The 142,690-nt window shown below is 43.1% G+C and overlaps 10 protein-coding genes across 22 annotated transcripts; 5 read left to right on the forward strand and 5 right to left on the reverse strand.

The window, feature by feature from the left end:
- Positions 25,577–27,849, forward strand: LOC8080260. Its single transcript, XM_002445995.2, has 2 exons — positions 25,577–25,921; positions 26,356–27,849. The coding sequence occupies exons 1-2, from the start codon at positions 25,860–25,862 to the stop codon at positions 27,038–27,040; spliced, it is 747 nt and encodes a 248-aa protein (XP_002446040.2). The 5' UTR covers positions 25,577–25,859; the 3' UTR covers positions 27,041–27,849.
- LOC110436561 (phosphomannomutase-like) lies at positions 27,402–31,293 on the reverse strand. Of its 6 annotated transcripts, none has more exons than XM_021463856.1 (12): positions 31,101–31,293; positions 30,983–31,027; positions 30,780–30,867; positions 30,622–30,698; positions 30,173–30,208; positions 30,025–30,080; positions 29,842–29,941; positions 29,652–29,747; positions 29,483–29,572; positions 29,248–29,299; positions 28,473–28,554; positions 27,402–27,893 (listed from the first exon to the last, which is right to left on the reverse strand). In XM_021463856.1, exons 1-11 carry the CDS (start codon positions 31,176–31,178, stop codon positions 28,499–28,501), a joined length of 774 nt encoding a protein of 257 aa, XP_021319531.1. In that variant the 5' UTR covers positions 31,179–31,293; the 3' UTR covers positions 27,402–27,893; positions 28,473–28,498. The 6 variants fall into 6 exon arrangements, 5 of the variants coding, with proteins under 5 accessions (XP_021319531.1, XP_021319530.1, XP_021319533.1 ...); XM_021463855.1 differs by lacking the exon at positions 27,402–27,893 and adding an exon at positions 27,929–28,276; XM_021463858.1 differs by lacking the exon at positions 27,402–27,893 and adding an exon at positions 27,929–28,276 and having other exon boundaries at positions 30,801–30,867; positions 31,101–31,292.
- On the forward strand, positions 35,021–43,204 carry LOC8065962 (SWI/SNF complex subunit SWI3D). The gene is made up of 7 exons (XM_002445996.2): positions 35,021–35,496; positions 37,367–37,905; positions 39,691–40,398; positions 40,483–40,649; positions 40,733–41,211; positions 42,311–42,474; positions 42,644–43,204. The coding sequence occupies exons 1-7, from the start codon at positions 35,079–35,081 to the stop codon at positions 42,878–42,880; spliced, it is 2,712 nt and encodes a 903-aa protein (XP_002446041.2). The 5' UTR covers positions 35,021–35,078; the 3' UTR covers positions 42,881–43,204.
- Positions 45,076–48,115, forward strand: LOC8065963 (probable carbohydrate esterase At4g34215). Its single transcript, XM_002445997.2, has 2 exons — positions 45,076–45,847; positions 47,614–48,115. The coding sequence occupies exons 1-2, from the start codon at positions 45,179–45,181 to the stop codon at positions 47,824–47,826; spliced, it is 882 nt and encodes a 293-aa protein (XP_002446042.1). The 5' UTR covers positions 45,076–45,178; the 3' UTR covers positions 47,827–48,115.
- On the forward strand, positions 51,079–51,871 carry LOC110436376. The gene is made up of 2 exons (XM_021463379.1): positions 51,079–51,517; positions 51,625–51,871. The coding sequence occupies exons 1-2, from the start codon at positions 51,145–51,147 to the stop codon at positions 51,669–51,671; spliced, it is 420 nt and encodes a 139-aa protein (XP_021319054.1). The 5' UTR covers positions 51,079–51,144; the 3' UTR covers positions 51,672–51,871.
- On the reverse strand, positions 72,808–78,227 carry LOC8065964 (uncharacterized RNA-binding protein C17H9.04c). The gene is made up of 7 exons (XM_002447381.2): positions 77,810–78,227; positions 76,595–76,980; positions 76,363–76,438; positions 75,632–75,723; positions 75,403–75,545; positions 74,383–74,460; positions 72,808–73,312 (listed from the first exon to the last, which is right to left on the reverse strand). Exons 1-7 carry the CDS (start codon positions 78,039–78,041, stop codon positions 73,267–73,269), a joined length of 1,053 nt encoding a protein of 350 aa, XP_002447426.1. The 5' UTR covers positions 78,042–78,227; the 3' UTR covers positions 72,808–73,266.
- On the reverse strand, positions 88,040–92,513 carry LOC8080261 (ATP sulfurylase 2). The gene is made up of 5 exons (XM_002447382.2): positions 91,850–92,513; positions 89,647–90,052; positions 89,318–89,578; positions 88,535–88,621; positions 88,040–88,442 (listed from the first exon to the last, which is right to left on the reverse strand). Exons 1-5 carry the CDS (start codon positions 92,392–92,394, stop codon positions 88,317–88,319), a joined length of 1,425 nt encoding a protein of 474 aa, XP_002447427.2. The 5' UTR covers positions 92,395–92,513; the 3' UTR covers positions 88,040–88,316.
- Positions 94,992–99,925, reverse strand: LOC8080262 (transcription factor E2FB). Its single transcript, XM_021463378.1, has 13 exons — positions 99,362–99,925; positions 98,137–98,308; positions 97,928–97,984; positions 97,765–97,850; positions 97,576–97,664; positions 97,441–97,495; positions 96,671–96,723; positions 96,535–96,585; positions 96,409–96,457; positions 96,264–96,329; positions 96,078–96,172; positions 95,765–95,981; positions 94,992–95,690 (listed from the first exon to the last, which is right to left on the reverse strand). The coding sequence occupies exons 1-13, from the start codon at positions 99,776–99,778 to the stop codon at positions 95,625–95,627; spliced, it is 1,473 nt and encodes a 490-aa protein (XP_021319053.1). The 5' UTR covers positions 99,779–99,925; the 3' UTR covers positions 94,992–95,624.
- On the forward strand, positions 103,764–113,155 carry LOC8080263 (probable receptor-like protein kinase At5g59700). Of its 8 annotated transcripts, none has more exons than XM_021463354.1 (10): positions 103,765–104,189; positions 104,330–104,373; positions 104,463–104,634; positions 104,716–105,176; positions 105,352–105,389; positions 105,502–105,674; positions 108,804–109,132; positions 111,251–111,291; positions 111,399–111,436; positions 111,897–113,155. In XM_021463354.1, the coding sequence occupies exons 4-10, from the start codon at positions 104,754–104,756 to the stop codon at positions 113,006–113,008; spliced, it is 2,154 nt and encodes a 717-aa protein (XP_021319029.1). In that variant the 5' UTR covers positions 103,765–104,189; positions 104,330–104,373; positions 104,463–104,634; positions 104,716–104,753; the 3' UTR covers positions 113,009–113,155. The 8 variants fall into 8 exon arrangements, with proteins under 8 accessions (XP_021319028.1, XP_021319029.1, XP_021319030.1 ...); XM_021463355.1 differs by having other exon boundaries at positions 104,478–104,634; XM_021463353.1 differs by having other exon boundaries at positions 103,764–104,189; positions 104,330–104,634; positions 104,706–105,176.
- On the reverse strand, positions 117,635–119,593 carry LOC8065966 (uncharacterized protein sll0103). The gene is made up of 2 exons (XM_002447384.2): positions 119,434–119,593; positions 117,635–119,339 (listed from the first exon to the last, which is right to left on the reverse strand). The coding sequence occupies exons 1-2, from the start codon at positions 119,477–119,479 to the stop codon at positions 117,826–117,828; spliced, it is 1,560 nt and encodes a 519-aa protein (XP_002447429.1). The 5' UTR covers positions 119,480–119,593; the 3' UTR covers positions 117,635–117,825.

A 142,690-nucleotide genomic window follows, 5' to 3' on the forward strand; every position in this document is an offset into this window, starting at 1 on the left:
CAAATATGGAAAAAGAAGAACATTATTATAGACAATACTACCAACCCAATTAAATTTGAGGATTAACAGTTCCGACGGATGAGGCCATGAGGATTTTGCACACGATAGTTTATGAATTCACATAACATTGCGCAGCTCATGCATTCATTTGTGCCATTGACTTACAATACTCTAAGCGGCCTTGATCAGATCATATTCTCTCTATGATCTACTTCTATATAAATAACAAAATCAGATCCACGCAGAATAACGAAAGTGCCAAGGTTGTTGTTCAAATCGAATCTGCCGCTTGATAATTCAAAGCAACCGATTATTGGTAACCCAACTTTTATATGCCAACAATATGCTCAATCTCGCTCTAGACTAAAGAGGATGAAGATTGAGCTTGGCTAGAGAAGGCCAATCTCTATGAATATGACACTTGTCTTATCCTGAAAAAGGTTATTGGCTGTCAAAAACCTCACAGTATGTATCCTACTATTGGAGGCCCGAAGCCTGATTCAAATAAAAAAAATAGAGGCCCGAAGACACCACGTTAATCCTTACCAGATGTGCTAGATAAAAGATAAATATTAGATATTACCACATTAATCAGAAACACCCGGCTATCAAATTAAAAGATCTAGCTACCCATAACTGTTAGATCTATTTTTTCTACAAAATTATCCAAATCTGCCATTATACACATTAAAAATGGCATTTATTAAATCTAATTGTTCAAGAGAGAAAACACTTGGCTAACAACTTCTGTCGTGCGGACAAAATCAATGGACGGTAACAGCATTTGGTTGGTGAATAAAACATTATTAGCCAGAGCGACATTTAGTTGGTTTATTGATAAAGTATCATGTGAGGCCACTTAATTACTAACATATTAATAAAATATATCATCGGCAGTATCCATCACATAGTTAATGTAGTAACCAGTGTATCAATATTATCAAATAAAGGATTTCTCCTCTTGTGGTACTCATCACATAGTTAATGTAGTAACTCCTTTATTTAATTTAATAAAAAGTTCTTACTTTGGGGATCTCCTCCCCCACAGTCTTTTGCGTCAAAAATATTGTCAAATAGAATAATACATATGACCATTTTTCTAAAATATCTATACAATCATCTTTTTGGTAAACCATAATCATTATTGAGGATGATAGTCACAAAATCTGTTCTATTTTCTAAAAGTTACCCAAACTATCCAAGCGCACTGCTGCAAGCCCCTCGTGGACTCCAGCGCACGTAGACCATAGACTAGAGCCCTCAAACTGCCTTATACCCAACCTATCTCACTATAGATATAGAAGGGATTAGGTTGGACCTAGGAGAGGGGAAAGACGGTGAACCCAAAGAGAAGGGTGAATCCAAGGAGAACAACAAGATCAAACTAAGAGAACCAAGGGCGATGATTCGCCAAACTCCTTTACATCCTTTGCTCCTTGAGTTTGGTGGTTATGATTTCATTTTGATCTCTAAGCTCATCACTAGACTTAAGTTTTGCAAGAAGAGATTCATTTTCATTTGTAGCTTTTCATTTTTAACTCTAGTCTTTCTTATGGTTTTAGAGTATTTGTTTAGCAAGTTGACTAGCTCATCATAAGAAGGTGATTCAAACTCACTATCACTTTCACTACTCTCATCCTCACTTTGTACCTTCCAATCACCCTTGGCCATGAGGCATAGGTGTGTATAGGATGAGGATGAAGGCGATGGTGGTGGAGATGAAGCATCAATGGCAATGGTGGCAACATTCTCATCATCACTCTCATCACCGAAGGAGTCACCACTTGAGCTTTCAATGTCAGTGAGCTATCACCAACAATGTATACCTTGCCATTCTTCTTCTTGTGGTACTCTTTCTTCTTGCCACCCTTCTTCTTGAATGACTTATTGTCATTCTTCTCATCATCACTTGATTCATCCTTGTCCTTGTTCTTTTTGTTGTACTTGTCCTTCTTGGGCTTGGGACATTGATGGGCAAGATGACCAAGTTCGCCACAATTGTAGCAATCCATCTCGGAGATGGGCTTTCTCTTGCTACTTGTGAAGAACTTCTTCTTCTTGGAGTCGAAGTTGACTCCATTCTTGTTTAGCTTCTTAAGCATTTTGGTGGTTCTCCTCACCATGAGAGCAATGGTGGCATCATCATCACTTGAAGTTGATGATTCAACTTCAATCTTCTTGGACTTGCTCATGAGAGCGGCTTGGAGGGCCAAGTCCTTCTTTTCTTATTTCTTGTCTTTCTTGGATGATGAGGAGCTATCTTGGGGGTTGATGTGCATGTACATCTCATGAGCGTTGATCTTCCCCAAGATGGATGTTGGCGTGGCGGTTGAGAGATCTCCTTGATGAAGCACCGTGACTATGTGCCCATATTTGTCAATGGGTAGGACACATAGAATTTTCCTTGTCACATCCGCCGGCCTCATCTTGTTGAGTCCAAGTCCATTGAGCTCCTCTACAATCACATTCAAGAGAGAATACATTTCATTTGCATTTTCTTTGGGAAGCATTTCAAATGTATTAAGCTTGTGCATGACAAGATGGAATCGCTCCTCACGCTCACTCTTAGTTCCCTCATGGAGCGCACAAAGCTCGATCCATAGTTCATGGGCGTCTTTGTGGTTCCATGCATGGTTACACACGTCTTTGCAAAGACCTCTAAAGATGTGATTTTTGGCCTTTGCATTCCACTTTTCGTTCTCTTGCTCAAGTGGAGTAAGAGTGGTGTCCTTAGCCAGAGGAGTGAATCCTTTAGTCATAGTTTTTAGGCATTTGACATCACATGCCTCGAGGTATGACTCCATCTGTATTTTCCAATACGGAAAGTCGTCACCGTCGAACATAGGTGGTGGTCCATCCCCGTGAGACATCTTGCTCTAGGCAGTGAAGCCTAACTTAAGAGCATTTGGCTCTGATACCAATTGAAATGATCAAGATGCCCAGGAGGGGGATGAATTGGGCTTCTCTAAAAATTTAAGCCACCTATAAGCCTCAGTTCAACCCTTGTGCCTAAGTGTGTTCCAGAGAGCTACTACATAAAAGTTTTGCAGCCTAGTTCCAATCCTATTCTAGCATGGTAATTCTAAGAATGTAAAGTGCTCAAAGTAAATGCTAGAAAGTAAAGGATGAGAGGAAGAGGAACGCGGCGATGTTTTGCCGAGGTGTTAGAGAGTCGCCACTCTCCACTAGTCCTTGTTGGAGCACCCGCGCAAGGACCAAGTACTCTCTACAGGTTGATTCTTCAACACTCTGTCACGGTGAGTCACCCACAACCGCTCACAAGCATGACACGAGCCACCCACAAGAACACCGGGTGATCTTCGTGCCACCAATCACCACTGAACTGTCTAGGTGATGGTGATCACCAAGAGTAACAAGCAAAGAACTCTCACTTGACCCAATCAAGGCTAAAGAGAGTGGTGGATGCATACTTGAACTCTTGATTCTCACTAAAGAAGGATCTCTCAAGAAATCACTCAAATCTCAATCCTTTCTAGACTCTTGCTTCTCCCTTGCACCACAAGGTGTTTCTCAGCTGAACAAATGGGAAAGAGAGCTATCTTGGACGAGGTGGATAAGTATAAATACCCCCCCCCCAATCAAGTCCAAGAGCTGGCCACACGAAATTAGTAGATTTTTTATGCACTAGACGCTTTTTATGTTGCACCGGACGCTCTCCGTAGAGAGTCCGGTGCCACTCCAACGGCTAGTTGTACTTCGAAACCCTGCTTACATCGGACACACACAAGCGACCGATGTCCTCACCCTAGATGCGTCCGGTGAGGAAAGCAATTTTACACCCTCACTAGGTAAGGGAACGGACGCACACCGTAGCGTCTGGTGCACGCGTCCGGTGCCTAACCCTAGACACCATGCAGAATGATGTGTCATGAAGCAAAGTCTAGTACTCAACCCAAGGAGCCACCAGTGCCATTGTGTGGGCGGTCACTAGTGAAATAGCCAAGGTACATCATGATGAAGCGGGTGGCCACCTCCGTTAGTCTGTCAGACTTTGCATGGAAGGCAGTCGTCATTTGTAGCTTGGTGCCCATGAGGCGTATCAACTCACACTAGAAGGCAGAGGTGAACACTAGATCCTAGTTGGACACCATGGTCTATGGCACGCCATAGAGTCGTACAATGTAGAGAAAGAATGCCTGCACCACTAACTCAGTTGTGTAGGCGTGAGCCAAGGGGATGCAATGATAGTACTTGCATAAGAGGTTGACAACCATCAAGACAACGGATTTACCCTAACGCACAGCAGGACCTCCATGAAGTCGAGGCTGATACCAGGCCAAACAGTAATTGGTACCGGTAGGGGCATGAGGAGGCTAGTCAGGAGGTGTTCTGACTTCTACCATTAGGAGGTGGTGCATGTGTGGATGTGATCCTAAACCAGCTAGCCCATGTTGGGGAAGTGGAAGTCACAGTGGATCCGATGGACGGTGCCCTAGACACCCTAAGAGCCATCATCATGGATGGTAGACGGGATCTCTGCAGGAGCCAAGAGGCCAAAGGGCCATAGAGGTGGGAGTCAAAGGCCACCATTTTGTCGACCAAGGACCATGGCGCCATGTGAGTGTTGGTGGCAATCTAATCCTAAATGGCCATGTGTGTGGGATCTATGGCCTGTGCTTGGCGGACGCCCTCGATGTAGTCAAACTAGGATGCCAACATGGCTTGGATAATGCCCTGATTAGTGTTAAGGTGTAAGATGGCGTTGGACACTATGTTCATGAGGCCTAGCTTGTACTCAATTGTGAAGTTGAATCCGAGGAGCTTGCCGACTGTCGACGAAGTTTGGGATGATGGCCATCTTGTTCGTCTAGGAGAGCTGTACGCACACCCCCTACCTGGCGCGCCACTGTCGACGAAAGCTAGTCGGCAGTCTACCTTGGGGTATACCCATGGTAGTAGTTTATCGGTAGACGGTGCGCAAGCTACGAACTCGATGGTGACGCAAGACACGGACAAGGTTTTTATCCAGGTTCGGTCGCCGTGTGGGCGTAATACCTATGTCCTGCGTCTGATTGTATTGAATTGTGTTGAGAGATAATGTGTTTATGACCTGTCCTCTAGGGGACCCCTGCCCCTCCTTATATATCCTGAAGGGACAGAGTTACAAGCAAAGTATTCTATTTGGTACAATATCTTGTAGCCTTGCGGTGCACGCCGACCAGTCGTGCACCGCACGTCTTCATCCTGTGGGCCGAGCCACCTCTGATGGTGCGGCCCATATAGGCCCATGAGGGTATAGGGGTTTATATCCCCACACCGACCCAATGATGTTTTGGGCTCATCATGAGATGCTGCTCATGGAGAAATTTGAGGTTGTAGTGGTCTGTGCATACCATAAAGTGGTGACCCCATAGCTACAGGCGGCAATGACGGATGGCATGAACAAGGTCGATCAATTCCTACTTGTACACAGTGAGAGAGCAATGTTGATGCTTCATAGGCCTATTGAAGAATGCGACCAAGTGCTAGTCCTGGAGGAGCACTGCCTTAAATCCATGGGATGAGGCATCACACTTATTGATGAAATAGCTTGGTGAGTATGGCAAGACAAGGATCGTCTAGGTGACAGCAGCCTTGAGCGCCTAGAAGGCCATAGTGGCCTCGTAGCTCCAGAGGAACCCTCCTTCTTCAAGAATGCCATGAGAGGAGCCACTATATATGGTGTCATAATCCTCGACAAATTTATGGTAGTAGCCCACTAAGCTGAAGAAGATCCAGCACCGCACATGCCGAACATGGTTGGGGCTAACCGTAGCCTGCACCTTGGTTGGATCCATGGCGATGTCAACCTTGGTGATGATATGGCCAAGGTAGGAGATGGATACTACTACTAAAAGTTCATCACCACCGGTTCCAAACCCTCCGTTCACCCATGGTTTTGGCACTTGTTGGTAAAAGTCGTTGGTGATAGTCTGCCTCGTCACCACCTCTAGAACGATTATTGAAAATATTATGCAGTCAGGTTGACTGTCAAGGGCATCGAGATCTAGGATAGTTGGAACTCATCTATGTAGCTTGTAGCCTCGATCTATGGTGTTAGGCAAAGATTTTAACCCTTGGCGCCTAATTTTTGAAGAATGGAAAGATTAGGGAATTGGGTAATTGATATTGCTTTTTTCTTATCTTAGTGCAGAGTGCAAGATTAAATAGGCCACTCGGCCAAAACCTCCTAGAGCTAATCGCTCCTAAATCTAATGACATGATAGGTCCCTACCTTCCCAACGTGTGTTACATGCATGGTGACCGCGTGTATGGTTCTACTAGTGCACCATTTGTGGCCCTACACTCATCACTAGTACGCCACTTCCTTGTGTAGGCGCACAGCCCTGCATGACATCTATCCCCCTCAATGAGCAGCTCATCCTCCAGCTAGAATGCTAGATAGCGGTCAATGAAGGTGTCTGTGTCTTCCCTGGCATTGGTGGACATAGCGAGCCAAGCGGGTGTGCACCGCGCCCTCATGTTCTAGGACCGTGGTGCCATTGTGGATGCCTAGTATGGCAGAGCATTTGGAGGGTGCCCACAAACTTCTTGAGGAGACCAACATAGAAGACATCATGGATCTGAGTGTGTGGAGGAAGAGCCAGGTGCACAATGATGTCTTTGATGAGCTCGGTGATGTGGTAGCGCCCGAAGAAGTGAGGCTCGAGCTTCCCCTTTGGTGATCTAGGGCAGGGATGGTGAGGCCTAATGTTGGAGGCAAAGTCAAACCCAATCTCCAATAACATAGGAGATCGCTCGATGAATCATGTCATAGTGGAGCTTCCAAGCTGCCTAGGCCTGTTCTAGCAGATAGTAAACGTCCGCTAGGAACTCATCGTGGTCCACCATGTTCTAGGCAACAACCACCATGCACAACTTGCTAGACTCGTAGGAGCGAATGGTCGAAGGGCCCCAGCCATACCCCATGTGGAACGATGTGTCGTGGAGAAAAGTCTAGTACTTGACCCAAGGAGCTAGTGGCGCCATTGTGTGGACGGTCACTAGTGAAATAGCCAAGGTACATTGTGATGACGCGGTTGGCCACCTATGTTAGTCCGTTAGACTTTGGATGGAAGGCAGTCGTCATTTGTAGCTTGGCGCCCATGAGGTGTATCAACTCACAATAGAATGCAAAGGTGAACACTAGATCCTGGTTGGACACCATTGTCGACGAAAGCTGGTCGGCAGTCTACCTTGGGGTATACCCACGGTAGTAGTTTATCGGTAGACGGTGCGCAAACTACGAACTCGATGGTGACGCAAGACACGGACAAGCTTTTTATCCAGGTTCGGCCGCCGAGTTGGCGTAATACCTACGTCCTGCGTCTGGTTGTATTGGATTGTGTTGAGAGATAATCTATCCTAGGGGGGTCCCTTGCCCCTCCTTATATAGTCTGGAGGGCAGGGTTACAGATCTAGAAACTAATCCTAGTCGGTTACAATTGCCATGGATAATTCGATATCAATTCCTATTCTAACCGACTAGAATCCTGCTTGATCTCCACATCTTGTTTCCTTGCGCAAAACTCCAAGCTGTCGAATCAAGCCTTGAACTCGTCTCGTAATAGGCCAAGCCTCCTGGCCCAAGTCTAGCCGTAAGGGTATAGGGGTCTATCCCCCCACAGCTAGTCCCCGAGCACCATGTATTGTGACGTAACACGCCGTCTTGAGCTTCTTCGATCAGTGAAGCTTGACGTCTTCAATAAGCAGGAAAGTCGTCCAAACAGTTGCAACAGTATTTTGACCAACTCAAAAAACAGTTGATCAACATTGATATCGAAGAAGCAGGTTGTTTGAAGAATGCATGGTGCTCTAAATTAAAAAAGATTTCTTTCTTGGTGAAGTGTGCCCATTTTACTTTTCTGAAAAGTATAGTCTTTCAAAAAGCAAGCATATTCACCGCAAGGTGAAGTGTGCCCACTTAGTCCCCGAGCCTGGTAGCAGGTGACGTAGGCACGTGGTGCCGGGGTCAAAAGAAAATTCCCCAAAGTAGTTTTGAGACTGAGATGCATCGCTAGATGCATCGTACCGATGTAGTCCCCGAGCTTGCTGGAAGGCGAAGTATGAGCCTTGTAGCAAGGTCAAAATTGAATTTACCAGTCCCCGAGCATATCATGCTCGTCTGCTATTGAAGAGACCAATCGACCAGTCCCCAAGCACCAAGTGCGCTCCTTGGAATTCTATGTTGCTGTACCGTACGACCAGTCCCCGAGCATCGAGTGCTCGGTGGTCGGTGCATGCTTTAACGCTTCGAGCTGATAAACTGGGCGACCAGTCCCCGAGCGTCGAGTACTCGGTGGTCGGTGCAGTCCTTAAAGTTCCGAGCTGATAGACTGGGCGACCAGTCCCCGAGCGTCGAGTACTCGGTGGTCGGTGCAGTCCTTAAAGTTCCGAGCTGATAGACCGGGCGACCAGTCCCCGAGCGTCGAGTACTCGGTGGTCGGTGCAGTCCTTGGATTGTTGACTCTCTAGCATATGTGTCTTTTTGTTTTTTGAAAAGATCTTTCCAGTTAAAGTTGTCGTGACGAGACCTCCTGACGGGGTGTCAGATGGATGCATGAAAAATTGCGCCTGGCAACTGTGCAGCCGCCCTTTGCATGATTTGAGAAAAGGAAACCATCAATTGGTACGAAAACTCCGCCGCATTAATTGTCTATAATCATTGTGAACCGAAACGCCGCATCCGCCGCATGGCCCGCCCACTTCCCGAGAATACGGGAAGTGGGAGAGGTGGAGTTGCGGGTTATAAGAGCCTGACAGTTCCGCCTGTACTGCTTACCCTGCCATTGCCTTCAAGCCTTCCGCTCTCGCCTCCTTCAACCACCTGCATCTTCCTAACTCAAGCCCACTTTCGCACCTCCAATGGCGAAGAGCGACTCCAGGAAGAGGGCCGAACTGATGGCCAAGGAGTGGAAAAAGTCCCGCAGCACCACGAAATCTCTTGGTGACCTCGTCGATATGGGGCTTCTGCACAGCCCGGAGCTCGGCGGCTGGAGGGCACCGGAGGGGGAGAGCTACCCCGACCCCCGCGCCGGTGAGATCGTCGTATTTGAAGATTTCATTAAGAGGGGCTTTGGTGTTCCTGTTCATCCTTTTCTTCAAGGTCTTCTTTTGTATTATGAGATCGGGATTTGCAATCTGCACCCGAACTCAATTCTCCTCATTTCTACTTTTATCCACTTGTGCGAGGCCTGTGTTGGCATAGAGCCGCACTTCGATCTTTTTCGGTATCTTTTTTGCTTGAGGAAGAAGGGAGCAGTTGGAGGCTCCAAGGTTGCAGGTGGAGTATACCTCAACCTTCGTGATGGAATGAAGAATCGCTACCTGCACTGTCCATGGAACACTTCCTTGACCGAATGGTACAGGAAGTGGTTCTACATCAGGGAGGAACCGGGCAGCTCCACGTTCTGTGACATGGGATACATTCCTGAGAAGAGGATGAGCTGGACCGACCGCCCGGAGTTCGACGGTCCAGTGGCGGATCTCATGAAGCTGATCGACTGGTCGCGCCTAGACGGGCTTGGCGTGGTCGGCAACTTCATTTGTCGTCGGGTGATGCCCTGCCAGAAGAGGGTGCACTCGGCGTACGAGTATGCCGGAAGCGTGGACCCGACCAGGATGCGGCCAGAGATCTTGGAGAAAGCGGAGGTACAACAGCTATTGAACGAGCTGTTTAACTTCGCGGACGGAGGCTTCATCCGTGGCAGTGATCGGGTGCAAGCCTTCAAGTTAGGACGACCAGCACCAAAGGTATGTAGCAGATTATTTTGTTTTAGCATTCGTATATCGTCGGCAGCTGACTCATCTCTGTTGCTTTTGCAGATCGGCGATGTCGACCGGTGCAGAGTGTATGTATCACTGGCACCGGGGATGGAAAATTCTGCGGGAGAAGACCCGCCAGAGGAGGACGCTGCTCGGTGTACTCATTACACCAGCAGTGAAGAGGACCAAGCCCGCCCCGTTCCGACCTCCGAGGAGAGGGTAGCGGGGAAGAGGCCATTGCCGGCAGATCCTTTGCCGACACCGGAGCTGCTGGCAGATCTACCGGCGGAGAGCAGCCAAGCACCGAAGCGTCGTCGGCTCGTGCGGATCGTTGACGACGACGACAACGACGAGGAGGCTGCGCCGTCGTTGGTCCGACGGCCCCGGGGCCGCCCAGATAATGCGCCGGCCGCTACTGATCGAGTGGCCGGCGACGCTCCTGCACCGCAAGTTGTCGAGATGGGGGCGCAGGTGCCGACCGGCCGGGCGAGGAGGAGGTTCACCGCCACCCACCGTCGATCAGACCTGTAAGTGTTCGACTTACGTATTTTGGACTCCTCTTTGATTTTTTTTTTGAAATTACACTTTTGTTCCTGTAGTGCGGCGTCGGATGTCGACCCCGGCCAGGCTACCAGCTAGGGGACGGGCGAGCCAGTCCGCGCTGCTGAAGATACGGCCCCCCAGACCACAGAGCAGCCTACCGCTGCAGTCGCGCTTGGGAGCACGGAGGGGCTCCCGACCGCGGCGCCGACTACGACAGGCAGCCCGACCAGGGCTGAAGAGGCTCCCCTAGCCGGCGTCACAGAAGAGGAGGGAAGATCCCCGACCGCTCCTCCTGCCGGGGGGAGTGAAGTCCCCACGCCACCCCGAGCAGGAAACTCTTCGACTGCAGGCTCCCCAGGTCTGGTCCGAGGGTCAGTAATACCTGGGACCACCACCGGGGGTGACGCAGCGCAGGAGGGAACCCGGGCGGCCTCCGATGACGAGGTGGAAGAGATCGAGGGTCGTCCCCGTGATGGCCGCCAACACGTGTATGTGTGGCGCCAACGCGGGGATCACTTTATCGGGCATGAGGAGCTCGCCAAGACCGAGGAGGCCGCCAGGGTGGAGCGCGCGGCCAAGCGCCTCGTCGACGAAGTCAAGGTAAGCGACTTTTTGTACTGCTGTACATTCTATGCCTTGTCTTGCATGGTTGTTATATGCTCGCTTTGTAGGGCGCAATGAAAACGGCAAAGTACCGAAAACGGTGCTTTGACCAGATAGAAGGCGTCATGGCCGAGAACAAGGCCCTTACCGCGGAGGTAGACCGTCTGCGGTCGGAGGTCGGGGAGAAGGTGGCCGAGATGAGTGCCCAAGAGGAGCGTCGTCTCGACCTCACTCGTCGCTTAGCCGATCAGTACCGGCAGCGAGAAGGTTAGTCACATGCTCCGAGCAGCTTTGCGTACTTTTGCAGTTTGCTTTACTGACCAGTTTATGATTCACGCAGACTTGGAGGAGGAGGTGGCGCGCCTCCGACAAGAGAAGGAGCAGCTCAGCCAAAAGCTCGCCGGTGCGCTGGAGTCCGGGCGGCGAGCAGGAGAGGAATTGGGTCGAAAGGACCGGGAATTATCTGGTAATGGGTGCCGTCGTGTTAGTTGCTGCTTGCCGCCCCTTTGTTTGTTTGGTATGCCGAAAATAACGCTTTGTTTTGTTTGCAGTGCTCAAGGTGAACGCCAAGAAGCACCTGGATGATCTGATCAAGGACCGGGACTCCTGGAAGGTCAACTGTTGCAGGATCTGGAAAGGAGTGTCTCCGGTCCTAGACCTGATCAGTCCCGAGCTCCCGGAGAGCCAGCCCCGCGCGCCGCAGTTGACCCCGGTCGAGAAGGCGCAACGGGCGTGGGACTGGCTCCAGCAGTTCGTGAAGGACGCCGGGGAGTTTGCCGGCGCGCACGTCCTCAGCATGGTGCGCGCCCACTACCCCCTGGTCGATTTGAGCAGGCTGGAGAAGGGGTACCCGAAGGAAGTCGGCCCACAGGAAGCGGACGAGCTTCGGGGGAGTCTGCTGGACTTGTCGTCGACAGTGATCGGCGACATCAATCTGTGCAGAACGGCCACCCCTCCAGACCAGCCGAGTTCAGATAGGTCGGCCAGGGAGTTGTCGGGCGCGTCCGTTGCGGGAGATGGGCGGTCGACGCCTGCGGTCTCGACCAGCCAGGCGCCGGTGGCCCCGACCCCTTCGTCCGGGTAGCAGGGCCAGGCGGGTGATCAGCCCGAGCGGCTAGGCCAGTAGAGTAGTCTGTAGGAATAGACTAGTGTCTGCCCGTCAGGGTATTTATTGTAAACTTTGTATGTAAAGTTTGTAATAAAGTTTGCTTTTTGTCATGACTGTTACTTTGAGCGCTGTAAGAATATCTGAGTGACGTGTCACCGTATTCGTCTTGGTAGTCGCTAAGAGCATCCATTGCAGGAGTTTTGCCGAGTGCTGTGTGCGACAAGGTATAGGCAGAAAATAGAGAATTTCATTATCAAAAAATTATAAGATACTTACAAAGGAAAGTTATTAAAACTTTATGGATAGAAACGTCGCAGTTTGTCGATGTGCCAAGAGTTAGACACTCGTGTTCCGTCTGGGTATGCCAATCTGTAGGACGTAGGTCGCGTGACCTCGGTCACCACGAAGGGTCCTTCCCAGGGAGTGGATAGCTTGTGCATTCCCTCCTGGCTTGTTTTTCATCGGAGTACCAGATCGCCGACCACGAAGGAACGGTCTTTGACGTTCCTGTTGTAGTATCGCCTGACTGCCGCGAGATATTTTGCTGTTCGGAGACAAGAATCTAAACGCTTTTCCTCCATGCAATTGATTTCGAGTTCTCTGGCGTTGTCAGCGGTCGCCTGGTCGAAGTGTTCGATTCTAGGGGATCCGAAGTGTATGTCAGACGGCAGGACCGCCTCTGCACCGTACACCATGAAGTAGGGAGACGCCCCTGTGTTTCGACTGGTCTGAGTTCGGAGGCCCCAGACCACTGCCGGCAATTCTTTCATCCATCGTCCGGGTGCTCTGTCGTTTTCGGTGTACAACCTTTTCTTTAGGGCGTCAACAATCATTCCGTTAGCACGTTCAACTTGACCGTTGGCACGTGGATGTGCCACTGACACGTATTTTATGACTATGCCTCTGTCATCGCAGAAGTCCCAAAAAGTGGTGCCAGTAAACTGAGTGCCCAGGTCGGTGATTATGCTGTTCGGGATGCCAAATCTGTGTATGATTTGATTGAGGAACTCCACAGCCTTCTCGGAGGTTGCCTTGACCAGGGGCATGTATTCAATCCACTTGGAGAACTTGTCGACTAACACGAAGACAAACTTGAAATTACCCGGGGCTGGTTTAAATGGCCCGATCATGTCAAGCCCCCAGCAAGCAAAGGGCCAAGACGACGGGATGGTTTGAATTTCGTGGGCAGGTACGTGGGTCCTCTTAGCGAAGAACTGACATCCTTCGCAATGTCGAACCAGTTTTTCTGCGTCGCCGACCGCGGTTGGCCAATAAAAACCTGCTCGGAAAGCCTTTCCGACCAGTGTTCTGGATGCGGCGTGATTGCCGCAGGATCCAGCATGTATGTCCTCTAAGAGCTTGATACCATCATCTTGGGGTATGCACTTGAGCAATACTTCGGAGCTTGTGTTTTTCCGCATGAGTTTTCCGTCGACCAGGATGTAGTTCTTTGACCGTCGGATGAGGCGCTCATTCTCTGTTTTGTCCTGAAGGCCTGTCCCATCCGATATGTATTTGATGAACGGGGTACGCCAGTCACGCCCACCGGTTGTTGGAGTGGCGTCGTCTATGAGCATTGCCTCGGCAGGTTGCTTGTCGACCAGAGAGGAGCCTACGCTCGGCTCGTGGATGTCTTGGACGAAAATACCCCGCGGGATCTGTGCTCGAGATGAGCCTAGCTTCGACAACGCATCTGCTGCTTGGTTCTTATCCCAGACCACGTGGATGTACTCTATGCCGTAGAAGTTGGTTTCCCATTTGCGAATTTCTTTGCAATAGAGATCCATCTTCTCGTGGGTTGCGTCCCACTCCTTGTTGAGCTGGTTGATGACCAAGGCGGAGTCGCCATAGACATATAGTCGCTTGATTCCCAGCTCAACGGCTAGTCTTATGCCATGCAAGCATGCTTCGTATTCGGCGACGTTGTTTGACGCCGGGAAAAGGATCCGAAGGACGTAACGCAGTTTGTCCTTGTTGGGTGATACGAACAGTATCCCAGCGCCGGCACCATTGATGTTCAAGGACCCATCAAAGAACATTGACCAGTGGTCAGAGACATCGGGAACGGGAGGCTCATTGAGATCCGTCCATTCGGCAATGAAATCGACCAGGGCCTGAGACTTGACCGTAGTTTGGCTCTGGAACTCCAGCGAAAATGGGCACAATTCCATCGCCCATTTCACGATTCTGCCATTGGCGTCTTTATTGCGCAGGATGTCCCCGAGAGGGAAACTGGTTGTCACCAGGACTCGATGGCCGTCGAAGTAGTGCTTCAGCTTTCTTGATGTTATCAGAATGGCGTATATGAGCTTCTGTATTTGTGGATACCTGGCCTTGGACTCGTTTAAGACTTCACTTATGAAGTAAACGGGTCTCTAGACCTTGTAGGCGTGACCTGGTTCATCTCGCTCGACCACTATTGCCGTGGAAACAACCCTGTCGGTTGCAGCAATGTAAAGGAGTAGGTCTTCATTGGGTTGAGGCGCTGTGAGGACAGGTGGTGAAGTGAGGAAGGTCTTAAGCTGAGTGAACGCAGCGTCGGCTTCCTCTGTCCAAGAAAATTTTTCTGACGCTTTCAATAGTTTGAAGAAAGGGAGGCCTTTTTCTCCCAGCCTTGAGATGAAACGACTGAGGGCGGCCATGCATCCGGTTAGCTTCTGAATGTCCTTGACGTTCTTCGGTGGTCGCATGTCGAGTACGGCTTTGACTTTTGAAGGGTTTGGTCGTATGCCGTCGCGACTGACGACGTTGCCGAGCAGTAGACCGGAAGGAACGCCGAAAATGCATTTCTTGGGGTTGAGCTTCCACTTGTACCTATTGAGTGCCTTGAAGGTTCGGTCTAAGTTGTCGATTAGGGTGCTCGCGTCCCTTGTTTTTACGACCACGTCGTCCACATAGGCCTCGACGAGGTCATCGCGAATCTCGTCGTGGAGGCATTGCTGGATGGCCCTTTGATAAGTGGCCCCGGCGTTTTTGAGTCTGAAAGACATGGTCGTGTAGCAGTATGCGCCGAAGGGTGTGATGAAGGATGTTTTGATCTGATCTTCTTCCTTTAGCGAGATCTGGTGATAACCAGAGTAGCAGTCTAGAAAGGAGAGGAGTTCGCATCCGGCCGTTGAGTCGACCACCTCGTCGATGCGAGGGAGACCAAAAGGATCTTTAGGACAGTGTTTGTTAAGATCAGTGTAATCAACGCACATTCTCCATTCATTATTCTTTTTGCGTACAAGAACCGGATTGGCGAGCCAATTGGGATGATACACTTCTTTTATGAATCCGGCTGCTAAAAGCCGTGTTATTTCTGCCCTAATAGCCTCCTTTTTGTCACGAGCGAACCGTCGAAGTTTTTGCTTGATTGGTCTTGCGGTCTTCGAGACATTTAAGGAGTGCTCGATCAGGTTTCGTGGGACACCGGGCATGTCTGCGGGTTTCCATGCGAAAACGCTCACGTTGTCCCTTAGAAACCTGACGAGCGCGTCTTCCTATTTTGGATCCAGGGTGGCCCCGATGAGGGCTGTCTTCTCGGGGTTGCCTTCGACCAGCTGCACTTCTTTGTACTCCTTGGATTTTGAGTTCTTCCTGGCTGTCGCCTGTTCGGGTAATCGGAGCTGGTCGGGAGGCAGCTGTGCGGCTTGGTTTGTTGTTTCCGCCATGCGGATTGAGAGGTCGATTGCCTCGGTGATCTTGAAGCTTTCTTCTTCGCAGGTGTACGCAGTGTAGATGTTGCCTCTGACGGTTAGGACACCCTTCTCCGTGGGCATCTTAAGGACCAGGTATGAGTAGTGCGGGACTGCCATGAACTTTGTCAGCGATGGGCGGCCCAGTATGGCGTGATAGGTCCCGTCGAAATCCGCGACTACGAAGTTGATGAACTCCGTCCGGAAGTGGTCGGGTGTGCCGAATTGGACAGGCAATGTTATCTGTCCGAGGGGCACTGAACTTTGACCTGGCAAAACCCCCCAAAATTGGGCGTCGTAAGGTTTTAGTTGTGCCGGGGATATCTTGAGGGCGGGCAGGCTGTTGCGGAAGAGGATGTCGATGGAGCTTCCCCCGTCCACGAGCACGCGCTCGAATCTGATGCTGTTGATGCAGGGGTCAAGAATCAGGGGGAAACGACCCGGCTCTGGGATAGCGGCCCACTGGTCCTTCCTGCTGAACGAGATCTCCCTGTGGGACCACGTGGGAAATTTCGGATCTGCGATCAGCCCGTCCGCGCTGTCTATGTTGAGGTAGGCTCTCTTTAACAGCTTTCTTTCTCGCTTGGACTCAGTGGAGACCTTGCCCCCGAAAATGGAGTGGACCACGTCAGTGGGGCTGACGTATTGGTGTCGAGGGTCCCTATCTTGGTTCTCATCCTCATCTTCGTGGTCGTGCCCGTCGCGCTTGTTATTTTTCTTGGCGGAGTCGTCTTGGGCGGCCCGCCGTGTATAGATACTTTTTAGGACGCGGCACTCTTCCATGGTATGATTGGACTTTGGATGTAGTTGGCATGGTCCCTTCAATGTTTTGTTGTAGTCTTCTTGGTAGTCCCGTCGTCCATTGGGACGTTTGACCGTATTTACTTCGTGGTCGTAATCGCGAGGGCGCTTTCCTCTGAAGTCATCGCGGCTGTCGCGCCGCCGATCCCACCCCTCTCGGTGATCGCGGTTGTCGGAGCGGCGGTGGTTTCTGCTGTCGTAGCGACCACGACCGTCGTCTCGCCGGGGGGGCTGGTCGGGACCTCTCGCATCGTCTCGGATTAGTTTTTCTGCGTCATCGGCATCGGCGTAATTTTTGGCCGTGGCGAGGAGCTCTGCTACCGTTGTTGGACGCTTACGCAACAGCTTGTTCCTCAGTGCTTCGTGGAAATGCAGGCCCTTGATGAAGGCTGAGATGGCCTCGTCGTGGGAAATCTTTGGGATTTTGAGGCGCATATCCGAGAATCGTCGGATGTAATCGCGCAGAGGTTCGTTCTTCCTGTCCCTTATCCTTTCGAGGTCATACTTGTTTCCAGGCTGCTCGCATGTGGCGATGAAGTTGTCGATGAAGGCCTGGCGTAGTTCCTCCCAAGAGTCGAAGGAGTCCTCGGGCAAGCCAAGAAGCCACTGATGACCAGCCTGGTCGAGGACTACGGGGAAGTAGTTAGCCATGACATGTTCATCCCCTGCCGCTGATCGGACGGTGATTTCATAGAGAGTAATCCAGTTTTCTGGATTTTCCTTGCCGTCGTATTTTTTAAGTTTTTCGAGCTTGAAATTGCGGGGCCACACGACCTGGCGAAGGTGTGAGGAGAACTGTCTTAGGCCCGGAGGACCGTGCGTTGCATCGAACTCGATGCGGCGCAAGTTTTCGTGGACTGCTCTCTCTGCGGCGCGCCTGTTGATGCGGTCCCGGGCATCTCTGGGAGGGATGTTGTGGCGGAGATCCCCGTGCTGGTTTACTTCTTGGCCGCGTACGCGGTTCTGCTCGTGGCGACCGTCGGCGTCCCGACCACCATCGTCGCGCCGTGGGTCCCCTCGACGGTTGTCGGGGGTGCGGCTGCGGTGGCGCCTGGTGGGAGACGGTGGGGCCCGGCTACGATTAGTCTGGTCGGAGGCGGCTTCCGTATAAGAGACGTCCTGGACTCTCTTGAGCAGGGTGGCTGTCTGTCCCATTGCAGCGATCAGGTGTGCTCGGATGCTGGTCCGGACTCCCTGGCACTCGGGGGTGTCAGGAAGCCGATCTAGGTTAGCCATGGCGACAGCCACGTTGGCGCTTGGCGTTTTGTAGACTGGCTGGTCTCCGACCATGTCAAAGGCATCGTTGAGATTGTTTGGGGGCATTTGTTGTTGCTCGTCTACGCGTCGTCGGGCGCGGTCGGCGTTGCGCTGTTCGCGGAGTTGCCTCTGGTCATCTGTTTCTCCATCAACGACCGGTTCATCGGCGCTGACATTGAACACAATATCCCCTCGCCGGGGGGGAAATACCGGGAATCGGTTGAAACCCGGAGGGTGCGAAGGAAAATCCAGGTCATAGTCCTCGTCTTCGGTGTCTATAACCTCGGTGGGGACAGAACCGGTGCTTGAGTTGGTGCTGGAAGCCTGGCCGTCCCGTAGTTCTCGGATTGTCACCATGTTGACGTAGTGACGATCGTTCCTTGTCGGCGACCAACCCGCCTTGCTGAAAACGGATTGGGTGTGCTGTGAGTAAACAGAGGCCGAGTTGTTCAGGCCGCAAGGATAATCTTTCTTCTTGAGCTCGACGGATCGTCCTGAGGGTGTTGAGGTTATCGTCAGAGTCGTTCCCAGCGGTTCGTGTGTGGCGACACGAGTTGGCTGGCGGGATTTGAAAAAATCCGCTGGGGGAGCTTGGTCGGGTCGATGCAGAACTCTGTCTACTAGTTGGGAAACTTCGAGTAGCTTGGAGTCAGCGCGATCAAGCGCTTGGAAAAGGTCTGAGCTGTCGATCTTCTTTCCCTTGTAGAGCGGGAACGGTGGTCGGGCGCTCGGTGCCGCCACGTGCGTGGTCGGAGACGGCGTGATCTCAGATTGGATCTGGGTTTCTTTCGGGACCGTGGTCGTGAGGCCGCCGCTGCACGTCGTCCACGTGATCTGGCCAACGGTGAACGTGAGGCCTTCAGGCACGGTCGCGGAAGCTGGGATCGTGACCATCCTGTTCGCCGGAAGAGTTGTGCGCACGCCCCCTACCTGGCGCGCCACTGTCGACGAAAGCTGGTCGGCAGTCTACCTTGGGGTATACCCACGGTAGTAGTTTATCGGTAGACGGTGCGCAAACTACGAACTCGATGGTGACGCAAGACACAGACAAGCTTTTTATCCAGGTTCGGCCGCCGAGTTGGCGTAATACCTACGTCCTGCGTCTGGTTGTATTGGATTGTGTTGAGAGATAATCTGTCCTAGGGGGGTCCCTTGCCCCTCCTTATATAGTCTGGAGGGCAGGGTTACAGATCTAGAAACTAATCCTAGTCGGTTACAATTGCCATGGATAATTCGATATCAATTCCTATTCTAACCGACTAGAATCCTGCTTGATCTCCACATCTTGTTTCCTTGCGCAAAACTCCAAGCTGTCGAATCAAGCCTTGAACTCATCTCGTAATAGGCCAAGCCTCCTGGCCCAAGTCTAGCCGTAAGGGTATAGGGGTCTATCCCCCCACAACCATGATCTACGGCAAGCCATAGAGTTGTATAATGTCAGAGAAAGAATGCCTGCACCACTAACTCGACTGTGTAGGGGTGAGCGAAGGGGATGCAATGGGAGTACTATCTGAAGCGGACGATGACCGTCAATATGATGGATTTCCTCCGACGCACAACAATTGGTACTAGTAAGGGCATAAGGAGGCTAGTTAGGAGGAGGTGTTCTGACTTCTACCTTTTGCAGGTGGTGCATGTGTGGATGTGATCCTTGACTAGCTGGCGCATGTTGGGGAAGCAGAAATCATGGTGGAGCCAATAGACCGTGCACTAGACACCATCTTGGCCATCATCGTGGATGGTAGATTGGATTTGTGGTAGGAGGCGTGAGGCCTGAGGGCCGTAGAGGTGGGAGTCAAAGGCCACCATTCTGTTGACCAAGGACCATTGTGCCATGCGAGTGCTGGTGGCAATCTCGTCCTAGATGGCCACGAGTGTGAGATTTGTGGCATGTGCTTGGTAGAGGCCCTGATGTAGTCAAACTTGGACACCAAGATGGCTAGGATAGTGCCCTAATTAGTGTTAAGGCATAAGAGGGTGTTGGCCACCATGTTCATGACGCCTGGCTTGTACTCAATGGTGAAGTTGAAGTGGAAGAGCTTGCCGACCCAATGATGTTTCGAGATCATCATGAGATGCTAATCATGGAGAAATTTGAGGAAGTAGTGGCCTATGCATACCAGAAATTAGTGACCCCATAGGTACAAGTGGCAATGATCTGGCATGGACAAGACTAATCAATTCCCACTTAATACGCAGTGAGAGAGCAATGTTGAGGCATGACGGGCCTACTGAAGAACATGATCGAGTGCCACTCCTAGAGGATCACTGTCTTGAATCCGTGGGACAAGGCATCACACTCGATGATGAAATAGCTTGGTGAGTCTAGCAAGACAAGGACCACCGAGGTGACAGCGGCCTTGAGCACCTAGAAGGACAAGGTGGCCTCGTAGCTCCTGATGAACCCTCCTTCAGGAATACCATGAGGGGAGCCACTATATAGGGTGTTGTAATCCTAGACAAATTTACGATAGTAGCCCGCTAAGCTGAGGAAGATCCAACACCGCACATGCCAAACATGGTTGGGTCTAGCCACAGATAGCCTGCACCTTGGCTAGATCCATGGCGACATCAGCCTCGGTGATGATGTGGCCGAGGTAGGAGATGGACACTATAAAAAGTTTATCACCACCTGTTCCAAACCCTCCTTCATCGACGGTTTTGGCACTCATTGGTAAAAGTCATTGGTGAAAATCTCCCTGATCACCACCTGCTACGGGCTAACGGAGGTATTGGTCATCACCACCGGATCAGTGTATGATCCGGCGGTGCTGGCGGTTACTTACCACCGTGCCAAAGCATGATCCAGCAGCACTTGGTCGTGTTACCACCGCCGGTGTTATGGGTGATCTGGCGGTGATGATGGGGACAACAACACCGGTTCGGTGTACCATTTGGTAGCGATGATCGAGGCATCAACGAAAGTTGGTGTTATGACCTAGCATTGATGTAGTTACGAGCACAGTCGGTCGCCATTCGATTGGGCGATGTTGACGACAATATCAACGCGTACTATGCGGCGGTGAAGCCCTCTCGAATCACCAATGATTTGGACCCCATTGTAATAATAATAGAAATATTATTTCAATTACACCAGACCCTAGGTCGTATACATATACACAATGTCATAACATATATACATCACTGCCAAGACACATTTCCATAAAACACTTCCATCCACAAGAATGACTTCCATAAAATACATACGACAATATATAGTCTCCATCGAGATTCACGACTAGGTCCATAATCAAACTGCCAAAGGTTCTCTTGCAACCCAAGTGTAGTCTATCAACACTATCGTACCTTGTCCATAGTTTCTGCAACACAAGAAACACAGGTAAGACATGCATTTGCTATAGACTCAAAATTAGGCCGCAAAATTGACTAAGGGGGGACAAACTAAGAGCCGGAGTAGCCATATATATATCTTGGATGATGATGCTAATGTAATGCTGGACATAATCCAACGCCCAAGTACTGTGTTGCGATCAAATAGGCATCCTGTACATGCACAGTGAAGAAAAAATGTAAAGCGGTCAATGTTTCTTTGCTCTTTTTGTTGTAGGACCTGTGTGGCAAGCACGGGCGAAGCCACGTTGTGGCCACTGGATGCCCAGGCACCCACGGCAAAATTGCAGTCACTTTGTGAGAAGAAAATTTCCACCCTTTGTGCAACCCCCTTGGGCCAAAAGAAGGCACCCCCACTGGCCCAACTGCCCAAGCCCATGTGCTATGCATGTTGGATGTAGCTTCCAGGAGAAGGATGCCAATACGCAGTGGAAATTTTGCCGTGCCTTTGGCGTGCGAGGAGGCGCGGCGTTTCGGCTGCCGCAGCGAGCCATTGACGGAACTGCACAAGGGCGGCAACATCGCAGCGGCAGGGCACCAAGGCACCGACGCGACGCCTGCGCCCCTTCCCCTTCTCGGCTTCCCCGTCGTCAACTCATCGAGCCAAGCTGAGCGCCGACGGCCGCGAGCCCACGACAACAGCCGGATGTAAGCGTCTTCATCCTCAGAGCCTCTCTGTTCTACACTTCTGGTCCAAAAGAAAAGGCAAGGAATCAAATCCTTAATTAATTTATCTTGTATTTCAATCAAGTTAAGCCTCACATCCGATCGGACATCTGATTTTGATTCTTCATGGAATTCTGGTTATATGTTGAAATTTAGTAGGTTGCAGTTTAGGGTTAGTGTGTCAATTGGGGTTTTCTCTTTTTAGCATATGCATATACATTTATGATAGTATGGATCTGCAATTTGTTTATGTTTGCAAATGATAGGTAATCATGGAGAGGTTTTATAAACGGAAAGCTCAAGACATAGACACTGCCAACAATAACAGAAATTCATGTCTAGATGATCTCAATTGGGAAGAGGAGATTAAATATGATCCAGGCTTGAGAAAACAAATTGATGCTTACCATCCTAACCATAGAGAAAAGGTCAGAAGAAAATATTTGGAAAATGGACCTTGCCAGCCTCGCACATGTAATTTTCCTGTGTCAGATATTGGAGACAAGCCAAGAAGATTTATCCCAGAATGGTTTGATGAGTTTGGAAGTTGGCTTGAATATAGTGAGTCAAAGGACAGAGCATATTGTTTTTGTTGTTTCTTATTCAGAGAAAAGAAGGATGCAGGATATGAATCATTTGTAGTTAATGGTTGGAATGGTTATCATAGGAAAGCAAGGCTAAAGTCACATGTTGGTGACGTTGGTGGCTTACACTTCAATGCAATGAAGAAGTGCGATGATTTGTTACAAAGAAAGCAACACATAGATGTTGCTTACAATCAGATAAGCGAGACAGCTAAGAAAGCTTATTTTACTCGGTTGAATGGATCCATTGATACTGCTAGGCTATTGTTGAAGCAAGGATTGCCTTTTCGTGGCCATGATGAGTCACTAGAATCCAACAACAGAGGGAACTTCAAGGAGTTTTATGATTGCTTAGCACAACATGATCCAGAGTTACGCAAAGCGGTGAGTACAAATGCTGCAGCTAATAGTTGTTTGCTAGCTCCTGAAATTCAAAGGGACATTGTTGAATGTTTTGCAAATGAGATTGTACACTCTATCCTTGAAGAACTTGGCAATGATGTGTTTTGCTTGCTAGTTGATGAGTCAAGAGATGTTTCTTGCAAAGAACAGATGGCTGTGGTCTTGAGATATGTGGACAAATGTGGGATCGTGAAAGAGAGGTTTGTTGGTGTTGTGCATGTGACTGAAACAACTTCTTCTCACCTGAAGTCATCTATTGATTCTCTACTTGCAAAGTTTAAACTAAGCTTAAAGCAATGCCGAGGCCAAGGATATGATGGTGCTAGCAATATGCGAGGTGAGTTCAATGGCTTGCAATCATTGATCATGAGAGAAAGTAGGACAACTTATTATGTGCATTGCTTTGCTCACCAACTTCAATTAGTCATTGTGGCTGTCGTGAGAAAACATAAGGGCGTAAGCAATTTCTTAAGCATGATTTCTATCTTATTAAATGTGGTGGGTGGATCAGCTAAGAGACGAGATATGATTAGAGATATTAATCATGAGCAAGTGACAAAGGCATTAGGTTATGGGCAACTTGAGACCGGGACAGGGTTAAATCAAGAGCAATGCCTTCAAAGACCCGGAGATACTCGTTGGAGTTCTCATTACAAAACTTTCAAAAGTTTAGTCAACATGTTTCCTACAATAGTTGAAGTGCTAAAAGCTGTTGAAAAGGATGAAAGAGATTGGAAAAATAGAGATCAAGCATCAAATCTTCTAGTATACTTCAAATCATTTGACTTTGCCTTTTATTTGCATCTCATGTTGACTACATTAACTGCCACAAATGTCTTGTCATTAGCATTGCAACGCAAGGATCAAGACATTGTTAATGCCATTGGATGTGTGAAATCAACTAGACTCCATTTGAATAATCTTAGAAGAGATGGGTGGGACAAATTATTAGATGAAGTGAATGAGTTTTGCAACAAGCATGAAATTGACCAAATGGAAATGGAAGATACATATATTGATCCCCGGCAACCTAGAAAAAAAACAGGAATTACATACAAGCATCACTATGAAGTGGATTGCTTTAATGATGTTATTGATTGGCTAGTTCAAGAGCTTGATAGCCGCTTTAGTGAGACAAGCTCTCAATTGCTTGTTTGCTCAGCTGCTTTCGACCCAAGGGATCAATTTCATGCTTTTGATGTGGAGACTTTGATGAGCTTAGCAAAACTCTATCCTGATGATTTTAGTTCTGATGAGTTGAGGGAGCTTAGCCATGATCTTTGCCTTTACATTGAAGATGTGCGAGAAGATGCTAGATTCTCCAACATCAACACTATCAGTGAGCTCTCTCAAAAAATGGTTGAGATGAGAAAACATCATCGTTATCCATTGGTCTATCGACTTTTGAAGCTTGTACTAGTACTGCCTGTCGCTACTGCAACAGTTGAGAGATGCTTTTCTGGAATGAAGATTGTCAAAACAAGTTTGTCTAATCGCATGGGTGATCAACACTTGAGTCATAGACTTATTTGCTATCTAGAGAAAGAAGAAATGAAGAAAGTAAGTAACGAGGCTGTGGTTCGTCGTTTCATGACCATGGAAGGAAAAAGGCGCAAATACGATCTCTGATAGGTAATGTAATGTATCTAATTTTAATCGATAATTCTACAATTTATTTGCTAAATAATTGACCTATTTTTTCTCTTTCTTTTTAGCCAAGGCTTGGGATCTTCATCATGGTCTCCTCGATCAAAGATTTTGCTATATGGGCATATTTTCTTGATGATTTTGGCATTCTATCAATGAATACACTTCTTTTTTGTTAAATGGTGAGTGCTATGTTTAAACCAAAATCTTATCTCTATTGCTAGAAGTCGAATTTGATATTAAAATATGGTAGTTGCACTTATGCTATTTTTGGTTGAACATCGTATCAGTAAGTGTAGTTATGAATTAAGTAGTGCACCCCCCATCATTTTGCTCTAGCTTCGCCCCTGGTGGCAAGCTCATCATGAGACTATGAGAGTGACATATATTCATCAAAGCTAACAATAATATAATATTTGGCCCAACTGGGGGATAATAGTATTTAGGTTGACGAAGAGGCGCTAGCTGGCCGGGGGTCACGGAAGCCGGCCTGAGTGACTGAGTCGCCCAAAGCGGACGACGTGGGGTCTTTGTTCTTGAAGCTTCTATATATGTGACCTTAATGTTACGAGGAAACATAAACTCTTTTGTTCAATTTTGAAAAGATGAGTTCCTGCCATTTTGTTTTATAAAAAAAAAAACTTGCCTGAGACTTATTACAATATTAAGTGATACATGAAAGAGCCATAGAAAGTCACTGCTACTTCAAGCTGACTCAGTACTGAATTATTGACCTCACAACACAGAACATCAGAAAATTCAGAATGTTCCGTAAAGATATATATAGAAGCTTCAGTATCTTAAAGTTGATTTGGAAACTGTTTCTGAAGCCTATTCAATTTCAGTGTACCCCCAGAAAATCATCCTTATGTACTTTTTTTCAAACACAAATGAAGATAGAAAATATAAAGCATTTCATCCTATTCTAGGTGTTATATTTTGGCCCATTCTGGTAGTTAATTATGCACTTATGACATTAATTTAGATTGGAGATTAAAAGAAGATAACAGCAGCATGTAGTGTTCATGTGCAGGTAAATGATGTGTATACAACATGCATGCTAGGAAGCATCTTCCCTCAGAAGGTGCTTGATTAGTCAGTATACCACATACTGATACATCATCTTTATTAATAATACATGATTTCAGAAGCAATATGTTTGGCTGCAGTCTGTTTTCCCAAGGAATGATCCCTCGAATGAAAATGCCATCCTCCTATACATCCTATCCTACCCAATCCAGTGGATTGCTAATGGACAACCAGTACGCCACTGGCATACATAACAACTCACTCACTCACTCACTAGCCGTCTGCAGTCTGCTACACTGGGAATGGGAAGGGAACCAATGCAACTGCATGCGCACCTACCTACCGGTGGTTGACAAGGAGCTATCAAAACCCATCCATGGTGGTGGCTGCTGGGGTCGGCGCCACATCCATCCATCCAAATGATCCATGCATCTTCTCCTCCTCGACCTGACGAATTGGATCATCTGCGCCGCCGCTGCGCCTTTCAGGTTTGCCTTGCCGCACCGGAAAGCTAGCTACCTGCACCTGCACGTTCTAATCCCTGCTGCAGCCACTTTAAGTATGGATCACGTATTGTTCTAGCACTGGACTACACATTATGCGAGGAGGAGGCGTGTGATTGACGGTCCACCAGCTTGGTTGAATCTGATTTGCACAGGGACAAAAATGCAAACGTGTGGCTATCTATCAAACAGGAGAATTTGTCCTATGCTCTTGTTTAGAAAGCACAGGCCCTTCTTGTGCTGCTGAATTTTTTTTTTGGAAAGCTACATGCATGATTCTCGATTAACACCAACTCCAGTACTACATTACTTTCTTTATTCAGAGTTGTTAACCCACCTCAGAAGAGGATCGTTCTTGCATTGTTCCTCTACAACTACAACCTCTGCTATCATCATTTACCAGAAACTTGCATTGTCAGTCTCAGTCAGCCCACTCACTCACTCACGGCCACCGGAGAAGAACCAGCCGACGGGCCGGCCGGCCACCGGAAGAAGCAGAAGCAGCTAGCATTAATGCCGACGCTACGGCGGCGCAACCCTGAATTGGCCGTGAAGGCGCTGGAGGGGATCGTCTCAGCCAACACCTTCTTCACGGTGGCCGTCTTCATCGGCATCACGGGCACCATCACGCCGTCCTCCACCATCCCTCCGTCCTGCGTCGCAGGCGACGACATCGCGCGCAACTTCTTCCTGTTCGAGATCCTCTCCTTCGGCTTCTACCTCCTGTCCAGCCTGGTGGCGCAAGGGATGAAGCTGACCATCACGCTGCTAGCCTCCGACGACTTCTACGGCGACAGCGACAAGCCTCCGCCCGACGACTGCGAGGAGATGCCGGCGTGGCGCGCCGCGGCGCCACGGGAGAGGCGCCGCGCCGTGCTCAGGTTCGCGCAGCCCATGATGCTGCTCGCCGCTGGGTGCTCCATCATGGGCACCTTCTTCTTGCTCCTGTCCATGGTCGACGCCATCCAGCTCAAGTTCGGCATCCTCTCCTGTGGCATCCCGCTCGCCGTCGGCGCCACCTTCGCGCTCTCCGCGCTCGTCGTCGGTGGCCTGCTCTTCTATGGATCTACCGTCGCATACGCCCTCACGCATTACCTGCCCTGATAGTGAATACTCCTCTCTAGGCCGGCCTCTCTGCTACTTAGTTTCATTTTTGTCTTTTTTTTTTTCTCTCTCTCTCTCTCTCTCTTTTTCTTTCACTTTTTGTTACAGGCCAGCAGTGAGTAATTATTAACAGTGGATTTTGGAAATGAAGTGTAAGTACCTCCAATCCAAGAACAAGGTATATATACATATACACATGCTTCATGCTTGCATCTAAAGGATTAAAACGACAATAATGGCATTGCTTCTCAGTGGCAAGGTTGTTGTTACCAACATAATTTTGCATGACTAGAGAGTGTATTAGGTTCCAAACTGAATCGCGTTAGTATCCAGATCATTGTCTCTTTGTGTTATGAGGAACTCGGTGCAACATCTGTTCTCTAGTTTTATTTGCTTCCATGTAAACAATTGGCCGATAGGTTCAGGCCATAGCATTTGAACTTGAAAGCATCTAGAACCTAAAATGCAGTTACAACAGTTACTTTTTTTCCCTTTCCCAACACCTTACACAGTTATAACTTTTGAAATTCAGCAGATAGTAGCAAAGGGTACAAATTCTTCATTTATAGTCACCAAGCATACACGTAGGGCCTACTTGGGACTAATCCGCTCCACGTTTTTTCAGTTCCGCTCCATATTTTTCAGACAAGTAGTTGCAGCTCTACAAAACTATGCTCCAGAAAATTTACCTGCCCTGAATACAGTCTCTCAGCCTCTGCTCTAGATTGCTGCTCACCTAATCCTCGTTAGCTTCTTTTATTTTGTTTCTTTTCTCTCTTTTTCTTTCACTTTTTGTTACAGGCCAGCAGTGAGTAATAATTAACGGTGGATTCTGGAGTTGAAGTGTAAGTACCTGCAATGCAACAACAAGGTATACATGCTTCATGATTGCATCCAAAAGATGAATGGACAATGACATCGCTTCTCAATGGTGCCTTTGAGTGTCAGTGTGAGAAACATCTGTTCAGACTTTTTTGGGGTATTTTACAACTTGTCTTTTTCGGGTTGAGCATTGCATGACTACAAACGGTCTCAGCAGAGTATCACAAAGTTAGTTCGATTTGCTTCCATGTAAACAACTGGCTGTCAGGCTATCGCATTTGAAGCAGCTGGAAGTGTTCGGTTAGCAGTTCATCAGCTGCAGCCACAGCCACAGCCAGCTTTCAGCAGAGGCGAACGCGCCTGCAGTTACACTAGTTACTTTTTTCCTTTCCTAACGCCTTACACACTAGTAACCTGAAAATTTTAGCAGACAAAAGCAAAGGGTATGAATTCTTCACTTATAGTCGCCAATTGTACTCAGAGCACAAAATTTGGCAATGTGGAGTAAGCACAATTTTTTGCTTGAACTTCAAGCAAAAAATGGTGGCATATAATCGCTGTAAAAATGCAAAAAATAAAATATGGTCACAGGAATATCTACAAGGCATACAAATAAGTGGCACAATAAGATGGAGATCACTTAGCCATGAAGAGATCTCTGCATTGTTGTAACGTGTCATCAGGGCTGGTAACTGCAAATAAAAATGACAATCAGCAGTGAATGTCAAATGCGATGCGACTACTACTATGATAAATAAAAGAGGTATAGTTTTCACAAACAAAATTTCATACAAGTCACATTTCAGTAATGGAAAATTTGCCCACAAGTTTGACCAGCACATCACTATAATTCACTAGAGAGCATAGCAACTAATTGGATTTTGCAAGCTTTGAGTATTACTAAAATGATTCACATCCAAGCAGGCCAATAACCTGTCTAGTTGAGTACTGAAATATGATTGTAATTTGTAGTGATGTTCTCTTCTCCCCTCCCCCTTCTTTTTAGAGAAATTTTTACTAGTCCCTCACAAATATGCGATGTTTTTAATACTGACATTATCCCCAAAACACAATGTTTTTGGTTACAAAATAATTAGAAAACAAAACAAAAGTATAATTTTAAAACTAAATTTTTGAGACAAATTCACATATTATTTTGAAATATCCAAACTCAAACACATAATTAATACACAATCAAAGTTTGATTGGTTGAACCCTACACGTCATGTATTTGTGATTGGATCGGAGGGATAAGAAACAAACAAGAAAAAAATTGAACAAAAGTGGCGAGAGCTCAAACACATAGAAAAAATTCCACCCTGAGTTATTTCCAATTTTGTCAGGTGACATTGTGAATTCATAAGCATCATGCAACCAGCATATACCTGTATGCCCAACTGTTCTGTCAGATACAAAAATCTCATAATCATTGCCACCCTGTTAAATTATAGATTAAATTAATCAGATGAATTAGCAAAGATCAGCCATGCTATGATTGTGCTCGTGGCTATTTGCAAGAAAATAGAATTCCTGCATCGGTAGCTTGGAAACAAACATATCAAGACACCATAGACCATACAAGACACAAGCAAAAGTAAATAAAGTAGATGTATATACCACCTTGTAAGTCTTATCACCAAAGAAATGGATTTCCTGAAACTCCTCAAGATATCTCAAACAGTAAGTTTTGTCCCAGCCTTGGGGAAAAACCTAGCATTTAGTGTGGAAATAGTAAATACCATGAAGCCTAGTGTTTTCTGGAAAATGTGCGCAAGCCCTAGAGACTCACATCGAAACTAATCTGCCCACCGATAGAAAATGTCAGGTTCAAGTGTGTAAACCTTTCACGAAGCACAGACACCATCTTAGGCCGGATGTTATGCACCTGGAGGAAATATATTTGAATGATACCATTCCATGCATGTCAAACTAGGCAAAGTTACTAATGTTTAGTAGATCGATGATGATTTATACTATACCTTATCATACTTCTCAAATTCATCACGCTCCTCCTGACTGCAATTTCTCCCTATAGGAGACACGTTAATCATCCCATTTCGGAGCTCTATGAATGTACCCCTGAGACAATAATCATAACCAGTGATGACTAATATAAGGCAATAAGGTAGTGCAAACCAGAATTTCTTATTCTAATCACTGACGTTTTAATTGGGATATCCAAGTCAGCAATGTAGTGAAGAGTGAAGTTAATAATTTCCTGGAAAGAACACATCATCTTTAGCAGAGGCCTGAGAGATTTTATCGGTTGGAGCAGTGCAAAGAAAGTGAATATGCTATACCTAGACTCACCTTCAGCTTGTCGTCTCCGAGAAATGATTTCAAACTCTGCAGAGAGTGCAAAACAACAGGTCGATCATTGTTGAGAGCCTAAATAAAGTAGTCAGATATTTAATTCTAGTAGAGTAGAAGGCAAAGTAAAAACTTTGGTTTGTATTGTCAATTGTCAGTGTTAGCTCAAGCAGGCATTCAACTATGCCCGCACGTAGAACATGATTTTGCTTTGCCTGGTCATGCAAGCTTTGACAGTATTACTAAAATGATTCACAACACATCCAATCCTAGTATTCACCAATAACATGATTTTGCTTTGCCAGGTCAGTCTCAGTTCTACCTCATTAATTAATTATACCACTAGTCTACTACTTCCTTGTTGGTACTAAATTTGATGGGCTGAAATTCAGAGTTGCCCGATGCATCTAAGACAGTAGACAGCAGAAATAAAGTGCACGCAAACTTACTTGAGTTCCAATTAGCTCTCCGTTCTTGTGTGCAACCAGGCCATTTTCAGAGAAGACGTAATCGTAATCAGTAAAAACTGCAACAAACGAGGGGAATTGAACGCAAGCTCATCATCAACAATGTAATTTCCAGTGACGAACAGAGAGGAGCAACTAACTTGATTGTATAGGTTCCAGACCTGATTTGCCGAGCTGCTCGGTAATCTTGGCCAGATCAGATCCACCCACCACGCCAAGAGCCACGTGCTGCTCCCAAAATCAAAATCATAATCATAATCATAACGGAGATTGCAATTGCATGCGCAGCAGCCGCTGCTGTAAGAGGGGGTGGTGAGAGATGTCTCAGTTGTCAGTCAGTCACCTGTCGCAGCTGTCTCATGAACTCCAGCATCTCCGGCGTCACCGGCTGACCAATACAAGAAGATTCATGAGCAGGCCCGGCCGCCCGGGTTAATTCGCAAACTACTCGCGGGACGGACCTTGCGGGGCGCGGTGAGGGTGTCGTCGACGTCGAAGAGCACCAGGACATCCGCCGCGTTCCTTCCCCGCGCCGCCATCGCCAACCGCAACGAGCCTCCACTCCTCCGAAGTCCGATCCCGTCTACTGTACAAGTCGTCGCTCTCCAGTTTCTGTTTCCCCGGAGCCGGAGATTTCACCAAAAGATGGTGATCTTTGGCCTAATGGGCTATTTGTACTATTGCAGCATCTCCGAGAGATTCTTTGTTATCTTTTTTTTTAACGGATCTAGTGCAAACTCATCTCAAACTGTGCAAACTCTAATCTAGACCACAGGATGTTGATCCAAGAGGCGCTAAAAGATTGGATAATTTTGCACTTAACCGCCCGCTTTTAATCACACTTTTACAAAATCCCTCCTTCCACCTCTCTCATGCGCTCCCTTGGATCAACATCCTGCGGTCCAGATTAGAGTTTGCACAGTTTACACGGGAGATGAGTTTGCACTAGATACGTTGTCATCTTTTTTAAGGGCTTTGTTTAGTATAACTTTAAAATTGTTTTTTTATGAAAAAACTTTATGAGCAATTTTCTAAGATAAAGCTGAGCTATTTTAACAAAGTTATTTGGCAAAATAGTTTCACCAATAGCTTCATACATGGATGAAAGAAAGAAATAAAAGAGAAAGTCAGGATAAGCTATTTTTTCCAGCTTCATTTCAAATCATGTCTTTTTGAGGTCATATTTGGCACAGCTCAGCTTCAATAGTGAAGTTGTTTTTTAGAAAAAAAAAGTTTCATGAGCAACTTTTTGGTAAAGCTGAGCTGTGTTTGAAAAAGTTGTTTGGCAAAACAACTTCATCAACAGTTTCATGCATGGATAAAAGAAAGAAATAAAAGAGAAAGCTAGAATAAACTACTTTTTTCAGGTTTATTCCAACTCATATCTTTTGAGAGGAGATAAACATGCTTACAAGTTATGAACAACCGTGTTAATTTCAAAAAAAAAGATAAACTAATAAATTATAGACAAAGACTATTATTAAACAAGTGGGTCAACACATATTATCCATTGGAGATCACTTCTACATGAAGACGTCTCTGCGTTGTTTTGATGTGTCATCACGGGGGTTGGTATGTGCAAATAAAAATGATAGGATGAGCGGTGGATGTCAATTGTGATGCGACTATTATATCATGTTTGCTTAAGTTTATTAGTCGAATCTATCAACTTTTTTAATAGTTTTTTCTCTCATAATAAATCAGCAAATAATATTTTCTACCATATCTTTTCAGCCAAAAAGAAGTATAATTTTTGCAAATAAAATTAAGCTCTGTATCCAAAATTTCATATGAGTCACATTTTACTCATGGAAAATTTGGCAACAAGTTTGACCAGCAGATCACTGTCCACTAGAGAACATAACAACCAATTGCATTTTGCAAAGCTTTGGGTATTACTAAAACTAGGAGGATTCCCCGCGCGTTACTGCGGGTGTAAAAGGAGAATATAAATATAGCCTCACTGTAGTCTATTATGTTATCTATATATAATTTTAGTAATCAGTTTCAAAAGAGGAAGATAAGAGATCACGTGAGAAAATAATTGCTAGCAGTATGCATGCATGGTTATGTATAGGTAGCTCCATCCACTACTGAAACCATTTGTGAGTGGACACTTAATTGCATGCAACAGCAGAAGAAGTAGATGATGATGTGACGTAAGGAGGTGCAAGAGAATTAGCTTAGTGGAGTTTGTCTTTATAAAATATATAGATGTTGACATCCAAGCAGCTCTCGTACTAAGTAGTAATAAATAACCTATCCAATATAAAATATGTTTTTTTAGTGATGTTTCCTCCCCTTTGTTTTTATTTACTAAGGCCTTGTTTAGTTCCGAAAAGTGAAAACTTTTCGGCACTGTAGCATTTTCGTTTGTTTGTGACAAATATTATCCAATCATAGACTAACTAGAATCAAAAGATTCATCTCGTGATTTACAGCTAAACTATGTAATTAGTTTTTATTTCCGTCTATATTTAATGTTTCATGCATGTGCCACAAGATTCGATGTGACGGGGAATCTTGAAAACTTTTTGGTTTTCAGGGTGAACTAAACAAGGCCTAAGAGTATGTTTGGTTGACGCCATAGTTTATTACATCTAATCTTAGGCCTTGTTTAGTTGCCGAAATGAAAAAATTTCGGCTGATGTAGCACTTTTGTTTGTTTGTGACAAATATTATCCAATTATAAACTAACCAGGCTTAAAAAGATTCATCTCGTGATTTACAGTCAAACTGTGTAATTAGTTTTTGTTTTTGACTATATTTAATGCTTAATGCATGTAACGCAAGATTCGATGTGACGGAGATTCTTGAAAAGTTTTTGGATTTTGGGGTGAACTGGGCATGTTTGGCATGACTCCAGCTCCACATAGAGCAGCTCCACTCCAGAAATCCAGCTAGAGCTGGCTCTAAGTGGAGTTGGAGCTGTTTGGTAGAGGTGTTTGGCTAGAATGGTACTCTGAGCTCCAGAGTTGTGCTTTTGTCACTGTATCAGGGCCGGAAACCACACATCAGGGCCGCCGCAAGCGCCACGGTAGGCTGGACCGCGACACGAGCCCCCGGGGCCGTGCCGGCCACCTTGCCGCGTGCCGTCGGGGTCGCGCCCACCACCTGGCCACGAGCCACACCGAGGCCGCGCGGCCGCACACTAAGCTGGGTAGGCCGCGCTCGCCCTGCCAGTGCCGCGCAGGCCGCAGGCCATGGCCGACCGCGGCGCGAGCCGCCAGGGCCGTGCCGGCCGCCTGGTCGCGTGCCGTCGGGGCCGCGCCGCCGCAGGCAGAAGCTGGGCAGGCCGCGCCTGCCCCTACCAGTCAGCGCAGGCCGCAGGCCATGGCCGACCGCAATGCGAGCCGCCGGGGTCGTGCCGGCCGCGTGCCGTTGGGGCCGCGCACGTCCACCTGGCCGCGAGCCACGCCGAGGCCGCGCCGCAGCACGCGGGGCAGGCCGCACCCGCCCCTGCCGGCGCCGCGCAGGTCGCAGGCCATGGCCGACCGCGACGCCTACTCAGGCCACCGGCCGTCGGTGGGGGATGGGGGGCGAGGAAGAGAGGCAGAGGGAGGGGTAGGGGAGAGAGAGGCGGAGAGAACGGGGCGGCGCTGCCCGACCGGCTCGCGTGAAGGGGAAGGGGAAGGGGAAGGGGTAGGGAGAATAGAAAAATAACGATTCACTTGTGTAACCAGTGGCAATTGCGGGTAATTTCACCCCAACTCCACGTCTTGGTCCGTTTTGTTCGGTTTCGGAGTAGGAGAAGAGGTACTCCAAAAATTTGTACTAGAGCTCCAAAAACTCCATAGAGTTGGGCTGCTCCAACATTTTCTGGAGTTGGTGTGTTTGGCTAGCTCCACTTGACTCTGGGGTGGAGTTCGGCTCTGGAGCCATGCCAAACAGGCCCTAAACAAGGCCTTAGTTAAACTTGTGGCTGTCCAGGAAATACGCCAAGCAAAATCAAGACTACATTTTCCACAATTTTTTGTAAAAAAATAAGTGCGACAAAGTGCTAAGAAAATATGCTACATCATAGTTGTGGCAGTAAACCAAACAATTACCCAAAATACTACTGTATGTCATGACTAACATGTGGCTGTGACAAGTTTTTAGTCACGAACCAAATAAATCCTCACTCCTTTTAATACTGCCACGTTCCCCAAAACACAATGTTGACTAGTGCCTTTTGTTACAAAATATTTAAAATACAAAGAAGAACTAAATATAATTTTAAAACTATACAAATCCACTCATATTATATTTTCAAATATACAAACTCAAATACATAATAAGTTGAATTTTATCATTTTAAAAAAAGGTTGAATTTTGATCTCGAAATTTGTGAGGTGATAGGGGAACCCAAAAAAAAAGTCGCCATCAAACTGAAACATCACTCCAGTACACTCCACAGTAGCGCACACGCATTCCACGCTCCAGTGCTCCGCTTCAGTATGGAGCCCAAACCCTCGCCGCCGCCACCGCCGCCGGCCGCCCCTTCGCGCCGCCGCGGGGCAGCGACCAAGCGCAAGGAGAGGGCCGCATCCGCAGCGCCCTCCGTGTCCCCGTCGCCGAAACGCCAGGCCCGGGATTGCGGGCCCGTCGACCCGCCGTCCCTCCCGCCGCCTCAACCGCGGAGTCGCCAGCCGGCACGCAAGCCGCGGCGCACGCCCGCACGCAAGAAATCGACGCAGCGCTCCGTGAAGCCGCCGCCCATGCAGGAGGAGGAGGAGGGCCCGCCGCCGCCGCCGCCACCACCACCACCACCGCCGCCGCCGCCGCCGGTGCCGCCACCACGGCCGTCGCGGGAGAAGGAAATCGAGGCCGTTCTGTCCCGCGGCGCTGGCGTCCACGTCGTACCCACCTTCGCCGGTAAAGGTTTTTGGTCAATGTGGCCTTGTTGGTTGGCAATTTTGAGTTAAATTAAAGGTTTTTGGTCGCACGTGGCCTGTAAAGAGGAATTTTCCATTCTAGCGTCTTGTCTTGATTCGACTGCTAGAAGCTGCACTCCTGTGCCGATTTGCTTATATACGCAATAGTCAACGAGCATATGGTTGTATCTGAATTTGTTACCAATTATCATGCTGTCATTTCTATGCCTTTTTTTCCATGGTTGAAATTAGGCTACAACTGATCTTCTGCTATTTAATACCAAACGGACGATTTTCACATGACATTGCATATGCCGAGAACTGTAAGTACATTCATGTATTGCATCATTCAACCAGCCTATGGAAATTACCATATTCACAAAACAGCTACCAGACTTCTTGCAATTCTACTTGTCTTTTCAGAGCTGTTTTGTGAATATTGCTTCTTCCATAGGCTATCTCTGTGGCACAATACATACATCATCCCATAGTGCAATTTTAGCCTAATATAAATTGGCTGATTATTACTTTGCAATATTTATGCCTTTTCTCATTCCTTTTTTTCTTTTTAAAGAAATCTTCTTGTTGATTGTCTAGTGCCCCTTTTAGACTATACTAACTAGCTGGCTTTCTCCCTTCTCACTTCTTACATACAAGAATCTAGTTGCTCCACATCTAAGCCTTCGCCCATGATTAGGCTATTCTAGCTTTTATATTTTTTTTATAACATCTATCAGCTGAGTCAAGTTTACCAAATTAATTCTGTCCTCGTCAAAACATTTCTTTCTCATTCCTCACCTTTGCTGGTAAAGCACACCCTCGAAACAGTAGTAAATGTGATACATTTACTTATCTTTTTCACGAACGTGATGTCTTGGCAACCAAATTTTAAGGTCTACCATGTTAACATGCTTGCAAGGAATCACTTTTAATTCTAGTGTCTAGTTGTGGTTCAACTGCTAGCAGCTACATTCCCATGTCAGTTTGTGTAAAGGTGCAATAATCAAGAATGATTCAACTTTTTTGATCCATTCATTTCTCTGAATGCTCGCTTATGCTCTTCTCCTTGAATTTGAATTAGGCTAACTGATCTTCTGCTATATAATGATAAATGCCAAATAAATAATTTTAACATGATATTGCATTAGCACAGCACTGTGAGTGCATTAATGTATTACAACACTACAAGACATGAACTTAACTTTTAGGAGTTAGGACATCTTCTGCGATACAGGCACTTCCTTTGGTTGTTCGTGTGGTGCAGCATAGTTGGGCTTACATGTATATGTATATTGCATCGCCCATATTCTTCTTGAAGCTATCCACAGTAGAAGTACAATTGACTATGCAAGTTGTTTCACACCCACTATTTTCTACGACCATCTTCCATTGGGGCATGGAAAATCATGTTTATTTCATTTTCTGTAAATGTCCTACTTGTTTGGTAATTGCTCAATGACTTTACTTAAACCAATAAGCATGTTATATTTGTTTTGAGGGAGTTTTTATTCAAAATCCAGCACAGCTGCCTGTGTCAGTTATATATTGTTTTAGTTTAACAAATGTGTATCATGGCAAACTTATGGGAATAGCTATTGCTACAACATAAAGCAGAAACAGTTCTGTTGGTGCCATGAGAATGGAACAATGTCTGTTAATTGCACTATGTGATCCTTAATTTGAGGCTTTGATCTTATCATCTGGCATTCGAGAAATGTTCTGGATCTACAGTGCATAAAATGCTACTCCCTTTTTTTAGCATAAAATGCATCTGATGCCCTTGCATGCTCGAGCTACATAAAATTGCATTGCACTTGCGTACTGTACTGTATTATTATTTGTCTTCTTTACTAGTTTGCTATTTCCTGAAGGATGGTTTTCGTGGAAGGAAATTCACCCCATCGAGAAGCAAATGTTGGCTACATTTTTTGATGGGAAATCAGAGAGACGGACACCTGAGATATACTTAGGGATTAGAAATTTAATCATGAACAAGTTTCACTTTAATCCTGAAGTGCATCTGGAGTCCAAAGATTTGTGTGAGTTGTCAATTGGGGAGATGGATGCTCGTCTGGCAATCTTGGAGTTTTTGGCCCATTGGGGCTTAGTTAATTTCCACCCTTTTCCACCAGTTACACAGGAACGCAAGCTGGTTGAGAGTAAAAGTAGTGCTGAGATAGAGGATGAAATTTCTTTGGTTGAGAAGTTATTTCAGTTTGAAACAGTTCATTCGTACCTGGTACCTGTTTCAAAGAAAGTTGAAGCAATATCTCCAGTTCAGTTCACTAGCTTGCTCTCTGAGCCTACCCTAGCTGAAAATGCGATAGGTGCAGCTGAGTCTTCTGTTGAGTATCATTGCAACTCCTGCTCAGTTGATTGTTCAAGAAAGCGTTATCATTGTAGGACTCAGGTCAGTTTCACTGCTCCAAGATAGTGACTTGCATGCCTATGTATTTTTCTATAATGTTTTATCCGCAAATGTTTGAGAATTTATTGTGTTGAGTGCTGGAATTCTAGTTGTACATTGTTATGAGCTTTGGATAGAACGGAACAGAGGTTGCAGGACAACACGGAGAAACAGCTCATCAAATAGGGTTGAATGAGATATATGTGCCGTTATGGGACATATACTTTTGTCTCTTGCTTCCTCATAGATGATGGTCTCATGTATACATTCAGTAGTTCCTATAAGATATTATGCTGTCGAGTTGAATTTAGATGTCTGTTTCTTCTTTCTTATTTATGATATGATGCCTCCTTGTTCCTCCTAGGTTGTGGTGGAGTTTGTGTTCTCAAAAAATATTGAACTAACAAACTAGTAGATAAAGATATTTAGCTAATTGATAATTGCTAGAATCCAACATCCCAACTAAAAAACAACCTAAACAAAAATGATTGATATGCTGTTCCTTCTGTGCTGTTCTTTTGGCTCATATGGCCAGTTGGCTGGCATACCTTGACATATAAAATCGGTATGTACAATCTGTGCTATTTGAGGAATATAAGGATGCACAAACAACCTAGCTCACTTTCCATTAAGAATTAGTGAATTACTCCATGCACTGGATCAAGGTAATGAGAATCAGAATAGCGATGATTTTTGCTTCCTTGTATTTCCCTGTATCTATATGTTTGTTTTTTTATTGACATATCGGCTGGTGAGCTGACAGAGTGACAGTTATACTTGAAAAGAAGTTATGCGAAGACAGGCATGAAAACAAAAAATGGCTGTGACTAGACAAAAGCATACGCTCGCTGCAATAAACATGGGAGTTACCTTGCTCTGTTAGTATCCAAGTTCCCGCTTCTCCCTTGAACCTTGCTAGGAGTGGGATTTCTTTTTCTCTATATGCTCCAAATTGCACGCAGTGTCCATTCCACACCCACCCAACATGCTAGGATCACCAAAATCCAGACCCTACATTTTGGGAAGTTGTGGTTACCATGGTTGACCACCAACTGTGGAGTGAATTGGTGGGCAATGTTTGTGGTTGAAGATGAAGCTCTGGAAGTGCTACACAAGTTGCAAGATGCTCCCAGATACTTTATCCTCTATTTGAAAAATCAACCAGCTAACTCGCTTAGGTGACTTGTATCTGCTATGGACCACCCAACCACTGTGTTATGAACTTATGATTAAAGGATCATTAGAAATAAGCATCGCTTGGAGAATTGCTGGGCGGCACCGGCTGCTAGGGAAGGGATTAGACTCAGGAAGATGTTCCTTCCTTTATAGCCCTTAACACAGGCCATATGCCTGCCTTTATAGAGCTAGGCATAACGTTCACCCCTAACACTAACCATATATCTGACAAAGTAACAATAATTCGTACCTTATCAAACTAACTTGGATAAGGCCTACTCCTATCTCGTGTGTTGCATATGAGGGAGGGTGGGGCTGTCCCTGGTCCCTGCTTCACACCCACAATACACTGTACCTAATAACCACCTGGCATGCCTAATTGGTGATTAGCGCTAGGTTCCACCCCATTGGCTTCCTAACGCCTCGTGCCTGTTTGAACATTTTATAAGTGGCATATATAACTGGTCGATTCAAATCTCATTGTTTTATTGAGAAGTTATGCTTGCGCAAAGCTGCAGCTGAGTAATTTCTGCTAATTATTGTTACTGTCTGAAATATCTGTTATTTATTTGGGGGTCCAGTGCTGATTAATTTCATCTTAATCATTTCCAGGTAGACTTTGATTTTTGTTCTGAGTGCTACAATGAAGGAAAATTTGATGAAGGCATGTCGAAAGCTGATTTCATCCTTATGGAATCTGCAGAAGTTCCAGGGTCTGGTGGTTCGAACTGGACTGACCAGGAGATATTGCTTCTTTTGGAAGCGTTAGAAATTTTCAAAGGAAAACAATGGGGTGAGATTGCTGAGCATGTTGCTACAAAAACAAAAGAACAGTGCATGTTATACTTCCTTCAAATGCCAATTTCTGAACCATTTCTAGATGGTGAAGATTTCAATGAAACACCCCAGAAGATCACAGAACAGGATTTAGAAATTGGTCCTTCTGATGTACCTGACGAAATGGATGTAGATGGCAATGCAGAAGGAAAAGAGAGCACTGATGAAAAAGCTTACAAGAAAGCAAATTCTATTTCTTCAGAAACAAGAACAAAATTAGCTGACCAAAATGTTTCTGAGAAAGAGGATACCATGGATGCAGGTGGTGATGATCTAGTTGCTTCCATTGATGATGAATCAAATAAATCTTCATTGATGGATCCTGCACATGAGAAAATTTCTGCTAATGCTGATGTCTCTGGGGAACACACATCCAACTTTGTTATTGATGTCCTGAGATCTACTTTTGAAGCAGTTGATCACTTTCTGGGCCAAGAGGACTTGGGTTCATTTGCTGAAGCGGGAAATCCTGTGATGGCACTAGTGAGTACACACTTCTGAGTTTGTTAATCTTTTATTACATACATGACAAGAGCTCTCTTTGATGCTTGGATAAATAACATGCAGGCTGCATTTTTTGCTTCTCTTGCTGAACATGATGATGCTGTTTCTTCATGCTGTAGTTCATTGAGAGCTATATCAGAGATATCTCCTGCTCTCCAACTGGCAACTGAACACTGTTTTATTCTTCCAGATCCACCAAGTGACCTCAAAGATCCAACTTCCACTTTCAGGTAATGTAACTTATCCTAGGACGCTTGTTTGGTGTAGACCTGCAAGTGACATATTTTACTGATAAAAAAAATTGGACTTGTAGTGCTTGCACAGGCAGTGAGTGCCAAGAAAATGATTTAGGTCTCAAAAAGGAGAATGCTACATTCATCTCACAGAAAGAGCACCCGGAATTATCTGACACAAAGGAAAGAGGTCCCGATGCAGAGGCCAAATCCAACAGCTCAAAGGATTCTGATAATCCAATTGCTACGGTGGACTGTAGTGTAGCATCTGATAAGATGAGAGATGGGTGTAATGCTAATGCCATTTCATGTTCAGCTACTTCAAATAATGCAACTGAACCTAGTTCCATAGCTTCCCAAGAAGCCAGTGCAGCAAGTACAAAGGACACAACTAACCCTGAACAAGTTGAAGGGGACAAACCAGGTTCTGAGGAATTACCAGCTGTTGTTTCACCTTCACAAGAGAAGACAGAGCCCAAGAAGATTGAACGTGCACCTGCTGCCTCGTCTAGTATACAACAGTCTGAGTGCAAGCAAACTGGAAATGGCAACAGTGAAGGTACTTCATTCAGCCTTACACATTATTTTCTCGAAATGACTTTAAATATTATGTTGTTTTCATTACACGACACTGAGGAATCTGCCTCAGTACTGGGATTCCAAACTCCTCCAGGATACCATTTCATCTGAAATTAAACTGATTGTAACAGATTTCCTAGCCATGGGGATTAAGAAAATGGTTATCTGAGATATAGGGTACAAGATTCAACAACTTAAAATAATACATAGTTTTTGCTCCCAGTTTTTATTCTGCTGCAGCTGGTGTTTGTTAATTGGCTGCCGGCGCCTATAGATATGGTCTCCACTCTCCAGAAACTAAACTTTGACTAGGATGAAGTTTGTGATAGATCACTAGTGACTACAAATCATTGTCATATGAATGTGACTGTTTTAAGTTGCAGATGTAATTGTATCTTTTGTGTGTGAAAAATAATCAACATATTATAGGTTTCATGACTAACAATCAATAGTTACAGAGTTTAACTCTCATGTTGCATGAGGGGCCTATATTATGTCGCAGAGGGAGTCATTGTATGTCATATGTAGTTTATGGTGCATCGCCTTAGCCTCTGTGCTCCATGAGCTCCTCCTTCGGTAGCTCACCCTGGACTTAGGGCGGTGCGTTTGTTTCGGCTCCAGCTCCTGCATGCAGTCACTGTTCGACACTGTGCATCACTGTAGCAACAAAAAAACAGCTCTGGCTCCTTCACAAAACAACATAAACAAGGAGCCGCCGGAGCCATCATTTTGGGGCTCCGCCACAGTGATGCTACAGTGCCGGAGCGGGAGCTGGTCGGAGCTCCTCCGAATGTGCCCTTAGTCTTGTAGAGGCATGCTGGTCGTGTTCGTTCAAAATCTTAAGAGCGTGGCGTGCCTGTCTTTTTATGCGTGCATTCTGTATGTTTGCGAGTGGTCTCTTTGGCTTATCCTCTGTACTTTTTATTTTCTTCTCAATGCAATGGCACGCAACTCTCTTGGGTTGTTATATGGAAAGCGCACTGTAAATGCAGCTTAACTTTCTTGTCATTTCCCTTAGGTATACAGATTATAAAATAATTTCTGTGATGTAGAAATAATTTGGTCATATGTGATCACAGAACCTAAAAGCAATGAAAACATTGCGTCCGATGATGATCCCATAATAAGGCTACAGCGAGCGGCTGGTACTGCCATTTCAGCAGCTGCAGTGAAGGCTAAGTTTCTTGCGGAACAGGAGGAGGGTTATATTCGGCAATTAGCTGCACTTGTGATCGAAAAGCAGGTACTTCATATGCCATTTATGTTTTGATCAAAGTTTCAGATTCCAGTGTCCCATTTGTTCAGTTAGGCATAATAGGCACTAGGAATCAGAAGATATTTATACCTGTTCTCTGTTTCCGAAATGTTGTGTGCATTGCCTCTGCCCCCCATGACATACCTATCTCATGCAGTTTCAGAAGATACAAACAAAAATGTCGTTTCTCACTGAAGTTGAAAACTTGGTCTTACGATCGAGAGAATCAACAGAGAGGATGCGGAAGAAGCTTATGTTGGAGCGGAACATGATAATTGCTTCCCGAATGGGTGCAGCTGCTGCCGCCGCGGCTTCCAGAACAAACCAGCAGGGGGCTCCGGGGACTAGACTCCCAGTAGGGTATGCCTTGAATCCGCAGCTGAGGCGCCCTTGAAGCCTAGGTGCTGTGTTGATCCGCTGATCCAACCTTGAAACAAGTATATATATGATTTAGGCCCGGCTTATGTAGGGGTGCTAATCCGCCATGTATAAATGCAGTGTTAGTGTTACCGTTGTCTAGTGTAACTTTGGGCTTCTGAGGTCAAGCTAAGGTAGTAGTAAGGTGTGGCTACAATGAACCAACCCCCTGTTCTCAGCTTGATGCCATGTCATGGTTAACTTGTAGGTAGAATTTATGTAGGAATAAAATCTCACCTGTTTTTTATTCGTATTAGTATTACATTGGTTTAAGATCTACTAGGCTTTGATGCTCATCACAGGACTGGGTTTTTCTTCTCCTTTTTGTTTAACCACAAGAGTGTTCATCTTTGTTAATCGCTATATGTATGACTAGAGTCACAATGGCAACAGAAAAGTTGGTGCTAGGCATTTCTTGCGCAGAGGTGAGCAGCTCAAGCAGCCCACAATCCATGACGTGTACAACCCCAAAGGTCTTATGCTATCGTTTGAACTTATTAGCTGAATCTGTCAGCCATTCAGCAGTATTTTTCTCTCACAATAAACCAGCTAACAGTACTTTTTGTCATAACTTATAAGTCTACCAAATTCATGCCAGCAATAAAACGTGATCAAAATTTTTTGTACAGAACTGCAAAATGTGTGTGGTTAAAAACAAAATGACGGTTTAATATTTTTAATGCCATTGTGGTAAATGTAGCACGTCCCACCAGAAGCAGAGTAGACATAACCAAAAAAAAAAAAAAAAAAAAATCTTTGTTTGGGCCCTGCTTGACTCTGGCTCGGATTGCTGAATTCTGGGTCCGTGATAAAAGTCTGAGTGGAGGCAAAATGGTACTAACACCAACATTTCTAAAATCCACGGAATTCTGGCATTTGTTGGCATTTGAAGCCAAAGAGTTGATATCAAAAGGACGGGTCGTTTGGTTGGATGAATCGTTTCAGAATCTGTTAATTTTTTTAGTTATAAATATTTTTTTTAATACAAACAGTTAAAATGAGTTGTATTTAAGTTGCTTTTCGCCTAAAAAACATAAAAAAAATTAAACATATTTTCATTTATAGATTTTTTTAAAAAAATAATATTTTTCTTATGAATCACAATCCTGCCTACTAGCCAAATGATCTTATCAAGTGATTCCGTGCCTGCTAGCCAAATGGTCTTATAAAGTGATTCCGATTCAGGAGCGACTTAGCTTGAATTTATCAACCGAATTTATATTCAACAATGTTTTTCTCTCACAACTACTTTTTTCTATGATTTATGAGCCACGAATAAGACAATTTTTCTCTTTTTTTCTCTCCTTTATCTCCTGCGCAGGCATAGGTGTTTCTCGCTATTGAATTATATATAAATTAAGTTGTTTCTCGCTAAAAACATAAAAAGATTAAACCTATCTTTATATATATATTTTTTTTAAAAAAATAATATTTTTCTTATAAATCAAAATCCAATCTAATAACGTCTTGTTCGTTTGGGTTTATCAGCCGAATCTGCCAGTCATTCAGTAGTGTTTGTTTTTCTTTCATAACAAATCAATTATCAGTATTTTCTGCAGTCGAATAAGACGGCTCCTTTCTCTCCGGCGCAGGTATAGGTGCTGGCGTGGCTGTGAGGGTGAGGAAGAGGGGCGGCGGAGGAAGGAGAAGGGTACGAGAAGGAGGCGGTAGAGGAACGAGCATTTCTCCTTAAAAAGAAATAATTAAAAGTTTGTGATGATACAACCAAAACCAACGTGTATTTAGGCTTCCCCAACCAAAATTTTTTCGTCCATCCCATCAAATCTTTGGACACATGCATGGAACATTAAATGTACATAAAAAAATAAACTAATTACACAGTTTGATTGAAAAACGTAAGACGAATCTTTTAAGCCTAGTTACTCCATGATTAGCCTAGTGCTACAGTAACTCACATGTGCTAATGATAGATTAATTATGCTTAATAGATTTGTCTTGTAGTTTCCTGATGAGCTATGTAATTTGTTTTTTTTATTAGTTTCTAAAAACTCCTCCCGACATCCTTCCGGCACATCCGATGTGACACTCAAAAAATTTTCATCTCCAATCTAAACAGGCCTAGCAGCTAATAAAACGAGAAATGTTTGTTGTGATGGTTCACGCACGCACGTGTTATTAGCAGCTGGAGTAATGTTGTGTCACTGGCCAAAAGCGAAACGTCCAAGTCAACCAACCAAGGCGAGGAAGGAGAAGCCCAACCACCACCGAGCCCCTCCCTCCTCCTCAAAGAAAATCCAGCTCCCACTCTCCCACCATGAAGCCGGCGGCGCGGCGGCCGCTGCTGCTGCTGTGCGCGCTGGCATCGGCAGCAGCGCTGTCCATCCTACTCGTCGCGCCGCCGCCGCCGCTGGCCGCGCACCTCTCCACCCTACTCCTCGCCTTCCCAGCCTCGCCCTACGCGACCGCGCCCAAGCTAATCTTCCTCCTGGCCGGCCAGTCCAACATGGCCGGGCGCGGCGTCGCGCCGCTGCCGCTGCCGCCGCCGTTCCGCCCGCACCCGCGCGTGCTCCGCCTCGCGGCCTCCCTACGCTGGGTCGTCGCGGCCCCGCCGCTCCACGCCGACATCGATACGCACAAGGCCTGTGGCCTCGGGCCCGCCATGCCCTTCGCGCACCGCCTCCTCCTCCACGCCTCCGCCGCCGCCGACTCCGAGTCCGACCTCGTCCTCGGCCTCGTGCCCTGCGCCGTCGGGGGTACTAGGATCTGGATGTGGGCTAAAGGGGAGCCGCTCTATGACTCCGCCGTCGCACGCACGCGCGCCGCCGTTGCCGCTGGCGGCGGGAAACTAGGTGCCGTGCTGTGGTTCCAGGGGGAGAGTGATACCATCGAGCTTGACGATGCCACGGCCTATGGCGGCAGGATGGAGCGCCTCGTCAACGATCTCAGGGCCGATCTCGGCATCCCCAATCTGCTCGTCATACAGGTCAGCACGCGGATTCTTCTTTTTTTTTATCTTTTTTTCCCCTTCTTGTTCTTTTCCGGGCACTCTCCATGTGCTTCCGTCATGGCGTCAGCTCGAATTCAGGACCAATTTTATTTCTTTATGGAAATGGTCTAATTCCACATTGCTAAGCCAAGCCTGAAAGTTGGTTCCTTTCTTACTAACAAACATCAGCGCCACTTCATCATGATATCATAATAGTAAGAGCTAATTTTTATTCGATTGGATGATAAATAATCCTACTTTAACTGACAAAGTCGAACACTTGTGTCAACATCACTTAGATTTTCGAGGAACGCCCGTTGAAAATCAGCTTAAATGGAGGGACATCTTGATGAGCACAACCTCAAAGTGCTCAATTGATTGAATTTACTAATTATTAATAGTTTGCCCATTCGCCTGGTATGGGGAAAGGATGCTGAACATGCCAGTCATACTCATATCATACTTTGACTTTACTGCTCCTTTTGCATTCATTTCAAAGCAAAACCAGATTTAAAAGGATCATGTCTAGGACATACTCAGATGGAAATGTTGCCCCTTTGAGTTCATACTACTCAATCCACACGAAAGCAAGTCACCATTATCTCATATCTGCAGATTTAATTAACTCAATTAGTAGATTCTAAGATATCCATCATATGAAAACCTCCACACTGAAATGAGTGAATGACTGAAACATATGTGGTACTAAGGTTTCAACATAAGTAACAAAATGCTGCTTATTTCTCGCTGAAATTACTGTGCTAACTAGGTTACTAGGGCCACCCTTCTGTGAGCAATTGTATTGTAGTATAGAAAGGAAAGGATCATTTAGCTACCAAGCCTTCCATGAAACGATACGTCCGACCAAAAGGTAGATGTCAGAAAATGGCAGCATACCAGAGGCCACCACACTAAACATAATAACTCATCAGAAAAATAGCTCCGAAGCTGCCATTTGCAGAGATTTGAGAAATTCTGTGGCTCTTGTTGAACTTTTAAAAATGATTGTCTTCCTCCAAGTAGCACATTACAGTACACCCTACCTAATAACAAGGTATGACTTTTACATCACTATCCTATTGCTTTCCTTTGACTCAAAGTGGTTATATTTTTGGTTTTTATGAGTAGAACATGGTTATATTTTTAGTCTTTATGAGTAGAGCACGGGACTGATGACCAATTCAACATTTTTGGGAAAAAAGTATGATAGATCCTTTTTATCAGGTTTAGTGACCTGGAAGTTCTTTTTATATCCCTTGAACAAGCATGATCTGATCTGAATGTCTAAAGAGGGCACTTTACCACTAGGAACAAGAAGGCTGTTGCTTGTCACTCACTCACTCTTCATCAGTTTATAATAATCCACATGTTCATTGTGATGTTGTGCTCCACCGCTTCAGTTGAGATGCAAACTGGAGTTCAGTACAGTCCTTTGGCGTTCAGTGCATGTGAAGTCAGGGGAAAAGAATACTCTATTGTTATTTCTGTGCCTAGCTAATTTTGTTTAGACATGTACGCTGTGGTTCACACATTCATTGGGAAACGTTTTGTATTCTAGTGAATTTCTAAAAATCTTGGAAGAACCTATTCTGGCCTCGTTCCCCACATTTAAGCAAATCTTTGCTCTCTTGCCTCTGATTGCAGCTTTGTATGCCTATCCGTCTTTGGTCAAAAGATCGTGAATAGTATGGTGCCTTTTTTTTCGCTTGCATTAGTTTACCCAGAGTGAGACAAGAAACTTATATGGCACTTGTTGATTTCAGGTTGGTCTTGCATCAGGAGAGGGGAATTACACTGATATTGTCAGGGAAGCTCAGAGAAATATCAAGGTTCCTAACGTCATTCTTGTAGATGCAATAGGATTGCCGCTCCGTGATGATCAGCTACACCTCTCCACAGAAGCTCAACTCCAGCTGGGTGACATGCTGGGACAAGCCTTTTTGAAATTTAACTCATCCATGGATTCAAGACAATGACATCGACGTCGTTGGTTAACCTGTTGTTAGGTGTAGAGTCAAATGACAAATACCATTCTTTTGGAGTATTCTGTTGTAGATTGTAGATCGTTGTACAAGAGGAGTGAGTTCTTCTATCCATGGGTGCACTACAAAATGTAATAAAAGGGTAGGGTACCCAGTAGAAACTCAGCTCAACAAATTCCAGTGTTGTATATTACATGAGAAAAACAGACAGCCTCCACTACGCAAATACAAATCCACATCGTATGTGGGATTCTGATTCCGGTCAGGGCCCCTTTGGATCATATGCACAAACTTTGATTATGTTTAATGGTTGGGGCAAAAAAAAATCAGGATCCTATTCGTAACTGTTTATATATGGTCAGAAACTAGTAGGATTGAGCTGTTGAATCGTTATGTGTCATTTTGTTTACTTATAGATAAGAGAAGTTCGTGCCATGGACGTGATTTGCAGTACCATTGCGAGCTTGACAGAAGAGCGCAATGTAATCACCGATCCACGGCTGCAAAGTTTAGATTTGCGTTTCTCTTCCATACTGGTGTATATACACGTATTTGCTTCTGGTTGTTTCTTTATGCAAGCGAATACGCTGTAAAACCAGGTGAGATGAAATTTTTGAAGTTCAAATTTGCCACAAAGCAATAGTTATATTTTGTCAAAATCAATATTGCTTAATGGCACCCAACCTTCGGCGTGGCTCTCTATCCTCATTCTTTAGTAGTAGCTCTCGTGTGCATCATCGTGGCTAAGCATAATGAAATGTGTACGAGTATGACTCACTTCGACAAAAGATATATCATTGCTGGGTCGTAGCATAAGCCAGCAGTGATATGGTACCTATCACTAGTGGCTTGTAGCTTGTATATATCACTGCTGGACGATGATCTTAGTTGGCAGTGGTAAACGCCTTCACTGTCGGATGATTAGCTTCCCACCAATTTTGTAGATGCTCATGGTAGGCATTTTGGACATCTTTACTAACCGGTAATACACTCAGAGTTTAATACATAAACGGTTGTTAGTTTGACCTCTTCCTGCATGGCCCAACGGCCATGCAGAGGGATCCGTTTTTCCTCTGATCCGCTCCTGATCGGGGAGCCACAGCCGTTCAATGGCTGGTGGGCCTCTGTCACCCTGCGGTATAAAGAGAAGGGAGGGGAGCCGGGGCACGCACCACGAAGTTGGCCGCCGCCAACACTCCCTCCCACATCTAAACCCTAATCCGATCTAGAGGGTCGCAGGCAGTGACGGGAAGATCCACCGCCGCCGCGCTACGACCCGGCGTCTTCTTCTTCGTCTCCGGGAAAGCTACGACGAGGATCTCCATCCACTACTGATGGCGGATCCCGGCTCTTCTGCTCCAAAGACGGATGGTCTGCGTTTCACCTACTCTCCTTTACTTTATGTACATCTTGATCTTGTATTAGGATCTCGAAACACACTATTATTTACATGTATTAGAATCTGCCCGTCTAATTCCCTGGTTAGTAGATCCAGTTATGTTTTATTAGTTCTATCATTGGTATCAGCCTAATCTAATCAGGGGTTAGAACTGAGATTAGTCAGTCTCGTTAGACCCTAGCTATAAGAAATTAGAAGGAGGGGAAATCAGATTAGCACTAAGCCTAACCCTAACCCTAATCCTCACCCGCGCCACTGGAATCAGAAAACCGCGCACCGGCAAAAGTGGGGAGAAAACCTACCTTGTCGACTTTCTTAGCCCGCCGCCGACGGGACAACTCAGCCCGTCCGAGCCCGAGCTCGCCGGAGACGGGCGTTGCGCGCGGCGGGACTTAGGGCGCCAGTCGCACGGCCGCTCGACGGCGGCGCGCTCTGCCACGGGCGAGCACGCGCACCGGCGCCGTCCACGCCCTTCGTCCCTGGTCTCTGCTGGGTCTGAAGAGGGTGAAGGGGCAGGACAGGAGAGAAATGAACCTAGGGTTTCAAGGGGGCGCGGCCTCAGGTGGTTTTGTTCGGCCGAAATTAACTCGCAGCCGTCCGATCAGATTCAACGGACGAGATCCGCCGCAGGGCAGCTGGGCCGCTCGGCCCAGGCGGGCGCCTCCGCCTCGCCCTCGCGGGCCGTTTCGGCCACTGGGCCGAATGGTTCGCCCCGGCCCATTAGCCATGGAAATTGTTTTTCCATTTTTCAGAAACCTGAATTAGAGAAAAAAAAAAAACACTACGGGCCGGGCCAACTAAGACCTTAGCGCGCTGGCCGGGCCGTTGGTTCCTTTAGGGAAATTCGTTTTCTCTTTTTTTTCCAGAAACTGTTTTAGTATTATTTGATTAGTTTCAGTTTAATTTTCTGTTAAATTTTGATCCAACGTGATAAATTTTTCAGAGAATATTAGATACATTTCTGGAAATTATTATTAGTACATTTATTTCACGTTTTCCGCTGCTTAGTAATTTTAGTTGCTCCTAAATTAAATTCAAACCAACGGGCGAATTTAATTTTGGGCAAAATTAAGACTTAGAAAATTTTATAATATTGTTATTTTCTGACCAACGTTGATGATATCAATATTATAATTGTTTACCTCATCAGTTATACTGCATTAATTTTATTTTTTGCCCAACGGTGATGTAAAATTAATGCAGAAAGGGATTGTATGTATTAATACTGACCAACGTTGTTTTAATACATGCAATTTATATTAAGCTATTTGTCTTTTAATTTAAGTCTCCTCACAAATCTTGTATCTAAATTTCAGGATTCACCAACTGGGTGTCGTTGATTCCAACACTCAACAGGACCAACTACAAGTTGTGGCATCAGCAGTATGAGTTAGCCCTTGTCATGACAGACAATGCCTTAGCCTTCAACGAACCATGTCCTGTTGAACCAGCAGAACCGGTGCGTGAAGAGAATGAGACTGAGGCAGCGTTTGCGACACGCAAGCGTGACCATGCCACAGTGAGAATGAGCTATGACCTTGCAAAGAAGCAATGGGACAATTCAAATAAGAAATGTCTGACACTGGCTAAGGCTACTATTTCAGAGCCTATTAGGGGATCACTTCCTGAGTGTGCCACCATCACTGAGTACTTAGAGAAGGTCAAGAACCAGTTTCATGGGACCACTAAGACCCAAGCTAGCATGCTTATTAGAGAACTCATTACTAAGAAGTACATAGGTGGTGGTGTCAGAGAGCACATACTGAGATTAAACTCCTTAGCATTAATGCAGTATAACTGATGAGGTAAACAATTATAATTCATGTGAAGATGAACTTCCAGAACCATTTATCATTCATGTGATTTTTTCCTCTCTGCCTAAGGAGTTTGAGGCTTTTGTTGTGAGCTACAACATGGCACCTGAGGAATGGAACTTAGATAAGCTCATTGGTCAGTGTGTGCAGGAGGAGGAGAGACTTAAGGACTCACGGGGAGACTCTGCTCTCTTTGTGAGAGATAATAAGAAAAAGTTCTATAATAAGAATGCCAAACCACAAGGGAAACCAAAGTGGGATGGCAGCTCCTCCTCTAGTGCTCAGGCTAAGGCCCCTCATGGAAAGGCACTTCAGCAACCTCAGCAGGACAACAGGGCCCAGGGTGATAACAAGCCACAATACACCAACAAAAAGAAGCCCTGGCTTGACCCTGATCAGTGCTTGTTCTGTGAGAACAGAGGCCACATGCAAAAGGATTGCATTGGTTTCCTGAAATTCTGTAATAGAAAAGGTGAGGACTTAGTTACATTTGTAGATGAATCCTTGTATTTAAGTTATGATAAATCTACTTGGTGGATTGACTCAGGTGCAACAATTCATGTTGCTAATTCTTTACAGGGATTCCATACGAGGAGAACCTTGCAAAAAGGAGAAAGAACAATTAAGGTGGCAAATGGAGTACAGGCCGACGTCGAAGCCATTGGCGACTTGTCTTTAGCATTATTAGATGGTTTTGTACTTAGGCTATCAGATGTACTTTTTGTTCCCTCTTTGCATCGCAATTTAATAAGTGTTTCTAAATTAGATGATGATGGATTGGCATGCCATTTTGGAGATGGCAAATGTAAGATACTATTTCATAATAAGTGTGTTGGTCTTGCCTTCCGACAAGACAAACTTTATTTGTTATCAATTTCTGAGAATGTGAATGCTATATCCATTGTGAATGAGACAAACTCCTCGTCTATGAATGTAAATAGAAAGCGTAAGAATCATCAGCATGACTCTTCGAAATTGTGGCATTGCAGATTAGGCCACATTTCGAGGGGGAGAATAGAAAGATTAGTCAAAAATGATATTCTTCCGCCCTTAGAACTCTCAGAATTAGATCAGTATATTGATTGCATCAAAGGAAAGTATGTTAAGAAAATTAAGAAAAATGCCAAACGAAGTGCAGGAACCTTAGAAATAATCCACACAGATATATGTGGACCTTTTCCTGTTAAAAGTGTGGATGGTTATGATTCATTTATAACATTCACAGATGATTATTCACGTTTTGGCTACATCTATCCAATTAGAGAAAGATCAGAAGCTTTAGAAAAGTTTAAGATATTTAAAGCAGAAGTAGAAAATCAGCACAATAAGAAATTTAAGATAGTAAGATCAGACCGTGGTGGGGAATATTATGGGCGACATACCCCGTATGGCCAGGTTCCAGGACCTTTTGGAAAGTTCCTACAGGAAAATGGCATAGTTGCTCAGTATTCCATGCCAGGAGAGCCTCAGCAGAATGGAGTAGCTGAAAGAAGAAACCGTACCTTAATGGATATGGTAAGAAGCATGATAAGCTACTCTACCCTACCGATAAGTTTGTGGATGGAGGCGTTAAAAACCGCTATTCACATTCTTAATCGAGTGCCTAGTAAGTCGGTGCCTAAGACACCGTATGAGTTGTGGACAGGCAAAGCGCCCTCACTTAATCATTTAAGGGTGTGGGGTTGTCCTGCTGAGGCAAAAGTTTTCAACCCAAATTTAGGAAAATTAGATCCTAAGACAGTCAGCTGCCATTTCATTGGCTACCCAGAAAGATCAAAAGGCTACCGCTTTTATTGCCCTGACAGGCAAACAAAGTTTGTAGAAACAAGACACGCTGAGTTCTTAGAAGATGTTATGATCAGGGGGAGCCAGGTAGCGCGAGAAATTAGTCTTGAAGAGAAGCGGGTTTATGCCCCTACTCCAATGCTACAAGAATCATACTTCACGCTACCTATTGTTGCTACACCAGCAGTGCTAGACACTGTAGTGCCAGCACCTGTTGTTAGTTCTCCATTGCCGACACTTGATGAGAACCTGGAACCTGTCTCTCAGGATCCCTTAGAACCACCAGTCGTGCAACAGGAAGAACAACAACAGCCCCATATAGCGCCAAACAATGAGAACCTTAGAAGGTCACAAAGAACTAGAAGATCAGCTATATCAGATGATTATGAGGTTTATGAAACCGAAGAATTTCATATGGAAGATGATCCCACTACATATGAACAAGCCATGAGAAGCGAATACGCTGCAAAGTGGTTAGAAGCTATGAGAGATGAGATAAGATCCATGGATTCCAATAAAGTTTGGGAACTAATGGAGATTCCTAAGGGAGCTAAGAAGGTTGGTTGCAAATGGGTTTATAAAACTAAGTATGACTCCCAAGGGAATGTCGAAAGACATAAGGCACGTCTTGTAGCAAAAGGGTTTACCCAAAGAGAAGAAATTGATTACAACGAGACTTTCTCTCCTGTCTCGTGTAAAGATTCTTTTAGAATAATAATGGCGCTAGTAGCACATTTTGACTTAGAATTGCATCAGATGGATGTTAAGACGGCGTTCTTTAATGGGGATCTTGAGGAAGATGTTTACATGGCACAGCCGAAAGGTTTTGTCATGGAAGGTAAAGAAAATATGGGATGCCGACTAAGAAGTCTATTTATGGGCTAAAACAAGCTTCAAGACAGTGGTATTTGAAGTTTGATAATACAATTAGAAAGTTTGGGTTTAAGGCAAATGTAGAGGACAATTGCGTTTATGCAAAGTTTAAGAATGCTAAGTTCATCTTCTTAGTCCTATACGTGGATGACATTTTGCTGGCAAGCAATGATGTTAGTCTACTATTGGAGACTAAGAAGTTCTTGTCTTCACATTTTGATATGAAGGATCTCGGTGAAGCCTCTTTTGTTCTGGGAATTGAGATTCACCGTGATAGAAATAGAGGGGTTTTAGGGCTGCCACAAAAAGCATACATAGATAAGATTCTTAAGAAATATGGTATGCATAAGTGCAGTCCGTCACCTGCACCCATTGTCAAGGGCGATAGATATGGGGAACATCAGTGTCCCAAGAATCAGATAGAGCTCGAGCAAATGAGTTCAGTACCTTATGCTTCAGCTGTCGGAAGCTTACAATATGCTCAAATTTGTACTCGTCCTGACATAGCTTTTGTTACCGGGTTACTTGGCAGATATCAGAAAAATCCAGGTGTAGAACACTGGAAATTAGTTAAGAAAGTCTTGCGTTATTTGCAGGGCACAAAAGGCTTCATGCTAAACTATAGAAAGACAGACTCACTAGAGATAGTGGGTTTCTCAGATTCAGATTATGCAGGGGATGAAAGAAAATCCACGTCAGGCTACATATTCACCCTTGCAGGTGGGGCTATATCGTGGAAAAGCTCCAAACAACCTATTGTTACATCATCTACGATGTACGCTGAGTTTGTAGCATGCTATGAGGCCTCGGGGCAGGTAAATTGGCTTAAGAAATTTTTACCCGGATTAAGAGTGGTAGACAGCATTGAGAGACCACTTAAGTTGTACTGCGACAATAATTCCGCAGTTGAATATGCTCACAACAATAGGTCAAGTGGTGCTGCCAAACACATTGACATTAGGTACTATGTTGTGAAAGAAAAAGTTCAGGATCATATAATAAGTCTAGAGCATATCAAGACGGACAATATGTTAGCGGATCCGCTCACAAAAGGCTTACCACCCAACGTGTTCAGAAAACACGTAGCCGGTATGGGTTTAAGGGAAAGCCTATGATCACTGAACACTTAGGCCCTTTAGTTAGAACTCTGTTTTCAAATTAGAGAGATATACTGTAGCCGTTAAGTCCAACGGAAGATTCTTTCTGTGACGATGAGACGCGCTCTGTGCACTTCTTTATAATGAAACGGAGCTAAGTGATTAGTTTATTAAGTTAATGTTAAGATGAGATTAATGTCACAGAACCGACCAAATTATAAGAGTTCAAGTGCAGAAACGATCGTCAAGCAATCAAGTTTCTAGACTTGAGCCCATATAATCCCGGTAGTCAATCGAAATCACGAAGGACTTCAAACCAACTCGCAACAAACCAAGATCGTAATAGTTCAACATAAACACAACGATTGTTACATAGTCATTCATTGCCGTCGAAGCGGCACCACATCGGAGTATTGAGTTATTACAACACTTGTTCGAAGTAGCGGAAGCAAAATAAGTACACACACTTGTTCAAAGTTCAGTTCACAAGTTTGTTACTGCCAGAGTCTAGGTCATCCTTCCAAAAGCATCATAGACGAGAAGATTAGAGAACCGTGCCCAACGGTTAGTCCTCATCCCCAGCGGGATGGAGACAGGTCTTGCAGAAACCGTCATAGAAGATATCATCTGCAACAGGTGGGAATAAACCCTGAGTACGAGGATGTACTCAGCTAGACTTACCCGTCTAGGAAAACATAAAAGACACCAAGGATCATGCAAGGCTGAATTTTTAAGTGGAGCTGGTTGACTCACCTTTTGCCAAAAGCTTAACTTACAACTAAATCATTTTAAGAGCATCAAATTTATTTATCATCAGCCTACCACTAGATTAGCACCTGTACTGCAACACATCATTTGATTATTACAAACAATAGTAACCATATCAATTTTCATCATATATTCTTCTTGCTATCATCATTATCATGAACCAAGTTCATTAGTGAATGCTACGTTTGCCGCTGCTCTGTCAAGTTCTCACTAACCGGGAGAGACGGCGATTCGAATCGAATTCCTATCCAGCTGGAGGTTTATTCCTAGCACTCACCCAAGCATCCCCTGCCGGAGAGCCAAAGGGTCACCTTTGGTACGACTCAGAAATCGCGGCTCCGATCAGCGCCGCACTCCCAGGGCTACCACTCTGCCAGGGAGGTCAGGAATTTTAACTCACCTGCCTTTGGACTTACGCCAATGGTCCCCCGCACACCGCACTTCCTCCGGTAGTGCGCACTTTATACTTGCCGGTCTTCCGGCCTGAGTCATACTACTCGGCTTCGCGGTCGGAACGAGTTATCCGGCCAACTAAGTGTCAGGCATGCGTTCAACATGACAAGAGGACGTACAACGATCGGTCCTTAGCTGCCACAGACGGAGTTACTACACACTTGCAAAACTCCGCCCGGCTTAAGTCAAATTAACCAGGTTCCATCCACGATAGCACATATAGACCATCGCGACCCGACACAACCCTATATCGCGCGGATGACAGGATATCACCCGACTTCTACCGATTAAAGCATAGCTAAGCTGCTACTCGAACCTAACTCTACAACCAGGGAGGGTAAGTTATCTGGACAAGGATAGAGTAGAATGCAGCAACAGTTTCATCACAACTCCTATACGTAATGCATCAATAGATATAACGTATTAAGTAAACTTTTGAAAATAAAGGAGGCTTAAAATGCTCCGGGGCTTGCCTTTCACGAACGATGCCGGCTCGTGACTTGGGCACTCAACTTCTTCTTCGGGCTCCTCGAGTCCGACTTGCTGGACCTCCACCTCCTGGCTGCCTTCCTGGCCTTCGGGGTTCGCTTGGAGCTCGAAGGAAACTGCCACGTCCGGTGCACCTATTGCATGCTCGATGAATGAGAAGGTGCACATGCTACAGATGAATGCTTAATAGCACAAGCAACTCACTGGACACTCATTTACGGAACAAGAGTTATACTAACTCACAAGAATAAACAAGTTAACATAACCCAAAACCTATCATGGCACTAAAGCAGCAAGCAACATAAAACAAGTATGCTCAGTAAATAAATCATAAGTATAGATAGACAGGTCCAACAAACATGAGTAAGGACATTCTGGAAAGCTTAGGAAATTATCTACAACTCATCTTTAAACATGACAGCAAGATTCAAACATTAAACTAGTCATTTTAACAAAGTTCCAGGTTCTGTCCCAGAAAAACAGAGAACCCCTATTTCTGGAACCTAACTTGGAACAGCTGTAACTTTTAAACTACTTGGCCAAATGACCTCAAATTTGAACCACAGTTAGTTCAACAAGTTTAGAACAACTTTGTTTTATACAAGTTTCACAGAAAGTCAAAGTATCATTAAGCAAAGTTAAATTATTCACTTGCTGTCCAGACAGCATTTAACCCTATAGTTAATTATTTAATGACATGATCAAAACACAAACTAAGCCAACCATAAGACTCATGGGCACAAACATATTACAAGGTCACCAGATCATCAGTTGAAAACCCCAAAACAATTACTTAACAAGGCATTTATTAATTAATTTTAGGTAAGACATATTTACAAGATATTAGTTAAAGTGCTCAGAAAAATCTACAAAAATTACAGAGGCACAAGTATAACATCAGATCAACACCATAAAAATTTCAGGACCATTGCACATGCCAATTTAAAGATATGCATTTAACATGTATCAAGGCATTTATTTCATAAATTCATAAACATGACTCATATGGTGTCAAACAACAGATTTCAGATTATTTGCATCTTAGGAATACCATAAACAAGTTTACTACCAAAGTAGAACACCAGCATAAGCACCAATTATTTTATATGATTTAATTAAAGAAACAAGCCATATTTCAAACACAAATTACATATCACAACTGCAGTGCTCCAAAAATCATGAAATAATTATCAGAGCACTCTAATGCCATGCAAAGACCACTATAAAAATTTCAGAGCAAACTAATCAGTAAAACCAGAGATATGCATTTATCCATGAATAACAAGATTAAATCCTTAATAAATAATTTCTCAGAAAACATGATTCATTTTATATTTTTGTTAAATACTAGCCATCTCAAGAAACAACACAAAATTTGTTTCACAATTTTTGGATCTCAGAAACAGGAGATATGATTTTTGCAAGAAAGCCAAAAATCAGGATTTTGAATAAAAGAAAAGGAGGGAAAGAGAGAGTCGCTGACAGGGGGTCCCACCCGTCAGGCTCTTCTTCCTCGCGGCCGAGGTGATCTTCGCCGGCGATTTCTCCGCGACGGCGAGGTCTCCGGCCAAACCCAGGGCATCAACGTGATCCCCACACCCTAACGACTCGATTGACCCCACTTTTGCCACGGCGGAGCCACCGGAAGGGACTCACCGTCGGCAATGGCGGCTCGGCGGAGGTGCTCGGCGTTACGCCGGAGCCCTCAGGCCGGTAGAGCGTGACCTAAAGCCCTCTACAGCACCAGCAGACTAGGGCGAAGCTTCCTAGGTACACGGCTTGGCCTGGATCCCCGTGGAAAGCGCTGGCCACGGGAGCACCCAACTCCGGCGGAAGCACGGCGGCGCTGCGCACCGTGTCCGGCGACGGAGAACCCGGTAGAGCGTCCACCAGGTGGCGCAAAAGCTCGCTAAGGACCTAAGCTACCTCTAGGACCTAACCAAAGACGGTGAGAAGCCTCACAACGCTCGGCATTGAGTTCGCCGGAGAAGAGGGTCACGGCGGACCGATTTGGGGGAAGAAAGAAATGTCGGCTCACCGGTGGGTTTCTCGGCGAGTTAGAGGGTGGAGCTTGGAGAGCGGCTCACGGCGGAGCTTTGGGTGGAGTTTGGTGGACGGAAACGCAGAGAGGAGCGCACACGAGCTCGCCGGAGTGAGCTCGCGGCGGAGAGCTCGCTGCGGGCGAGGTTCAGGCGGAAGAGGGCGAGGCAGAGCGAAATGGACGCGTCCACGCGCTCGGGGCGTCGCCGTGGTGGTCATGCACGCGACGAGGGCTGACAGGCGGGGCCAGAAACGGCGTACGGGCGCCAAATGGCGACGGAGCGCTGCCGGCGGTCGGCCACGTCGACGAGGTCCAAGTCGATTCAGACAGTGCATCGACCGACTGACAGAGCGACTTCACCGGTGATTATCTCCCAAACCAGAGCGAATTAGGAGATGGCGTAGTTGACAAACTTGGAGTACTAGACGAGATCTACAACTTTGTCAACTAGAGCAAAGACTAGATCGGCCTGGATTGAAAGATACAGAGTTTCCAAAATCGATCACGCAAACTGCAAACCACCCGGGGACTTAGAAAATTTCTAAGTGTGGAAAACAGCCCCAAATCTGCCTTGTGGACCACTTTTGAGCTATTTGTGATCATTTTCATGAGATGGCCATAAAACAACTTTTGTTCCTTATAAAATTTGCTACAACTTTGCTGTAGGAAGTTTTGACATGCAAACATTTTATGAAACACTTTTTAAAAGCCTAAGCAAAAGAGGTTTCTAGGGCCTATTTGCATAAGTAAGACTTAAGTTATTATTTTGGAGAAGTGATCAACATGAACATTGCTCCCAAGAATAAGTTAAGCATAGATAAGCTATTTACCAAGGCATTAAGCACAAACACAAGCATTGTTCACTCAAACATAAGCATAGGAGGCCTATCTAAGCCATTTAAAACACATTTTTGCAAAGGATGCCATGTCCCAAGATAGATGATGATCATGGATGCTTTGAATAAATGATGATGCTCATGCTATGCACATGTTTGATGCAACCATAACACTGGGGTGTTACAGCCCTCCCCCCTTACAAAAATCTCGTCCCGAGATTTGAAAGCTTACTGATTTTCGAAGAAGGTTTTGTAAACTTCTTTTAAATAATCCTCCGTCTCCCAAGTGGCATCTTCTTCCCCGTGGTTGCTCCACAACACCTTGTAGAGTTTAACCACACGATTACGCGTTTCCCGTTCCTTGCGATCAAGAATCGCTACGGGTTTCTCCTCATACACCAAGTCGGATTTTAACTTGATGTCCCGAATTTCCACTCGTTCCTCCGGTACACGAAGGCACTTCTTCAATTGTGATACGTGGAAAACAGGGAAGATAGCTCGAAGCGCAACTGGGAGTTGAACTTTGTATGCCACATTCCCTTTCTTTTCGAGAATCCGATAAGGTCCCACATAGCGAGGTGCAAGCTTTCGCTTGACTCCGAACCTTTGTACACCCTTCATCGGAGACACCTTGATGTACACATGGTCACCGACTGAAAACTCAATCGGCTTCCTTCTCTTGTCAGCATAACTTTTCTGACGGGCTTGAGCAGCTTCCAAGTGTTGCTGGATAACACGGACTTTCTGCTCTGCTTCGTTCACGAAATCGATGCCGTAGTATCTTCGCTCTCCAGCTTCTACCCAATTCAACGGGGTTCGACACTTTCGACCGTACAAGGCTTCAAATGGAGCCATTTTGATACTCTCCTGATAACTGTTGTTGTAGGAGAACTCAGCTAATGGCAACCACTTGACCCAAGAACCTTTTGACGAGAGAGCACATGCCCTCAACATATCTTCAAGGATCTGGTTAACTCGTTTAGTTTGACCTGCTGTTTGGGGATGATAAGCAGAGCTGCGGACCAAGTGAGTACCAATCTGCTCATGAAGACATTCCCAAAAACGAGCAGTGAACTGTGGTCCACGATCAGATATGATTGTTCGAGGCACACCATACTGACGAACAATGTGCTCGAAATACAACTCTGCATACTGATGAGGACGATAATCAGTTCGGACTGGAATAAATCGAGCAACCTTGGTCAAACGATCTACCACCACCCAGATGGAGTCATAACCCTTAACAGAAGTTGGGAGTCCACTGATGAAATCCATGCTGATTTCTTCCCACTTCCAACCAGGAATTGACAAGGGTTGAAGCAAACCAGCTTTCATGTGAACAGCCTTCACGCGACAACAATTGTCACAGCGAGCGACAAAAGCCGCTATCTCCTTTTTCATCTTTGTCCACCAAAACAAAGGCTTCAGATCCTGATACATCTTGCTACTACCAGGATGGATAGACAATTTGGATGAATGAGCTTCAGATAAGATCTGATTTCGCAGCTCGCGGTCTTTTGGGACCACAAGTCGATCCTTGAACCAAAGAATTCCGTTTTCATCAACCCGGAAATGCTTGGTTTCCTCTTCTTTCATCTTTCTCTTGATATGGTAGATGCCTACATCTGTCTGCTGCAACTCGATGACTCGATTGCGAATGGTACTTTCCAGAGAAATCTGGTTGAGCACCAACGGATGCATAAGATGTGACAACAACGGATCTTCCACTTGGATTGAGTGACAGTGCGCTTTCCGACTCAAGGCATCCGCCACTACGTTTGCCTTGCCCGGATGATAGTGCACTTGGAGATTATAGTCTTTAATCAACTCAAGCCACCTTCGCTGCCGCATGTTCAGTTCAGGTTGAGTGAAGATATACTTGAGGCTCTTATGATCGGTGTAGATATTACACAGATTACCCAACAGATAATGCCTCCAGATTTTCAAAGCATGAACAACTGCTGCCAATTCTAAGTCATGAGTGGGGTAATTGACCTCATGCTTTCGAAGTTGGCGCGAGGCATACGCGATAACGCGACCTTCTTGCATCAACACACAGCCTAAACCAATACCTGATGCGTCACAAAAGACATCGAAAGGCTTCTCGATATCAGGTTGAGCTAGGACAGGAGCTGATGTCAACAGTGTCCTCAACTTGTGGAATGCCCCTTCACACTCAGGTGTCCACACAAACTTTTCATCTTTCTGAAGTAGACGAGTCATAGGCTTGGATATTTTGGAGAACTCCGGAATAAAACGACGGTAATACCCAGCCAGACCGAGAAAACTCCGAACCTCGTGTACCGAAGTTGGAACTTTCCAATCCAGCACCTCTTGCACCTTAGCCGGATCCACCGATATGCCTTCTTCAGATAAGACATGGCCCAAGAAAGGTACTTTCTTTAGCCAAAACTCACATTTGCTAAACTTAGCATAAAGCTGATGTTCGCGCAAACGCGACAACACGACACGCAGATGCTCTGCATGCTCATCTTCATTGCAAGAATATACCAAGATATCATCAATGAAGACCACTACAAACTTGTCCAATTCGGGCATGAACACCGAATTCATAAGATACATGAAATGAGCAGGTGCATTCGTAAGCCCGAAGGACATGACAAGGTACTCATACAACCCATACCTCGTCGAGAAAGCCGTCTTAGGGATATCTTCAGGACGGATCTTGATCTGATGGTACCCAGATCGCAAATCAATCTTGGAGAATACCTTAGCCTTAGACAACTGATCAAACAAGATGTCAATGCGAGGAAGAGGGTATTTGTTCTTGATAGTCACCGCATTTAGGGGACGATAGTCCACACACATGCGCAAGGATTGATCCTTCTTCTTCACAAAGATAGCCGGACAACCCCAAGGAGAAGAACTAGGACGAATAAGACCCTTCTGCAACAACTCATTTAGTTGGGTCTTAAGCTCAGCTAATTCATTGGGCGGCATCCTATAAGGTCTTCTAGAGATCGGAGCGGTGCCTGGAATCAATTCAATTTTGAACTCCACATCCCGATCCGGAGGAAGCCCGGGTAGATCATCAGGAAAAACATCCGGAAACTCACACACCACCGGGATATCCTGAATAGCCTTAGAGATGACTGCATTCACAGTGCTACGGATTTGAATATCACGAGGGAGTTGCACTAGAAATGCCTCCTTGGTATCTGGGTCTTTCAACATCACTACACGAGTGGTGGTGTCAATAAGAACTCCATTACCACTCATCCACTTCATCCCCAGAATTACATCTATGCCCACACCGGGTAAAACAACCAGATCAGCAAGAAACTGACGGCCTCCTATCTCCAGAGTTGCCCCCAAAACCACTTGATTGGTGGAAATGTCATTTCCCGCAGCACTAATACAATAACTGCCCTTATCAAGTGTAATGGTCTTGATGTTATGCTTAGATATAAATTCAGAACTCACAAAAGAATGCGATGCTCCAGAATCAAAAAGCACGAGTGCATCATGTTGATTGACCAGAAACTTACCAGCCGTGACTACCTCACCAGCAGGGATTGCCTCTACAGTTGTGTAATGAACACGCCCCTGACGGACGTTCCCCTGGTTGCCCTTCTTTGGCGGGTAAGGACAGTTGCTCTGCCAATGCCCGGTCTGATTGCAGTTCCAGCACGGACGGTTGGCAGGTGGAGTCTTGGCATAGTTGGGACCCGTGTTGCCCCTAGGAAGAGCAATAGAGTACCCCTTGCGAAAACCCGTCTTTGCCTGATTCTTCTTCATTGGAGGGCGGTATCGCTGGTTGGGGGTTGGAGCACGGAATGGTGGCCGTGCTGCCACTGGAGCCTTGGACTGAGATGATCCTGCCCCGGCCTCAAAAGCCCTCTTGCGAGTCTTGGTCGCAGTGTACACAGTGTTATAATTCTCTTGAGTAAGAGCATCACTGACAAACTCATTGAAAGTTGTACACCTAGCGCGGCCCATAGTCTTCAGCAATTTGGGACCCAAACCCCGCTTGAAACTAGCGATCTTTTTCGTCTCCGTGTTCACAAACTCAGGAGCATACCTAGACAAGTGATTGAAAGCATGCAAATACTCCTTCAGTGTCTTGTTGCCCTGAGTCAGCTGCATGAACTCGGTGTGCTTCATCTCCATAACACCCGGAGGAATGAAATGCCCTTTAAACGCCTCACGGAAAAGATTCCAATCAAGCACGGTGTCGGCTGGAAGAGCCTCCCGATACTGATTCCACCAGATGCCTGCCGGTCCTTGCAGTTGATGAGCTGCATACTCTGCCTTCAAACTTTCAGTCAACCGAAGTAGGCGAAACTTTTGTTCCACCGTATTCAGCCACTCTTCAGCTTGAAGGGGTTCTTCAGCTTCCCTGAAAGGTGGGGGCTTCGTATCCATGAAGTCCTTGAAGCTACTGTACTGGTTAGGAGCTGGCCCTTCCTGTGCATTACGGCCACCCTGATTTGCCATCCGATTGATGGTTTCAGTGAGCATCCTCTGATTTTCCACCATCATTTGCATCAGCTCAGCTGGATTTGGTAGTGGAGGAGGAGGTGGTGGATTCATGTTTGCACGCTGTTCCGCACCTCGGGTGCCACGAGACATCTGAAAAGACACAGTCAGTGAGCATTGATGATGACAAGATTTGCCGTAGAAGAACTTATATTTATGCCTGAAAGTATTCGAGAGAATAGCTTTACAGAAAGGCACAACAATTCCATTCCACAAAACAACATCACCAATCCAACACATGACATAGATATCCGCAATACGCACCACAACGGAAAACATCGGCATAACATAACGATCATAAAGACTGCACATGGGGTCCATGAAGTTATTACACCCTTTCAGTACATGCCATGAGTCAAGGTCAAAGTTTCGGATTACAACATGGTTACGAAAGCACCACAACCGACTGGCATACAACAAAAGATCCTGGCAACAACTACTCACTACTCCCTACACTCCAGGCTCGTCGTCCGAGTCAGCGTCAAAGATCGCCTCTCCATCCTCGTCGCTAACCGGCTCAAGCTCCTCGTCCTCCACGTCCTCGTGTAAAGGTGGTGCAGCCGCTGCTGGTCCATCAACCTCCATACCATCATCATCGGCCACAATCACCTGAGGTCCCACCTCTGGATACACGGGTATAGGGCGAGGAATAGGGTGTAGCAAGTTGTTGAGACGGTGAATCTCCACAAGACCAGCCTCAATCTGACCCTGTAGATAGTTCTCCCGCTCAAGCGACTGAACTCGGTGCATCTCCCATGCTCGGCGCCTGTTCTCCGACACGCGGAGTGCAGTATCCCTCTCACGGGTGAGCTGCACCAAGCGCTCCTGCAAAGTCTCCCTCTCTCGAGCTAACTGGCTCATCTGATCCTGCTTATGATCTCTCTCCCTGATGGCCTTCACCCACTGCTGCCTACGGTACTCCGCTATGTCCTCCCAGTCATTGCGGTCCTTCTGGGTTTGCTCCAGGAGTCTAGCTTGCTTGCGAAACTTGCGAGCACGCTTTTTAGCCTTCCGCTGCATCTCCTGGGCCCTGTGAACAGCCACCATCACCTGTGCATAGGTGCCTTCTCGCTGACTGATCAGCTTGAGTACAGCCATCATAGCACTCATAGCAGGACTAGAGCTCTCAGCTCTCTCTCCTCTGCCACGAACCAAAGCACAACCATCAGCCTGTTTCCACTCCGCAGCTGCTGGGTCAGCACTAGGAATGGAGGCCGCTGGTCCTCCTGTCAGCTCGTCACCACACCTCTGACAGATGTCGAGCAGGATAGTCTGGGCTGCAACCTGAGCTGCCTCCCAAGGAGTCTGCCCATCTGAGCTGCACGTCCAGCCTGTCCATGCAGGCTTGTCCCCATGTGGAGGGACAACTCCCTGCACAGCAAACCACTGGATCCCTCCTGTGCTCTCCATCTCCCACCAAGAATACTGAGGTGGCTCAGTATACCCAACAGTCCGTAACACTCTCCAGAGCAGGGTAGGAGTACCAAACTCGTGCAAGAAAGTGTCACTGGGACGAGGTGAGGCGGGTGCGTCCATCTGTGGAAAGGAATAGGAATGCCATGGGTAAAAGAGGATCAGTGGAAGCAACATTTTAATTACTTAAAAAGGGACGAAATTGTAAGGGAAGAAACGGACAGAATGTATGTATGAATGCGACATGATGCATGCACGAACCGTACGTCCTCACAAACTTAGAAAATTAATATTCTAACGGATATACGGTGGCATACATTCGTCTCTCGATACGGTAACTATCGGTTTACACGTGCGCTGTTAGAGTACCTGCAGAAAACTTCATTTCAGCCCAACAGTTCCCAATATATCACTCAAGAAAGCAGTAAACTAAGTGCTCATTGCTTGGACATGCCCAACATGCCCCAACAATGACACCACAACTACCCGAGAAATTAATATACTCCCCAATTAAGTTTCTTTCGTGGTTCCATGGTTTCGACATGTAACCACTCCAGAAAACCACCGCGAACACTCCCCTAGACCGCCGTTTGGACGATCATGCTCTCACAGCTCACACTTACCTGAGCGTAGGTGCGACGTTGCATAATTTAAATCTAGCGACATATGTGGCTAATTCACATATGAAGGCTACCTCCACCATTAGACCACAGGGTAGCATAGTGCGGTCATCACACATCCATACCTGAGTACTGCCGAAGATGCATAAATAAAACCCCCCCAAGTTAGTACTTAAATAGCCACCTAGAGTCCTTATATGGGCAAGGAGGATTCGACCACTGGCAGAACTTAGTTATTTGTTTTACACCATTTTATTTAAAAATTCTTTTGTTTTAAATACACACACGCTGCATTTATAATGCTGAACTTGCTCCGATGCCAGCTGTCACAGAACCGACCAAATTATAAGAGTTCAAGTGCAGAAACGATCGTCAAGCAATCAAGTTTCTAGACTTGAGCCCATATAATCCCGGTAGTCAATCGAAATCACGAAGGACTTCAAACCAACTCGCAACAAACCAAGATCGTAATAGTTCAACATAAACACAACGATTGTTACATAGTCATTCATTGCCGTCGAAGCGGCACCACATCGGAGTATTGAGTTATTACAACACTTGTTCGAAGTAGCGGAAGCAAAATAAGTACACACACTTGTTCAAAGTTCAGTTCACAAGTTTGTTACTGCCAGAGTCTAGGTCATCCTTCCAAAAGCATCATAGACGAGAAGATTAGAGAACCGTGCCCAACGGTTAGTCCTCATCCCCAGCGGGATGGAGACAGGTCTTGCAGAAACCGTCATAGAAGATATCATCTGCAACAGGTGGGAATAAACCCTGAGTACGAGGATGTACTCAGCTAGACTTACCCGTCTAGGAAAACATAAAAGACACCAAGGATCATGCAAGGCTGAATTTTTAAGTGGAGCTGGTTGACTCACCTTTTGCCAAAAGCTTAACTTACAACTAAATCATTTTAAGAGCATCAAATTTATTTATCATCAGCCTACCACTAGATTAGCACCTGTACTGCAACACATCATTTGATTATTACAAACAATAGTAACCATATCAATTTTCATCATATATTCTTCTTGCTATCATCATTATCATGAACCAAGTTCATTAGTGAATGCTACGTTTGCCGCTGCTCTGTCAAGTTCTCACTAACCGGGAGAGACGGCGATTCGAATCGAATTCCTATCCAGCTGGAGGTTTATTCCTAGCACTCACCCAAGCATCCCCTGCCGGAGAGCCAAAGGGTCACCTTTGGTACGACTCAGAAATCGCGGCTCCGATCAGCGCCGCACTCCCAGGGCTACCACTCTGCCAGGGAGGTCAGGAATTTTAACTCACCTGCCTTTGGACTTACGCCAATGGTCCCCCGCACACCGCACTTCCTCCGGTAGTGCGCACTTTATACTTGCCGGTCTTCCGGCCTGAGTCATACTACTCGGCTTCGCGGTCGGAACGAGTTATCCGGCCAACTAAGTGTCAGGCATGCGTTCAACATGACAAGAGGACGTACAACGATCGGTCCTTAGCTGCCACAGACGGAGTTACTACACACTTGCAAAACTCCGCCCGGCTTAAGTCAAATTAACCAGGTTCCATCCACGATAGCACATATAGACCATCGCGACCCGACACAACCCTATATCGCGCGGATGACAGGATATCACCCGACTTCTACCGATTAAAGCATAGCTAAGCTGCTACTCGAACCTAACTCTACAACCAGGGAGGGTAAGTTATCTGGACAAGGATAGAGTAGAATGCAGCAACAGTTTCATCACAACTCCTATACGTAATGCATCAATAGATATAACGTATTAAGTAAACTTTTGAAAATAAAGGAGGCTTAAAATGCTCCGGGGCTTGCCTTTCACGAACGATGCCGGCTCGTGACTTGGGCACTCAACTTCTTCTTCGGGCTCCTCGAGTCCGACTTGCTGGACCTCCACCTCCTGGCTGCCTTCCTGGCCTTCGGGGTTCGCTTGGAGCTCGAAGGAAACTGCCACGTCCGGTGCACCTATTGCATGCTCGATGAATGAGAAGGTGCACATGCTACAGATGAATGCTTAATAGCACAAGCAACTCACTGGACACTCATTTACGGAACAAGAGTTATACTAACTCACAAGAATAAACAAGTTAACATAACCCAAAACCTATCATGGCACTAAAGCAGCAAGCAACATAAAACAAGTATGCTCAGTAAATAAATCATAAGTATAGATAGACAGGTCCAACAAACATGAGTAAGGACATTCTGGAAAGCTTAGGAAATTATCTACAACTCATCTTTAAACATGACAGCAAGATTCAAACATTAAACTAGTCATTTTAACAAAGTTCCAGGTTCTGTCCCAGAAAAACAGAGAACCCCTATTTCTGGAACCTAACTTGGAACAGCTGTAACTTTTAAACTACTTGGCCAAATGACCTCAAATTTGAACCACAGTTAGTTCAACAAGTTTAGAACAACTTTGTTTTATACAAGTTTCACAGAAAGTCAAAGTATCATTAAGCAAAGTTAAATTATTCACTTGCTGTCCAGACAGCATTTAACCCTATAGTTAATTATTTAATGACATGATCAAAACACAAACTAAGCCAACCATAAGACTCATGGGCACAAACATATTACAAGGTCACCAGATCATCAGTTGAAAACCCCAAAACAATTACTTAACAAGGCATTTATTAATTAATTTTAGGTAAGACATATTTACAAGATATTAGTTAAAGTGCTCAGAAAAATCTACAAAAATTACAGAGGCACAAGTATAACATCAGATCAACACCATAAAAATTTCAGGACCATTGCACATGCCAATTTAAAGATATGCATTTAACATGTATCAAGGCATTTATTTCATAAATTCATAAACATGACTCATATGGTGTCAAACAACAGATTTCAGATTATTTGCATCTTAGGAATACCATAAACAAGTTTACTACCAAAGTAGAACACCAGCATAAGCACCAATTATTTTATATGATTTAATTAAAGAAACAAGCCATATTTCAAACACAAATTACATATCACAACTGCAGTGCTCCAAAAATCATGAAATAATTATCAGAGCACTCTAATGCCATGCAAAGACCACTATAAAAATTTCAGAGCAAACTAATCAGTAAAACCAGAGATATGCATTTATCCATGAATAACAAGATTAAATCCTTAATAAATAATTTCTCAGAAAACATGATTCATTTTATATTTTTGTTAAATACTAGCCATCTCAAGAAACAACACAAAATTTGTTTCACAATTTTTGGATCTCAGAAACAGGAGATATGATTTTTGCAAGAAAGCCAAAAATCAGGATTTTGAATAAAAGAAAAGGAGGGAAAGAGAGAGTCGCTGACAGGGGGTCCCACCCGTCAGGCTCTTCTTCCTCGCGGCCGAGGTGATCTTCGCCGGCGATTTCTCCGCGACGGCGAGGTCTCCGGCCAAACCCAGGGCATCAACGTGATCCCCACACCCTAACGACTCGATTGACCCCACTTTTGCCACGGCGGAGCCACCGGAAGGGACTCACCGTCGGCAATGGCGGCTCGGCGGAGGTGCTCGGCGTTACGCCGGAGCCCTCAGGCCGGTAGAGCGTGACCTAAAGCCCTCTACAGCACCAGCAGACTAGGGCGAAGCTTCCTAGGTACACGGCTTGGCCTGGATCCCCGTGGAAAGCGCTGGCCACGGGAGCACCCAACTCCGGCGGAAGCACGGCGGCGCTGCGCACCGTGTCCGGCGACGGAGAACCCGGTAGAGCGTCCACCAGGTGGCGCAAAAGCTCGCTAAGGACCTAAGCTACCTCTAGGACCTAACCAAAGACGGTGAGAAGCCTCACAACGCTCGGCATTGAGTTCGCCGGAGAAGAGGGTCACGGCGGACCGATTTGGGGGAAGAAAGAAATGTCGGCTCACCGGTGGGTTTCTCGGCGAGTTAGAGGGTGGAGCTTGGAGAGCGGCTCACGGCGGAGCTTTGGGTGGAGTTTGGTGGACGGAAACGCAGAGAGGAGCGCACACGAGCTCGCCGGAGTGAGCTCGCGGCGGAGAGCTCGCTGCGGGCGAGGTTCAGGCGGAAGAGGGCGAGGCAGAGCGAAATGGACGCGTCCACGCGCTCGGGGCGTCGCCGTGGTGGTCATGCACGCGACGAGGGCTGACAGGCGGGGCCAGAAACGGCGTACGGGCGCCAAATGGCGACGGAGCGCTGCCGGCGGTCGGCCACGTCGACGAGGTCCAAGTCGATTCAGACAGTGCATCGACCGACTGACAGAGCGACTTCACCGGTGATTATCTCCCAAACCAGAGCGAATTAGGAGATGGCGTAGTTGACAAACTTGGAGTACTAGACGAGATCTACAACTTTGTCAACTAGAGCAAAGACTAGATCGGCCTGGATTGAAAGATACAGAGTTTCCAAAATCGATCACGCAAACTGCAAACCACCCGGGGACTTAGAAAATTTCTAAGTGTGGAAAACAGCCCCAAATCTGCCTTGTGGACCACTTTTGAGCTATTTGTGATCATTTTCATGAGATGGCCATAAAACAACTTTTGTTCCTTATAAAATTTGCTACAACTTTGCTGTAGGAAGTTTTGACATGCAAACATTTTATGAAACACTTTTTAAAAGCCTAAGCAAAAGAGGTTTCTAGGGCCTATTTGCATAAGTAAGACTTAAGTTATTATTTTGGAGAAGTGATCAACATGAACATTGCTCCCAAGAATAAGTTAAGCATAGATAAGCTATTTACCAAGGCATTAAGCACAAACACAAGCATTGTTCACTCAAACATAAGCATAGGAGGCCTATCTAAGCCATTTAAAACACATTTTTGCAAAGGATGCCATGTCCCAAGATAGATGATGATCATGGATGCTTTGAATAAATGATGATGCTCATGCTATGCACATGTTTGATGCAACCATAACACTGGGGTGTTACAATTAAGGTAAGTTATTAGAAGAGATCAAGGGGGAGAATGTTAGTTTGACCTCTTCCTGCATGGCCCAACGGCCATGCAGAGGGATCCGTTTTTCCCCTGATCCGCTCCTGATCGGGGAGCCACAGCCGTTCAATGGCTGGTGGGCCCCTGTCACCCTGCGGTATAAAGAGAAGGGAGGGGAGCCGGGGCACGCACCACGAAGTTGGCCGCCGCCAACACTCCCTCCCACATCTAAACCCTAATCCGATCTAGAGGGTCGCAGGCAGTGACGGGAAGATCCACCGCCGCCGCGCTATGACCCGGCGTCTTCTTCTTCGTCTCCGGGAAAGCTACGACGAGGATCTCCATCCACTACTGATGGCGGATCCCGGCTCTTCTGCTCCAAAGACGGATGGTCTGCGTTTCACCTACTCTCCTTTACTTTATGTACATCTTGATCTTGTATTATGATCTCGAAACACACTATTATTTACATGTATTAGAATCTGCCCGTCTAATTCCCTGGTTAGTAGATCCAGTTATGTTTTATTAGTTCTATCAACGGTGTCCAGCAGAAACAAATTTCGCTCAAACAACATACATACATTTCTCGAGTGTATTGCAGGAGGAAACACATACACCTGAATTCAGTTGTGGAAACACAAATTAGCACGAAATTAACCAGAATTCAGGTCACAGTCGATGATCCGGAAAACTGGGTGCCTCGCCTCTGTCGTCGTCTCTCAAAACAGACAGACAGACCACTCGTTCTTTAATTTTATTACCCTGTGGGTAGCTAAGGTAAGAATGGCATTGCAGTCAGCATCTGATCAACCGTCAAGCTCACACGATTGATGTGTGTCCCAACTGTTTGCTGATAGATAGCCTACGTACGCCTATGGCCATCTTCCTTACCAGTAATACACCAATTAATACGCTTTAGCTTACTTCTTGGGCAAATAAAAAGACCAGTCACCAGTGTACCAAATCGACAAGTACCATAATCGTATACATACACAGATATATATGCATGGAAGCTTTATGAACGAAGATGGCGAGGCTCGTGCCATTGTCGCTGCTGCTGTTCTTCCTTGTCATCATCACCTCATCAGGTAAGAAGCATGAACCTGCAGCTGACGAGGTGGTTTCTTCGTCGTCGGAGGTTGACGTCGTCGGCGGCGGCGGGCCGGCGGCGACGGATGCGCCGGTGTGCGACATCGTCTTCGACATCTGCGAGGGGTCGTGCTGGAAGTCAGGCAAGTGCATGCGCTGCTGCAAGCACCATGGCTTCGTCCACGGCAAGTGCAGCCTCAAGGACGGCGACGGCTGCTACTGCTGCCACACCCCCGACCAGCAGAAATCAGCAGCTCACAATCACTAGTAGCCTTGTTGTTTAGTTCTCAAAATATTTTGCAAAATTTTTCACATTCCCCATCGCATCGAATCTTACGGTATATGTATGGAGCACTAAATATAAATAAAAGAAATAACTAATTATACAGTTTAACTGTAATTTATGAGACACAAAGTAGTGCTTAAGATCAATGAAGCAGTCTTTTTTTTTTAAGCAATGAAGTAGTCATTTGATTGTTGTGAGTCACACGTACCTGCTGTTCTTTTTTCCTTCAAAAAAACAAACCATTGGCCAAAACCGAGACATTTTGTTTTGACGAATTTGCAATGCATTTTAGGTGTTTGATTTGATATATACTCAGATCAACACCTAATATTAAAGGGTAAAATGATTCTTTCATCCATCTTCTTTTTTAGTTGTAGCTGAACTTAGAACTTATCTTATGGTACGTTTTTTGTGCATGCTGCTGGTGTTTGTGCTCTAGAGAGATTCAATCTTGCCAAACTAGGGAGAGATTTGAGTCCGTCGAGGGAGCACCTTGTGGAATGCAAAAGGAGCATCCATCTGTTGATATATGCATGCAAAGGGGCATAAAATAAAAGATGAAAAAAGTAACAGCTGAATACGGGTGAATGCATCAAAAGTATTCTGAATGGGCAGAACTTGCATAACAGCACAACTGGAGTTCTCAGAAAAAGAATAATAATCTGTACTGAAATTACATAGTATAGTTCCCCTTTTCAAACCAAAGGGGTGAAACAAGACCACAAAACCTTAATTTGGTGCGCTAATACTACAGAGTTCATAAAGTACAACATAAAGAGTCTATCACCATTTGCCTCATTGTACAACAACTAATAATTCAATTATTTGCCAAAATCCAGATGGTAGGCCGGTACTTTCCGGAAACATTTTATTCAAGCGCTTATACCATAAATAAATCGGGAGCTTCAACAAGCACTAATGAAATATCGAGACAAACATTCGAGAGCAGCAAAAACACTGTAGAGTCGGAAAAAGCTCAAACCGCACAGCCTTGAGGAAGGAGCTAGAACAGGCAGCAACATATCCTGGAACAAAATAATCCAACGCTATGAACCAGCGCAAGCAAGCTATAGCACACCAGGGTGAACTGAAGATTCTTTCTGAGTTTTGCACCTGAAACACAAAGGTAATTTCACAGTCAAAACCAGTGAGCAATTTGCTTCGTCTGGAATAGATAGCAAACAGTAAGCAGCATAAATAGAGAAACAGTATTATAGGCACTACCATACGATAATATCCTAGTAGTGAATACTTGCTGTGAGACACCGATTTCTTTTGCACGAAGAATAAATTCGATGTCAAATATAACCAAGGTCATCATGAATTATTTACTCAGGAGTCAGGACAAAATCCCATCTACAATTCATATTAACCAAACCTAGATGTGGCCCTGAAGGTATGGACCCAACTGACCATACGAATAAATTCATTGTCAAATAAGGAATTTGTATATCAAAACCAATGATATACAGAAGGAATTTGTTTCGCTCAATCTAAACAAGAACATAAGAATTTCAACCAGTAAGCAATACAAGACCATAAATTTGTTTAAAGCTTCTTCAAATAGTATGAGAACCCGAGCAACAAATTGCAAATTTTGTGAAAACAACAGAAAACTAAATGCAAATCCTAAGTCATAAACAGAGACATTATATTTCCTATTTTGGTTTCACAGTACCTTTTTTTTTCTTTTCTCTCAAATACACAGGAGAGATGAGTATCATAGCATTAAGAAGAGAACTTAAAGTACAATGCACCCAAAAAACACGACACACCCACACACAGATGCATGGATTAGAGATATTCAGATGATAAATCTTTTAAATTGGTAGAAATATTATCGTTTTGCTACAATATCAAAGATAAATTAGCTAATAGGAACACCTCAGCATTTATATGAGCATAAAGGCAAAATATTGAACAAATCATGTGCTACTTAATTCTCTCCATTATGGTAGCTTCGGTAAACATTACTATGGACCTCAAAAAGTCACAAGGATGCCCCTAGTACAAGATTGAAAAACAACACAGCATGCCAATGGATAGTATGGTGCTAAGTGGCACACTTGACTGAGTAAGAAAACACGACAATCTATGAGACATGTATATTCAGTTATTAAATGTTGAGTTACTGACACAATGCACTGCAGTGAAGTTGAACAAAAAGATGCCTTAATGTATACCTGTTGCAAAACGCACGAGATGCATAGTTGTGATTGTTGCAGTTGTTGCACAACCAGTCCCCATCGCGCCATTTTGCCCTAGCAAGATGCAAGAGCATATGTGATACAGTTAGCTAACCCAGATTGTGTCAGATGGTAGTAAAATATTAATGCAATTCTTGCGCTATGCCAGCAAAACATATTTGCACAAACCAGAAATTTCATGAAGTGTCCATTGAACAATGGCAGAACCTTGACCATGAGTTATAGAACTTAATTTTACAACTTATTGTGAGGTTTCCTAAAATGGGGTCTATACAATAAAAACACCCATTTTAAAAAAAAGTACTAACATAAACGGACATGCCAATTAACATATGAACTTGGAAAAATGATGGTGCACACAATTCTCTACGACACCACAAAAATTCATATCTATAGCCATTCCCTCACTGCCCCTAGTTTTCTCAAAATGTTCCACCAGATTTATTTAGGTACAGTTTCCTTTAATGTTGATCAGCCATGGGGAAATAACTTTCTTTTCAGTTTCCTTTCTCTACTGCAACTATACCTATTCAAAACTATTTACAGTTCAAACCTTCTAAGCCAACTCCACTTAGCTATTTCCTATGATGTATAAAATATAAAATATAAAATATAAAATAATATAAAAGAAAAACTCAACCTGCGGGGAGTAAGACAGCCCCCGGGCATTTTGCCAAGACCTCACACGGGTCGAGAAAACCCCCAAACCCCTGCCCCAGCCATACACATTCTATGATGTATAAAGTTTTGGTTATTCTCGAGGTGTCAGTATTTTTCTATCCTGATCACTATCTTGGATAATAAAATTTCTAAGAACCTTTGGTGTGATGATGAACATCAAACATGACTACACAAGTGTTTCGTATCACTTGATTGTTGACCCTTAAATCCTAACACTGTATCAACAATTTGATGAAGATCATACAAGATTATAATTCATATAATGTATTTAATTTGCATCTAAGTATCTTTGATTTATTTAGGTTGAAGCTGTACCCTTTTCCCATCAGACCAGACATTCCCTGCCCAGATGGTAATGCCATTGAGCTCCCATTGTCAAACTTGGAAAAGGCGCCCTGGCCATTGCTGCTTCCAGCTCCTTGCTCAATACCCAAAAACAAATTATTTGGACCTGCTGTCTGCAAACAAATTAAACAAGAAAATCAGTACCACAAAGCATTTAGGCAATTAGTCACAACAGTTAAAGAGGGCTACAAATACATACCGAAAGTGGATAATTGTCATTTCCTGGATTTAGCCTTTTATTATCCCAGTCATTGGCCAGCTCCTCTGAGGCCAACCGCTTAGTTCCTAATGCTGAAACAAGCAGAGATTGAGAATGAAGATGAAATAATCTGTTGACATCAATCCTAAAATTAACAGGAGCAGTAACTGTGATGCTACATGAAGGCATTAAGCATAACAAAGAATAACAACACAGAATGAACAGGAAGCATGGATCTAAATTTTCAATCACCTTATGCTGATCACAAAATCGAATAACATTCACCGGGCAAATAATCTGTATGCAAAGTCTCCCCCCCCCCACCCACCACCACCACACACAAACACTTACCCACCACCACCAAAACACTCATACCCACACAAAACCACAACAAGGGGGTGGCAGACTCCTGATTTTGTTCTTCAGAAGATTGTGCCAAACTTGGAACCTAGACTGGTGATGGGAGTTTCATCAACCCACAGATTTCAACAGTCTAACCAGTGTAACTCGGGAGAATTTGGCATTGAAAACCCCAACAAATGTGAAAAGCAGCACTCATCTATTAGCATTGACAATTAGAGTGACTAAAACACACCTGGCAAGCAATCACAGCATGCACCCTATTGGAATCGTAAGCATGGAACAGTTACTCCAACAGAGGAGTAGGTAGGTATGTTGCATGGGTTAAACAAAAAAGAACATTATGGGAAATGAGGAACTGATTGTCTTACTGGAAGAGGCATCAGATGTAGCTTTCATTGTTGTGGAGGGAATGCCTGATGGTACAGGTGCACCACACTCTTTGCACTGGAAAAGAGAGATTAAGGAGGGCATTAATGCATTACAGAAAAAAAGTAGAACCAAAAACACATTAAAGTTCAGAGCACACGGTCAAAGTTGAGAAACATTTGCTAAGGCTAACTATGATACAGACTGAACCAGATTAGCGTATTTTATAATTACCTGAGTACGAGATGAATAGTTATGAAATCCACAGCTGCAGAGCCAGTCTCCATTACGCCAATCCTTTGGAACACCTGGGAACTGATTTGGGTTGCTGTTGCCAAATGGCCAACCAGAAGATTGCATCCCATATCTACCAGCCATCCCATAGGGCCAGTTTGCATTTGCAAGTAGTTGCTGCTGCAAAGGTGAGTTGGCAGCCATACCAAAGTTCATCTTATAGGCAGAAGCAGAAGCAGCAAGGCTTTGTTGTAGTCTTGCAATATAAGTTGCATAAGCTGGCATAGCCATCCCTGCCATTTGCAATGCTGGCATTGCTGCTTCCTCCTTGGGCAGGCCACACTTTTTGCAGTTCTTTCTGGATGCATAATTATTGTTACTGCAACCTATTCATCCATTTGCCGCATAAACCAACCAGCACAGTAGGCAGCAAAACGCACCGAAGCACACGCACACCCACCACCACCACCACCATGACCAGCCATCACGCACAAACCCATAGAAAGGAATAGACACACGCACACTAGTCATTACTTAGCACACTCATTGGTAATTTTTTTCTAATCTTATCTACATACAGCAGCATTCAATAAACAAAATAAACAGAAGGAGTAACGAAATCAAAAATTTTCTAATAGGTAGCAGCAACAATTGAAGCACAAACAAAAATGATCCAAAAGATACTTCAAGGAGTCAGAACATAGTACTAATAAATACCCCAACTGCAGTGCATTCAAGAGAGTGAGCAGTTTGGTCACATGTTTTGCCTGGCTTGCATAGAAAGCTTAAGGAGCGGTGGTCAAATAAATTTTCGACTTTCCTTTCTCAGTTTAAATGAAGTTTCTACTTCCTTAAATTTACACCTGCTCTGTTTTAAAACTCATCATTTAAAATGCAACTAACTTGCCTTATTAACATCTTCTCTGCATGATTACAATAAGTCTAGCTAAGAAGGCTGCAATAATAACCAGGGCTATACCAACATACTAGATTTTGTTTTTTTTTTTAAAAAACATGCTACTAGATTCTAGTAGTAATAAGAAGCCTAGAACCAACACAAAGGATGAAGAAGAGAAAAAAAATGCTAGATTCACTAAACTATCAATGTGCTACATAGGGAATGGATGAGAGCCTGCATCTAAATCAAGGGACAGCCGCAGGAACAAAAAGAGAATCTGTGATTCAGGGTACTAGCGTGGGCAAAAGCGGCGTTACCGGTGCAGATCCAGTCCCCGGCACGGGGTAGCCACTTGGAGTCGCGCGGGGTGTTGGGGTCGACGAGGAGGCGCGGCTGCTTGCAGCGGTTGCAGAGCGAGCGGAAGGCGTAGTTGCGGTTACCGCAGCTGCCGCAGTCCCAGTCGCCCTCCCTGCCGCCGCCCCCGCCGCCGGACCCCGAGCCGCCGGACGACGAGCCCGCGCCTGCGCCGCCGCCGCCGCCGCCGGCCATCTGGAGGTCACGCGAGCTGGGGTGGGGACTCGGGACGGAGCTGGAAATGGAGGAAGAGGTGGAGGATTTGGTTTGGTGTGTGGGGGATTGATTTGGAATTGGAGAAGAGAAGGATCCGAGGGGGGAGCGACCGGGTATATTCGGCTCCGACCGCCACACACACCTGTGTCTGTGTGGGTTTAAATCGCTTACTTTTCAAACCTTTTTTTTCTTTCCAATAACTAGGTAGCGTGCCCGTGCGTTGCTACGGGGTAACTAAACTTTTATACTAAAAACACACGGATCGCACGATAAGATAATAATATTATAAATTAAATATCAATATTAAAGTGACATTTAATTCAAAATGCAAAGTTCGTGAAATTAACATAGTCATGGAGAGCGTGGCATCACACTCACAAACTCTACTCTATAGACTTTTTCGTGATACAGTTAAGATAATATTTTATATCGGCTAGAAAAATCTCCGATATCCGTTTATTTTCTATACCAATAAATCTACGAATAAGTTCCGCTGCATCTCCATACTATCTTGTACACAGGTTTGAGTATATATATAAATATTAGTCCCTGTCATACGGGTTGCATGTCTTGAAAAATCTATCACAAAATTTTAAACAAAGTATATTACACTCATCATATAAATATGCCCCACGAAACGTAAAGCTAAACCCCTACCCTTCTCTCCCTCCTGACGCTGAAGACGATGCAGTGCACGGCTGGCGTGAAGAAATTGAGGCGGCACGTATATGCACTATAATTGTAACATGTGGAGTAGCAATAGCAATAGTTTTCGTATTAAGACAACTCTAAATAAACCACATGTATTAACTAAAGCTCTGACTCCTCTTGCCGAATCAAAGGTTCAAATATACATGTAGGAACTGCTTCATATGTTGCAGCTCAAAACTATCACCATACAAAAATAAATAAATAAAATAATTCATTTCTTACTAAAAATTGCACACCTCATATGAAAACAATCTTCAGTCATTGGGAAGGCTATCTGTGTAATACAAGGTCATTATAGAATAAGGTCACAAGATAATAAGTAGTAATAATTGATGGACATGTATCTAATAATATTTACTAAAAAGGACGTGATGAACGATAGCTTTGTGGCATCCTGGCCGACTTGCAATGCACCATCATCATTAGCCATATCTAAAACTACCAATTACAATTGGTATTGCAAGAAAGGGGTATAAAATTAGTGAATTCTTCGTGACAATATAAGAAATATAGACTTCTTAACTGGGGCATAAGAGCTTGCCGTTACTTTCAGCATATAGAGAATTTGGAACAGACTTCTCAACTGGCAATCGAGCAAACAAGCGGGTTTCCAACAGGCTTTGAACCTCATCATGGAAAAACGGGTGTTGTAGAGTCTGGAACCAAATGGCAGGCTGAAGCAGCATCACTGTGGGCTGGGGCTAGGGCTTCCAGGATGCCTCTAATCCCTGCATTGGTGTTGACTGCATTGATCAATTGTTGCCATGAATCCAGCAGCTGAAAGAAGATGTACTAAACAATGTAAGCATGCAAGGGCCAGGTACTACAACATGTTGGATTTCATTGAGACAAATATTTGCTAATACTAAAATATCGTATTTTTGTTAGACAAGCAGTAGGTACCTAACCATGGAGTGGAATCAGTGTGACAAACCCAATGCAAGATGAACCAAAGGAGATATAAACCTTGAAGCTGAATTATTCTATCATGGGCAAACTCTCTAGCAGGAGCAAACGTACTGCAGAAAGCTCTTATAACAAATAACAGATTCAGATATTGTGTTGTTTTCTTGTTCAGTGCACCAAAATTGTTCCGAAACCTATGTTGCTACTTCTTTTTGCCTTCTTCTAGTTGCACGGTCGACCTTCAACATTTACCTAGTGTATACTTTTATCTGCAAATGGCATTGGCTATTTTCAAAGAATGGGCAGCTATGGGTTGATATTAACAAAACCTACCATACACTAAAGTACTCTCAGGTTTCTCCTGAACAAGAGGCTGTTGGATTGTATCACAACCAATAATTTGCAGATAAGTTTCAGCATCCTAGTTGGATTATACCACTATGTAGTTTTTGAAAAATATAGGAGGTCATATAGCAGAGGGACATCTTTTAAAAAGCACACCAGACTACCAGAGCCTAAAAAATCATTCAGAAAGATATACATGTAACACTAGAGGAAGGGGTCCTAAACAACTTACACCAAAAGATAGCTGCAAGTGCCAAAGTATAGTCAGCCATGCCACGTGGATTGATTCCTTGAATCTCAGCCCGTCTAATAGGATTTGCAATATTCCTCTATACACCATTATTCTGTAGTAAACACTTAGGACAATTCTAATCACCTTCAGGCAAAAGATCCCACATTTTGAAATGCAGCTGGACAACCATCACAACATAGCAAATTGCCATCCAAGCAATAAAGATGACACCCATCACTGTTTGCATTAATCATTTGATTTAATCAGAGATTCTGGAGACAGAAGAATATGATGTCGGCTTGTCCTTGGCAGATGATCCCCTCCATTTTCTTCTTAAACCAGTGCTTCTAAAGAATAGTTACAAATAGCATCAAAAGAAGAAAAGACATGACGTAAGTACAATCTTTTATATTGCTAGCCAAGGAACCATCTATTGTACAGGCAATATTTGACATTCATAGCCATAGAAGAGAAGTTAAAACCTATATATAGAAATCGAGAAATCTTGAGTAAAGCAACAACATAAAACTGATGATTCCAATATCCATCTCTAAGAAGCCTTAGAAAATGTTGCTTTCTTTTGCCAGTTCTCCAACCATCTTTGCAGAACAATTATCAACCAAATTTTCATATCTAGGCATCAAAAGTTACTAAAGAAAGCCAAACGGTCTATTAAAGTGTACTATAAGGTGGTCACACTAAATTGGAGCCGATGAATAAATGATGCAACTAGCTCTTCACTCAATTGAACAGAATCTGAACAACTCAAGTAAAGCAGGCGACGCATGGCTCATCATCCTAGATGCATTCAGTTTCAGGTTACCCATGCCAAGCCACATTTATAGAAAGTCCTCATAATCCAAATCACCTAAACACGAGACCATTCTTTGGTATGGCAGGACCTAAATGTTTTAGAGAAAATCAAGAAACTCACCATGCATATGGTGTTCCTTCTGCAGGAATTTTCATGTGGTGTTCTTTCTGTAGGAATTTTTGGTGTGTAGTAGTTGGTAGAGATGCCTCCGCCAGTACAAATCCCCACCGCCATCTCGATCCTGGATCCCCACGGCGTGCGCGCGGCCACCGGCACGGCAGCTCGGGCAGTGGGCGGGCTGCAGCCAATGGGGTGCGCGGGCGCTGGGCTCGCGGCGGGCGGGGCGCGGCCTCCGGCGTGCGAGGAGCTGTGTGGCGGGTGGAGCTCGGGCAGCGGGCGGGCCGCAGCCAACTGCGTGCGCGCGGGCTCGCGGCGGGAGGCGCAGCCACCGGCGTAGGCGCGGCTCGCGGTGGGCGAGGCGCGGCCTCCGGCGTGCGGGCACCTGCGCGGTGGGAGGCGCGGCCACCGGCGTGGCACGGCTCGCGGCGGGCGGGGTGCGGGCAGCTGCGCAGCGGGAGGCAAGGCCACCGGCGTAGGCGCGGCTCGCAGCGAGCGGGGCGCGGCCTCCGGCGTAGGCGCGGCTCGCGGCGGGCGGAGATGCGTTGGGATCGAGAGGAGGAAGAGAGACCATGAAGTGCTCACGGTGAAGAAAGGAAGGGGGAGGGGATCACAGAGGGGACGGGGGGTTTCCAAGTTACCGCGCAGCGGCAGACGCACGATCGGTTATGGGGCAGGCTGACGAAACCAAAACCGCACCAAAAAAATATCCCTGTTTTAGTCTTTTTAGTTGTAGGAGATAAATTCTACTAAGTAAAGTCCACTACCGGTCCCTAAACTTGTGTTGTCGTGTCATCCCGGTCTCTAAACTCACAAATCGATTGTTTAGGTCCTCAAACTTGTTCATCTGTGTCATCTCGGTCACTAAACTTGTTCAATTGTGTCATCCCGGTCTCTAAATTTAGAAATCATCCGTTTAGATCCTCAAAGTTGTTCAGTTGTGTCATCTCGGTCCCTAAGCTTGGTTTTGAATCTCATCTGGGTCAAAACAAAGCGATCTTTTTCATATGAATTCAAATGAAGACAAATTTTATACCAAAGTTATAGTCCTCAGAACAATCTACAACTTTGTAGTTGAAAAGTTTTTTATTTGAAGTCGTTTAGTGTTATAAAATTTAATTTTAAATTTTAAATTTTAAAATCTATAAACTTATAAAAAATATTTTGGGAACCTAAACGATTTTAATTTAAAAACTTTTCAACTGCAAAGTTGTGATCATGTTGCTGCCTACAATTTTGATATAAAATTTATCTTCATTTGAGTTCATATGAAAAAGTTATGAATTATTTTTCAATATAGAGTTTTTAGATTCGTTCTGTTTTGACCCAGATAAGACTTAAAAACAAGTTTAGGGACCGGGATGACACAACTGAACAAGTTTGAGGACCTATATGGGAGATTTTTAAGTTTAGGGACCAGGATAACACAACCGAATAAGTTTAGGTACCTAAACGGTCATTTTATGAGTTTAGGGACCGGGATGACACATCCGAACAAGTTTAGGGACCGCTGATGGACTTTACTCAATTCTACTCCTACTTTCGTTTTAATTCTACCGCTGATGGACTTTACTCAATTCTACTCCTACTTTCGTTTTAATTCTCATATACTCCTCCCTCTAGATCGCAAATTATACGACATTCTAAGGCTTTGTTTAGTTTTAAAAAATTTAGTGAAATGGTCATTATAGTACTTTCATTTGTATTTGATAAATATTGTCCAACTAGACTCAAAAGATTCGTCTCACAATTAAAGTTAAACTGTGTAACTAGTTTTTGTTTTTATCTATATTTAATGCTCTATACATGTGTCGCAAGATTCGATGTGATGGAGAATCTGAAAAATTTTGCAAAACTTTTTGAAACTAAACAAGACCTAAGAATCTTGAAGTGTCGAAACATCTTAAATTTGACCAAAATTATAAAAAATACAAAAATTTATGACATCAAATTGATATACTATGAAAATATAGTTAAAGAAGAACCTGATAATACTTAGGTCAGTCTCAATAGGAGTTTCTTGTGAGTTTCATTTGCATTAAATAGGTTGTTACATAGGCTTCTTTTGATGACATAGCGGTGTATTTGAGAAGATGGAGAAGAAATAAGTTTCATCTAGGGCCTTGTTTAGTTCACCCTAAAAACCAAAATAAATTTCAAGATTCTCCGTCATATCGAATCTTGCGATACATGCATGGAGCATTAAATATAGATAAAAATAAAAACTAATTGCACAATTTGCCTATAAATCGCGAGACGAATCTTTTAAGCCTAGTTACTTCATGATTGGACAATATTTGTTAAATAAAAACAAAAATACTACAATGTCAAAATCTAAAAACTTTTTGGATTTAAACAAGGCTTAGATAAAATTCTCTTGACACGGTTATCAACTCTCTATGAGTCTTGGAATTAAATACTTAGGGCCTGTTTAGATTTGGGATGAAAATTTTTTGGGTGTCACATCGAATGTGTCGGAAGGATGTCGGGAGGGGTTTTTACAAACTAATAAAAAAACAGATTACATAGCTCGTCAGGAAACTGCAAGACAAATTTATTAAGCATAATTAATCTGTCATTAGCATATGTGGGTTACTGTAGCACTTAAGGCTAATCATGGAGTAACTAGGCTTAAAAGATTCGTCTCGCGATTCTCAACTAAACTGTGTAATTAGTTTATTTTTTTATCTATATTTAATGTTCCATGTATGTGTCCAAAGATTCGATGGGATGGATGAAAAATTTTTTGGTGGGGAACTAAACAGGGCCTTATGAAACTATGAAATAAAACTCTCAATTGAGAGTGGATGTTTCGTTCAAGTTTCATTTCATTCCACATAACATGGCACTCTTGGAAACAACGCCATGAAACTCCCCACTGAGACTGGCCTTACTTTGTATCATAAATATTGTTATCTCTCGTATAAATTTAGTCAAACATAAAACACTTTGACTCTCTAATGAAATGACTTATAATTTGAGATGGAGGCAATATCTTTTTTTCAGGGTTTTTCCCCTCTTCAGTATTGGTATAAAATCAGAATGAAACTAGCTAGCTTGCGGTGCGGATGATTTGGTACCCGGGTGAGTCTTGTGTCTCGACAAACCCTCTCCTGGAGTTTGTAAAAAGTTTGGTGACTCACCAAATTGTCGATCTCTAGTTTCAATAACAAGGCCATATAGACAGCTTTGAAGATTAAAAAAAAATAGGTTGAAGCTACATGTGTTGTTTATTGTAATGTTTCCATTAGCTCTTACAAGATTTAAGAGAGATTTTCGTGCTCCGTAAAAAACATCAAATATAAAATAAATGCATCATTAAGGAATATTATATGATAGTTTTAATGAAACCAATTTAACTCTGTTGATGTTGGTCCATTTTTCTTTAGATATGATGATCAAACTTGCAAAAAGGTTAGACATAAGATAAAACTAAAACAACCTAAATTGTGGAATATTGATGAAGTGTTGTGAAACTTATTACTCTCATTATATTTGGTATGATAACAATAATAGGCTAAATTTATGCATAATGTCAACAACTCGAGGTTCAGCCATCCCATAACGTCCACCTTTTCATAGAAAGATGTTTTAGACCTTATAATCGGGATAAAGCACAAAGAAAGTCCACATTGTACTAGGATAGTACCTTTGGACGTAAGGGAGACTTAGGAGGGGATAAAAAGATGAACTGAGTCTCTAAAAAGTAAACCTTGGAGCTAACCCAATCTTCACCCTGACTGTCCAAAACAGAGTATTTCGCTTTGTGAAAGGTAACTTTAAGAGGGTGTTTGGGACTGCTCTGCTCCACGTTTTTCAGCCAAACAGTGTCAGCTCCACACACTCAGTTCGAGGAAAAATGGTGGAGTTATGAGAGCACCTAAAAAGTACCCCACAAACTCCAGTTTTTTGTGGAGCTGCTCTACGGTGGAGTTTGTAAAGCAGTCCCAAACACCCCATAAGTCTAGATGATTTCTCAAATGTGCAAAGTAATCACTTCACGTTCTTTGCTTGCTCCATGTAATGGTATAAGAAAATCACTATATCATCCGCGTATTACTAGATATTCGAGAAACCTTCATTCTCAAGTTTGCAAGAGAAAAATCCATTTAACTTATCATATGCTATTATCAAAGGTATAATCATTTTATCTTTTTCCCTGTGAAGCTCATGTATTGTTTCGTGTAGACTTATTGCCTATTCATTAATGTTTGCTCGGGAAGGTAGGTTATTTGTTAAGGTCTAGAAACATTTTGTGCAATTATGTATTTATATGTTAGCGTTCGCATTGATAAAAAGTTTTGAAACTTAGTTCACCAAAAACAGTGGCGGAGCCACCGCCCGGCCACCCCGGGCGGCCGGCCGGGCTCGTGGCCAAGTTCATAAAGAAAATTTCTTTATATCAAAGTAGATTTTTATAATTTTCTAGCTAAATATTCTTATACAATAAATTTTGTCCGGGCTCCTAAAAACTTCTGGCTCCGCTAATGACCAAAAAGATTACTCTATATTGTTGAACTTGTCTCGCGTCATTGTTTCTTGACAGTAAAATGGCAGTTTGATCATTCCAAAAATTAGACTATGACGGAATAAGATCTCTTTATGGATTTCATCACACAGAGCCAAAATGCCTAATAAAACTATGTCGGAACCCATCTAGCCCTAGACCTGAATTATGATTCGATAAAAAAATAGTTTTTCAAACGTTGTTTTTGAGGAGCGTAATCATTATTTAGACCTCACAGAAACAAAAATTAAACGTTGTTTTTCTTTAAAATTTTATTAAAAAGAAAATCAGATACAGATGACTGTTGCACGCCTCTTGTGATTGGGTTGTGAAGTTATGGGGCAGATGGGCCCATATGTGTAGAAATTATGCACATTCTAGAAGCCCACGGGATCCAGGTCTTGTTTAGTTTTTTTTTTTAAAAAAAAATTGATATTGTAGTACTTTCGTTTGTATTTGACAAACATTATTAGTAACTAGGCTTAAAAGATTCGTCTCGAAAAATTACAGACAAACTATATAATTAGTTTTTATTTTCGTCTATATTTAATACTCTATATATATATATATATATAAATTCGATGTGAAAATTTTGCAAACTCGTCTCTCTGCTACAGTCATGCTGCGGCCAAATCCAAAAATCCAGCGACCGGCATGGCAGTGGCGGCGGCGGCGGAAAGCGGCGAGCAGACAGCAGTCCTTGGGGTAGGCGGCCAACGTGCCTGACGGTATCTATAAGTTTTGTATAAAAAATATTTTTATTGAATCTCATATAAAAAATATATGATTTGATATAATTAATATGTTTTAGAAAAAATATTTTTTATATAAAATTAAATAAAAAAATATTATATGTATTGTAGATCTCGATGAGATCTACGACTTTTTAGTTTTGAGTTTTTTCATTTGAGATCGTTAAGATGCTCAAAAAAATTAATTAGATATTTAGATATAAGGGTATTTTTTACTTTTCATATCTGTTGTTTAACACCGTTAGAGTTAAATCTAACGGAAGTGACGTAGATGGTAAAAGAGTTCAGAGCAGTGGCACCTATAAGAGCTCAACTTTTTTAATGGCTTATAGGTAATTACCAACTTTTATAATGACATACATGTAAAAGCCTCTTTGTATTTGTGATCCATAATGCCTTCAAAAAACCAATCTCTAGAAAAAGTGAGATTATATTATTCTGGAACACTATTCTAGTAGTAACATTTATACATCACAACATGATATGTAGTGACTGCAATGAAAGACAATTGTACTCTAAATAGGAGGGGGGGGGGGGGGGAAAGTTATCTGTGCTGACAAATGACAAACCAGTGATTTCAGTAGGATGTTATTATGTGATTCTTTATTGATCAAAATTATGTACCTAGAAGTATTTTAGTTTCTAATGTGTTAGTTCAAAGTTTATATAAATTATGAGTTCAAAGTTCTCAACCTAGGATTATAAAGGTTTATAAATTTTGAGCGTATAGTTTTCAGACTAGCAATGTAAAGTTTATAATATGTTAGTTCAACTTTTTGAGCTATGAATTTTATAACTACATGTATTTTTTTTAATCTCTTTACCTTTTGTCTTTTTTTTAGGGTATTTGTGGCAACTATTTTGGTACCGAAGAACAGAACCCACATGTGCTTTATATTTAGCTATTTGCATCTTTAAGAGATAGGATGTGCTCTTTTTTCCTAGTTTTTTTTTCATGATAACTATTTTTAGATTTTTTTTTTGTATTGGTTGAATTATCAATCCTATATGAAGTATTATGAAACATAAGGTATATGAATTTTTAAAAATAGTACTTCCACTTTCATATGGATGTCAAACCATCCCCTGTCCTTTTCACCTCCCACATACCTACTATCCCAAAAGAGAAATAAAAAAAAAACTCGTAGAATCTAAATCGTCTCATAGGCCCAAAATCTAAACAAGAGAATACCAATGGACCGATTGTAAGGCTAGAACCAAGAAAGAAGAAAGGAGAAAATAAAAGCCTGACACCAAGAAAGAAGAGAAGAGAAGAAAAAAAGACATAAAAGCCTGACACCAAGAAAGAAAGAAGAAAGAAAAAAAAGATACATAAAAGCCTGATATGAGAAAGGAGAAAGAAGTCTAGATCATGCACACATCTGCTCAGGTTAGGTGCGCTTTTATCATTTTTGGTGCGCGTGCATCAGGATTGGTAGGAGCATACGCCCGCTGAGCAATCGTCCCGTGGAAATAGGCCAGAAAACCAAACACACCCGTAGTTTCCTGACTCCTGCCACTCAATCATAAAAGAGCCAAAAAAAAAAAAGTCTGTATGCGACACAGATGACTTAGTACACCACCAAGTGAAAATACCATCCAAAAAATATGCACCCTTTCATCTTTTATTATATAGTTGAACCGGCTTCACTACAAAACAATAGCCATGCTGTTTTGGCTCAATTGCACATATCTTAGTTTCCCATTGCTTCAGTGTCATATTTAAAGACAGACAAACAATCGAAAAGATTTGATCGCATCAATCAACTATTAACCTAAAGAATCAACAAGGAAAAGCTCAAATGATCTGATCACGTGCTTGCATGTTTTCCCGCTATTGAATAATCTCATAGTCAAATAGTAGCTTGCCTCATACAGGGACTGGAGTCGCTTCTTCCGCTTGCAGGCTATTGTAGTAGTCAACAAGAACTTTCCACCCACCCGGGCACATGAAACCATCTGGAGGATTCTCTCCATTTTTGGCAAAAGTGCGCATCTGGTTGATATGTGAGGTTAAGGATTAGCAGGAGTAATCTACTGCTAGTATGAAAACTAAATGATAAATGTGGCGAAAACTAACGAGCCTACCTTGGTTCCAGAGATGAACAGAAAATCTTGACTGCGTGAAGGATCAAAGAAGGCCATCTCCTTTGCTACTGTATCATAAGCTGCTACCTGTAAGGGGATAACAAAACATGAGTGCATTCAAGATAACAGGAGATGAAAAATCAAACAAGTTTTTGGTAAAACGGAACAAATTGAATCATTAGTGTACAGCTTGTTTCTTTTTCAAAAACACCTGTGTCCGCATTACTGAAATTTTATCAGTTTCTGAAAAACTTATCGTCATGTTCTAATAAAGAAATACAAGAGACTAAATCAAAGTATCCTACCATGACTGATAAAAACTGTAATAACTTAATTATAGTACATGGTCGACATTTATTCTTGGCTCCATCAGTAGTAGCATCAGTGCAACTGATGGCTCATGTTCCTTTGCTGAAAACAACACAGATTCTAGTGTTGTCAAAAAGACAGATTCTTGTGCTCGCATACTACCAGTGAAATGATTTCTTACAGAGTTTACATTCTGCAAGTACCATCACTCCATCGGATTCATCTACTATTCATATTCTAGTAAATGCACTTAAAACACAAAAAATGGAATAATTGAGAAAGGAACGGTTGTTGCCAGTCAAAAGTCAAATTAAATGCTGAATACAACTCTTCTGGAGACTGATACAACAGAAAAAAGAATCACGAGTGTATGATGATATTTCAACAGTTTCTCAAGTCAACACTTGTGGATCCCCAACATTTCAATGAATAGGACAATGTCAAATGTCAAGGAAACATATGTGAATCAAATACCTTGAAGGGCAGTATGTTGAGTTTCTCCAAACCAGGAGCCATGCTCAGGACCTTCTTCCCATGATCTGGGTTGTACAAGTCCCTCTTTTCTGTTGGATGGCCCATTCCAGCAGGATCTCGGCCTACTATATAGAAATTGGCACCAGCATTAATCCGTGCCTTTGCATGCCACTGCACTTCTGTTGGACCAGCATAATGCATTGGTGAGGGAAATATAGACACTATAGTAGTCTCGGGATCAAGGACTCCATCTTCCAAGACCTGTGCATGATCAGCATCAGCAATTTGCATTATACATCCAGTAAACAGCTAAGACGACAAATGTATACCTTGCTGTGTTGTTCCATTCTAACCGGCAGTGGGACATCATCGGCTTTGGTAAAACCACCTAAAGGATGTAGCAGTAGAATGGGATTCTTGTAACCCATTTCCAAGAGACGCCTTCTAGTGTCATTCATCAATAGCGCATGACCATTGTGTACTGGATTTCTCAACTGGAAGGCAAACACAGCATCAGCCCCCCGTTTGTCAAACTCATTCCTAAGTTGCCGAGGTGAAAGTCTGTAGTGATCAAGACCATCATTGTATTTGATGGGTTCCAACACCTCCAAGTCGCCACCGATCAGCCAGTTCCCAGCTGACGCAATAGCCTCATCAACATAGGGTAAACCAGGTGCAGTTGTACCGAATGTTCTTGCGATTCTTTCTTCTTTATTGTGGGGATATATTTCAACTCTGTGGACCAGATACATATGCATAAAAATCAAATATTTTGACAGGAGCTGCATGCAGAATTAATACAATTCAGCTAAGTTGCATCGACATGGCATATAAAGTAAAACATGGCTACAATAGTATTAGTGGCACAGTAAAAACCAGGTTGTAGAAAGAGACAGGTAATTGACATGGCTATGTAAAAGCAGATGGTGACACCATGAATAACTAGCTGTAAATTCAGTGCATGGCCTATTGGCCTATGGAAGCTGTCCAAAGAAAAAAAGCTACTAGCAATATGCACAAGAGGAATGCTTTTTTTTCTCTCAGACCTGAAACATCTACTATAATTCCAGAAATGAATTAATAATTTGGATCAGGGCCACTTCTTTACCCAGCATTCAGTGGGAACTATCCCCCTGGTATCTCTGCCCTGATGAGTTTGACCAAGCTTAACCTTGTGTGCTTAAGTATCAGCAGAAAAATGCCTTTTTTTACACAATTTATCTGCTTTGTGTCACTTAACTAAGTTATTATTGTGTATTTCAAACTTCAAAGAAAAGGGGAATATTAAAGATCATATGTATCTTTGAGTTATCACTAGGGAATATTCCTCATCAGCATGTCATATCTAGAAATGTCAGTCTCAGTAGTGATCATGATGTCTGAATGGTCAAAGTAAGGATGCTAAAGAGCTTTTATTATTTTTTGAACTTTGCTCAGAATTCATTCTGAAGGAAAAGCAGTGATGAGCTTACATGACCAGATTGTAGAAAAAAAATACTATATATAGCACATAAAATTATAGTTAAGCATTTAAAATTCACGAGTATGTGAAAAAAAGCACAAATTAGGACCTAAATATGGTGGATCATTTGAGTGGGCATAGTTGAGACTAACAGAAGATGATTGTGATATTGCTCCATGCTCCAGAAAGTGAGCAAAGAAGTGTCATGAAGGAATCTTCAACATGAGATGAGATCACATCAACATGACAACTTGCAAGGGCCACACAAAAAGCATCATTGCTCTCATAATCAACTACTAATAACTACCGAGGACAAAGATCTTAAATTTCAAATCAAGTTGGTTGTTGGTTATTAAATATTTAAATGTATTAGCCCACTTCAGATGGGCCAAGTTGAAGTTACATCCACAACAACAGAACAGTACCATTTGACCAATGGTCACATAACCTGACAACCACTCAGAGATATTAGGATCAAGTCTTATTAATCACATGGACAAATACGCCTGACAAGAGAATCCTTATGCAATAAAAAATGAGGGTGACATGATGGAAAAAGGGACAGGGCCGTCAAGGAGGACAACAGCTTTTAGCCAAAAATTGCCATCCATTGAACTTGGTAGTGCTGTTATGGCCCCTCAAACCGGGCAAAGTGTGGACTATAAAGAACAAGCAGCAGACCTAAGATGCTTCCATGGAATTTACCTCAATTAAATTATCAAAAAGTTGGCTGAGTGCAGACATAGTTCTTTATCAGAGGATGCTTGCCACATTACTTGTAATATATATGCTCGGATATACAAAACTAAAATCACCGATACCCAGCAAACATAATGGCATCACAATGAGCTCCACCCACAGAAATTCCAACTATATATCATTAACTAAACAATTTCCACCATCCACCCACAGAAATTCTAACGAAAATTGCAGTTAACACAGCACAAGAGTGTTGTGATTTTTGTGTTTGGTCGAACCAAACAACTTCAAAACGGAACAAGCATTTTAGCACGGAAAAGGAAACACACACACACACACATATAAGAAACGGAGGAGCAGGACGTACGTACCTGCGCAGGATGGCGACGACACCACCATCGGGCCCTTGCAACGCGACGTCTGGGTTACCCCCGATCTGGTCCTTGTCGGCGTCCCCGATGGCGAGCACGATGGGGAGCGACATGTTGACGAGGCCCCCATCGGGGAGTCGGACGCAGTTGAAGTGGAGGCTCTGGAGGTACTCGTGCTCGCGCATGAAGCCGCGGAGCGGGCTGGCCCATCCCTCGGCGAGCACGTGCGCCCACTGGAGGTCGACGTGGGCGAGGCGCACCCGCGGGAGCGCGTCCGCCTCCGCGCGCAGCGCCGGGACGCGGTCGGGCGGTGCGACGAGCTCGACGAGCGCGCCGCCGTCCGGGTCGATGAGCGAGCTGCGGACCGACATGGCGCCGCGCCGCGGGCAGGGGGAGCGCGATTGCGGGGCCGCGGCGAGGCGGAGGCGGAGGCGGCGGGAGAGGAGGAGCGGGTGCGCGAGCGAGGCGGTGGCGCGGACGCGAGGAGTGGTGGAGGCGGAGGGGTGGTGGAGGTGGGGTGGAGTGAGTTGGTGGGTGGTGGCCATGGATGCGCGCGAGGTGTTCGACCGCACGGTGCGCTTGGGGTTGCTACGGTCACCAGGGGAGGCGGCGCGGCGCGGCGCGTCGGTGGATGACAAGAAAGCCCAGGTGGTGATTTTTGTCACATGGAATGGAAGGGAGTGTGATATGATATTGTTATATAGGGGGATGATAGTAGTATGGGTTTACTTTTCTTTGACCAAATCTTTGGAAAATTCATTGAAAATGACTGGACAATTATAAAAAGGTCCATTTCATGTATTCCCTTTGTTTTTTTAATATAAGGAATATATGTAGTAGAATTCAACTTATTTCAAGAAAAATATCATGAAACTAACCATTTTAAATAGTTTATGACTTTTTGTGTAGCTAAATGTGTGAACAAAACAAATCGTTAAGTACAACTTCAACTTAAAATAGGACGATCTCGTAACTACATTTAATAACAACATTTTTACTTCCTAAAATCACAAAACCACTCTCCATTTACAACTTCGGCAAAACCATACATTTATTAGATATAAAGTACCCAAATCCACATGATGTAGCCTTGCAAAAGTGTGAGCAAGACATGTGAGCCTAATCTTCTTGAATAGCAATTTAGCAAAATAGAATAAGGAGTGTCATGCTATCACAAATGTGGGCCTAAATCTACTTTTGGATGTCAGGTTGAATAACAATACATAATATATATTACACAGAATCACTTATTTGTGAGTGCAAGGGGTAGTAGTGAAACATATAAATTATTTGTTTACAGTACCCAAAAAAAAGTAGTAACATAGTCATCACCTAGTCAATCAAATGTGCCCTGGACCACTTGTACACTTTGTACCTTCAGTGCGTTTTTCCTTGCTTTTATGGATGCATTGACGTTTTGTACTGCCAACATGGAAGTGATCATGGTGAAGTTTCCAAAACAACGCAATGTATCCTAAATCTAGTCAAAGTGGAACTACTTTAGGTTTGATTAAATTTACAAAAAAAATACTATCAATAGGAAATATATGGAAAAAAAAAATAGAGAATGTATATATCACAACAAACCTAACCATACTTATTTAGTATAATAAATATTAATATCCTTTTGAATATAAAACCTAAGTACCTAACATGGTTTAGAAGTTCCTTCCTAGACTGAGGAGGTATATTTGGGAAGAAACATATCATATGGATACTAGTGATCATATATACGGAGATATCGACACATGTAATAAGAATAGAAGGAAGTGTTGATTTCAATTGTACTCAGCCCGTCCCAGAAAGAAAGTTGTTATGGATCATTTTTTTTTTTAAAAAAAAAATGTGACTAAATTTATAGAAAATATGTGCAATATTTATATCTCCAAATATATTTAATGTGAAAGTATATTCAACGATCAATCTATAATACTAATTATGTATTACAAATATTAACATTCTTTTATACATAATTGATCGAAGTTAATGATACTAATTATGTATTACAAATATTAACATTCTTTTATATATAATTGGTGATGAAAGTGAAAAAAAAAATTATCTTTTTATGATGCGAGAGCGACTTGTATTTTCGAAAAGAGGGACTACTTTTTTTAAAAAAAAAACAAAAAAAAAACAAAGGTCCTTGGAATCACGGAATCAGCATAAATAAAACTGCAGTAGCAGCAGCAGCAGGTCGCTGCTCCCGTGGACGGCGGATGTCGCGCGCATCCAGGCCAGGCCAGGACAGGCGGGCGGAAAAGGCGATTCCCATCGCATGGCCGTGAGCCCCGCGACGCTCACGTCCACAGACCACACCATGCACCAGAGACCCACCCGGCGAGGCGCGGCGAAAAGAAGAGCGGCTCGCCTGGATTCTCTACTCCACTTTCACCTACGCGTCGCTTTCGGGCCTTGCATGGACTGCACAGAAATGGGAGCCTCTCTCAAACTGATGGTGACCACCGTACCTAACCCCATGCATGGCATCATACAGTATTAGGCCTCGTTTAGTTCTAAATTTTTTTACAAAATGGATATGGTAGTATTTTCGTTTGTATTTGACAAATATTATCCAATTATAGATTAACTAGACTCTAAAATTCGTCTCGTAAATTACAGGTGAACTGTGTAATTTGTTTTTATTTTCGTTCATATTTAGTGCCACATACATGTGTCTAGAAATTTTGATGTGACGAGAAATCCCAAACCGGTCAACAAAACTTATCTAGTTGCTCGACCGGAGCCTTTTTGCTTAAACTTATTTGTCGAAGCTGTCAGTCATTCAACGGTATTTTTCTCTTACAACAAATCAGCGAACAATGCTTTTAACTATGATTTTTTAGACAAGCGAACAGGCTCGCCCTGCTGACCTGTCCGTTGTGCCAACGTTTCGCTCTCGTTTCAGGGGAGCCTGGCCTCATAGTCGGCCTGTCAATGGAAGATCGGATGGGCCCAAGTCTGTCATATGATGATAAGGTGCCAAAAAAATGGTGCTATATGTATGTGATCTTAAAGGACCTAGCGAATTTGAGATAAATAGTATGCTGATCAATATACAGGAACAAGCCAAAGAAAAGCGGCATATAGGTACAACATAACAGAATCACAGTTATTAGCTCGAACATAGCACAGCTTGAGGTTAACCAGTGTCATATCGCACCAATGAGAAGACAAAATGCACCAAATACAGACAGCACGAGCAAAGTTTGAGTCCACAGTAGAAACAGAAAAAAAAAATAAAAAAAAAACAGCTTCTGCTATGACAAGATTAGCAAGGCACCGAACGAGACCGTACATCCAATGCATTCAGAAACCATAACATAGATCATGTTAAACAATTGTATAGCCTCTATAGATCTGCTATTGGTAATTGACGGTGATAGTCAGTCAGGATGTACAATATTACTGCTCTTCAAATAAACGAAGACCAGGTAACAAAGATGGCCTTCTTTCAGACTGTGCTGCCCTCTAACTTGATATACACAGTCAGTTCAACCAAAAGTGAAGGCCAATGGTAAGTATAAGCCGAGACCTACTACCACACTTGCTGATTCTATCTGAACTGTCAATGAAACAGAGTAAGAACTACAATCATGCTGCCAATGTACAAGATCTACTGCCTACCATATATCCTTTGCTTTGTCGGTTAACGGGGGCTGGAGCATGGAGATTAAAGGTGCTGATCCAGCCCCAATGCAATTGTGCACTGCAGACTCATTCTATTTTGTCTAAGGGACATGTTAGAGCCCTAAGTCTGATGAGGATCCATCCACTATGTGCCCCATTCATCTGTCATACTAACATCAACGCCAGAAGCAAGCCAGTAATCAGCATCAACCTGCAAAAGCAACAACTGTAAGCGTAACGTTAACGAGACTGCCATGATGTCTGATGTGGAGTAGGATTCGTTACATCGGAATCTGATGGAACGATTCTCAGAATGCCATTTTCTTGCTTTCTGGATGGTTCTGTTGTATGCATGCAGCCACCATTGCCCCATTCCTTTTCCAGTGCCTGAGTTGGATCACAATCCATCTGCTGCAAAGCTTGAGAACTATCAGTCGCAACAGCAGGTTCTAATCTGTCTGCTGCTGCCAGCTGGTCTGGGTTAAATATCTCCTGACGGTCACTGGTGAGGGAACATAAAAATTGGCCACAAATTAGCATTTTCAAGACAGAGGACAGAGGACAGAATTCTACAATTAAAACATTTATCGTAGCTTACCTTATCAAATAGCAATCAATAGGACCCATTGAACTTCTCAGGACAATTTTGTAGTGCTGCTCTTGCAAACCCAGATTTCCATACATGTCCTGATCCTGGTAACAAAATAGTAAGTCTTACAACCACACAGACGTTTCACTTACAAGTCTACTACTATGAGGCTAATGGTATATCAGGATTGTGTACCGCATTAGGGTCTGGAACTTCAAGACAAGTTCCATGAGGAGCATTTATAGCGATAAGAGTGGATCCCTGCAGTAAATGGGAATCTTATTGACATAACTTCATAGTTTGCAAGAAAGAAAGAAAATTCGTTCTGACAAGTTCTAACCTGAAAGTGAGGAATCTTGTTTATATCTTCCTTCAAAAGATATAACAACCTAATCAGACAGATCAAAGGACTCAGCTGACTATACATCCATAAAATTATTGCAGATACAAGAGATTAGAATTTTACTTTCTTTTATCCTCATCTAGGGTGAGCGTTTGCAGTTTCTCTTTTGCTTCCCTGCACACAAGTAATTGCTAATCAAAAGGTAGGGAGAGGGAAAAAGAAGGGAGCAGGACGCATCTCATTTATGGAAATAACTTACCTTATTTCATCATCCAGCCTGAACTCTTCATCATAAAGAGATTCAAGTTCTTCCTGCAGATAATCAAAACGCACAAGTTGTTATAATCATATGATTAGATGGAAGTCTACAGAAAACTGCAGGCAAATATGATATTCTTCAAATGTAGTGTCGTGTTTTCATGAACCGTATTCATTAGAATTAGAGGATAACCATTGCCAGGAAGATAGCTAGGCAAAGTCGGCTTGGAGGGAGACTAGAGTATTGGGGGATTTGGGATTAATTCTTCTTCGTTGCTTGAGTTGTTGTTTGATACACCACCACCCTTTAGAGAGAGAGAGAGAGAGAGAGGGAGAGAGGGAGAGGGAGACTCATAAGTTACTAACTGTCTAGAATATAACAATCCTCAACAGACCATCCTAATTCCCTTGCGCCTGATACTCTTTCGCTTTGCATAACCATGTGGCTGGCTTGCTACCTGGGGCGAGCCACTGGCCCACGTCCCATAACACGTGTAAGAAAGGGGAGGTTGTTCGTGGTCTGATGTCTGTTTTCCAAATTTTAGATTTGTGAACAAAACAGAGACAAAAGATGAGGGTCACAATTTTCCTCAAATAGTTAAAAATTAGTGTTAAGATTGAAAATAATCAAGCAACTAACATATTTATTTTTCAAATAGGCAAGAGACTTGCACATCACTATTAGGTAGAAGGAAACAGTCAACATACAAAGACAAAAAAAAGGCCTAGAAATGAAAAGTAGGGATTATATAATCAAGTAGCATACTGTACCTTCAGTGAAGAAATTTGGCATTCTATTTCCTTAGGCTTTGACATGTCAAATCCCCTTTCAATACATATATATTTCATCAGTAGAAGCTAAATAACTGTAAAATATGCTGGAAAACAGAAACAGATGACACTCACTTCCAACGAATCATATTCTTAAGTCCCTTTTCAATTAAATGAACACCTTCTAGAACATTTGTTATATCATACATCCTCCTTTTTTGCACCTGCAGAATAGTTACAGTACATCAAGGAGCTTGACCCCCCCAGATTAGGAATGCAATATAGGAAAAAGAGGAGGGGGTATGTGTTTATAACAAAGCAGACCTCCAACGTCTCAGCTGCTTTATTCAAATCAAGGGTCCCATCTTCAGCTCCTTGAAGCAGGTTGATGAACTTTTTTGTCAGCAGACCTGGTAACAAGCTAATGATAAATAAACAAGCAAATCTTAAATTTCGTAGAGGGGAGAAGGGGAGGGTAGAAACTGACTTAATGAGTTGTCATAGCGGCAGTGGTTTAATGAAGATAAAGAAGGATCAGCATCTCCTGAATAAAAAAATGTGAGTCCATCAGCTACAAGTAAAGGCCAATAAATGGCCATTGAACAAAACTAATCTGAAGAAATGACAACATGGAACTTTTACCATCAAATGGATGCAGAACATGCAAGTTAAATAAGAAAATTAGCAACAGCATACCTTCAATTGCTCCAGAATTTGTGTTGCCCAGGTTGTGTTTAGAAGACTTTACTTTTTTTATCCTCTTGATAGCTTTTACAGGTCCAGGGGTAGTCTCCTTATCATGCCCTTGCGCAGTCTCTACCATGTTGTTTTCAGATTGAGAATATTCTCCACTGTTTTGCTCATTCAACTACAATTCCAAGAAGCGGCAATCATATTAGGTTAGGCAGATAAAAGACAATGCATACACACTCATGAAATCTTGCATACTATCCGTGGTTAAGTCCTGCACTATAAGTAACAGGACACTTTCATAATGCTAAATAGCATGAGGTCTCAAACCCAAAGCCCTTGACATATGGAGATAACAATCTACGGAGTAAACTTTAACAGACAACTGACAGTAATTGTTTATGCATTTACTCCTGCAGAACCTGTTCCAAGGCATGATCTAAGATAACGACACGACGATGCCTTGCAAAGAACTGAAAAAGAAAATGTGTGCAGTCTGCAGAGCAGTTCTTCCAACATGGGAAGCACCACAGAGCATAATCTGAAAGTCTTATTCAAACCATACACGACTCATCATGTACAAGCAACTATCAATTGATAAATCGCATCATGGATGCTATTCCTGAAACAGCCAACTTCACAAGTAGCCCTGCTGATGCCACCAATGAACCAGACTGATTCAGTTCTCACATGCTGAAAATGCTGCCTGTACCCATCATTGAGGAAAACTGAAGCTTCAGTGGACACCCAAACCCAGATCATAGTCCCTAGACACATATGCCAACCCATGATGACACAATGCTGCTACCACAGAATGACTCTGAACGATTTGACATACTGCATCACCATCACACAGTAAACCATTGGAACAGACAACTACACAGCCAACGAATTTGATAGGTTAACTTAAGCCATTGCCCTCGATTATGCAACCTCTATTCGTTATGGAGCCAAGCTAAAGCAGCAGAGAAATTAGCGGACACACTAGCTCCCCAATTTCACTGGTGGCATCTACCAAAAATGCATAGCATCAAGGAGCATCGGATGATCCAAGCCAGTGAATGATCAAGCACTATAATCGTCAACGACAACGAGCATCGCAGGGTACCAAAAGACGGAAAGACCACGAGCTAGAAATCAACTCGAACAGCAGCTAGCTTAGCTACATGGAAACTCGAACAACAACCGCTAGGGGGGGGGGGGGACCCCAGCGGGAGGTTGATCGACTCACCTGTGCGTTGGGCTTCCCCGCCGGTTCTGGAGCCGGAGGCGGAGCCATCGTGCCAGCTTGCTGCGGCGGCGGCTGGTCGGTGGAAGCGGATGTCGGAGGCGGAGGCAGAGGTGGGGCCTGCGCTGTCGCCGCCGCGGGAGCGGGAGCGGGAGCGGAAGCAGCAAGAGCAGCAGCGGCAGGAGGAGGAGGAGGAGGAGGAGGAGGAGGAGGAGGAGGAATCGGGGACCTGACGGCGGCGCGGGGCTTGGAGGAGAAGATGGGGATGGGTGTAGCAGGGGCGCGGAACAGTTGGACCCTAGGAGGAGCCTGGACCGGCGTGCCGGGCGGCGGCACTGAGCTGCCGCGGCGGAGGTAGACCTGCGGCGGCGGCGGCGGCGGCGGTTGGGGAAGCGGGAGGCTGGAGGAGCCGCCGTCCATGGAGACGGGCGGCTGAGAGAGAGAGAGCGCGCGCGCGGGGGGGGAGTAGGGTTTTGATTTGCGAGTTGCTTGGTGGGGAAGGGGAAGGGAAGCGGAAGCGGGAGCGGGCGGGACGCGGGACGCGGCGCGGGGGGAAGGGAAGCTTGTGGGCGCGGAACGGGGGGGGGGAGAAGCAACGGGGGGGCGACGCCGCGAGGGAAAAGGGTGGACAACTCGGCAACTCTTTTGTCTCGCTTTTTCTACGGGATATATTAGGCTTATTATTATTTTCTCTCCACCTTGCTGATTTTTTTTTGTATATCATGGGTTTATTTTCTAGCGGAAGAACATCTGACTTCGGCTTTCTTTCTCATGGTTTTGTGTTTTCCTGTTGATTGATGATTTTATTAGTGTATTGCTATTTTTAGCATTTTATTAAGAGCAGTAATAGATTTTTATATGAAATTAGTTAATTTTTTTTGGTGGTTGAAACTGGTTTTTTTGCATATGAAATATGTTTGAATATGCTCTAAGTCGACCGTGTAAAAAGGGCTAGTGATAATTTAGCCTACATAGCCTTGTTCGTTTGGTTGATAATTTATGGTATAAAATATTGTTGGTTGATTTATTGTGAGAGAAAAACATTACTGAATAGCTGACAGATTCGTCTAATAAACTCAAACTATTTAGTTATGAGCTTGTATTTCTCTAGTACTACCAGCAGCAATAGTCACAACCTCACCGGTGCAGCGGTGCTATACTAAGCCACGACCACAGCAACTGTCGTGGCTTTGTCCCTCTCGTCCTCATAGTAGCTGCGCTTTTTTTTAGGTGATAGCCCCAGTACTCCATGATTTTAAGAGGTTATTTTCTAGGCGCTAGTTCACATAGTATTGCAAATAAAAATAGCATAATGTAATAAAAAAAACTTTTATCGATATGCCCAGGAATGAACAATCGTAACTTTGTTCTCGAGGAGAATAGAGTAGAGTATTGTGTTTTGTATAACCATGTTAACACGGGAAGTCATCGAACATCAATATATTTTCAAGTTCATGATGAATAGCTACTTGGAAAGAAAAAGATCGTCTGACCACATACCAGTTTGGCAATCCTATTGAAAAGTGCAGACAAAAGTTAGAGAAGTAGTAAAAAAAATCATTAATAATAATATCAAAATATGCAAATATTAAGGAGCCAAACAAATTCGATTTTATCAGATATATAGAATGCTAACGTTGATGATTCAAATTAGTATAGTTAGATTAATTATAAGATATATTTTTTAGAATTTATCTATTTAAAGTAATAAATGCTAATAATCTTTTTGATAATTACCCAAAATTAATGAAATTGGCTCTGATCCTACATAAAAAAATTCAACCCATCCAATCAAATATATTGTACAAATGTATGAAATATTAAGTATAACTGTACAGTTTGTATGCATTTTGCAAGATAACAATTTAAGTCTAATTAGTTTATACTTAGACATTAATTAATATAGTTATAAATATGCTACGGGACTTTTTTTTTTGCGAAGTAACATGCAAATCTGTGTGCGGTGCTCTGTAAATCCATGGAGAGAGGCGAGTATTTAGGCCTTGTTTAGTTTCAACAAATTTTACAAAATAGACATTGTAGCATTTTCGTTTGTATTTGGCAAATATTGTCCAATTATAGATTAACTGGGCTCAAAAAAATTCGTCTCGTAAATTACAGACAAACTGTATAATTAGTTATTATTTTTATCTATATTTAATATTCTATGCATGCAGCAAGATTCGATGCGAAGAAAAATCTAAAATTTTTTGCAGAGTTTTTGGAAACTAAATAAGGCTTTATATTATTTTTTACAAATAAAAATATGGAGTCGTCATTTGTTGCGATGCGATGTGATGCTCCACGCAGAGCTGACGACGGGGCAACGTGGTGCAGGCCAGGCCTATCTATCACCGTACGGGCGCCGCACGCAGCTAGGCATCGGATTCCTCCTCCTATCCGTTGATACCCGCCTGCGCCGCGTGCGGGTGCACGGTGCACCACAGTTGAGGAACATGCGGCCTCAGTTACTGGCGCGTGGGGCCCAGACAGCTTCACGGACCCGCGGTGTACGTGCGCTCCGTCCGTGTAGTACTAGGTTCCAGCGGCGGAGCGGGAAGAGCCGCCAGTAAAAGCCAACTTCCCGCATGTCTCTGCCTCTGACAAGGCGGCCGCTGATGGAACGTGGCCCACATGTCAGTCAGAGAGAGTCTCGTGCCGGCTGCCGGGTGGGTGGCGGGACTGCTTGCGGGAGGGAGGTCCACGCACGTGCTTGTCTCGTGGGCTTGTTTGGCCGGGACCGACCGGGATCCGGTCGGGTCGGGTCGGGTCCACGCGCGCGGACCCCACTCGTCAGGCTCCGAGCGAAACCGCGCGAACGGCCGGTCTGCAGCGCGCCAAATCGCGTGGGCCCCACCAGCTAGCGCGGGATTGCAGCGTGGCGGTGCCTCCCGTCCCGCCGCGGCTCTGTCCGTTCCGAGGAAAAAAAAAGACGCAGCAAAGAAAATAATTATGGGATATATGTCGGTTATAGGTATAAGTTTGACCGTATTACTATGTATTTAAATAAATTTTTTTATAAAAGTACTCATTCTATAACTAATATAAGGATACTTATTTTATATTATGAATATTAGTATTTTTTTATAAAAATATACAAGTCTTTTCCTAAAAAAAATACAATTCTTAGTAATAATAATTTTTTATTTACTGGAACCATAAATTTGATTAAATCTGTAAAAATAGTAACATTTACAATACTCAACAAATATTATTATATTATAATCATGGAATATATTTTTACAGTACATAATCATGTAAAAGTAGTAACCGGGATCCAGTCGGAACAGGTCCACGTGGCCACTTGGGTAGGGCGTGCGGACCCTATGGTCACACACGGCCTTGTTTAGTTCCGAAAATTTTTTAGATTTTGGTACTATATAGTATTTTCGTTTTTATTTGATAAACATTGTCCAATTATGACTTATTAAGCTTAAAAGATTTATTTCGTAATTTATAGGCAAACTGTGTAATTAGTTTTTATTTTTATCTATATTTAATACTCTATACATATGCCACAAAATTCGATGTGATAAGGAATCTTGAAAAGTTTTTAGTTTTTTGGATGAAGTAATGCCTTGTTTAGTTCACCCCAAAACCAAAAAGTTTTCAAGATTCCCTGTCACATCGAATATTTCGGCACATGCATGAAGCATTAAATATACATAAAAATAAAAACTAGTTGCACAGTTTAACTGTAAATCGCGAGATGAATCTTTTGATCATAGTTAGTCTATAATTAGACAATATTTATCACAAACAAACGAAAATACTACAATAACAAAATCCAAAATCTTTTCCCATCTAAACAAGACTAAACAAACCCACAGACGGTGTGGACGGCTAAGTCACATGGGCCCTCCAGCCAGCGTGGGATCGCAGGGTGGTGGTGGCTCCCGCCCACGCGCCCGCAGCTCTGCTAATTCCTTCGTTACGGAAAAAAATATAGTAGAAAAAATTAGGATCGTGCCCATGCGTTGTAATTGTAATTATAACGGGAACAAAATCGTCTCATGATTACGGCAAGAGTTGCCTCATATTTATACCCCTCCTAGGATATAGAGTTCTACTTTAACTCTATTCTAGCTCGTAACACAACTTAAATCGTAACGTAACCAAACTGTATAAATATCTGACACATATCTAATAGGTTGCATGGCGAACCATGTTGCATTCTACAAGAACTCTATATCCTCCATTTCATATGTAGCCGAGCTTCAAGTTTTAGGGGACATTTTAGAGTCATCAAATAATTCTAAGCAAGGAATAAAAAGATAGTTAAATGCCCAGTGTGGCGTCCAAGCCCAACAACACTGGAGGCCCATATAAAAAGCCCAGTGGGAAATTTTGTAACCTACTCCCTCTCAACCTCACGGACTCCTTCCTCTCAAAAAAAAAAAAAAAAAAAAAAACCTCACGGACTCCTCGTCTCAGTCTCAGCCGCCGCTGTCGCCCGACAGTAGTACCGAGCCGCTCTCTCCCGTGTCTCTCCCAGGAGCGAGTCGCGACCTCCCTCTCCCGTCCCGTCTCCCCAAGCCACGAGCATGGCCTCTCGTGGTCTCGCCCTTCTCCCCCCTGTCACGAGTTCAGCCTACTCTCTCCCAACTGCGCCGCCGGCTTGCTGGAGGCCATGGCGGCGGCGCGGAGGGGCAGCAGGAGGAGGCCACGGTGGTGACGGAGCGACAGCGGGCGCCCACGGCGGTGGCGCTCGTGGAGCCGCGGCGGCTTCGCAATGGCGGTGGCCCGCCGGCTCGGGCCACGGGCGGGTTCGGGCCAAGGTTAAATCTTTTGCATCGGCCCATGGGGGCGGTCTCGGGCCGAGTATTTTTTGGTGGGTTTTTTTTTTCATGACCTGACTCAAGGAATTATCCGGTCTAACTCTCTGATGTTGACTCTTGAAGTCTTGATGATGCCAATTGTTGGCGGCACTTCCCCTGTTCTAACGCGCACTATCATTTTTTACTTTTGCAGAAATGTTCCTTTTAGCTTTCTGTGGAGCCGGACGAGTTTGATATGTATGAAAAAGAAAGTTTGTTTATTTAGAAATTATATATAATAACGTGTCGTAGCTTTATCCTGTTCAAACGCGCACTAGCTTTTTCAGAAATGTTCCTTGCAGCTTCCGGTGGGTGTGGAACGCGTTCTAACTATGGTTATTATTGCGGAATCGTTTGAGATCATACCTCTCAGAACAAGAAGAACGACAGGAAATTTCAGCTCTCGGCGTCGGAAGAGGAGAAGAGCTCAACAAGACCAGCTGCAACTGCAAACTGACGGTTGAGCTCTGCATGCCTCCTGTATTTTATTTGATAAGCTTGCATCGTAGTCCTACATTGATTATATATAGTGGCATGCAGCTAACTGATTCGCCAGGGTATAGGATCGAGGCAAGAAGATGGCGTCGTTCTGGGATATGCTAGGGAAGGCGGCAAGCGTGATGCAGCTGACAGGCGTTGATGCGTTCGGTATGGTGTCGATGATTATCCAGGCGGCACGCACCGCGCGGCGCAACAGGGATCTTTGCCAGCAGCTGGCGAAGAAGGTGGAGATCGTCAGCGGCCTGCTCGAGGAGCTCAATATCCCGGAGCTGCGGCGGCACCGCAAGACGCGGCGGCCGCTGGACGAGCTGCGCTCCGCGCTCTTCCGTGGGTACGTGCTCGTGTGGTCCTGCAGCCAGCAACAACAGGGCGCGAGCCAGTTCTGGCAGATGTTCATGGCCGGCGACATGGCAGCCATGCTTCGGCAGGCCAAAGACGAGATCGACAGCTACATCATCCTCATCCCCTTGATAACCACCGTTGCCTCCATCAGAGCACGGGTACGCTCTCTTCTACATCTTTGTATCTGGAGTAGTGTATACTCTTATCTATTTGAGAGCATATAATAATCTAGGCCATGCGAACCTGATTTTTCTTTTTACATATATTATATAAAAGGTCTAGTACATATGTTTTCCTCATTCATGCATGTGAGCATCTTGTTTTTCTTAACAGGACAGCAAGATCAATGAGGCAGCCCCAGCCCGAAGAAGGTTTTAATGAACTGTTTAATAAATTCATTATTACATACTCGTTGCATGCATAGTGTAGTTATTTTGGAATGGTCTTGAACTCCTTGGGTGCTTCAATAATAACAACTTGCAGGCCTCAGTTATCCATTCAAGAAGCTACTTATTCTCCTTCATCTTCCAGTCAAGAAGTGTCACATTCGAGTGAACTTGAGGAGAAACTGTCATGGCCCAATGGTGTTTTTCCCCAAAACGACGAACCCTCACAGAGTCAATCCAGTCATGCCTCAGTTAGCTACTGGGAACAAGGTATTCACCGTACCGACACCTCTAAAAGAATCTTGTTTTCAGGTTGCATGTAATCAACAGAAATTATTGATCATTGCTATGTTTTAAGTATAGATAGCCAACTTTTTTTGAACAGAGTCACCCTTCTTTATTCATCGGGATAACTAGTACAAAACTCCATCAGAAGAATCAACAAACCAAACATGTCTTCCTACCGAAAAGTATAGATAGCCAAATGGACGACTTGGTCAAGCTCAGCACAGCCCTATTAGCCAGTGGGGGGGGGGGGGGGGGGGGCTGAGGGGGGCCTGACACCCCCCAACCTTCTCATAACTCCCTTAATACACCCTATAGATTAGGTGCTTAATTGTCTAATTAACTAGTTAATGATATTATCTGTACTAAGATTTTTATTCTTATTTCATATTAATCTCTAATAGTTTCTTATATAAATAAAATCTAGATCTTTCTAATATTTTCTTTATATCTTTTATTTTTATTATTGCCTATCAAACATTAGTTTGGCCCATACCACACACTCTAATTAGCTAGTTAATTGAAAATCAGCGTTTTTCTTGTTTAATCCTTTTGAATTGATCTCCAACAATGGGATCTATATTATTTAGCATTAGTCTTCCTATTATCTTTCTTATCTCCTATGTTTCTATCATTATTCGTCTAAACTCTAAACGGTCATTTAGCACGTGTACTCAACTTTTAAACACTAACAGTGGTATGGTGTTTTGGTTTAAGCTTCTATTTAAATGACCATTTTACCTGTTTAAGTGATCGCCTTGTCTGAGGCTAAACGATATGTAACTGATTGTTTGTCATTTGATGTTAGGATCTAGTACTAATTAATTTTGCCCCTGTTTACCTACATGTTTTATTGTGATTCTTTTCCTGGCCAAAGAAATAGATTGATCAGGTAAAGGTTAGAGGCTTGAGACTAATTAATTTCTCTTTATTTTTTTCTGCTTTTTTGTATCGCAACGCAAATGTTTATTTTGGTGCTATGTACACCTTTGTCATGTAATATTTTAACACACATGATTGTTCTTGATTAGCACGGCCCCCCTATGTTCCAATCCTGACTCCGCCCCTGCTTTTTGCTGATCAGGTCGTGTCATGTCTGTTCATAGGCTGTGACAGTGGCCTAGACACGGTCTGATTGTACATGGGTTTAGTCGGGCCAGGCCAACGGCGTGGCGAGCCCATCGTGCACGTACCGGCCTGTTTAGCATACTCAAAAATCATAAAAAACAAATCAAACCATGCGCTGGCTAGGTTCCGTGCATCCGCTAGGGCCCGCACCGCCACTGGGCAGAGGGCCACACGTTTGTGCCACTGTGTACAGGGCGAGGGTCCAAGCACACGGGCCCCAAACCTTGACCATCTATACCTTTTTTTAGTATTGTGGGTCTGTTTGGAGAGTTCCAATCCAAAATCATACAAACTATTCCACATCCAAAATCATATAAAGGACTTATTAGATCAATGAAATAGACCAAGCACATATTCAAACAAAGGACACATGAAACCTTTGCTGACGACAACGAAACAAATCACACACATAGTCAAACAAAGGAATTCGGCAAAACCAATGCTGAAAGAGATCATGCACATATTAAAAAGGAAGAATTCGGCAACCAGACCCTCCCGCCACTGATGGCTCAAAGCTAGCTGCACAATCAAGTTCACTGTCCTCAACACTTCTGCAATTCGACCGTGCTCGTCTTTCTATAAAGATGTTTTCCAAATCTTGTGGTCGATAGTGTCGATGATCTACATTGTAGTACCTTCAATCGGGCAACAGACAATTCCTGGAGTTTGAGCTATTCAATACGCATGCCTAGTTGTAATCGTTGTTGTTTTCTTTTTACTCGTCTAATAAAAATCGGTAAAGCTCTTGCCGCCTTTCTAAAAAAAAATACTCATGCCTAGGCTTCTCTGCAAAAAGCTTCTCTACCACCTGTGCATCTGTGTTGCATCCTTTGATTTCAAACAAACTCCCTTCATTCCCCTTCTTTCAAACTCAGAGAGGCGAAGTCCGATGAACAAACTCCTCTCCTCCTGTCTGCTTTGCCATGAATCCGTCTTCGCACGCTGCGCTCCACCAGACAGGAGCAGTGCAAAAAGAAACACTCGCAAGCCACATGCATCGCGTAAAGAGTGAAAAATCTGTGACTCCTGTGCAAAACGTTGCATGGGCATATATCTAGTTTCATAAAGCATCTCAAGGGGTGCTCTAAAAAACACAAAATTCGTGAAGTTGGAGAAAATTACCCACCATGCCAATGATTAAAGAAAACAGTTCGTTTCTTTTCCCTCTCTTCCTCTTCCCTGTCGTGACTGAGAACTGCTGCACGTTGTCCCCTGCTAACGTGCACCCACCGACGCACGCCATCCCGGATCTGCTGTGCCGCTGGCTCCTCTACGATAGGAAGAAGAAACCGTTTTTCATTTTTCATTATGTCCCCTTGTCAGGAACCTTATGGGCTCTCGATTGGGCTGATCAGTTGTCCGACGTACTATACTTATCTTGGCTTCTCCCACGTACCGTTTTCATCCCAGCCAAAGGGGAGGTGTCGAAGAACACATAGGAACCCGACGGCGAGCATCTGCTCGAGGCTAGCTTAGGCTAGATTTCTATCCTTTGTTCTTGTAGCTTCTCCCACGTACTGATTCTCTGTATCTACTTCCTTCTAGAACCTTCTTAGATTTCCAAATTGTACGAGATTTTAAGTTGTGAGAATCATCAGATCGAGGTATCTGACACCCCTGAATATTTGTTTACAATGGAATATTAGTTCAGATCCGTGGTGGAGCTCTACTCAACACATTGCTGGAAGCCAAATTCACTGTAGAGCTGCTCCATGACGGATCGAACTGAATATGATGCTCACTATTTGTTTTTTGAAGTCTTTTGAGCTCGTCCAAACATACCTTATATGTATATGTTGATCATTTTTTCATTGTGACTTATTCATCATTGGTAACGTTTGAGTACTCTGTGTGTTGACCTTTCTACTTCACCTATTTGAGGAGAGGTCGACTGATCAAATGATAAAGCTGCATTTTTCTTTGAGAAGTTAGTTTCATACTATTTAAACTTACAAGTTTGTTACTGCATAAATTTCGTGTATGTAGATCGTTTGTCGGAGCTGGTGTCGATGATGGTGCAAAGCGCAGACACCGCACGCCACAACAGGGATCCGTGCCAGCAGCTGGCTCGTCAAGCCCTCATCGTCAGCAACCAGCTCCAGGGGCCGCTGGGGGCACCACAGAGGCTGCGGCTGGAGCAGCTGGAAGACCTGCTCTTCCGTGGATACATGCTCATATGCTTCTGCAGCCAGTACAGCAGAAGCCAACTCCAGCTCATGTTCACAGGAGCCGATGTGGCCTCTGTGTTTCAGCTAGCGCAACAGGAGATTGGCCGTCAAATCTACCACCTCACCAGCCGTGTTCCTGCCCAGCAGGTCTGTTCTACACAAGCGACTTCTGCTTAATTTCATCAAATTTAAGCATCATTTGATTTTTCTGATGATTTATTTTATTTGGAGCAGTTGTTTTAATTGCTCCATCTATTCCAAATTATAAGATATTTTATTTTTAATATATTACTTTTATTCTATATTTAGACATAGTGTATATATAAGTGCATAGTAAAAATCATGTATCTACAAAAACCAAAATATTTTATAATTTGAAATGAAGGAGCAGTACACAACAAAGAAAATATAGCAGGTCCTTTTAATATAATGGTGGAACCATATATGTCTCTATTCGCTTCAGCTAAAGCAGCACGTGCTACAATTTCTCTCAACAAAGCAATAGTAGCAACAACAATTGGCTAGAGAGTGTACCAATCATGCTATATGATTTTAGAGTCACAAAAAGAAAAACCTTAATTTATTACAAAAGCAATTAGGGCATTCCCATAATTCAACACTCCACATATATAATTGGGTATCCAATGCATTTTCTAAGTTATTAATTAAGTCCATCTCTTAATCTGAAGATAACAAAACTGCCCGCATCTTCTTTTCAGGGTTGTCTCAATAGTGGTTTTGCCCCTACTCATTTTGACCTTAATTTGTGGTCTATAGCTAAACCCTACGGTTCACTAGTACACAAACTATTTTAACTGTTTTTCTATTGCCAGTATAAGAGCAACTCCAACAGGTATGGTATCCATGTTATCTAGGCTATTTTTAGTTTTTTAAAGCAAAAATTAAAGTCCAACAGGTGTGCTCTCTGGTTTGTTAAAATAGCAAGTTTGCTATCCCTAAACTTTCGCTTGCCATAGATAACATGCCGTCCTCACTGGCTATCCTATACAAAGGCGGTTGTGGAACTCTATGTTTTGGGTGGGTTTTTTTTTTTTATTTTACACAATAGCTAAATCTTGTAGTTTAGAATATAATTTTACCTAGTCTCTCGGAGATGCTCTAAAACGGAGGTGAAAATAGTGTATTCTACTTGACTGCACCACCTAGCAGTTTTGCTATAATTCAACCATACATATAAATTGATTTGTACCGGCAGTTCTCTTTATCAACCACAAAAAAATACCATTTAAAAAAACAGTGTGAAAAAAGGGAACAAAACCTAGACCTACCCCACCAAAGTATGCCACAGCCACACCTTGCTTCAACGAGTCACACGAATTTTTGTGCAAAAATACACATTTGTTTGTTTACTAGGATTTCAACCCAAAACCTCGTCCTTGCATGAAACTTTCTTACCATTCTAGTATATAGTGATTCTTAAATCTTAATAACGATATGCTTGAGAATCATTCCTTTTCATTCATTGGTGGAGACTAACAAATGTTTATGCTCCTAAATGATTAATTCCAAATGAAAAAGGTTTAAACTACATAGTCCTAGATCTCATGACAACTTTAAGACAATTTGTTTCCGTCTCATTTTTATATGAAAAAGCTATCAATTTTATATATGCATCATTTTGAATTGGATTTTAGTGATAGTTTCTTAAGACTTCATATAAATAAAATAAAAAGTGCAATAATATGTTCACATCATTTTGAATTGGATTTTAGTGATAGTTTCTTAAGACTTCATATAAATAAAATAAAAAGTGCAATAATATGTTCATTTGGAATTCCAAATTTATACGCACAGAGAAAATCTTTTGACCCTGACCATAGGCTAGAACATGGAGCCAGCTGGAATATTAGTTTTAGGGCATCCTCAATAGTATGAGCTAGTTACTATATAAGACAACTTCTCCAATAATGCTAACTTTTGGCACATAGCTCATAAGTCATAACATTAATAGCTCCACATGATACTCTCACATAATCTTAAAATGAGTGCATCAGACTAGCTCTTATCTCTTTGAAACATGAAATAATATGTTTAGAACTAGCCCATCAATCATCATTGGAGCTGCGCTTAGTTGTGCCAATTTTAAGCTAGTGGGCTATCATGCATATCCAGGTCAGTTTGTTTTCTTTTTTTTTAAAAAAACTTGGTTAGTACACATATTTATTCCCCACCGCGTCAGTCTAATTATCTCGACTAATATTGTACTGTATACTATGCACTAATATTGTACTGTATACTATGCAGGAGGAACACGACGACGTGAGCAATAATTCTGACCAATGGCGGTTAGTAAAATGTTTGAATTCATTAATTAGCAGCTTTGATATAGTTGCATTTTGTGAGTTGCCAATCTCATTCGATGCTTCATAACAAAATAAAATAAAATATGCAGGACAACATTAAGCATATATGGGGAACTGCCGTCAACAGGTATTTGCAGTTCTCTCGCGTGTATTTCTATTTATATTATATACTGTTTGCAAATTGAATGTGCTGTTAGGTCATTCCTAGTGGAAGTTTTATCGTAGTTTATTTGTATTTAATAAGCTGTCACATAAGCATTTTTTTGATGATGTAATTCAATGTGAAATCATTAATAGCTACCAAAATGGTTAGTTTTATGAGAATTATCTATTAGTCATGGTTCAACCAAACAAAGAACAGTCAGCCACCCTCAGTACTTATAATCATTGTCAATGAGAGTTTTTAAACAGGACTGTTAATTGTATTAGCTATTGACGGTTTTGAAACATGAGTAACCATATTCTACTACCACATGGTTCAACTACTTTGTTATGACTGACGGTTCGGAAGGATGAACTGTACTATTTTGGACAAGTTAATTTTAAGTAATTATTATTAATAATACATTCTCTTGGTTTCCTTGTAGGTGCTGCGCATCAATCCATGTCCAGGCTGGCACCTCATGGCTATCGAATTCCTTTTGTTGTGCTACAAGAGGCAACAAATAACTTCGATGAGAAGATGGTCATTGGAGTTGGAGGGTTTGGAAAGGTCTACAGAGGAGTGATGCAGGATGGCACCAAAATCGCAGTAAAGCAGGGCAAGGCTAACCAGATGTCTGGACAAGGGTTGAGTGAGTTCCGGACAGAGATCGATGTGCTATCGAAGTTGCGACACCGCCATCTTGTAGCGCTCCTGGGTTACTGCAACGAGCACAACGAGATGATCTTGGTGTATGAGTACATGGAGAACGGCACTCTGAGGTGCCATCTTTATGGCACAAGTCTGCCACCTCTTAGCTGGAGGCAAAGACTGGAAATATGCATAGGAGCTGCAAGAGGCCTCCACTATCTTCACACCGGTGCTAAAAACACAATCATCCATCGTGATGTCAAGTCAACAAACATTCTTCTTGGTGACCATCTGTTGGCCAAAGTTTCTGACTTCGGCCTCTCAAAGGTTGGCGCTGATACTGATCAAACGCACGTAAGCACGACAGTCAAAGGGACCTTTGGTTATCTTGATCCAGAGTACTTCAGGACTCAGCAGCTGACAGACAAGTCAGATGTATACTCATTTGGTGTAGTTCTGCTTGAGGTGATCTGTGCAAGGCCAGCCATAGTACAAACTCTTCCAAGAGAAAAGGTTAACCTTGTAGAGTGGGGTATGGCGTGTCATAAGAGAGGAGAACTTCATCAGATCATTGATCCACATCTTGTCGGGAAAATCATGCCCATAGCATTGAGCAAGTATGGTGAGACGGTTGGTAAATGCCTCTCTGATTATGGAGTGGACCGTCCTACAATGGCAGATGTACTATGGAACCTGGAATTCGTGCTGCAGCTGCAGGAGTCAGGGGAAGAAAACTCCAACATTCACATGGATAACGCAACCTCACAGCAGAACCTGCAGGAATTCACGTTGCAGCTGCAGGAGACAGGCCAAGACGACAACTCCAACATGACCATGACTAACGACAACTCCAACACGACCATGACTAACACCTCAATACAGACAATGGAAGATGAACTGCCTTGAATTGTTCTGCAGAGACAGAAAAAGTACCTTTGCCCTAGAAAATGGATTATCATCCTTGATGTCGTCGTAACTTTGTCCTTATGTGTCTCAAGACAGATCCATGCATTCTGGATTGTGCATTCAAGCTCTGCTCACCTCTTATAGTTATATGCATCCTTGATTCGTGAAATACCAGTTTATTTACCAACCGACTTTGATTAGCTGTGGTAATCACAATACCAGTTTATTTTCTTTTTCTTTTTATTGTAAACTTGCTTTGTAAACTCTTCTGCTTGTTTATCTTTTAATATATTCCAGTAGAGGCTCCCTGAGCCTCTCCTGTTTCTCAAAAAAAAAATCACAATGCTACTAAACGGATCACATAGGAGTACAGCCATAGTCAGGCACATATATCCCTGTTGATCCATGTATTATGTCTTACAAAATAACACATTGATATTTCCGTTAGGTGGTTGCTTTTTTTTTATTGTTCAAGCAACATATAATTTGGCCATTGTTTTTGGCTATAGAAAAAAAAATGTAAAATGTTACTTGTAAGTTGTTTTACTACTAGTTAGTTGTCTAAGATTGACGTCTAGTTCTCTAGGTAGTGTCACCACTGAGATTTGGTGCTTTTTGTAGGAGCCACTGTGCTAAAGGACCTACTCCTTCGGTTGCTGCCCCTTTGAGTGGGTTCAAGGACCCACCAAAGGTGTAGAGAGCAATGCAATGGTGCCCTATATATTGTATCCAAAAACCCAAGTAGAAAAACTATCCATTTTTTTTGAAAAAAATTCTAAACATTGTGTGATGATGTGCATATTTAAGGAAATGAGGTCAAGTTTGACTTAAACTGTAATTGAAACCCAATTTAAATACGGATTGGCTCTTCGACTACATATTTGCATGCCATTGAAATACATGAGTTACTTCTTGTGATTCTTAAGTAACGCATCTCACATAGAAATTATAATTTCCTAAAATGTTTATTTGTACTACATGTATGTGTATATTGTATTGGACTATAAAGTGAAAGAAATAGGAAAAATAGGACATCGGGTTAAAGGCCTCACTTCCCTTCCAGTCGCAGGGCCCATGTTCGGTTACTCACGGCCCAACTGGGCCACCTGCACACCCAACAAGCCGCGCACGGTGGAGAGCCTGCCCGGGCCACGGACCAACCAGGACCACCACCGGTCAGCTGCACGAACGAAAAAAAAGTCTCCAAAAATTTTTAGAAAATCGATACTGTAACATTTTTGTTTGTATTTGACAAATATTATCCAATCATAGACTAACTAAGCTCAAAAGATTTGTCTCGTCAATTCCAACCAAACTGTGTAATTAGTTTTTATTTTCGTCTATATTAATACTCAATGCATGCGTCTAAAGATTCGATATGACGGGAAATCTGAAAAATTTTGCAAATTTTTTTGGAAACTAAACGAGGCCTAAGTTTTTCTACGAAAGTCTGTTTTTTCTCTGTCAATACTAAAATCAGATAAACCACTTCTTTTAACTTTTCAAACCGTTCATTTTACTTTCATGGAGCAGTTTTGAAGATGGTTTTGCTATAGTAAATAATTGTTTCGCTACTGTGATAGTGATTTTATCATTTTCTTTTTAAATTATTTCGATTGAATCTTTAAAGACTATAGTAAGTAAAATAAAATCATAAAATAAAAAATCAAATTTTTTTGGACTCCACACAAGTAGATCTACCCAGTAAATCACAGAAAAATCATAAAATAAAAAAATTTAATTTTGTTAAACTTCACATGAGTATACATACACAATGAACATATAATATGCTATGCTTTAGTTCAACAAAAGCTCAATATTTTGGTGTTCTTTTACTTGATAATATATTGAGCGCGTATTATGATAAAAAACTCCACGTGTCAACTTTATATTGAGCGCTTTAGTGCGTATTATGGTAAAAAAACTCCACGTGTGACTTTTTTCTTCCTAAATCACGGTTTTGTATCTTATTGGCTTATTAACCATAGTTTTATGATTCACAACTTTCAGAAAACTAGGCTCTTAACGGGAAAATATGTAAATGGCCAAAAAAAAAAACACATGACCTTGGTTTCCATCTGCTACGCCACATGTTGACACCGTTCCTTGAAATTATCGGCTCACAATTGAAATAAGGTTTGGTGAAATTTTTTTGGTTTTGGGTATTGTATAGTATTTTTATTTGTATTTAGTAATCATTGTCCAACCATAGATTAATTAGATTTAAAAATTTGTCTTACAAATTATAGATAAACTATATAATTAATTTTTTTTATCTATATTTAACGCTCCGTACCGTAAGATTTGACGACAAATTTTAAAAAATTTTAGAACCGTAGAGAAATAGAGGGTGTGAACCTGCTTTAAATACCCTGACATTATTTTGATCAACTGCCACAATTTAACGCGCTACCGCGTACCTTAAATAAGCTATAAATTAACGCACTACCGCGTACCTTAAATCAACTGCCACGATAGTACACAATAGAATAGTGAACACGACCATGACATTTCTCGTCCTTGCTGCATTCTTATTAATTCTATCGAACATTATTATAACCATGAAACACGTTCCACGTAGTGTGGGCCGTCGAATTTGACCAAACTTTCAACGGTGCCCCTAACTTCGATACCTTATCTTGTTCTTACATGATATGTACAAGACACATATTTTTAATATATATTTAAACACATATAGTTGAAATATGCACTAATATGCAAAATGCATGCTTAACATTTTAAAAATAAAATTATATCATGTTTACTTAGTACTCGCTCCATTCTAAATTGCAAAGCCATTTTTGCTTTGTTCTAATTTAAACTTGTCTAAGTTTGATGAAGTTTACAGAAATATCTATTATCATGTACAATATGAAATAAATAGATGGGACTGTCAAAATATATCTTATAATGTATCTATGAACATAGTTATTTGATATTGTAGATGATCGTGCCTTTTTTCGATAAACTTGGTCAAAATTTGAGAAATTTAACTTTGAACAAAGCTAAAATGACTTACAGGCTGTTTGGTTTAAGGAATGAGTTAGGGCACTCACAATGCAAGACTCTATCACAGAGTCCAAGACAATTAATTACATATTATTTATGGTATTTTGCTGATGTGGCAACATATTTATTGAAGAAAGAGGTAGAAAAAATAAGACTCCAAGTCTTATTTAGACTCTAAGTCCACATTGTTTGAAGTAATAAATAACTTTAGACTCTATGATAAAGTCTGCATTGTGAGTGCGCTTAGTCCATCATCTTCTCACTCCTAATTTTTTTGTTTGATTTGTTGAATGGAATGGATTGTACATCATCATCCTATTCTTTACCAGGCTAATAATTAGATCAGTCTCAATGCATAGTTTTATGACACAGTTACCAACAATATAAACTAGGTAATAACCGAGCCACATGAGTTTCATGGGGATGAAACTCCTCTCTCATCTGATGAAACTCCTTCCTTTAATGACCATGCCAAGTCAGCAATTTTGCTTATCTGGTACCGTTATTTAATGTGTATGACACTCTCATGAAATATTCATTGAGACTGGCCTTAGTACTGGTACGAGGAATGAAGTTATTACACAAAATTTGAGGAATAGACTAATACATCACCTTATCTAAACTGGTTTTACTCCCTCAGTGATTATAAAATACATATATTTAGGGACAAAGAGAGTACTTCTCAAACCAAACAAGTCCTTACTGTTTGACTTGAAACTGATGGAGTACTTAATAAATTATCATGACAAAAGGAATCTTTAAGGTTTCTATGAGTTCATAAGTATGAACAAATAATTTTAGTTTGCGTCGCAAAAATAAATAGTTTCTTTTGCCCAAAATTCATATGTATGTTAAAATGCAAAATAATAAGTACGTCTTTTTTAAAAAAACAAACAAAACTGACGCTAGCTGGAGTTGTGGGATGCATGATAAATTTATTTATGGTTCAGTTTCGAAAGATGGAAGTTCAGAGTTCAACACCTCTTTGTTTGAGCACCAAATTTATTAAGGGGAGTCGTGGGATGGAAATATTTATTTATTGTTCTGTTTTGAAAGATGGAAGTTGACAATTTCAACACCTCTTTGTTTGTGCCACCAGATTTATTAGATCAGTCCCAGTGTATAGTTTTACGACGTTATTTTTAAGACTACCATGTTATATAGAATGAAATAAAATTTGGATGAACCACTCATTTTCAATACAAAGTTTCATCCTATATAGTTTCATAGCTATTTAATTTGATGACCCATAAAGGCCTTGTTTAGTTCACCTAAAAAACTAAAAAGTTTTCAAGATTCTCCGTCACATCGAATCTTGCGGCACATGGGTGAAGCATTAAATATAGACGAAAACAAAAACTAATTACATAGTTTGCCTGTAAATCGCGAGACAAATCTTTTGACCCTTGTTAGTCTATGATTGGACAATATTTACCACAAACAAACGAAAGTGCTACAGTAGCGAAATCTAAAAAATTTTCACATCTAAACAAGACCAGAGTTGAAATCGTATCACCAGAGTTTCATTTAGACGAAACTTATTTCTTATCTCTTCTTAAATATACTATTATACCATAAAAAATATCTATATAACAACCTATGTAATGCAATAGAAAGTCAAGATAAACAAGAACTTTTATTTCTGAGTCCAGAAATTTCCAGGAAGAGTAAATTATTATTCGACTGCATACATGGCAGCAAGGTGATGTTGAAAAAAAAACCCACAATACACGCAGAGAAGAGATGACGATGGATGTCTGTAAAATTATAGTAAACACGACACGACTGCATCTGCGTGTCCGTTACAGCTACACTGCCTTGGCTCCATTGTTGATGAGCTTCTCAATGGCCTGCAGTGCCTGGACGGCGGCCTGGATGTAGAAGGTGATGGGCCCAGCCAACGGCGCGAGCGGGTTGGCGGCGACCTCCTCTTTCTCGTCCACATCCGCCGGCGGCAGCGGCGCCGCCGGGTCCTCGTCGAACTTCTTGGCCTGCTCCAGGTACTTGTCCATGCGCGGCGTCGCGAACAGCCTGTTCTTCTCCATGTCGCCCCTCGCTGCGAACCGCTGCCGGTCGTGCGACGTCTCCGACGACATGGCGTACGGCCGGCCCTGCTGCTCGTACACCGCCGGCGACTTCATCAGCTTCTGCAGCTCCTGCAGCTCCTTCCTCAGCGCGTCCAGCAGCGGGTCGTCGTACGGATCCGCCACCGGCACGTCCCCCAGCGCGTTCTGCGCCTCCACTAGTTTGTCCAGCGCGTCGCCCAGCTTCTTGCCGTCCGCCATTGTCCTCGCCTGCTTGATCATCGTCGCCGTCTGCAGCCGGGCCTCCTCCTTCACCACATCCACCGGCGGGTCATCCGCCGGGAAGGAACTGCCGCTCCGCCGCACGGTGACCGTCGCCGGCGGCGCGTCGAACAGCTTCCCCGCCGTCTTGTACGCGTAGGTCACCTCCAGGATGTCGGCGCCGCGCTCGGTGTCGATGGCTGGGAGGAGGAGGTCCACGATCAGTTTCCTCACCTCCTTGCTGTAGAGGTCGCCGAAGGCGACGGTGACGGAGCCGGCGTCCTGCGTCTGCGGGTAATTTCCGGCGGCCACCTTCTGTATGGTGGACTCGTCCTCGACGGGTGTCACCGTGACGGTGAGGTCCTGCACGACCACGGTGAGCAGGCCGGCGAGGCACTGGGAGAAGGCCATGCTGAGCTTGTCGACGTCGTTGACGACGGAGAAGGTCCCTCCCATGCTGTTCCTGGCGACGGCGTTGAGCACCGTGGGGTCGTAGTCGGCGCCGAACCCGAAGGTGTACACGGGCGCGTTGCCGATCTTGACGTCGGCGGCGTTCCCACCTCTGTTCTGCTGTCCGTCGGACATGAGCATGACCCCGACGACGCGGCCGGAGCTGAGGTTCCGGTCGGCGAGGACCTTGAGCCCCGTCTGGAGACCGTCGGTGATGTTGGTGTTGCCGCCGGGGTTGAGCGCGTCGATGAGCCCCAGGAGCTCCGGCTGGGAGGCGTCGGTGACCTGGCGGAGCGGGCAGATCCTGGTGGCGGTGTCCATGAAGGTGACGATGGAGAGGCGGTCGATGGAGCTGAGCTTCTTCACCACGAACTTCATGGCGGTCTTCATCTTGTCGATCTTCTCGCCCTGCATGCTGCCGCTCACGTCCAGCACCGCCACCAGGTCCAGCCCCGACCGGTCGCTGGTGGAGTCGCCGCCGGTGAGCTCCAGCAGCACCTTCTGGGTGTTCTCCTCCAGTGGAGCCATGTTGTTGTTCTTGCTCACCAGCTGCACCCTCCCGGGCACGATCGGCGTCGGCCTCGGACCTGCATCGCATCGCAGCACCATTCTAATTAATCTCCATTACATGCTCACTAATTAACCCAAATTCATTCGATCAGTTTTATAAGTTAGTTCAACCTGAGTTTGAAGGAGGGATAATCGGCTCGTCATCGTTGAAGGACATGGCGATCGAGATGGAAGAAAGAGATTAGTGCTGCAAATATTTGCTGTAGAAATGGGATGCCTCTTGCAGCTTCTCCTATGATAATACAAGCTCCTCCTCAGACAACAGTTATATATATAGAGAGAGACAAGGGCTGGCGATCGAAGTCATTTCTCCCTCTAGGTAGTGTAGGATAGGTTCCACACGCAATGATTTTTATTTTAATTTTCCATTCTGATGACACGAAGTGGCTGGTATCCGTCTGAGCATGCATATTTTTTTTTTAAAAAAAATTGAGAGGCATATTTTCTTTAGAGGAGTTCAGAATTCGAACTATATAAGTGTTCTGTTAATTTAAAGTCCATCTCAATTTACTACTACATAAACCATTTTTAGAGGCATCCCCCCATTTTGAATAGAGATGGCTCTAGTATCGTCCACCTTTAAAAATTGGTTTCTGAGTCGGCCCTCTAAGAAATCGTTTCTTAGAGGTGGTTGGACTTTCCGGTTGCCTTTAGAAAATATCCGCTACTGTTACCTCTAAAATTTTTGATTTTTATAGCCATTTTATTTGAATTGTAGCTTTTCAACTTTTGGCTCGAAAGCTAACTTTCTAGCCTTTTAGATTCACTACCCTACATCAGCATAATACTAACAGTTCAAAACCTTACTTTACTACCGAATTTTAAACCGACGGTACACAACCAGTAGTGATGAAGGCTCATATTACTACCAATTTAGAAAACCACCAGTTATGAGCAGCCAAGAGTGTCGATCCTGTCTTCACCAGACAACGTAGCACAAGCCGACAGTGCTCAAGCTAACACTGTTGGCTTGTGGCTTGAGCCGATAGCGATTCTCAAGACATCACTATCGGCTTGTGCTCTGAACCGACAGTGATGCTCAAGCCATCATTGTCGGCTTATGGCTCGAGCTGACAGTGAGAGGTTCAGCAACACTACCGGCTTCAAGCTCAAGCCAGCAATGTTGTTGAAGCCATGATTGTCGGCTCGGTGCCAGTGGGCAGTGATCCATTTTTCATATTTTGTTTTAAATAATTTAATTTATTTTTTTGGTGGAATCGGTATTCACGATTTATATTACAAATGAAACATTACAAATCCATCAACATTAAATACTATAACAATGACTTTACAAAAATAAAGTGATTTTCAGGATCACAAGTCCATTGATATTCCCTACTATAGTAATCTATCACAGACAACTTTTGCATATTACTTGCGATCTTCGGTCTCGGCTCGACAAAGGGAGATGAACCCATTCTTACTATACACCTATTGAAAGGTCCAATTGGGCTAGAGGAGGGGGATGTGAATAGCCTATTTAAAAAATCTCTACAAACTCAACTAGATAAGTTGATTAGTAAAATAAATGGCTAAGCAATCCTAGCACTAGCTCAACTAAGCTATGTAAGCCACCTATACAAACTAGTATAAGGCTAAACACTAATTCACAACAACAAGAGAAGGCTACACAACCACTCTATTCTAAACAAGAACTAAGTTAAACAAGCAAAAAACTAGCAAGATAAGCAAGTATGTAAAGGAGTAGAGAGTGATTGTTATACCAACATTGTAGAGTAGATATATGACCAATCAATCAATCACAATCACAAGAGAATCCTCGGCAAGAGATGACACAAGTTTTTTTTACCGAGGTTCACTTGCTTCCCGGCTAGCTAGTCCTCGTTGTGGCGATACACCCACTTGATGGATCACGAGCTAATTGGCAATCCAAAGCCAAACCCTCAGCGGGTGCCGCACATCCACTCACAAGATGGGGATCCTCCAAGCCACGAGCAATCCACTAGAGTAGCCAATTGCGATCTCCCACGAGGAAGGCTCAAGAACCCCTCACAAATCACTTGTGAGGCTGAAAACAATCTCCAATCACGAGCTCAACACCACCGCTGCTCCAAGCCATCTAGGGCGTCGAGAAACACCCAAAAGTAACAAAAAATCGACAGCAAACTCAAAGATCAAGTGCTACGCAACTCTTAAAGCAATGCACTTGAATCTCACTCAATCTCACTAGGATTAGCAATCAAGCAAAGAGATGAGTGGAGGGAGTGTTCTCTAGCTCAATGTATGTCTCAAGTAATCAAATGTGTAAGAGAGATCCTCCCAAAGCCGACCACCTCCTATTTATAAGCCCCCTCAACAAAAGAGCCGTTGGCCACTTTCACTGGATTGAAATCGTGGGCACCGGACGCTCAGCAGGGAGCCACTGGATGCTCAACCCCCTGCGTCCAGTGCACAGATGTTAGCCACATGTCAAACTTTGAATCTCGCGCGTTGAACTCCAACAGTCACCTACGGACCATCGAACATGACCCAGTGAGCACCGGATGCGTCCGGTACTCACCGGTCTCGTACGCAGAGAGTTTGTCAAACTCAGATCTCACCGGACTCGAAGCACCGGACACGTCCGGTGCTCACCGGACTTGTGCGCAGAGAGGGTTGCAAAACCCCTTCACACAGGATACACACCACCGGACACACTCAGAGCGTCCGGTGCTCTCAGTCAAACACCCTCTGCTTAAGTCAGGCCACATCGGACGCAAGAAGAGGGAACACCCTGCGTCCGGTGCAATGCGTCCGGTGCTCAACCCTAACAGGGCCAAGCACTGACAGCACACCGGACGCTCAGGACAGCGTCCAGTGCCTCCACGCACTGCGTCCGGTGCCCGCGACTTCTTCAAATTTCCCATCGGCGCAATAGAAAATATACACTTAATTTTCTCAAAAGCGGGAGAGAGGAACCCACACCCCTCTCAACCCTAGGAACTCCACCTCCTTTGTAAATGTGCTAACACCAACAAGTTTCCACCACCAAAGTGCATGTGTGTTAGCTTTTCACAAACATTTTCATCAAAGGAGTTAAGTTAGCATTTTACTAGATCCTAATGCATATGCTCAAGATATGGACCTAGTAGCACTTGATTCAAGAGATGACCGTGATTTCCTCTCTTGATAGTCGGCTATCTATCCTAAATCTGGTCAATCACTTCTCTACTCAACTTAGACCGGCAAAAGCAAAACCCTATATTTATACCTTTGCCTTGATCACTTTACTCCTTATCTATCATCATGATCTCCACTTCATGCTTCATCTCTTTGTGATCATGTGGCCACCTTTCCATGCCACCTTGCACCTTCATCACATGTGTTGTTATGCTTAACTCAAATCACTTAAACACAAGACATTAGCAACTTGGTGTCATTAATTATCAAAACCAAACTTGGGCTTTCACCTATCTACGATAAAGGCTGCTAGCGCATCTTGGAATCCTTAGATCTTGCTTTCTAGAAGCTAGTGGCACTTTAGTTCTTTCCGCTATCTCAGAATAAACAAATGTTAGAGAAAACAATAGATTGTTCTATCAAAATACATGAGATGGGAAGCATACACACTATTTTTTTATGTGAGGTATGGTACATTGCCCACATTACATAGAACCTGCATTCGTTCTTCGCCATCGGCTGATCTAGCATAGCCATTTTCATGCGGTGAACCTCGAATGGTGGGGTCAGGAGCGCATCCACTCGTGCGTTGATACTGTCATATAATGTGTAAAATAAAAAAAATATAAGAATCTTCTATGTGATTAAAAAACATATTATTAGGTTCATTTACTCATTTAGCATTGCGCATAAGGGAGCGACATAAGAAAGTAGTTTTGCCTTGGAGTCCCACACCGCGATACATGACTTAAAGTTTGATAACGACAAAGATGAAATGGAACCTGCAATCACAAAGTCTTAGTTAATCAAAATATTTAAAAAACAGCTGTGATGACCAAATCAAAGGATGAGAACACATACTCGCAATAGTAGGCTAGAAAAATGCTTGTTTTGTTCTATTGAACGAAGTATTTGACAGCCGTGGTCACCACATGTTTGTCATATCCTATATCGCCTCTGCATATTTTTTCATTTACTATCACTGGTCCAAGAATTCAATGTACCAAAGCTTTTGCTCAGCGCAATATGCAGCTAACCACATGCATAAAGCATGGGATATGTTCAAATGTTGCTAAAGTGATATATTATATATAGTATTGTACTGGAACGGTACTTACAAAGTCCACAGCATTTGTCGAGGTCCCGTGTAATAATTAATAGAAGTAAAAAAAATAGCGCCCGTGAGGAGCATCTACACATCACTGTCGATTTGGGTTTAAAAAACCCACAGTGAAAGCTGCCTTATGTGCCGGTTTTGTGAACCGACAGTGACATGGCCCAGGCCTTGTTTAGTTGCGAAAAGTTTTCGATACTGTAGTACTTTCGTTTGTTTGTGACAAATATTATCCAATCATGGACTAACTAGGATCAAAAGATTCGTCTCGTGATTTACAGCTAAACTGTGTAATTAGTTTTTGTTTTCGTCTATATTTAATATTTCATGCATGTGCCACAAGATTCGATGTGACGGAGAATCTTGAAAACTTTTTGGTTTTCAGGGTAAACTAAACATGGCCCCAATCACTTTCGGTTCTCAAGCCGAAACCGGCTGTGATGTATCTGACATAGGCTCAGCCTTTTTAAATGCTGAGTGCTTAGTTTTTTTTAAAAAAAAATAGTCCCGGCTTTATTTAGAATGTGGCAGTGATAACAAAATTTCAATAAAAATAGAATATATATGCACTTAATTTTCTCAAAAACGTCGAATCTCGCCTCGCAAGCTCGGCAAGAGGGAGAGAGGAACCCAAACCCATCTCAACCCTAGGAACTCCACCTCCTTTGCAAATGTGCTAACACGAACAAGTGTTCACCACCAAAGTGCATGTGTCTTAGCTTTTCACAAACATTTTCATCAAAGGAGTTAAGTTAGCACTTCACTAGATCCTAATGCATATGCTCAAGATATGGACCTAGTAGCACTTGATTCGAGAGATGACCGTGATTTCCCCTCTTGATAGTCGACTATCTATCGAAAATCCGGTCAATCACTTCTCTACTTAACTTAGACCGGCAAAAGTAAAACCCTATGTTTATACCTTTGCGTTGATCACTTTACTCCTCGTCTATCACCATGATCTCCACTTCATGCTTCATCTCTTTGTGATCATGTGGCCACCTTTCTATGCCACCATGCACCTTCATCACATGTGTTGCTATGCCTAGCTCAAATCACTTAAACACAAAGCATTAGCAACTTGGTGTCATTAATTACCAAAACCAAACTTGGGCTTTCAGCAGGTGAATTGGCTAAGGAAATACATACCCAAATTGAAAGTGATAGATGACATACATAAGCTACTCAAATTGTATTGCGATGATAATTCAGAAGTACAGTATGATCAAGAATAAGTCAAGCGGTGTTGCCATATACACTAATATAAAGTATTATATTGTGAAAGACAAGCCTGGGATCATGCAATTAGTCTTGAGCACATAAGCAGATAACATGCTGGTGGATCCACTTGCAAAAGGCTTTTCACCCGACGTGTTTAGAGAACACTTAGCCGGTATGGGTTTACAGGAAAGCCTATGATCCCTGGATTAGTGGAAAGCCTATGGTAGCAAACCGTGACAATGAGGTACACTCTATACACTAATCTATGACGGAATGGGAAATATATAAGAGTTAAGTTTAAGTTTAAAATATGAGTTGAGATTAAGGGGGAGAATGTTAGGTTGATCTCAACCAGGCTGGCCTAACGACCACCTAGGACTTGACCTCATGCCCTGATCGAGGGCGCGCAGTCCAATACATGGTTGGTGGGCCACATCATGCAGCGCTGTATAGAGCAGATGGGGGTCTGGGCTCACGATATGAGGTTCCTGTGAGCTGCCACTCTCCACCGACATCTAAACCCTAATCTGATCTGAGAGGGTCGTCACTGGGGAAGCACTACTCCGCTGAGACTATGCCACCTCTGCACCATGATGTCCACGCCATCGTCGAACTTCAATGTGACTTCTTTATCGTCTCCTACACCGACTTCATCACCGACGCCATGGCCGTGGACTCGAGCTCTCCACTAAGCCCGCGGATGGTCAGTACCTTCCACATACACGTCTCTCTCTCTAGTTACTCGTCCTAGTTCATGTCATAGGATGAATTTCTTGCTAAGTGATCCTATATATTTCTATCCTCTTTAAGCATTCGCGAACTATTTTAGCTTACAAGTCAAATACGCCCATAGTCCACGACTCCAGGTATTCGCCCAACCATATATACTGTACGTCTTACATTCTAGGATAATATATAAAATGATGCATGGATCGGAGAAATGGAAGCTGGCCAATTTGGATACCAGTTATATTCGCAGAGTGACGTACAACAATGAGCTCACGGTGCAAGCGTGAATGCACAAACGTACACGTACTGACGTATTTGATTATAGGTTGGAGACCTAGAGTAGTTATATACATCGCTACCTTATATCTGCACATCACTATCGGTTCAAACCTCACTTCACAGTCAGATTTTAAACCAGCATAACCAAATTAGCAGTAATGTTGGGTTCATCGGTTCAAAGCTTTCTCCATAAATGAATTTGTAGGAACGGCTCATTGAGCATAATTTATAGAGACGGCTCAATATAGAGTCGAGCCAAAAAAAAATGAAACGTTGCTATAAATTATTTTTGTAGTAATATGATAGCCTTCACTGCCGGTTCATTACCCAAGCCGAACACTGCTGGTTCGTGGCACAAATTAACCAACAGTATCGAGGAAAACGACACGGCCGGTTCATCACCAAAGCCTGCAGTGTTCGGTTGAGGCAAATACTACCGGTTCGTCACACAGGCTACCAGTGTTATTCCTGTGATCACTGCTTGTTGGAGCCGGTAGTGTTGCTCCTGTGATCGCTGCCGGTTCAGGGCTCCAAGCGGCATGCTTACCCCAGACCAAACGTGTCTCACATATATATTGATTGTTCTCATGCACTTCTCTAAACACACGAATAATGTTTGAGCTTATCAGCCGAATCTGTTAGCCATTCAATAATATTTTTCTTTCACGAGAAATCAGCCAATAGTATTTTTTATAATGTTACAGGAAACTTGAATTTTTTTTTGTTGCTTTAAACAAGTACTAAGTGTATCAATAAATAAAGATAAGATGACGCGTCAACTATATACTATATATAGAGAGAGAGTGAGAGACCGGGAATTGATGTGTAGGCCAGCGTAGCTATAATTAAAGATTGTTACTATATTATTAACTGCGTGATCAATCCAATCTGAAGGGGACGACCTTGACCTAGCTAGATCAGTAGACTTCAGGTAGTCGTCGATCGAGCACACAGCACAAGTGCACAACACACATGCATGATGCAGCGTCCACGTGAAACACATCCGCACAACACAGGGTCTGCATTTCATTGCTGGAGACACCGCTAGATATAAGTATATAGTGCAACTTGTTGCCCCACACGTACCCATGTGGTTGGCAGGTCAAAACTTCATGCATCTGCTACCTACTATGACTTTTTGCCTTGTTTTAGGCCTGGTTTAGTTTAAAAAAGTATCTAATTTTCAAGATTCATCGTCACATCGAATCTTACGGCATATGTATAAAGTATTTAATATAGACAAAAACAAAAACTAATTATTACACAGTTTGCTTGTAATTTACGAGACGAATCTTTTAAGTCTAGTTAGTTCATGATTGGACAGTATTTATCAAATACAAACGAAAGTCCTATAGTATCCGAAACTAGAAAACTTTGCCAACTGAACAACAAATATTGTTCATTAAAATCGTAGCACTTTTGTTTATATTTGACAAATATTGTTCAATCATAGACTAGTTAGGCTCAAAAGATTCGTCTCGCAAATTATAGACAAATTGTGCAATTAGTTATGTTTTTAATCTATGTTTAGTGTTAAATGCATGTACCGCAAGATTCGATGTAATGAGAAATTTGAAAAATTTTCAAAATTTTTTTGGAACTAAATAAGGCCTTACTTATTGAGATTCAGAGAAGGAAGATAAATTAAAGAAGAGGTAGTCGCCTAGAAGTTCGACGCTGGTTATTATTTTATTATAAAGAAGACCACGCATCACGAAGACGAACCAGCTTGGATCGGGACCATATGGCTGTTTTGGTGTTGTCATCAACTCGTCAATCTAAATTAAGGCAGCAAGGTCATTTCAAGTAGGTCCTACTCGTATAGTGCATTTGTCCATATCTAATTAAGGCAGCAAGTTTTCGTCAAAAAAAAAAAAATAAAGGGAGCAAGGTGAAAAGACTCACGATCACGTCAAAAAAAAGTTCAAAAGACTAACACAACACGTCGAAAGTGACATACATGGGATTAATTCTTTTCAATGGCTGACAAAGAAATTTAGCAGTTTTTATGGCACAATAGAGAGGTCACAAACACTACTACAAAAGGATCCGTTGCAACACCTCTTTTTTTTTTGTTTCTAGGACAGTTCAATAAGCGCCTCTACAAAACACTATACACCAGAACTACTACACATGTGGTTCTCAACCTCTTTGCACAGACGGATTGACGAACCGCCTGTGCTACGTGCCTATAGACGGGTATACAGGCGGTTCAGTTATGCCACCCACCTCTAGAAATCTTTTTACAGAAATTACAAAGTCGGCTTTTAAAATTAGGAAAAAAAAAGATTTGAATCCTAGGGGAGGCCTACAAAACACTAGTACACAGAACTACTACACATGTGGTTCTCAACCTCTTTCCACAGCCGTATTGGCGAACCGCCTATGCTACGTGCCTATAGACGGGTATACAAGCGGTTCAGTTATGCCACCCACCTCTAGAAATCTTTTTACAGAAATTACAAAGTCGGCTTTTAAAATTAGGAAAAAAAAGATTTGAATCCTAGGGGACGCCTACAAAACACTAGTACACAGAACTACTACACATGTGGTTCTCAACCTCTTTCCACAGCCGTATTGGCGAACCGCATGTGCTACGTGCCTATAGGCGGGTATACAAGCGGTTCAGTTATGTCACCCGCCTCTAGAATTTTTTTACAGAAATTATAAAATCGGCTTTTAAAAATAGGAAAAAAAGATTTGAATCCTAGGGAGGCCCACTGGCTAGTCGCAGCAAGTCGTGTATTTTTTCGCGTAAAATCACATGCTACGTGGTTGGTGGGATTTGAACCTGAGACCTCACCCTCGTGTGTAGCATCCTCAACTACTCCACCTATCACTTAGTTATGTCAAAATTAGAGTTTGGTTCCCCACATATTATCCTAAACCGAGCATATATCGATTATTTGAGGCTATAAACAGATTCCAATAGAAAAATTGTCAACTATAAAGTTTCACAACTTTTCAAGATCTACAACTTTTGTATTGGTAGTTTCTCCATTCGAGGTCATTTACAAAATTTGAATTTCAAATTTGAGAAATTCAAACGTAGTTTTCGACGACGAGATGATTTCAAATGAAAAACCTATCAACTACAAAGTTTCATAACTTTTCGAGATCTACAACTTTTATTTTGACATTTTTTTCAAACGAGGTCATTTGAAAAGCGCAAAAAATTCAATTTCAAATTTTTTCTACAGGCGGTTTTTTCTTAAGAAACCGCCTGTAGAAATATGATTTTCACTGGTGGTTTCTTATGAGAACTGCCTATAGAAATACATGATTTCTACAGGCAGTTTTGTTAGAAAAACCGTCTGTGAAAAATGATTTTAACAGGCGGTTTTTTAGTCAGGCAAGCTAATTTCTTTCTACAAACGTTGTTTAATTGAAACCGCCTGTAAAAATTATATTCCACCACTAGCATAGTGCTTCTTTTTACTAGTGAAAGATTCTATACACGAGCCACTCCTAAAAATCCGTTTGCAGGGGCTTGTAGGGTTATTACCCCTAAGAAGCCGCTAGATCTAGAGCCTCCATTACAAACACACACCGAATAGAAAAATAAGTACTGAAATTCGAATTTTTCAAACGACTTGGATGGAGAAACAACAAAAATAAAAGTTGTAGATCTCGAACAGTTATAAAACTTTGTAGTCGATAACTTTTTTATTTAAAATCTTCTAGTTGAGGATAATTACATCTAATTTCCAACATTTGAAATTTAAAACTTTCAAACGACCTCAGATGGAGAAACAAGAAATACAAAAGTTATAAATCTTAAAAAGTTATACAACTTTACAGTAGATCACTTTTTCCATTTAAACTCATTTAGAGTCCCAAATACTAAGAACAGGAGTGGTTGTTTACTAAGAAACAAGAGTGGTTGTTTACTAAGTCCAAATCATGAATTGGGAGAGTGTTTTGGGGACTCTTGGAGATGCTCTAAACATAGGAAGTTGATGTTCCAAATGCTCAACAAAACATAAAAAAGAAAAATAGACACTAAGATTGAGCTCTTGAAGGTTGACTCCTACTCTATCTCTCCTGAAATATAATGTGTCCTAGCAATTTTAAGACCAAATAACGAGTCTATGAAAAGTCTAACTTAACCCTTACAAATTAGTTAGATGGGCTATCAATTTATATAATTTTCTAGTAATGCAAGGTTTGAAAAGATATGCACGCATGTCACTCATTTTAGCTATCAATTATAGAAGTCATTTTATGCAATATAGTTTTTAAAATATTTGTATAGATGACACTACTGGAAACTCGAATATCCCTACGGGTGACGCAGTTTTTTGTGCGTTTTTTCTGATACACATAGAAGAATTATATTTTTTAGTATCCTGAGAAAAATATGAAAACCCACAGTGTAATTATATGATTTTTTTTCCATGTGTTATAATACACACACAAAAAAAATACTATTATTTTGTCGGTTTATTTATAACTCGTAGAAAAAAACTTATACATGCCCAACAAAATTATAATTATTTTGTCAGTTTTTATTTTACACAGATTAAAATTCACATACGCACAAAAAAAAGTTGTGCATGGATTTCACTTTTGGCGCGATGTGGAATATAAAAGAAAATGAAAGAAAATAAAAAAAAACACAAAAGCACCTAAACCTATCCTCCCAACCCCAAACGCGCTGCTCGCACTCCCGTTGCTCCCAGGTCTCGCAGGATCTGCCACCCCATCTCCACATCGCTGCCCATTGCCCGCCGTTAGCCACCACATTTCCATGGATGACGAGCGCCCCCAAGTGCTCTGCCCCCAGCTTCCCTCAGGTTCGATGTTGGTTGCCGACTCAGGTGTGCTACCCTAGATCTGCATGGGAGGGCCACGGCCCCGGTTTGACGCAGGCAGGCAGCCGCCGCCCCCATCCTGCTAGTGGTCGTGGCCCCTTCCGTGAGCTGGTCTAGGCTGGCCGCTAGCCGATGGCCCTCCAGGAAACTAAAACTATTTTCTGTTATTCTATTTCTGTGTGTATTTTTTTCACATAGAGTTTAGGATATGTTTATAAAGCTGGTTGTGCACGGGGCTAATTTTTTCCAAGTGCCAAAAGAATGGGAGCTGGGGTGGAAAGTTGTTTGAGATGTGTTTTTTTAATCTTGCCAAAAATCATGAATTGGGAGAGTGTTTTATGGACTTTTGGAGATGCTCTAAACATAGGGAAGATGATGTTGCAAATGCACAACAAAACATAAAAAAGAAAATATACACTAAGATTGAGCTCTGGAAGGTTGAGTGCTGCTCCATCTGTCCTAAAATATAATGTGTCCTAGTAATTTTAAGACCAAACAATGAGTCGAAGAAAAGTTTAACTTAAAACGTACTAATTAGTTAGTTTGGCTATCACTTTATATAATTTTTAAGTAACGCAATGATTGAAAAGATATGCATGCATGTCACTGATTTTAGCTTATCAACTATAGCAGTCATTTTATGCAATATAGTGTTTAAATATTTCTAAGGATGAGGTTTACAAGACAGCAATGTATGAATGACATTGAGCTGTCCAGAATACCATATTTAGGTCAAAGTTTAATACTAGCTACTTTCATACATTGTACTTGAAGACAAAAAGTGTATCGAATATTCTATCACAGCAAGATAATATTAAATATAATGTTGCAACATTAACTAGCTACCTTTCATTATTGTAGCCTGCCCGATCACATCCATAGTCAAATGTGTCCTAGACAATAAAAAGGGTACGCCAACAAATATGATGTACTTAATGAGGGAATAATGTTTTTTTAATCCTCCTTACTTTGTTCGAGGTTCATGGTACTATACAATAGGATGACTAATATAGTATTTTAGAGCTAAGTAAGTTGACAGGCCTCCGCAGATTTAAAAACAGAAATTTTGCTAATTTTTTGTCCCAGATTTGAGAGCAGTGTACAATTATCAATCAAAAAACAGAAATTTAAACAGTAATTTTTGTCCCAGCTGCCCCTACAGTAGCTCTTTGTAAGTAGTGATTGTCAAAATACAAATAAAAGTGCTACACAGTAGCCAAATCCAAAAAAATAATCTAAACAAGGTCTAAGTGTACCATGCATAGCTCTAGAGCCGCCCCTACAGTAGCTCTCTGTAGTAGTAATTGTCAAATACAAACAAAAATGCTAGTAGCTAAGTCCAAAAATTTTTTGATCTAAACAAGGTCTAAGTGTACCATGCATATTTTAGAGCAGTGTACAATAAGTGTATCAATAAATAAAGATAAGATAAAAATGTGATGCGTCGAGTCGTCGACGAGTCCGTGAGAGAGACCGGGCAACAACAAACGAAATTGATGTGTTGCAGGCCAGCGTAGCTAGAATTAAAGATTGTTTCATATATTATTAACTGCGTGATCATCAATCCAATCTGAAGGGGGACGACCTTGACCTAGCTAGTTCAGTAGACTTCAGGTCGTCGTCGAGCACACAGCACAACACATACACATGCATGATGCAGCGTCCACGTGAAACACATCCGCACAGCACAGGGTCTGCATTGCATTGCTGGAGACAGCAGAATATAGCAATGCCAAGCCTGCAGCTCCCCGCTAGATAGTGCAACTTGTTGCCCCACATGTACCCTTGTGGTTGGCAGGTCAAAACTTCATGCATCTGCTACCTACTAATATGACGTTAGGCCTTGTTTAGGAGGTTTAGTTCTCAAGAAGTATTCAAAAATTTTCAAGATTTCCCGTTACATCGAATCTTACGGTACATGCATGAAGCATTAAATATAGACGAAAACAAAAACTAATTACACAGTTTGCTTGTAATTTGCGAGACGAATCTGTTAAGCCTAGTTAGTTGATGGTTGGATAATATTTATCAAATAAAAACAAAAGTCCTACAGTACCCGAACCAAAAAACTTTGCCAACTGAACAACAAATATTGTTCGTTAAATCGACACTGTAGCACTTTCGTTTGTATTTGACAAATATTATACAATCATGGATTAACTAGGTTCAAAAGATTCGTCTCGCAAATTACATATAAACTGTATAATTAGTTACGTTTTTAATCTATATTTAGTGTTACATGCATGTGCCGTAAGATTCGATGTGATAGAAAATCTAAAAAAATTTGTAACATTTTTTGAACTAAATAAGGCCTTACTTATTCAGAGGCAGAGAAGGAAGATAAATTAAAGAAGAGGTAGTCGCCTAGAAGTTCGACGCTGGTTATTATAAAGAACACGCATCACGAAGGCGAACCAGCTTGGATCGTGACCATATTGGCTGTTTTGGTGTTGTCATGAACTCGTCAATCTAAATTAAGGCAGCAAGGTCATTTCAAGTAGTTTCGATACTCGTATAGTGCATTTGTCCATTAGAAGACATACGGAACACGTCGAAAGGATAAGATACTCGCTCGTCAATCTAATTAAAGCAGCAAGGTTTTCGTCAAAAAAAAAGGGAGCAAGGTGAAAAGACTAACGATCACGTCAAAATAAAGGTCAAAAGACTAACACAACGCGTCGAAAGTGACATATAGGGGATTAACTTTTTTCAATGGCTGACAAAGAAATTTGGCAGTTTTAATGGCACATGAAGAAGTCACAAACACTACTACAAAAGGATCCATTGCAACACCTTTTTTTTTCTAGGGTGGTTCAATCTAAAAGCGCCTCTACAAAAGGTTTTATACCCAAGCCACTCCTAAAAATCCATTTGCAGGGGTTTCTAGTGTTATTACCCCTAAGAGGCAGCTAAATCTAGAGCCTCCATTACAAACACACACCAAATAGAAAAATAAGTATTGAAATTTGAAATTTTCAAACGACTTGGATGGAGAATCGACGAAAATAAAAGTTGTAGATCTCGAACAGTTATAAAATTTTGTACTTGACAACTATTTTATTTTAAATCATCTAGTTGAGGATAATTACATCTAAATTTCCAACATTTGAAATTCAAAACTTTCAAACGATCTCGGATGGAGAAACAAGAAATACAAAAGTTATAAATCTTAAAAAGTTATACAATTTTACAGTAGATCATTTTTCCATTTAAACTCGTTTAGAGTCCCAAATACAAAGAACATGAGTGGTTGTTTACTAAGAAACAGGAGTGGTTGTTTACGAAGTCCAAAAATCATGAATTGGGAGAGTGCATTGGGGACTCTTGGAGATGCTCTAAACATAGGAAGTTGATGTTGCAAATGCACAACAAAACATAAAAAGAAAAATAGACACTGAGATTGAGCTCTTGAAGGTTGACTCCTACTCCCGTTGCCCGCCGCCATTCCCAATCCCAAATGCGCTGCTCGCACTCCCGTTGCTCCCAGGTCTCCCAACTCCAGGTCGATCTCCACATCGCTGCCCACTGCCCGCCGCAAGCCACCACACCTCCATGGATGACGAGCGCCCCCAAGTGCTCTGCCTCTAGCTTCCCTCAGGGTCGCTGTTGGTCGCCGACCCAGGTGTGCTACCCCAGATCTGCATAGGAGGGCCATGGCTCCTGTTTGACGCAGGAAGGCAGCCGCCGCCCCCATCCCGCTAGTGGCCGTGGCCCCTCCCGTGAGCTGGTCTAGGCTGGCCGCTAGCTGATGGCCCTCTAGGAAATTAAAACTATTTTCTGTCATTCTATTTCTGTGTGTATTTTTTTACATAGAGTTTAGGATATGTTTATAAAGCTGGTTGTGCACGGAGCTAATTTTTTCCAAGTGCCAAAAGATTGGGAGCTGGGGTGGAAAGTTGTGTGAGATGAGTTTTTTAAATCTTGCCAAAAATCATGAATTGGGAGAGTGTTCTATGGACTTTTGGAGATGCTCTAAACATAGGGAAGATGATGTTGCAAATGCACAACAAAACATAAAAAAGAAAAATATACACTAAGTAAGATTGAGCTCTGGAAGGTTGAGTGCTGCTCCATTTGTCCTAAAATATAATGTGTCCTAGTAATTTTAAGACCAAACAATGAGTCTAAGAAAAGATTAACTTAAAACGTACTAATTGGTTAGTTTGGTAATTTTTTGTTCAAGATTTGAGAGCAGTGTACAATAAATGTATCAATTAAAAAACAGAAATTTAAAAAGTAATTTTTGTCCTAGCCTCTCTGTAGTAGTGATTGTCAAATACAAACAAAAGTGCTACAGTAGTCAAATCTAAAAAAATTTATCTAAACAAGGTCTAAGTGTACCATGCATAGCTCTAGAGCCGCCCTACAGTAGCTCTACGTAGTAGTGCTTGTCAAATACAAACAAAAGTGCTACAATAGCTAAATTAAAAAAAAATTGAATCTAAACAAGATCTAAGTGTACCATGCATATTTTAGAGCAGTGTACAATAAGTATATCAATAAATAAAGATAAGATAAGAATGTGACGCGTCGACTATATATGCGAGTCCGTGAGAGAGACCGGGCAACAACAAACGAAACTGATGTGTTAGTACTACAGTAGTATATGTTGCAGGCCAGCGTAGCTAGAATTAAAGATTGTTTCATGTATTATTAACTGCGTGATCAATCTGAATCTGAAGGGACGACCTTGACCTCGCTAGGAGTAGACTTCAGGTCGTACGTCGTCGAGCGCACAGCACAACACACATGCATGCATGCAACGTCCACGTGAAACACATCCGCACAACACAGGGTCTGCATTTTGCTGGAGACACCGCTAGATATAGTACGTAGATAGTGCAACTTGTTGCCCCACACGTACCCATGTGGTTTGGCAAGTCAAAACTTTCATGTATCTGTACTTTTTAAGATTTTTTGTCACATCGAATCTTGTGACACGCGTGCATGGAGCATTAAATACAGATAAAAATAAAAACTAGTTACATAGTTTGTTTGTAAAATTGTGAGATGAATCTTTTAAGCCTAGTTACTCTATGATTGGATAATGTTTGTAAAATAAAAACGAAAGTACTACAGTACCCTAGTTTAAAAAAAATTAGGAACTAAACAAGGGCCTTATTCGGAGGCAGAGAACGAAGATAAATTAAAGAAGAGGTAGTCGCCTAGAACTTCGACGCTGGTTATTATAGAGAAGAATTATCTGCTACGACCTATGCATAGTGAAGACGAACATGCTTGGATCGTGACCAAATGGCTGTTTTGGTGTTGCCATGAAAGGATAAGATGCTCGTCAATCTAATTAAGGCAGCAAGGTTTCGTCAAAAAAAAATAATAATTAAGGCAGCAAGGTCAAAAGACTAACGATCTTTACGTCAAAAAAAAAAGGTCACGTCGAAAGTGACATACAGGGGATTAATATTTTTTCAATGGCTGACAAAGAAATTTAGCAGTTATAATGGCACAAAGAGAAGTCACAAACACTACTGCAAAAAGGATCTGTTGTAACACCTCTTTTTTTTTAGAGTTGTTCAATCTAAAAGGGCCTCTACAAATGGTTCTGTACACGAGCCACTCCTAAAAAATCCATTTGCATGGGTTGCTAGTGTTATTACCCCGACAAATGGATTTTTAGGGGTCGCTAGATCTAGAGCCTCCATTACAAACACACACCGAATAGTAAAAATAAGTGCTGAAATTCGAATTTTTCAAATGACCTTGGATGGAGAAACGACTAAAACAAAAGTTGTAGATCTCAAACAGTTATAAAACTTTATAGTTGATAAACTTTTTTATTTCAAATCATCTAGTTGAGGATAATTACGTCTAAATTTCTAATATTTAAAATTTAAAATTTTCAAACGACCTCGGATGGAGAAACAAGAAATACAAAGTAATAAATACAGTGGCTCTCTTTAGTAGTGATTATCAAATACAAACAAAATACTACAGTAACCAAATCTAAAAAAGGTTAGATCTAAACAAGACCTAAGTGTGCCATGCATATTTTAGAGCAGTCTACAGTAAGGCCTTGTTTAGTTTCACCCAAAATCCAAAAACTTTTTAAGATTTCTCGTCACATCAAATCTTGCGGCACGTGCATGAAGCATTAAATATAGATAAAAAATAACTAATTACGTAGTTTGCCTGTAATTTGAGAGACGAATCTTTTGAGTCTAGTTAGTCTATGATTGGACAATAATTATCAAATACAAAAAAAAAATGCTATGATAGCTAAATCTAAAAAAGTTCAGATCTAAACAAGGCCTAAGTGTATCAATAAAAATAAGATAAGAATGTGACGCGTCGACTGTATACATGCGAGTCAGTGAGAGAGACCGGCAACGACAGACGAAATTGATGTGCACTACTATAGTAGTATATGTTGCAGGCCAGCGTAGCTAGAATTAAAGATTGTTACTGTATTATTAACTGCGTCATCAATCCAATTCGAAGGGGACGACCTTGACCTAGCTAGGTCAGTAGACTTTCATGCATGATGCAGCGTCCACGTGAAACACATCCGCACAGGATCTGCATTGCTAAGATAGCAATGCCAATTGCCAAGCCAGCTCGGTACATAGTAGATAGTGCAACTTGTTGCCCCACATGTACCCATGTGGTTGGCAGCTTAAAACTTTCATGCATCTGCTACCTACTATGACTTTAATTATTCGGAGGCAGAGAAGGAAGATAAAACTAAAGAACAGGTAGTCGCCTAGAAGTTGTAACACCTACAACTTTGCTTTTCAATATATAAATAGGATTAAATTGGAGTTATTTAAGTATTTTTGTGGGCATTTAGTTTAGCACATAAATAATTTTTGTTGAAAATAAAATCCATCATATGGTTAGTAACTTGATTATGTATTCATGCTGGAGCATATTTATTTCTCTGATGTGTGTTCTTGCTTAATATTCAAGTGAAATTAAATCTCCTTTGTAAACTAGTTTTGAAATAGAAAAATAGAAAAGGGAAAGAACTTCACTTTCGGCCCAACGCTCCCGAAGGCCCATTCCTTTCCCTTCTTGCTCTTGGCCCAGTAGCGCAGCCAGCAGCCAGCCCAAAACCGCTCGCACGCACTCCCCTCTCCAATCTCTCTCTGTTGACCGGCTCCACGCGTCAGTCCTCCTTCCTCTCGACGTGGTCAAGTAGGAATCGACCGGGAGCAGCCAAATCCTAAAGACGCCGTGATTTCCTTGCCAAAGAGTAACCGAGGGCTTATAAAGCTCCAAGATACGTTCCCGGCACTCCTTTTTCTCACCAGAGTACCTAACCGAGCCGTTTTAGCCTTTCTTTCACGAGTTTCGGACCTCGCCGAGTTCTTCTTTGCCATCCCACACAGCTAGCTTCTTTTGAGCTCTCTCCGGACGTAAGTAATCCCTAGGTGAGTTCACAGCAACCTCATGTCCTCGGTTCGTTGAAAAACGCTTTAAAACACGATATGGGAAAACTCTGGCGAGGTTCTAAGCTTTGGCCATGGCGCCACCGCGCCGGTGCCCAACTCCGGTGGCCGTCCGGCCGGCGAAGTCCCCTGGATGGATTCCTAATCGTCGGATTGAGATTGAACGACTGAGATTAGAACATAATCGTTCGGCCAACATTTTTGTTTAAGAGTCCCTGAACTACTCTTGGAATCAACCCGCGGTCCGTGGCGCCTCTGCAGGATTATGTTTTCCCATTTTAAAAGCATATTTCACGTCGGTTTAAATCAAAATATGCTTTTCCATTATTTATAGTTTTGCCACTGATTTTACTTTGCTTATAAAATGCTCATTTTAACTCAGCTTTAATCCATCCAAATTTTGTTAGGTTCCTCTTTGCGAATTCTACATGCTAGTACTACGGTTATACCAGTTTGTAACTTTTTAAATACGGCAGAGGATGCTAATATCTAAAAACCCTAATTTTTTGTCTACTCTTGACTTATGGCAGAGGATGCTTTAGGGGGGAAGGACAAGGCCTAGTTATATAGCCCTGAGCTTGAAACGTGAACCCTTGGATCAAACTGACTTGAAGCACGGCGTAGATGCAATCCTAAGAGGTGGTGGAGGAACCTTCATAGTAGGGTCCACAGGAGGCCAAATGGCCTACAGGTGGGGCCAGCCCTAGCCACTCGGGCTCGGCTTGCTTGCGTGGGTTGCCTTGTGGTGTTCTTCGAAAGCTCCTGGGTTAAATTTTGCCGCGGTTAAGTTTGGTATTATTTGACATTTTGATCCTCCTTTCTGATTTTCTAGAATAATCCTGCTAAAAATAATAATTCACCAAAACTTATGAAAATTGTATGCATTATGTTGATAGTTTATGATGAGCAATAAATACTGTCAATAGACCGTGACCCCGGATAGGCCAAGCCTAGAGTTATCCACCCAGGTGAAGGTTCTAGGGAGCAAGGAGGGCACCCTAGAAGATGACCCTTCTCAGATGATTCCACTCATCGAGGGGACAAAGACTTGTCACAGCCTTTGGAAAGGGGCTCGAGATCAAGTCAAACATTATAAAGTTGTTGTGTCTCAACTAGAAGAAGAATCAAAGTTCTTCGGGATGCCAACGAAGGTATATAAATGACTGCTTATATAGATCTGTGCCTTTGACGTAGGATTTGTTTCAAACCTTGCTGTGTTGTGTAAATCATGTTGCCTACACCATGTGTCTGGAAAGGGAAAAGGCAGCCTTGGAGCAGGAGGTTGATGAGTAAGGATGAGTGAAAGCATCTAGGCCCCTAATGAGTTTCGGTGATTAATGACAATATTGATTACTACAACTAACTTGTGTTTTGCAGAGACAAAGTCATTTATGTTAGGTCATAGTAATGGTGATCGATGGACTAGATCATTCATGTAGACTTAATGGTGGAAATCGTTTTGGTTTTTAAAGGATGGTTGGACATCGTCGGGACTAGACTAGGTCTAAGTGACATATGGTGAAGAAGGGCACTTAGAGTAGTTTAGGACTTTGTTTTTTCCTTTGACCGTACAATTAAGGGGGGCATTGAATGGGTAGCTTGACCTAGGCAAGGCTTTAGGTTTAGATGTGGTGCACACTTGGTAAACCTAGCACTAGGCAGCTCTGAGAAAGTCCTTAGATCGAGAGGAACAAACTTCGTTTTGGAAAGATCACGTTTCGACGTCGAAGTTTGGGTGCCTAAAGAGGCATTGGACGCTCTGTGAGTGCGTCCAGTGGTGCTGACTTGGGTCAGCATGCCTGGGTGCCTAAGGTTAGGCACCGGACGCACGCACCAGACTTGTCGGGATGTATCCGGTCCCTTACCCAGGGAGGTCTGCAAGTTGAACAGGGCACCGGACGCACGCACCAGACCAACTAGGGTGCATCCGGTCCCACCCAGAGAGGGTTGCAGTTTACTCTCACACCGGACGCCACCGGACCCACTATGAGTGCGTCCAGTGTACTGTCAGAGGTAGTACAGTTAGCTGTTAATGGGGGCACCGGACGCTTTGAGCAGTGCATCCGGTGCAACACACTACTGTCAGAGGTATAAACGTACCGACAGAATATCGGTATAAACGCTACCGACAGAATAATTGTAATAATTATGTCGGTGCGCTAAACCCGATAGAAAAAAAGAGAATTTACTGTCGAGCTAGTCCGGTCGGAATGTCGGTTCACGGATAGAAAAACTTGTTTCCTATATTTTCTGTCGGTTTTTGTCATTTTTGTGTCGGTTTTTTACCGATAGGAAATTTTGAGTTTCCAGTAGTGACATCAAGCGCGTCCGGTGCTCCCGTTTTCTGTGGAAAACGGGTGGCCGGCCCTTGGGACTTGATGGGGAGTATTTATACTCCTCCACCTCGTCCATGAGAGGTCTCTTGCCCATTTGATCAGCTGAGAAACACCTTGTAGTGCAAGAGAGAAGCAAGAGCCTATTGAGGATTGAGAATTGAGTGATTTCTTGAGTGAATCCTTCTCTAGTTGAGTTCCAAGAGTTCAAGTGTGCATCCACCACTCTCTAGAGTCTTGTTTGGGTCAAGTGAGAGTTCTTTGCTTATTACTCTTGGTGATCGTCATCACCTAGACGGTTCGGTGGTGATTGGAGGCACAAAGACCGCCCGGAGTTCTTGTGGGTGGCTCGTGTCAAGCTTGTGAGCGGTTTTGGGCGATTCACCGTGACGGAGTGTCGAAGAATCAGCCCGTAGAGAGCACTTGGTCCTTGTACGGACCAAGAGGGAGCAAGACCCTTGCGCGGGTGCTCCAACGAGGACTAGTGAGGACTAGTGGGGAGTGACGACTCTCCGATACCTCGGCAAAACATCGCCACGTTCTTCTTGCTCTCCTCCTTTACTTTCTAGCATTTACTTTGAGTATTTACATTCCTAGAATTGTCATGCTAGAATAGGATTGGAATTAGGTTGCAAAACTTTTATCTGGTAGCTCTCTAGAACACACTAGGAACAAGGGGTTGAATTGGAGCTTATAGGTTGCTTAAATTTTTATAGAAGCCCAATTAACCCTCCTCTTGGGCATCTTGATCCTTTCAATGAGAATAACCCTCCAAATGGATATATGTAGTTCTTCTCTAGTGTAATTTAATAAACTAAATAGATAATTTCTTCTCTTATTCTTTTATTTAGTTCATTTAGTTACACTAGAGAAAAACCGCGGGTACCTGTTTGGAGCACACCATCCCCATCCTTGATGAGTTGTGGCGCAAGTTTGATATCTCTGAACAGCGTTGTAGAGATGTAGAAACCAAGCTCGAAGGAGCTCTGACTACGGCTGGGCATGTTGTCAACATCCTCAAAAGTTATGTGCCTGAACTTGATGTTAGCCGGGTGTCCTGAGGATACAATTGTGATCAGGTAAAGCTGATGAGCTTTACAGTGAATGCCGAGCAGCACTTGAACCATTTGTAGAAAAGCTCAAACCGTCAGTTAGTGATGAATAAGAAGAAGAGGGGTAAGAGCATCTCCAAGTGATTAGCTAAAAAGACTAGTTAAATTTACTGATTTAGCTACTCTTTAAAATAGATTTGACAAAAAATATTAAAGTACTCCAACAGACTCTATAAAGATGGCTAGTGAGATAGACTATCCAAAAGTAGAAAGCGAATAAGGTGAGATAGCGAGCTACTAAATTTAGAGAGTCACTTACAGAGTTCGTTGGAAACGTTTTTCCTTCAACAATTGCCAAATTTACCTTTACAAAATGATTTAGGCTAAATCATTTAAACAGATAGGCTAAATCATTTTCATGCAAACAGATAGGCTTTTTACAGCTAAACTTGAGTGGTTTGTTAACAGCTAAACGTTCTTCATGCAAACAGATAGGCTTTTTAAAGCTAAATTCGAGTGATTTCTAAACTGCTTGCTGATGCTACTTGCTAGTTTAAGTTTTAGTTTTGATTGTGAATTTTTGGCAGACTAGTGAATAGTAATATGACAGCCTCCCACTCTTGCTAACGGACAAAGGATTATCGTCCGAGTGGTTGCACCACCTGGCACTTGGAGTTCTTCACCGACTAGTTGGTCCTATGGTTCAGCGCTCACTTCTACTTATCGTTCACTTTGTTGCGATAAAAGGCACAAACAAAGCACAACTAATTTCTCAACATGTGATGAATCATGAGGATAACATCTACCATCATATTGCAGCGGAAATAATCAATCACAATGCACAATAGACACAGCAATTAACGCGGAAAACCTTCTCAATGTGAGAAGGAAAAACTTCGACCAATCGGTCCACTCCCAGCCAAACTTCCACTATAATCAAATGGGTACAAGGAGTATTCTCTAGAGCATCTAGAGGATTACAACCAGCAGCAACACATTCATCAAGTTACAACTTGACATCAACTACAACCAGAACCTTCTAACAAGAGGAATAACAGCAGCCAAATAGAGAAGTCACAGATTCTGTCTCCCTCGGTAATCAGTTCATATCTCCCAAACTACAGCTGTACTGTGCACAAATTTTGGTAGGCAAGTCGATCCACGAGTCCCCTAACCACTGACCAAATTTCAGCACAATTGGACACCGTTTGACCACCCAAACAAATTATCTACCAAAACTGCTCTGTTCTGAAACTGCAAAGACCCGAACTGACAAAACCCCTCTCAAATCTGGTGCTAT

This window comes from Sorghum bicolor, chromosome 6 (assembly GCF_000003195.3).
Source record: "Sorghum bicolor cultivar BTx623 chromosome 6, Sorghum_bicolor_NCBIv3, whole genome shotgun sequence".
Taxonomy (NCBI): Eukaryota; Viridiplantae; Streptophyta; class Magnoliopsida; order Poales; family Poaceae; genus Sorghum; species Sorghum bicolor.

Excerpts from the sequence above, each read along its gene's own strand:
- LOC8080261 (XM_002447382.2), bottom strand. The coding sequence starts at position 92,394 with ATGGCCACCACCCACCAACTCACTCCACCCCACCTCCACCACCCCTCC. Across the intron at positions 88,622-89,317 it reads TCAACATACTGCCCTTCAAG|GTAGCAGCTTATGATACAGT; the intron begins GTATTTGATTCA and ends ATCCCCTTACAG. Across the intron at positions 88,443-88,534 it reads TGTTCATCTCTGGAACCAAG|ATGCGCACTTTTGCCAAAAA; the intron begins GTAGGCTCGTTA and ends CATATCAACCAG.
- LOC8080262 (XM_021463378.1), bottom strand. The coding sequence starts at position 99,778 with ATGGACGGCGGCTCCTCCAGCCTCCCGCTTCCCCAACCGCCGCCGCCG. Across the intron at positions 98,309-99,361 it reads CGGGGAAGCCCAACGCACAG|TTGAATGAGCAAAACAGTGG; the intron begins GTGAGTCGATCA and ends TTGGAATTGTAG. Across the intron at positions 97,985-98,136 it reads AAATTCTGGAGCAATTGAAG|GAGATGCTGATCCTTCTTTA; the intron begins GTATGCTGTTGC and ends TTTTTTATTCAG.
- LOC8065964 (XM_002447381.2), bottom strand. The coding sequence starts at position 78,041 with ATGGCCGGCGGCGGCGGCGGCGGCGCAGGCGCGGGCTCGTCGTCCGGC. Across the intron at positions 76,439-76,594 it reads ACTATTCATCTCGTACTCAG|TGCAAAGAGTGTGGTGCACC; the intron begins GTAATTATAAAA and ends TCTCTTTTCCAG. Across the intron at positions 73,313-74,382 it reads TCTCGTGCGTTTTGCAACAG|GTGCAAAACTCAGAAAGAAT; the intron begins GTATACATTAAG and ends TTTGTGTTTCAG.
- LOC8065963 (XM_002445997.2), top strand. The coding sequence starts at position 45,179 with ATGAAGCCGGCGGCGCGGCGGCCGCTGCTGCTGCTGTGCGCGCTGGCA. Across the intron at positions 45,848-47,613 it reads CCAATCTGCTCGTCATACAG|GTTGGTCTTGCATCAGGAGA; the intron begins GTCAGCACGCGG and ends TGTTGATTTCAG.
- LOC8080260 (XM_002445995.2), top strand. The coding sequence starts at position 25,860 with ATGCATCTTCTCCTCCTCGACCTGACGAATTGGATCATCTGCGCCGCC. Across the intron at positions 25,922-26,355 it reads GCCGCCGCTGCGCCTTTCAG|TCTCAGTCAGCCCACTCACT; the intron begins GTTTGCCTTGCC and ends TTGCATTGTCAG.
- LOC8080263 (XM_021463353.1), top strand. The coding sequence starts at position 104,754 with ATGGCGTCGTTCTGGGATATGCTAGGGAAGGCGGCAAGCGTGATGCAG. Across the intron at positions 105,675-108,803 it reads AGTTAGCTACTGGGAACAAG|ATCGTTTGTCGGAGCTGGTG; the intron begins GTATTCACCGTA and ends TCGTGTATGTAG. Across the intron at positions 111,292-111,398 it reads AATAATTCTGACCAATGGCG|GACAACATTAAGCATATATG; the intron begins GTTAGTAAAATG and ends TAAAATATGCAG.
- LOC8065962 (XM_002445996.2), top strand. The coding sequence starts at position 35,079 with ATGGAGCCCAAACCCTCGCCGCCGCCACCGCCGCCGGCCGCCCCTTCG. Across the intron at positions 35,497-37,366 it reads CGTCGTACCCACCTTCGCCG|GATGGTTTTCGTGGAAGGAA; the intron begins GTAAAGGTTTTT and ends TATTTCCTGAAG. Across the intron at positions 40,399-40,482 it reads GAAATCCTGTGATGGCACTA|GCTGCATTTTTTGCTTCTCT; the intron begins GTGAGTACACAC and ends AATAACATGCAG.
- LOC110436376 (XM_021463379.1), top strand. The coding sequence starts at position 51,145 with ATGGCACCTGAGGAATGGAACTTAGATAAGCTCATTGGTCAGTGTGTG. Across the intron at positions 51,518-51,624 it reads GAAATTCTGTAATAGAAAAG|GGATTCCATACGAGGAGAAC; the intron begins GTGAGGACTTAG and ends AATTCTTTACAG.
- LOC8065966 (XM_002447384.2), bottom strand. The coding sequence starts at position 119,479 with ATGTCCTTCAACGATGACGAGCCGATTATCCCTCCTTCAAACTCAG. Across the intron at positions 119,340-119,433 it reads TATCCCTCCTTCAAACTCAG|GTCCGAGGCCGACGCCGATC; the intron begins GTTGAACTAACT and ends GATGCGATGCAG.
- LOC110436561 (XM_021463856.1), bottom strand. The coding sequence starts at position 31,178 with ATGGCGGCGCGGGGAAGGAACGCGGCGGATGTCCTGGTGCTCTTCGAC. Across the intron at positions 30,868-30,982 it reads TCATGAGACAGCTGCGACAG|CACGTGGCTCTTGGCGTGGT; the intron begins GTGACTGACTGA and ends TTTTGGGAGCAG. Across the intron at positions 29,573-29,651 it reads GTGGGCAGATTAGTTTCGAT|GTTTTTCCCCAAGGCTGGGA; the intron begins GTGAGTCTCTAG and ends ACTAAATGCTAG.